At 37.0% G+C, this 107,777-nt stretch overlaps 5 protein-coding genes and 2 non-coding genes across 7 annotated transcripts; 3 read left to right on the forward strand and 4 right to left on the reverse strand.

Annotated features, from left to right (window-relative positions):
• Positions 1–23,292: 23,292 nt before the first annotated feature.
• LOC140241488 (uncharacterized) lies at positions 23,293–34,510 on the reverse strand. Its single transcript, XM_072321216.1, has 9 exons — positions 34,303–34,510; positions 31,532–31,741; positions 30,953–31,237; positions 30,245–30,386; positions 28,754–29,258; positions 26,475–26,774; positions 26,016–26,109; positions 24,031–24,398; positions 23,293–23,437 (listed from the first exon to the last, which is right to left on the reverse strand). Exons 1-9 carry the CDS (start codon positions 34,339–34,341, stop codon positions 23,293–23,295), a joined length of 2,088 nt encoding a protein of 695 aa, XP_072177317.1. The 5' UTR covers positions 34,342–34,510.
• A 7,101-nt stretch (positions 34,511–41,611) lies between these two features.
• On the forward strand, positions 41,612–65,284 carry LOC140241499 (armadillo-like helical domain-containing protein 3). The gene is made up of 27 exons (XM_072321228.1): positions 41,612–41,677; positions 42,463–42,609; positions 43,949–44,005; positions 44,821–44,886; positions 45,411–45,491; positions 46,276–46,383; positions 46,999–47,091; positions 47,623–47,697; positions 48,215–48,301; positions 48,789–48,845; positions 49,555–49,598; positions 50,405–50,468; positions 52,017–52,066; positions 53,192–53,273; positions 53,771–53,849; positions 55,206–55,310; positions 56,618–56,676; positions 57,214–57,279; positions 57,737–57,806; positions 58,585–58,645; positions 59,165–59,253; positions 59,846–59,928; positions 60,550–60,676; positions 61,250–61,325; positions 62,097–62,175; positions 62,593–62,709; positions 63,339–65,284. The coding sequence occupies exons 1-27, from the start codon at positions 41,621–41,623 to the stop codon at positions 63,429–63,431; spliced, it is 2,172 nt and encodes a 723-aa protein (XP_072177329.1). The 5' UTR covers positions 41,612–41,620; the 3' UTR covers positions 63,432–65,284.
• LOC140242190 (small nucleolar RNA U13) lies at positions 50,818–50,920 on the reverse strand. Its single transcript, XR_011902131.1, has one exon. It is a non-coding gene; the product is annotated as a small nucleolar RNA U13 (small nucleolar RNA).
• Positions 65,285–69,233: 3,949 nt separating the features above from the next.
• LOC140241489 (alpha-1B adrenergic receptor-like) lies at positions 69,234–70,427 on the reverse strand. Its single transcript, XM_072321218.1, has one exon. The coding sequence runs from the start codon at positions 70,425–70,427 to the stop codon at positions 69,234–69,236; it is 1,194 nt and encodes a 397-aa protein (XP_072177319.1).
• A 6,539-nt stretch (positions 70,428–76,966) lies between these two features.
• LOC140242101 (transmembrane protein 128-like) lies at positions 76,967–85,772 on the forward strand. Its single transcript, XM_072321861.1, has 4 exons — positions 76,967–77,093; positions 83,352–83,535; positions 84,545–84,706; positions 85,643–85,772. The coding sequence occupies exons 1-4, from the start codon at positions 76,967–76,969 to the stop codon at positions 85,749–85,751; spliced, it is 582 nt and encodes a 193-aa protein (XP_072177962.1). The 3' UTR covers positions 85,752–85,772.
• Positions 81,888–81,959, forward strand: Trnah-gug (transfer RNA histidin (anticodon GUG)). The gene has a single exon. It is a non-coding gene; the product is annotated as a tRNA-His (tRNA).
• Positions 85,773–95,998: 10,226 nt separating the features above from the next.
• Positions 95,999–100,568, reverse strand: LOC140242141 (uncharacterized). The gene is made up of 2 exons (XM_072321905.1): positions 100,022–100,568; positions 95,999–96,293 (listed from the first exon to the last, which is right to left on the reverse strand). Exons 1-2 carry the CDS (start codon positions 100,342–100,344, stop codon positions 95,999–96,001), a joined length of 618 nt encoding a protein of 205 aa, XP_072178006.1. The 5' UTR covers positions 100,345–100,568.
• Between the last annotated feature and the right edge of the window lie 7,209 nt (positions 100,569–107,777).

Raw genomic sequence — 107,777 nt, forward strand, 5'->3', positions numbered from 1 at the left:
TAGACACATTCAGCAATGCCGATCATTCCAGACGATAAAAAAGGACACGTTTTCACTTCGATTCTTGCATACATCATTCATTGAAAGTCAGAATAAATAAAAGGACTAATGAAAGGCCCTATCATCATGATCACGCAAAATTCGTTTGACTAAGATTTCAATGAATTGCGTGGGAACGATAAAACAAGAGCTTCCACCCCTCCCTCCCTCCCCCCCCCCCCCCGAGAAAAATGGAAATTGCACGCTATGACTGAGCAAGCATTCAGACATGTACCTCACAATAGATATCTTGTTCAAGTGGCATGGATGGGTAGAAATGTAATCATCTTCATTTGAGAAAAGGCATAACGTGACTTTGCTTTTACTAATCTAGCTGAAAGTGTCAGCAGCAATCCTACCCCTTACCCCTCCGTGTAAGCCTTACTTCACATCCAACTGGACCCCATGGAAGACCAGCTTAGCATAGCTGAATATGGGCTATCCAGCCATCTTCTCAGATGGAAAATGAACAACAACAACAACAACAACAACAACCTTGATTGACGTGTGACAACATGATTACCCTAGATGCATTACTGAGACGACTTCTGCACCATTCATACAGTCTATGATGTGGCTTCTATTCACTAAAACATTGCCTATGCCACAGAGGTCTATTTCCTCATTCATGAATCAACAAAACCGGAGTGGGAACATCGTGAAGTACGAGTCACAAGAATGGGCTTTGTAATATAAAGGTATCAAAAATTTGGCTCTCAGTTTTGTTCAGTGGAAATTTTCCATGACATAATCGTCTCTCCTGTCCTCCTAAGCGGCGGAAGTGATTTTCCAAAAAATCTGTTATCCTCTTGATGCGTTTGCCGGCAGTGTTTGCAGACACAACAGGAAACTTTACAACAAGGTTGTTAGCCCTGCCATATTATTTTTAGTACAGAACCAAAGATAATTATTACGAAATATCAAGGGACTAGCGTGAAAAACTATTACACTGCACAACGTGACAATGAGTCATCTTATATGTAAGTGTGTATGAGTGTGTAGGTGTTATAAGCAGATATTTTCAGCATTTAAGAGTAATTTGAATTTCCTTTTAATACAGATACTTACTTAAAATTTTTTCTCTTTTTTTGTGCTTTTTCTTTGCAGAAAAATCTAATGAATTGATAAACCACCAGCCTTCATATTTCATTGTCGTTCTACAATTCGACAGAAAATATGAATGGAAAACTGAATGTAAACTATGGTCATGGATGAATGTTATGTGGCAAAATTTACTTCATTTTCAATTTTTATTTCAATTTATTTCATCTTCTCCTTCCACAGAACATAATGAATAGAATCATGAATAATTTTGAGTACAAACGACTTGATATTATCATCAAAATTAGTGGTACTTTGTAATTAAGAAATAAAGGCATATATACATAGTCACAAATCAACGTTGTTACATGTTACATTATCCATGTTCTGACGAAAGAAATAAAATAGTCTGAAATTAAAATTCAAATAATTTTATGTTCAAAACTTCAAATGTGATCACAAGATCATCACTAAAATATATCGATTGAAATTATCGCTACAGAGATAAGACACGAGTGATATTTGATTACTCTAATGTCCGATTCATCAAACTAATTCTGTTGAACACGAATATCATAGTATTACGAAATGTATTTCAAACGCAAGAACTATAAACAAATACAAATGATGAGAATGTTAAATGGCTGCACACCTCAGGAGCGTGAGACTATTTCATATGCAGAATTCAATTGATAACGTTGTAATTACTGATAAGATATCCACAATATGATATACAAGTGTATCACATAATATGTATACCTGATTTATCATATGTTTCATGCTGAGGAAGAATCTAAACAAAGCTACGGTACATTACGAACGCTCTAATACTCAAGTGGTATAAGTTTGATTGTAGACTGTAGAGCAATAAAAGAGTATGTGTTGTACGGTGTATGAAAGTTATGTAATCACTCTGCACTTTCTGTGGTCTCTCATTACTGGGGAAAAGCTTGCAATTTAGGGTATTGAATTAAGAATCTATTTCTGATTTGATGAAATTATATGTATTTCAACAAAATGGCACATAACGCAAGAAATCAATCATTTTGAATCCTGCATTTATAGAATTTTCTTCTACAAAAGAGACAAAATAACAAGATGTCATTGAATGGGGGTCACAAAAGTGACTGCCGACATCTCAGACGATTTGTTGATACAAGCGAATGTGCTATATTCTTTTTTAACTTCAGAATGTTTGGTGTATTATTGATGTGAAATTAAATATTGTGATTAAACGAAATTCCCTGGTCCACCATCGCATATGCATAGGCTTGAATCTTATGGCGGTCGGGGGATACAGTGTATGCGGACTGATTGCAGATCCCTAGAATGACAGTAAGGAAAATTTTAGTAGGATACAAAGAGATTAGAAAAGGTAAACCTTCACCTTTTTATAGGAGCTTCCCTACTCAGCACTATGCTTTATTTTTTTTTTTTTGTCTACAGCAGTTTTTCTAAGATACCTATCTTAATTATGCAGTAATAAAGACCATAGGCCATAGCCTTGCATACCATTAGAGCTGTATGTTCTTGCCATCAATCATATCGAACGCCTTATTTCTATATCTTCGCATAATTGAGAAGAAAACCTCTCTCAAGTGTATAACACCGGCTAAAGATAACGAGAAATATTTCTTACCATGCCATGATGAATTATCGATGGTCCAATCCAAACAGTTTTCTCACACCATGCACAGAAACTGAGCTCTGTAAGATATTCCTGCTTTCGAATTCCAGAGGAGAGGGGTGCCCATCCACCCAATAATCACTTGACCTATAGTGAGGAAGAGCACACAAATAAGGACCATTAATTTTGTGAAGCTTAGGGTGTAGTCCTTTTGCGGGAAAACCCCTTCGATACGGCGGGCATGTGATGCAAATTATGACGACCCTATATGCCAGAAGTGTGGGGCATAATGAAAGCCAGCTTACAAAATGCCAACGACTCTTCTGCCTGCTGAAGTTATACTCAACACGCTTGCATCCTGGCAGTTGGTCGCGGACGTGTTGCGCACGATTTCCGGTAGTCCTTTATCGGGTCGTTACTTCTCTCTGTAGTCAAGCGGAAGATTTGTAAACACTGGCACACCAAAAATGTAGCTAGGAAGGTGAAATGTCATTAATTGTGCCACGTCCAGGATGGTACAGTCTGGTAGAAATAAAGTTCAGCTGTCAAGTCGATAAGTCGATGGAATTCAAGCGTTAAACTTTTGATGAAATACGTGCAATATTGATCCCTGGGAAAGGAACAGGTGTCCAATGGTATTATTACACATAAACCATATAGACTTTTGAGTATCGTTTTTTTTTTTTCAAAGAGATTAAAGCATGAGCCACTGACTGGTTCTGTTAGTGCAATTAGTAAATAATTTCCCCAATCGTCAGTATTCAGTATTAAAAGGAACTCAGACACAAACACACGTACACACACACACACACACACACACACGCACGCACCAACACACACACACACACACACACAAACAAACAAACACACAAACATGCATTTGTAATAATGTATAGATATGTATCGATATATTAGTAATGTTTGCTATATATATGCATGTCATTTTGTACGTATGACCATTTACCAAACTGAAGCCTGATAAAGATACAAAAATCGATTGCCAAGGTAAATAGAATGAGTCGAGAAATATGGAAAATAATTATTTCTTCAAGAAATATTCATATTTATTTAGAAATCGTGACTATTACATCTTATTGCCTTCTACTTGAATTTCAAAGTTTAAGAATGTGTTAAAAATCTACTTTTGGGTGGAGAGGTATTGGAATGTACTTTATACGGCGCTTTATACGGCGCTTTGAATAAGATTGGCCCATTGTGTTTAAGTTCATGGACACAAATGCTGATAAATTTTCAAACAATATTTTTTTTTTCCCTTAAAGCAATTTAAGTTTCTGGAGTACCTCTTTCGATGAAAATCAGTGGAAGACATCGTTCTCGGTCATATATTAACAGCTGACGTATCACATAATATATAGATGTCATCTGAAAGGGTTCCCCGCGCCTTCATGTATATAGGGATGTTCTTTTTCTTTATATTTTTCAACAAAACACACATTTTCTGTATTCTGCATTCCAATAATTATTATGATTTATATATCGCACATACGCAACTGACCGGCTGAGTACATCCATGTGTTAGCTGAGGAAGGCTGTTGAATGCTTAGGAAGGCTAAGAACTTTGGGCGGGATTATTGTTACAACACTCGGATTTAATTCCCAATGCCGAATTCTATTTTTGGCTGTTTCCATGAATTGGTTGCGACGTAATTTTCTGGTGCATGGTAACATTCGTGGGACTCATATCGATGCCAAAACACCTGGATGAACTAAAGCACGTCCTAATTTAAGAGCAAATATGATTTTCGACATGGACCGGATGATTCCAAATAATGTTCTGAGAGTCACGTGATGAATAAAAACGTGACATCTCTCATCTTTTGAAAATTGAATTCGTTTAACGTTTTGTAGTCTTTTTAATGATTAATTTTCCCTCTGAGGTGAAAGAGTAGACTGATCGCACTTTTTCGTTTGTATTACTTTCATGAAATTGAATGGTTTGTAGGCATCATATGGAAAGACTTGTCCCGAGTTGGTCAATTGTGATATTTGAATTAATCTGGATGAAATTTCCGCCGTGCACATTATTCATCATCGGAGAACGCATGAAATATAATCTCCCTTACGTGTACATACACTCTATACCTTTTTTTTATCTTGTGAAAGAATATTATTTAGTCAAAGCAGAGAGGAAAATCGGTATTTTTTTTACATGCAGACATCACTGCTTGTTTGTCTCTTTGTTTTATTTTTATGATAGTGGTCGTCAAGAATTAGGAATGTCATTATTTCAATCTACTAGTATATGATGCTGTCCTGATTCAGCACGCTATGGTTTATTTCATATTAAAGACAATCTTTACTTCTTTAGTATATAGGTAATGAACATTTGCATGGCAATTCAAGTCATATCATCCACGACTCTCCGAGATACAAAACAGTCCTCTCTTGACTCATACGAAAGAAACAAAAATCGTTTCGACCTCATTGCTAATATGTATGTGTACTTGGATGTATTTTTGTAGCTAAACTCAAATAGGCTGACGTATAACGCACTTGCTCACCCCCTTACTTCGAGGATGGATTGTTCAGCAGCCATCATCACACAAAACGAGTCCGACATTTTCCCCGACTGCCTATTTCCGGTAATACCAATCACATCACCAGCGGGTAGATGTGAACATCATTCGCTAATTGATCACCACTGGCTGTCAAACTCATATCAGCGAGGATCACGCATCCTTCACCCATGCTTCTCTTCCAAATTGAGATCAGTCCACAAATTGCTCGCTAAATCGTTGAAAGGGGAATTCCCGTAGTAATAAGAATAGCATTTCGTTGTAACGAAATTGCTTGCTGAGTACACTCTTTGTTTTTTATTCCAGTTTCGTAAGTCATATTGGCAAGTTTATATGTGGTTTTAGGGTTATTAAGTGTCGTAATCTAAGCAATAAAATTGTAATAAAGCTCAGTTACATGTCATTATAAAGCAAAAAGGCATGATATGATTTACAGATAAACAAAAACCTGAGATGTTATTTTCAATCTTAATGAGTTGAGGAGGACATAAGGCGTGCTGAGATATGATAGTTTCCTATCATCATTCGTGATGTCTGGCACCACACCGTTCAGCAGGATACCTAAAGTACATTTTTTTTTTATCAAACGTTTCTTTGACAAACAATATTTCATAATCCGATTTTCACAGCCATCATTGAATTGAACTTTATCTTCTTGTCAAGAGACACGGTTTTATGATGAAATACGCGTACAATGAAATAAAAATATGATGAAATAGAAGTATGATGAAATAGAAGTAGCCACATTGCTCCTTTGGGACTGCCCCGAAGACGATGTCTAGGCCTATATCCAGAACATACAGATACCGTAAAAAATGAATGTTATAATCTCATATTTTGCTACATTGTTTATCAGTATGTTATGGGGAAAAGTCACAATCTGCAGTTGATCACTGCAGATTGATCACTGCAAATTGATCACAGCAGATTGATCACTGTAAAAAGTGGAGGTACCCGCTCTTTTGAGTGGGTACCTCCACTTTTTTTCGCAGAATGTATAAATATGTTTGTATGAAAAATGCCTCATTTTGTAATGACTACTGATAAATGTTATTTTTTGCTATCTATGTATCATTCCTTCAAACGCATGTTCAATTTATACTATTTGTACATTCTGTTGAAAGAAGCGAAAATAAACCTTTGAAATTGAAAAAAAAAATTATAGAATTATAAGCAATTAATGTAGTACCCATCCAACACTTTGGAATCAATGTACATATAACCTTGCGGAGTTAAAGGTACAACCTAATATCTGAAGCGTGGGTTTAACTCGTCGCCGCTCTTATCCCTTCATTCTACATGCTCAAAGTATTTTTTTCCTCTCTTTCTGTTTTTTTTTTTTTCTTTGGTATCCCAGGATAATGTGTAGCCTTTGTCCAAGACCCTGTGATCGTTTTAGTGATTAGAATAGAGGAGAGTAGAGAGTTTTCACAAGAGATAGAGAGAAGCCAAGATACCCAAATGGAGCAAGACCCAGCTTTTCATTGGCGATAGAAGCCAGTTTGTATAGTTCAGTTTCCGGATGAGAAGAAAAAAGGAAGAAGAAAATGGCACTTGAGTTCATTCATTGTTTGAAAATTGAATTTCATAAATTGTTACGTCGGGCAAGCTTATGCATTATCCCGCAACTCTGATGTGCCTAACCAGATAAGAATCAACGAAAGGTAGTTTGTACAAGTGCACATGATCTAATAGCGAACTGGCCCTGACAGAAAGTTACAGTCTTTTAACAAGGCTACGCATTACCGAGTGACGTGTAAGACACCATGGATTTGCGGATTTGTCTGGCGTTACAAGCCAGCGAAGCTGAGAAGAACGCGAGGAAAACCCGACTGTCTCATCTTAGTTCTAGTATTCAGTCATGACTGTATTTGGAAGCAGTAAATATCTTTGGATGAAACTTCGCAAATGTTTGTGGCAATCATATCCCACTTTCTTTGGTGAGCAAAGATATACACACATTGATTCATTATTCAAGGGGGAGGAGTCATGCATGATAGGCTGTCTGGTAAATTCTGATTATGAGTAAACACAGCTTACCTAAGTGTTTACATTTTTTAAGTTACAAAGGGTTTTTATTGTATCATATCCTTAGTGACACAGAAGGATTCAATGTAGGAGTTAGAAATGAGCTGTAGAGTAGGTGTTTGTATAAACGTGAAGATTAGGACCAGCAACACCGAATCTCAGTCCTCCAAGGCATTTCCCTAAAGTCAAAGAAACCCAATTATTAGCAGAACAGTTTGGAAAAAAAAAAAATCAGTCAATCCATTCAAAAGATATGGATTGTTTGAGTGCCGCCAACACTGGATAAGAAGACTATAGTATTCTACAGTTGATTACGTCATGTGTGTACAACGATACAAAGATATATGAAGGGAATTTAAAAAAAAATCATGTTTTCACAAAAAGTGTACATTCCCACTGCTTTCTGAAAAAGGTAAATCAAGTGCTCTTTCCATTATTCTAGAAATGTGAAAGTATGCTTAATTGTATTTACATTTTCTTTAAACGTTGCACATACAGCCACAAAACGTCATACTTCAGTGGTCTTCTTACGAAGCGATGGCGGCATCGAAACTGTAAAAATCATAAATTTCGAACGGATGTTAATGATTAATTTCGTCAAACTTCACTGATTTACGTGTTCTAATAATATTGTTGCATTCCTCACATGTTTGCTTGGATCCCATTCTTCTTTATAGTTGGGGGCCTAAGGGCTGAAAATGGGTTGTTTGGTTCAGATTCTTCCAAAAGCACCAAATTTGGCTCATAGGTCCCTTGTATCATACTCTTTCGATTTTTGATGGACGCCAAGACTAAAAACCCTTGGTGCCGCCAAATTGGTGAAATTCAATATGGCCGCCATCCGGGTTAAAGGTCAACTGCAGTTACAAATTGAAAAAGGTTGATTAAAGTAATGAATCCCATGTGGAAGGGTTTACGGAGTTACAGAATGTGATTCTGAATATCATTTCTGCAACTCAAGGTCACTACCACCTCTCAAGGTCACTTTCAAGGTCAAATAAGGGTCAAATCAGGCATTTCGGACATTTTTCGAAATGGCGTCTGTGTGCATTAAACTGCAATTCACTGGTACCCCTATTTTGTCCCATTTGTCATCTCTTCCATACTTCTTTGTTTTTTATTCCAGTTTCGTAAGTCATATTGGCAAGTTAATATGTGGTTTTAGGGTTATTAAGTGTCGTAATCTAAGCAATAAAATTGCAATAAAGCTCAGTTACATATCATTAAGCAAAAAGGCATGATATGAGTTACAGATAAACAAAAACCTGAGATGTTATTTTCAATCTTAATGAGTTGAGGAGGACATAAGGCGTGCTCAGATATGATAGTTTTCTATCATCATTCGTGATGTCCGGCACCACACCGTTCAGCAGGATACCTAAAGTACATTTTTTTATCAAACGTTTCTTTGACAAACAATATTTCATAATCATTTTCAGAGCCATCATTGAATTGAACTTTATCTTCTTGTCAAGAGACACGGTTTTATGATGAAATACGCGTACAATGAAATAAAAATATGATGAAATAGAAGTATGATGAAATAGAAGTAGCCACATTGCTCCTTTGGGACTGCCCCGAAGACGATGTCTAGGCCTATATCCAGAACATACAGATACCGTAAAAAATGAATGTTATAATCTCATATTTTGCTACATTGTTTATCAGTATGTTATGGGGAAAAGTCACAATCTGCAGTTGATCACTGCAGATTGATCACTGCAAATTGATCACAGCAGATTGATCACTGTAAAAAGTGGAGGTACCCGCTCTTTTGAGTGGGTACCTCCACTTTTTTTCGCAGAATGTATAAATATGTTTGTATGAAAAATGCCTCATTTTGTAATGACTACTGATAAATGTTATTTTTTGCTATCTATGTATCATTCCTTCAAACGCATGTTCAATTTATACTATTTGTACATTCTGTTGAAAGAAGCGAAAATAAACCTTTGAAATTGAAAAAAAAATTATAGAATTATAAGCAATTAATGTAGTACCCATCCAACACTTTGGAATCAATGTACATATAACCTTGCGGAGTTAAAGGTACAACCTAATATCTGAAGCGTGGGTTTAACTCGTCGCCGCTCTTATCCCTTCATTCTACATGCTCAAAGTATTTTTTTCCTCTCTTTCTGTTTTTTTTTTCCTTGGTATCCCAGGATAATGTGTAGCCTTTGTCCAAGACCCTGTGATCGTTTTAGTGATTAGAATAGAGGAGAGTAGAGAGTTTTCACAAGAGATAGAGAGAAGCCAAGATACCGAAATGGAGCAAGACCCAGCTTTTCATTGGCGATAGAAGCCAGTTTGCATAGTTCAGTTTCCGGATGAGAAGAAAAAAGGAAGAAGAAAATGGCACTTGAGTTCATTCATTGTTTGAAAGTTGAATTTCATAAATTGTTACGTCGGGCAAGCTTATGCATTATCCCGCAACTCTGATGTGCCTAACCAGATAAGAATCAACGAAAGGTAGTTTGTACAAGTGCACATGATCTAATAGCGAACTGGCCCTGACAGAAAGTTACAGTCTTTTAACAAGGCTACGCATTACCGAGTGACGTGTAAGACACCATGGATTTGCGGATTTGTCTGGCGTTACAAGCCAGCGAAGCTGAGAAGAACGCGAGGAAAACCTGAATGTCTCATCCAAAGAGGTTCTATATGTAACCTCTTTGGCCTCATCTTAGTTCTAGTATTCAGTCATGACTGTATTTGGAAGCAGTAAATATCTTTGGATGAAACTTCGCAAATGTTTGTGGCAATCATATCCCACTTTCTTTGGTGAGCAAAGATATATACACATTGATTCATTATTCAAGGGGGAGGAGTCATGATAGGCTATCCTGGTAAATTCTGATTATGAGTAAACACAGCTTACCTCAGTGTTTGCACTTTTTTTAAGTTACAAAGGATTTTCATTTTATCATATCCTTAGTGACACAGAAGGATTCAATGTAGGAGTTAGAAACGAGCTGTAGAGTAGGTGTTTGTATAAACTTGGATATTAGGACTAGCAACACCGAATCTCAGTCCTCAAAGGCATTTCCCTAAAGTGAATGAAACCCAATTATTAGCAGAACACAGCAGTTTAAGTTTGAAAGAAAAAAAAATCAGGCAATCCATTCAAAAGATATGGATTCTGTTTGAGTGCCGCCAACACTGGATAAGAAGACTATAGTATTCTACAGTTGATTACGTCATGTGTGTACAACGATACAAAAAAAAAAAATATGAAGAGAATTTTTAAATTGTCATGTTTTCACAAAAAGTTTACATTTCCTCGACGTATTACTAACATATGAGGGTAATACCATTCCCACTGCTTTCTGAAAAAGGTAAATCAAGTGCTCTTTCCATTATTCTAGAAATGTGAAAGTATGCTTAATTGTATTTACATTTTCTTTATACGTTGGACATACAGCCACAAAACGTCATACTTCAGTGGTCTTCTTACGAAGCGATGGCGGCATCGAAACTGTAAAAATCATAAATTTCGAACGGATGTTAATGATTATTTTCGTCAAACTTCACTGATTTACGTGTTCTAATAATATTGTTGTATTCCTTAATCCACATGTTTGCTTGGATACCATTCTTCTTTATATAAGGAGTCACCAGATTAAGCATTTATGACGTTGTAGCTGAATCGTTCCTCTAGTACCGTTCTTGCATTCATAACAGCTGATATTCAGGGCTGACTAATACATCCATGAAAAGGACAATTCTCACACCTCTCATACACTCAGCGCTATACACGATTGTGTATTTGGCCTTGAATTCCACCCTTCTTTCTTTATAAGGGACACTGTACTAGCCTGTTCAATTCGTTGTGATGGTACCGTAACAGGGCGGGTGTTTTCATTGCGTTTTGGCCATAACTGTAGCATTGTAGCATACTGTAGCATAACTGTAGCATAACCCTAGCATTCCCAGAGCGATGTAAGTGAAACTGACGTCGAATATTAAAAACTGAGTTGACGAACAGACATGGAGAGGGTGACGTTGCGAAAATACAAACATAAAAGTTGTAGAACAATACACCCAAATAGTATACGAGAAAACTTAAAGAGGCAAGGTGATAAATATCATTTGTCAAACAGTGTCTTGACATTCGATACGCAGCTTTCAGAATAACATTCAACACATTTGGCAGTCACTTTACAAATAACAGCTTGATGTTCTTTCAAGATATGAACTGTTTTAAATACTGACAAATGAAGTAAAATAATAAAAAAAAAGAGCCCAAGAATAAAATATGACATACAGCATACAGCTTCAATATGAACCGTGTATCATGAGGACGAGTTTACTATCGATGAAGTTTACTATCAATAAACCTTTAGTTTGGTCTTTTTCCTTTTTAGTCTATACATGCGCGACAATATCAAAGGATTTAGTCGTTCAGGATTAGAAGATTAGAAAATCGTGGCTTAGCGTGAAGTAGGCCTATGTCATTTCTATCCACTGGTGTCCCCTCACTGTGTAACTATTTTGAGGAGCTTGGATGTCGCAATACATTATTCAATGACGAATTAATTAACGGAAGGAAATGGAGAGGTGACAAAAACCACGATAATGTCCTCAATATCGTGGTTTTGGTCTGAATAATGATTAACATTATAGGATCAGAAAATGAACATCTCGGTCAAGATATACCACACACGATACGAAATAGGACGCGACCGTGTTAGTTAGACCGAGTTATATGATGATATGGCAAGACACAAAGCTCTGGAATTTAATAGGTCTTATTAATCTTGATAAGAATAGCATGCATGTAACTTTAGAAAGAGAATGAATTACTGTCTGATAGAAATTTTGCGCTCTGAAATGATGCATTGTTTTGATACATACAGTAAAAGGGACAAAAGGCGCCTTACCTGTAGGTTCACAACTCCGCACTTGACGAACTTCGCTAGACAAAATGTCTCTCCGATGGTGGATACTAGTATATCAGTTTGTTTCTGACTGGTTGTTTAGTCCTTAACAATAGCAACAACAATAACAAAGGCAGCTTCAAAGGCGAATGTACTTCAGGAGCGATCTTCTATTATTTACTTTTCCATGGTAATAATAATTGCAACATCGCAAAACAAAACGTGAAGGCGATTTCCTGTGATGTCCTATATAAACTTTGATGTACGACTTCCCCGCATGCGCCGAGCTTTCAAGCTTCGTCTTAAGTGTGGACGAGACGAATCTCCAGTCTCCTCATAATGGATACCCGCGGGCAATATATTCGCAGCAGCAGACGTAACATTTCTCGGAATGCTATAGGTGAGGAGACAAATTTTTAGAGAGCTTGATGAGTCGGCGCACTACGCCAGTCGCATCAACGCACTGTACAGCCAGCTACCTAGTAGCTTAAAATGAACTTTCCGCTGGACAAAGTTTCATTTAGGCAGACAGGCATGATAAGGTTACAGTGCAGGTGATATTAGTTACAGCAAAGGGATGATCCCTTGGTTCACTCACTGGAAGTGCAAACAAGGGATGTTAACAGTAACTTTTATCTGAAAGAGGGGGATGGGAGAAGGTGAAGGAAGCAGAACATAAGGAGGAGAAAACACCTCTATATTGATGTCAGTAATACTATATACATTTACAAACGATGGCGGTATTGTCTTTTTCTGGTTTGTCAATAAGAGCGTACATGTGTGTGTGTGTGTGTGTGTGTGTGTGTGTGTGTGTGTGTGTGTGTGCGTGCGTGTATGTGTGTGTTATTGGGGTTTAAAGCATAGGCCTATGCTTTATCAAAATCAACCTTTGCCTCCCTGCTAAGTATGATCATTATGTTGAAGTGCTTAATATGTTGAAATGGAAATAAACATGACCTACAGATATATTGGGCGGTAGGATGGGGGTGGGGTTAACGCCCGAACAAAATATCGGGGGTAGTGTAAATACCCAACCCCCCCCCCCCATACACAAACACATACACACACACACAAACACACGCACACACACACACACACAAACAAACACGCACACACTCATACACAGTCGTATGGAATATAAATATGCTTTAACATGTTTAAAGGAACGTTTGGGATAAAATCATGTTTATTTCATTGTTGCCTAGATTACAGAATTGCCTGTACGTTTGAAATGCACAAAACCTGCATCTAAGTTGCATATTTAGAGAATTAAAGACAATCGCCAACAACTGACAGGCACATGTGATTCACTCTTGCTCGCACTCTATATAGTTTCTCTCATCCCTTTTCACTTGCTTTCCTCTTATTTCCTGAATAATTTTCAGGTCTATTTTTTTTTCAGAAAGTGAGAGGCTTTTTTTTTTCAAATGTGGATTTTAGCCCAGTCAAACACATCAAATGGGGCAAGAAAAAAAAAAGAAGAAAAAAGTGGGAAATACCCAAGTGGGTTGACGCTCAAGTGAAGGGTCCAATGCTTTATTAAGAAAACGTGTCCATTATAGTTCAAGGACTTCTTCATTCTATGTCTTCGTTGTACAAAGTCCGTTGAGGAAAAATACTGAATTTTTAAAGTCAGTTCATGTGAAAACAAGACGATTATATCGACAACATGCCCTTGAACTCGGTAAAAAAAAAAAAAAACAAAACGACAGATAAGGTAAAAAAGGCATGCGTTTAACTCGGAATGAGAAACGCGTCTAGTCTACTCATTTTATATTAAACAGAGTATGAGGGATATGTCTATCTAAAAAGAATATTGACTGTTTCATATTGATATTCATGGAATGAGTTCTTGTAGCTGCTCTTCTTGAGAATACAGGACTATTTGTATAGAGGTTTGTGAAAGCAAGTAATAACTGAAGACCAGAAATATCTGCAAAAATATCTCTCCATGCAGTTTGGCCATGCAGCTTATTTTCCAAAACACACAACAACTGCACAATGTATCGTGTCATATTCACTTAATCAGACTTACACAAAAAGGACAACTTCAATATTAACCCGCTCATCTCCGTGACAGGGACATTTGGTGTTGCTGGAATATCTAGCACAAAACACAGTTTTGCCATCTTTTCTAATACTGCCGGCCCTTCATGTGGATTATATTAGAACAGTGATTCATTTTCTTTTTCAGTTAATCAAAATGCAAACGCATCCTTTTCCCTTGTCCAATAAAATACAAACAAATGCTTAGCTGTGAAAATGAGTTCATACACAGGTAAGAAAGTATACTTGCTTTAATGATTTCTTCATCGGCTTAGAAGCCATCCCTATAAGTCCTTAATCATGTTTCTGTGAAAGTTACCACTGTATGCAGATTGGCCGCATTAAAAACGAAGAGTTATTTTTGTCACTTCTGTTAAATTGTCTGTTAGTCATCAAAAACATCTTCATTAGCAGTTATTATTATTGAGATTAGTCTGGCTGTCTGTGCAACAGACAGCCAGACTGTCTGTTGTACAGTGCAAATGCATAGGCACTGTTTAATCAAGAAAGTACTTTTACTGAGAAAGAAAGCTCCTATATGGAAAGTGTCATTTCCGAATAGTATCCGATCAAGTGAGATTTAATCATCAAGCGTAATCATCTAATGTTGCTCTGAAAACATGTAAAAGGGATAGTGTCTTTCTTTATATAGCAAAATTGCCAAATGTTCATGCTTTTTTCATGACACAGACAGAGTACAAGGGGAAAAACAGGCAAAATAGCTAACCAAAGTTAACTAAGGTAATAATCATGGTGGGGTTATGAGGAGAGCGATGGATAGCGAATTGAAAACGTGCGAAATCAATTCTAGCTTTAAAACATTTATCATTCTAAGCAAGTGTGTGTTTAGATAAAACAAAAGCTATCACATGCGTGAGGGAAGGATTGCCCATATAGTAGGCCGCTGTTGTCATTGAAATGATGGGAATGTGACATGAACGTGACCTTAAAGTGCTTCAGATGAAGAATCCATCTTCACTAAACTGGCTACATACCTAGAGTCGGTATTTTTCTCATGTGCTCTCACTGTGTCACTGTTGTCATAGCAACAACAATATTACTGTAATATTCATGATGATCTTGGCTCTAAATGGACTTGGACGTGACTGTAAGCAACAGAACTTCACGTAATACAGCCAGCTATAATGTATATGAAAACACTCACAGATCAATTTGATAACCAACACATTGTATCTTCAGTTATTTTGTGCATTGCTCCTGTGTTACGTTGTCATAGTAACAGGGCTGGGATGAGAATAGAATGTCATGGAACTGTGGAATGTCATAGAAAGCTAATTTCTTACATACCATCACCTAATCCCTCTTGTCTTTGGGTAACAGCTCATCTTTACCGTGCCGAGCTATTACTAACACGTCGTATGGTATGAATTATCTGTAGGCGTTGTATATATATATATAAAAAATAAGTATGATCTATACATGGAATGCAAGACCTATACTACACGTTGCTATGGCAGCCTTTCGAAGATCCACCGATTTTCTGACAAGTCATTGTCATCAAACCAGGACGATTTAGCAGGATGAAACATTCAACTGACATGCAATCATTTTTACCATATATCTCAGTCTGTCTACAATGTGTTATCTATTTACATTTCCAGCTACTTATGTTTGTCTGCAACCGTTGTAAGAGACACGTCGGTGTTCCATGTAGTGCCTACGCAAAATCGCCGTGAGCGAGGATTGTTATAGCTGTTTACTGATATCAGCAGAACGCTTCCGATAAATGACTGACAGGCTGAAGAATGGGAGAGCTTTTATTTCGCTCTTCTGGAAGCAGCAGGCGAAAAAAGATCCTGTTTCCCAGTAAAAGTCGCATGCTTGACTGACCATGAACAGCGTGTTAAGTGGAAATGGTGTTCGTAGAAAGGTTTTGAGTACTATGAAGGAAGCAAATAATATTTGATATGAAGTTAGCTTCATCTTGTGTCCACTCACGGCAGTAACTGAAAATTGACTACAATGTATTTACATTCGATGAATGCTCAAAATGCTCTCCCGAAGATCGGGTGATTGAACGAGTTAAAATTGAATTTTCAATAGATGATCATTCCCTCAAGCAAAAACTACTACAAAGGAAGAAAAGTTAAAAAAAAAAAATGAAGAATGCATGCTTGAATGTGCCAAATTATGTAAATTCAGTGGAATTTTTTAAAAGGCAAATAATTAGTATTATCATATGGATCTCCCTGCATGTGAAACACAACACATTTTTGCCAAATTCAAGCTCGTAACCCGCCTGCCATATGTTTCTGATATCGTTCGATGCTGTATGTGCGATTCTGTAAAATTTGTCAAAACCGAATGCATTTTGATGATCGACTACAAAATGCAGACGATGTGAGTGAGTTCTTCAAAAGTAAGATTTCCTTATGAAAGACAGAAGGCATATACCAATATTGCATTGTTACGTCAATTGGGGATGGAGAGGTGATAGTTTGACACCTATTCCTCACACTCTCTATCGCTTCTCTTGTTGTTAGCATTAGAAAGGGCCGATATAGACATATTTGCCTTTAGGTAAATGTGTTTTTGTGAGGCTATAGCAATGTAAGCCACTGTAACCATATTTATACCAAGCTTTACTAAGCTTTATCAAGCTTGTGTTTACCATTACTTAGGCGTAAATGTGAACGGCCAACGTATAAGTAAGCTAGAACGAAATCATTTTCTTTATACAATAGTATAATTTGTATTGAGGGATAGAACTGTCTTTTCATTGACACCATGGTTTACCGCCTGTGGGTCCCATGAGGAATGAGGATATTTCGTGGTTTCCTGAGAAAGGACCATAGAAAATAACACCTTCTCCGTATACCCAGCCATTGAATCAATAATGATGATACAATGTTGATGATGATATCACTACTACCACTACATGTACTATACTACCACTACTACTACTACTACTACTATAGCTACTATTACTACTACTACTACTACCACTACTACTACCTACCACTACTACCACCACGACTACTACTACTACTACTACTACTACTACTACTACTTCTACTACTTACTACTACTACTACCATTACTACTACTACCACTACTACTACTACTACTTCTACTACTACTACTACTACTACTACTACTTCTTCTATTATTACTACTACTACTACTACTACCACTACTACTATTACTACTACTACTACTACTACTACTACTATTACTACTACTACTACTACTACTACTACTACTACTACTACTACTAATAATAATAATAATAATAATAATAATAATAATAAGAAGAAGAAGAAGAAGAAGAAGAAGAATACTAATAATGATAATAATAATAATAATAATAATAATAATAATAATAATAATAATAATAATAATAATAATAATAATAATAATAATAATAATGATAATAATAATAATAATAATAATAATAATAATAATAATAATAACAATAATAATAATGATAATAATAATATTACTACTTCTACTTCTACTGATGATGATGAAGCAATCTTATACGAGTATATCAAATGACGATAAAGAAGAAGAGGAAGAAAAAATGGAGTAAAAACAAACAAACAATACTCGTGATATGCGGAATGGGTCATCTTTATGCCTCGCCTGGAAAGTTTTAAGTTCATGTAATGAACGTTTCTCAAACTTGCAATATTTAACGTCTAGTTTTAGTGTCAGCATGTTGATTCTATGATCAACATAAACCCCTGTGTAACCGAATGTTTGTGATATTTTTAATCACACTAACAAAGTTATCCATAGATAGAAAGGGTTTAGAGTATGTGATAACTAAGAACTATCGGAATGTTTTGCGTAGGGCATTTAGATTTTCTGTTACGCTTAGTCGCCAAGGCACAGAAAACACACTTTCATATATTATAGGCACTGCGAACGGGCAAATGGAAGAAAAGCACTTAACACGAACGAACTTGAGCAGCTGTTAAATAACTTGGTAAGCATCATCTGGAACATAGAGCACGACAGGTATGCTGCATTTCACGATCAATATTCGTCAGAAGAAAATAATATCAACATGAGGTGCTCCAACACCAACCTCACAATGAAGGTGTCTTACGGTGTCGAGTCTGCAAAAAATACGCCTGTCGCCAGACCCGTCACAGCTACTGATGGACGTACTATTATACATTATGATGTATTTATATTTCTATTCATAATGAATTTCTCAAAATAATTGGGGGATATACAGGTCATGAATGTGTCAGCAATCAATTACTGTCACCCTGCATGCTGTATATACCTACTCTATAGTATATGTAAAGTTTAACAACGCATACATATTCATGGCAAAAACAGATAATAATTACATTAAACGAAATAGTAAATTCATTTCCCCTGAAACATAGAATGGAATAGAGAATTTGCTGTATTGTGCATGTTATCTTATCTATTTTACCATTTGTCTACTTTCCATTTAGTCTCGGACCTCGTGCCTCGTATTTCTCGGTACCCGAAAGCATGCAGGCAGGCAAACAAACAAACCTACGTCCAAAGCCCATTCTAACCGACGCGTTCCTTTTTTTTCTCTCTCAATGAAACGAAATGGAAATCAAATCAAATAGGGTTAGATAACATAGCAAATTCATACCAGCAACGCGGTGTGTGTCTCGTGCTCAATATAATTTCGTTGGATTTTATTACCATGGCACAGCAATGTGTCCGTTGATCAGCAGCCCCTTTCGTGCCCTCCTTTCATTTCATGTCAAATCATAATTATGATCGACTAGTCATGTTTCCGTAATGCAGCTACATGTATTATTTAAAGGGCGAGATATATTATGGAGGCAACGGATCCATGCTGTGCCTTCATCATGGCTGCTGCATACATGCATAGTTCGTCTTCGGTAGCAGTGCGGGACAGTAAAGTGATATCCCGCCAGCAACACTGGAATAAGCTATCCGTCGTCACCATTTCATTTTGGACATGATGACTGTTGTATAATGTAACCAGGTATAGTGTGCCCTTGGCAACGGCACTATATGATACGCGCATGTACAAAAGGTGGGTCCCACCTTTTATTAGAATTGCTTTGTTTAAGATACCTCTCCCGTTTCAAAACCAATTTTAATCAAATGAACTTTGAATTCCTTTTAGAATTACATGCTCTTTCACATTTCATAAGAGGTTTCTCATTATTTCAAGCCCAATCTCAACCAAAACTGTACCATGCCTTTAACCCCATCTGCACAAAGGAGGTACATGTTTGTAAAATACTAGTATATTCTAACAATTTCCAACTAATATTTTGGACCTAGGTATATATGTATGTATGTATATATATATATATATATATATATATATATATATATATATATATATATATATATATATATATATATATATATATATATATATATATATATATATATATATATATATATATATATATATATATACAATGTATAATGTAATACACCTGTATATCTATATTGAGTAAGTTGTCCGTGTGTTGGCGTGACATTATCATAAAAAACAAAACTGAAACAAAGTTCATGCTGTATTCACCAACAATTTATTTCGGCACACAAATTTTTGAGCGATTCGCTCTTTCTCAAGTGTTGATATTGAGAGAACAATAACAACACTTGAGAAAGAGCCAATCACTTGAAAATTTGTATATACACACATACATACAGGGCTCGACATCAGTGGAGGCATGATGGCTCAGGGCCACAAAAAATTGATATCCGTCCACCAAATTTGGTGGCCTGATTGGGCAACTCAGATTTAAAGGGGATCGTTAAGCTTCGTTTTTATCATTTTTGGCCACCACAGAAAAAAAGTTAGTGTCGAGCCTGATATATATATATATATATATATATATATATATATATATATATATAAATAAATAGCGAAAATTTTGAGCAAAGAAAATGGGTTTTCATCGGGATGTTGATGATCCCGATGAAAACCCATTTTTTTTTGCTCAAAGTTTTTTTGTTTCAAGATATATATATATATATATATATATATATATATATATATATATATATATATACAAATGGGAACAGACAAGTTTTGTCTTTTTTGAGTTTTGAGTTTTATTTGACCTTTAACCGGGCCCCATGGAAGACCAGAAGTGACTGTCATTGTCACTACTGAAAATGGGCTACCCTCCGTATGTATTTTTTTCTTTACTGACCTTTATGTATGAAATCTGATGATTTTTAGTACGGAAATAAAACAAACAAAAAAACCACTGGCCTTACATCTTTCATAGTTCAAGTCTAATTCATCACATACCCAGGTCACATCTACTTCAAGAAACATTTTATTAACTTACCATATAAAAGGTGATGTGTACATGCATTTTACATTTTACATTTTACAAATTGCAATGATATGTAAATTTTCAGGAATTGCATCAAATCAAATTGTGATGGTCAAGAAGTAGAATGATCTACAAGACTTAAAACTGACCACTTTCTAAACTGACAGGTACTGGGTACAAGTGTTTGTCTGCAATACTGTGTCCCTGTAACAAGTACATTAATATTATTGCTAACACACAGTCTTGAGTAATTGCCTTATGATACATTTCCTGACTGACTGCTTGCAAAATCTTGTTTACAATTGTGTTATTTTTTCACTATAGCATGGTACAGCAGTACATGAAGTTGCAGTTATATAGTCAATGAAAAAACCTAGATCAAGTTGCCCATGATCACTACATCTCAGTATCTTCATTATTTTGTCCTTTCTTTTCATGGAAATTTCTCTTTCAGAAATAAACTCACAATCCCTCAAAATCTGAAAATTCTCATGTCAAAATTATACCTTAATAAATATACACGTACTTACTTTTCCTTACCTTTCATCTCCTCAAGATTGAACGTATGACCCAGTACAAACTAAATGATATATTTCAGCACACCAAGCATCAAGTACATTGTACTCGACCAACATTTCACTCTCCTGGATATTGAATTCAGAGAAATACGAAACTGCTGTTGCTGAATTGTACACAACAATCTTAAATACTGCAATCTCTTGAGCCCATTAGATAACAAAGTTCAAAAATAGAATACAGCTGCAGTAATTTCAAAGCCACATAAAGTCTATAATTTGCATCAAGGTGTTGGTCGTGGCCCCATACATTGCAAAATCATCAACATTTTAAAAGAAGTTCCACCTATCACTAGAACCTTGGCAAGAGTCTTGCACACTGTACATAACCTGGTATAAAAACGATGTCAATTCTGTCAAGCATGATGCATCAGGCCCTTTAAATTAAAGCAATACATGTACACTACTCTGTGTATTCTCACACATGCTGGCAACATCAAGATCATGGGAGCTGCATTGCTTAAAGGGTGCGTTCAACTTATCCTAGTCTCATGATTTCTTGGCCCCAGGGGGCAAAAAACTCATGAAGAGTCATTCTAGGCTTACATCCAATCGATATGCTGCAAAACACTGCTATATTATTGCAATTTCACACTTGGATAAGTTTCTTTGCAGGTGCAGCCGAGTGTGCAGGTACCAGCAACTCAGTGACAGTGATTGCATAACAGAGTGTCATTTTCATATGTCAAGGATTAAGTACAGGCAGTATCCTCATTACATCATTTATCTGACCATTCCTTAGTACAGTGTACTCAGACAAAGGGCTTTAACCCTATCTAGGCAGGGCTATTTAGGCAGATGATACGGCCGGGGGGGGGGGGGGGGGGGGGGGGGCCTCCCAGGATCCCCCTCCAGATCTCGGCCGTCGACCGTGCGATCGTGACCAAAATTGGTACACACATTGCCTATGATGTAATCTAAAGTACCGTGAAGTTAATTTTTTAAAAAGTTAGCATTTATGCTAAATTATGCTAATTTATGCATAATGATGCATGAAATCAGACAATTTGGTATAAATCGCTAAATAAAGCTCAAAACAGGCACAGTTTTTGTGTAAATATTCTTTTTAGTGTAGTCCTTAGCAAATGTAAGAGAAAAAAACTGTGCAATCAGAAAAAAATTCTTAAGTATTTTAGTGTTTTTTTAACTTCTTATGTATTTCTTTGTTTTTTCGACTTTTATGTTTTTCATCATTTTTTCGATGAAATTTGTCCGCGACATTATTCCGAACAAGAAAATATGTTATTTATTGATTTTACTCAATAAAACCCCCAAATAATCATGCCTTTATGAAATTTGCCTGTAAACACAGTTTGAAGTGAAATTGTACACGAATTCACGTTTTTGAGAAATTTTTGGTCTGACATGCACATACGTATTTATGCACAAACTTCGGAACCGTGCACCCGGGCATTGCAAATTTGGTGTCAAAAGATGCGGGAGACTCGAAAGAAAAAAGTCATGAAACGTCGCGGTGATAGCTTTTCGCAATAGCGATATATCGCACAAAGCGTCGAGGGGCGGCCCCCCGGCCTAGTTAGGGTTAACAAATGACTCTGCTCCCCTCCCCTCCCCCACTCCCTACCACCTGCTGCACAATTAGCCTTGACAGTAAAATAACCCTATAACTACAGACAACTCGCACACAGGACCTTTACATTCCACTGTCACAGAAAATATCTAGCTTCACTAAATTGCACTTGTCGCAGAGATGTACTTGTCAAAGAGCAGTCTTTATGAATGCTTGCCGAGATAAAGACAGTCAAGTTGAACAAAAATTCCACCACGGACGAATATAAGCATACATGCGTCTATGTTAATTCTATTGGTGATGAAATCACAAAAGTCAAAGGATTTTACTCTGTCCCCATGGATTTGGTGAGGCGAGGCTGACTGTAGATCATTTCAAACTGAAAGTATCAACATGAGAGAGTAGATGTCTACACAACAATTTCCAATCACCAAAACACAGATATAGATGTTACATACAATGATATATCTGTTCTGGACTATGGCATCAAAGGAAAAAAAAAATTGTGAAGCCTCACATACTTGTGACATAATGTGACAACATAATGTGACATCATAATGTATCAGTTCATTGGAAGGCACAGGAAAATGTGCAGTATGATTCTAAGGGTTACTGTATGATTGGACATTAACAACACTACATGTACCATAATTAACTGCAGAGCAATTCTTTGATGCTCAAAAGCAAAGGTACTTTCTTCAAAATATTTCATCCAAGAAAGACACATCTTGAACATAGTGCTTCCCTGCTAACTTGGTTCTGAGTGGGGGTGTGGACATCATCTGGCTGGGTTTATCCTCCTCAGACGTGCACAATTTAGGAGACTCCATCCCATGTGGGCGTCTGATGAGAAACAAAACAAAACTTCTTCAAATTAATTACTCTTGCATCATTTTTTTCTTTTTTGATTGCAGCTAAGAGCTTAATTACATTGATGAAGGGTCACTTGTCAATCAGTTGCAATGAAAAACAAGCAAACTTTTACTGTATTAGTCTATTCCATGCGAGTGAAACTGAGCTAATCTGTCTATGCATAACACACACTGAGGGTAGCATTTGCATAACTAAAGTGACCACTCTTTAGCAAGGTCAACTTTGAGTGTGTTATCTTGAATGCTACATTCACTCTGAATTAGTACTGAGTTCACACTAAAAAGAATGAAATGCACATTGTTTTTATTTCAGTGAAAATGACTAGAGGATGTATGCCTGTGATTTTTGCAAGACTGACTGAAGTTAGACTACAATAAAAAGAACAGCAAAGAATATTTGATCATTCATCTTGTCACCTCAAGCAGTTTCCCATTTGGAGAATAAAACTTCATAGAGACAATGTAAAAACATTCAGCTTAATGTTTCATTCATAAGACCTTGGCATTGTTCACTTTGATTATGACTAACTACAATGCCTCCCTGCAATGAAATATTGCTCTGACCCTGTGTTCTTTTTTGGGGGTGGTTTCCTTAGTTTGCTCTCCACAGGGATAAAGTCTGTGATGATTCCAGCAATGTCACCATCCTCGTCTTCAGCGGCTCTCTTCAGTGTTCCCTTGGTTACATCCTCTTCACTCTCTTCTCCAGAAGACACTGGTAGTTCATCCACCATCTCTTCACTGGTATCACTCCCTCCTTTCTCATCAGAAAGAGCTCCTGCTTCAATCAATGTACAAGGACTTCTGTGAAGATTTCCCCTCCTTTGGCGCACATCCGCTGTCGTCTCATCTTGGATGGGGATACTCCTGGGCAAACCAACCTTGGATTGTTCATGGAGCATGGAATGGTCACAGTTGCCATCATCAGAGATCTATGGTGTATAAGTGTATAAAAGTAAGATCCTGTTTTGCAAGTCATACAGAATACAAGGGAAAACAAATTAAGCCTGAACTGGCATTTTTCTCAACAATTCTTCATATGAACAAGAGTTCAACAATATCACCTATTCACAAATGGTCTGAATAAAATAATTTGATGTTTCATATCACAATATTTCACTACAAGATGAGATTATATTCTATCAACTCTGAGATATGGCAATTTCCCAGAGTGTTTGTACACTGTACATCCTGCTGATGACAGCATTCAGAGGGTACATGTTAGCCTATGACAGCTTCTCTGATATGAAACATAATTGTTGTCAAAAATAAAGTTTATATTGCAGCATTTGACTTGTTATTACATGAAAATGCACAATGCACAACCAAGCTGTGGCTGAAAGGCAAATATGCGATACACTGTATTCTGATAATGGCACGTTTGTTCACTCATGAAGTCACGGATATGCACCTATGTAGGAAGCCCTCTCTCTGTGCATGTTTTCTTTTAGATTTGCATCTATTTGTTGTTGGTTTTTTTAAAATGGAGAACCAGGAAACCTTGCTTCAGCTCATGATACCTAGTGATATTCATTTGCAAAATACATGTGTACCACACAAAAGAACACCATAAACATTCCACTCCCAGACATCAATTATGGATGTCACATGAATGTCCCGCAACTCAATACACCGTATACTTTCATCATCTCATATGTTACTATGCAAATAGCACTCTTTAATTTTGAATTCAAATTCTCAAATGTGGAGTGAAGAACTGAACCCTGGTCTTAGAGTGCGACAGTCCTGTCTACAAATATGCCAAGTCCAACTTAATCCACTGAAGACTAGCCACAAGTGTACTCAGGCAGGAGTCTATGGGTAAATCATGTTATAGCAAAACCAGCCCATCCTCACTGGGTTAAAAGACTTGTGGACGTGCAGTCATAACATAGTAACTCCCTCTTCATGGTTGCAAGGTAATACAGCATGTATTAAAATACCTTGTCAGACCCTGAGGCCAGCCTTGTATCATGGAGCTATCATACAGTGTCTCCATGTTTGTATACTTTTTGTAACAAACCTTTGTAAAACTCACCTCACTTCCACACTCATTTCAAAATTTTATACATCTCTATGATATATTTGGAGACAATAATTCCCAACAGCCCCAACTACATTGTGCATACATGAACAAACCATTTAAGGCCAGTCCTTGCACTTTTTATCACTTACATCCAAACACAAGTCAAGTTAAAGTGAAACTCTATTGCTTGTAATAAATGCAGTTTCATCAACATCTTGTTTATATCATAACAGAGATAAAGATACACATGAATTAAATATTGCTGTACATGGTGTCCCCAGGCCATGTGCAGATCAGGGCCCTGTTGTATGAAAGTTGAGATCAAACATAAGTCAGAAAATCAAACATAATTCTCTGAATACTTCATTCTGATTGGCTGATACCTCTACGTACATTGATTTTCTAACTTATGTTTGATTGCATCTTTAATGCATCAGTGCACTGGTTGAATTAAGACCAGAAAAATATCAGCTCCCACATGCTTGCATGCATGAGGCCGAAGGAGAGATATATTGTCTCTTACCTCACTAAGAAACTGTTTGGCCACTTCTTTCAACTCTCTGACAGTCATGCAATAAATGGTCTTTGGCAGACTGGAAGTCTCATCATTGGTATGTCTACAGAGAAAAGTTTGGAGAGACGAAAAGGAGAAAGAAAGCTTGAATACTTTCAAACTCTCGAGCTAATCATGGGTTTCATTTTCAAGTTACCACAGCTGGTAGGATGACATGAGTTTGTTTTTGTTTCTTTCAAATTTAAGATATACGTACATGCCATATTTTGCCTGATCCATGATGAGGTTGGACGGTTGAGTGGAACTCACTAATATACATATAATACATTTGTTAATGTGGACAAATGATTCACACTATCTGGTTGTCGCCATCGTATATAGGACAAAACTTTCAACTCTTAAAAAAATTTAAAAAATTTATGACTGCTTTTACACAGGATGATGGCTATTCTGGTATTGCTCACACACCTTGGTTCTCCTTGAGCTGGGACTGATGCAGTCTTAGTAAGAATCCCTCTTTTGCCTGTCTCTTTAGACTCCACAACTGTTTCTCTGTCTGCTACTCCTTTGTGCCTCATCCATGCAGGCACTTTTGTTGGGCTGTTGCCACCAGAAATTGAGGAGCTACGTTGTGGCGCTGGTTGATCGTCAGATGTTCTGGACAGGACACTAAACTTTTGAAGGCTATTTGGATGTAGTGGTTTCAGGGTCATCTTTGATTCGCTGGCTGAGATGCATGAAGCCAGTTCCTCATACTCCTTCTGATATCTAACAGAAAAGTAATTCCATTAAATTTGCAAAGGTTTCACATGAATCATAAGATAATGGTATTGTACACAGTTAAGAAGATATCATATCATATCATGAATACAGAAACACAAATGGAAAATAAGAAATGAATCTATGCAATCATGTAGACATAAGCTTGCATCACACTTATCAAATTTGCTTTGTAAGAATTCAAAAATTTGTGCATAAAGGGTGCATTGTTTCCATTATACTGTATTCATATATTTGAAGCTCTACTTCAACAAGCTTATCAGCAGGGTCAAATGTCTTAACAAAAACTTATAATAATAAAAGAAAAATTGTAGAACAATGACAGACCATTATGACTGGTTGAAAATAAATGTTACATTCTCATTTTGCAATTCTTGGTAAAATATCTAAAATCTAACTCAAGCCTTATTTAATTAGATTTCGAAGCTAATATGGAATACTGTGAACAGGTAATGAATTCACATAATTTTACTGCTGGAATCGGAGGAGTGCACACACTTCTCGCAAAAACAATTCATAAAAAACAAAAAAATAAACAAATCAATTCAATTCAATTTCAATTCAATTTCAATTTCAATGTTTTTTTATTTTCATTTTTCGACAGAAATATAAACATCACTTTTTTGGTAACAGAAAATAAGGATGAAAAGAATGTACAATAATTGTACCACCTTACAATAATTACACACTATCATAGAACTCAAGTGATTAGAAGTAACTAAACAGGATGCAAAATTCGAAAAATGGAGGGACCCACTAAAAAGACAAAGCTTGTAGAATGTGGGCCCCTCAGAGAAAAAAAACATCAGTTGAGAACAAAGTAAAAGTATGGAAGCCCACTAGAAAGAGAGATCAACAAAAACAGAAAGATACAAATAAACATGAAACTAGACTGGAGTAGGAGTAACAGTACAACGGAGAGTTGACTACACATGTATGAGACCAGACAAAATGAAGCAAAGCTAACATAATAGAAAAGAACAGAACAGACAAAAGCATTCTACAGAGACAGCGATCTCGTGAGAAGTATGTCGAGAGAGTGGGAAAAAGTGACGCGAGAAAGAACAGGGTAATAGACATATAATCGGAGAAATACCGTAGCATTATATGAGTATAATATACAGGAGCTAAAGTATACTTGGCAATCAATACGTGAAAATGTATTCAAATCAAATTCAAATCAAATGAGATTTTGACAATCAAGGGTTAAAAAGTGACAGCCTGTTGCAAGTATCTACCACAACCTATAAACCCCAAAAGTTAATAATATCTAGCATAACTAACTAGGGTGATTTCAAGTCTGGTGCTAGTGCTTGTACTGGGTTTACCTCCATATTAGCCACATCAAATCAAAGATCACCACTGAATGTCCAATTAATAGAAGCAATGTCAATCACAACTACCTATCCTCATCACTAATGTTATATTCAATCCACCACTATGTCTGTGAGATCTTACTGGAATTGCAAGGGGTAAAAAAATATGACTGTGTGTGATTTGAGTTAATATGAAAAGGCACAGTCATGAATATTTTGTATCAAAACCTGATGGAGAAGGCAAATCAACGTCACTAATTTTGTCACCACTCCAAAATACAACAATCTTCATTTTGTTCCATGGCTCAAGCTTTATGTGGCCATTTCAGTGTATGTTTACTGCATTTGCATTGACTCTGCAGATAATGGAGATAAAGCATGTATGTTGCCAACACAAATTTATCACTGAGCTTACTGCTAACTTCCAGAATTATGTCATTACTTTGAGGTGAACCTGCTAACACTGACTGATTTTTAGATTGGAATCATTGCTGGTGTTAGTGGTGAGATAATCCCAAACAGCACTAGCACTGAATATGAAATCACCCTTTGTTATTAGGAGCTTTCTGTTGAAGCTGTAATATGTATGTACTGGTATACACTTGTTAGATACCCAACTACATTAAATAAAAAATCTCACAAGATACTCACCTTTGCATGCACTGCCTGTCCTTAACAGCAATTCCAAGCACCCGTCCCCACATCTCTTCTGAGATCCATTCTCCACATTGAGAATCCAGATCTTCCAGTCTGTCAAGCAAGGGAACATGAGGTGCATCATTCTCTGCATCTCTCACAAAGGCAATGTCTGTGAGTGATGGATGAACATCCTCTGACATTCTATCACTCTGGCTAATGACAAGCAAGTGTGGGTTCCTGCAGACTGCACTGCAAGCAAGCTGCTTCATCCCTGTGTGGGTGAAGTTTACGACTGCCTTGCCCACAGACTGGTGTACGTACACTGTTCCTGAGTGGTGGAGGTCAAGTTTGTGAATACTCTGTAGGAAAGCTAGGATACCAGGCTGAGGAGCCCTGCTGAAGGTCCCGCTCTGTTCTTGATCCTTTGTGATGACAAAGTAGATAGGAAATTCACAATTTTTGCTGACAGATTTTGCCATTTTGAAAATTTCCTCCACTCTGGCTGCATCAGAACCTCCTGAAATGAATTGAAAATAAGAGATCCATGTCACTTTGTTATCATAAATGTTTTGACTTTAATGTATGGAGCTATCAATCAAGTTAAGATCTCAAACAGAAATAAAAAATTAAACCATTTAGAAAGAGCCAAAGCATACTTTGCCTAATGCCTTTTGATTGATTAGCACACCTGTTGTTTTTCTCTCCTCACCATTCTGTTCTATGTCATCACAAAAACTGTCACTGGAACAGCTCTCTAAACATTATAATACCAGAATGACCTTCATAGACGACTCTGGTATAGCTATGCACCATTATGCGCGGCTGACTTTAGTTAGAACTGGGGGGGGGGGGGGGGAATCAGCTAAAATTATACCAATAAGATTAAACAGAAGAAATTCAGTTTACAGGCATAATGCCCTTTTGTCTTGGTGATAACTTGTATCAGACAATTGGACTTTACCAGCACCCATCATCAATACAGAAGTAACTTTTTTGGAGGGGTGGGGTGGCAAATTGTGGTAGTTTGTGTGGTCAGCATTAATTGCTAATCTGTCTACAGGTACTACAACATTGGAGCAAGTTTTGCAAATGAATATGCATCAAACAGACTGAAACTGACACTTTGCACATGACAATGTATTGCATGGAAAGTGACATATTTCCCCAAGGAACATCACATGGTATCTCTCTCTTTGATGTGCATTAGCTTCTTCTTCCTTCAATTAAAACATGAATATCAGAGATCATTCTGAAAGCACAGCAATAAAGTGAAACATCATGAGGGCAAAGCAAAGTGTCATCAAAGCACATTAAACCCACTGAAAGCTAGTCCTGAGAATGTCTGGGCAGGTGTCTATGGGAAACATGTGTGACAGCAAAACCATTTTTTCCTCAATACGCGTAAGTCAATTCTGCTTACTTGGTCTGAAAAGGGCATAGGGATGAATGAAACATTGAAATGTTTTTTTCATCAGGAGGCAAGGAACTTAAACTACACCTCACCTTCATTATCCTGGAGTGCTGCAAGAACTATCACCCTCCCACAAGGGGCATGCTCCTTCCATAGTCTCAATGCTGCTGAAAGTTCCTTCAAGTCTCCATGTTGCATTGCAGTCCACTCCAGAAAAACTGCAGGCACTTCAAACTGTGAAACAGTAATTACAATGTCATTTGTGGTCATTCATTATCATAATTTAAAAACATGGTCAAATAACATCCAGTGCAATAATCTCAAGAAATATATTTGCTTTCTAAACATCACTCCCATTTACAAAAAGATATTTCCAGCAAGTAATTCATCAAAAGAAAAAAATCATAATTAATTGAAGCGTTCTTGTTTAGATCCTTCAAGGTATTGCATCGGAGAAAAAAAAAATCAAGCAAAGTAAATCAAAACATAAACCTGGCTGCTCATGATCGTGAGGAATTGACCCTCTGGATAATTTCTTTATCAGCAACAGAATAAAATTCTGTGACAAGATGAGATCCTCTGTATCTACACTATGTCTCATGATATAATTCTATGCACATGCAAGTGTGTATGTGAGTATGTGTGTGAAAGAGAAAGAGAGAGAGCAACAGGGCATCCCAAATTTCAACAATGTATGAGTTTGCAAAAAATTGTCATTTTCATCATCATAAAGAGAGTGCAACACCTAAAGAATACAGAATAACTGAAGTCTAATTTTTGAAATGCTACAGAAAATCTACCTTGTAGCTAGTCTCAGCTTCCAGACATGTTTGTTTCTCCTCAATATGATGCCATCCTTCAGACTGATCCACCCATTCTATGTCAGACACCTTGGTACCAGCTGCGTGTTGGAACCACTTTCCAATCCTACCCTGGGTGCTGAGTATGTCTATGGCTGGTTGCCGCATCCCTTCTTCCCCACCACGGGCCAGGAAACATCTTGCCAGGACCCATTCTCTTCTCCAATAACACTCCAGATCATTCCTTGGCTTGAAGATGATGCATTTCAGTTGGTATGTTGGCTCCTAAACTTATAAAAGAAAAAGAAAATCACTTTAGACTTGATAAGCTGAATGACAGGAATTTAAATTCGCACTTCAGTTAACTGAATGATAAGATAACTGAATAAGATATTTTAAGCATTTCATTCACTCTTCAGTCCAAATATTCCCCTCATCTTAAACTCGATAAGTTGAGTAATAGACATTTAATTCATACTTTAGTCAATACATTCAACCTACAATGTATCTTAGACTTGAGCTTGATGAATAATGTACATGTACATTAAATTTCCACTTCAGTCAATGTACACCACTCACCTTTGATTTGATAAGCTGAATGATAGACACTCTCGTCTTTCTTTGCCAATTCTCGTCATCCAAAACAACATTTTCTCCTCCTCGGAGAATGGCAAGGACATGAAGAGCAACATTTCTCAGCCCCCATTCTGGATGGTCTGCGTACAGCTCGCTTGTCGACAGCCGTCGATGGGTTGACTTGAAGTGTCTTTGATAGTGGAGTGTTTTCCCCTGTAATATGGTTAAAGGACCAGTCCACCTTCATATATATGTGGATTGAGTGAATGCAACAATATTAGTGAAACACATCAGTGAAAGTTTGGGGAAAATCTGACAATCCGTTAAAGAGTTATGAATTTTTAAAATATCTGTGCAATCACTGCTGGATGAGAAGACTACTACAGTGTATGATGTCACATGTACAACAATATAAGGAAAATAAAAAGAGAATTTCATAAAACTTTACTTTTTGAATAAAAGTGCACATTTCTTTGACTTGTTACTGACAATTGTTAAGGGTAATATTATTCCCCCTGCCTTCTGAAAGAGAGAAGTAGAGTGTTCTTTTGTTACGTGAGAAAAGTTAAAATATGTTGAATTTTCTTTATACTTTTTTTTACATCATTGTACACGTGACATCACAAAAATGTATAACTTTTGAATGGACTGTCCGATTTTCCTCAAACTCTCATTGATGTGTTCTACTAATATTGCTGCATTCACACAACCCACATGTCTATGAAGGTGAACTTGTCCTATAATAACAAATCATTTTCATGATTACATAATTTTACTTCATTACCGGTACTTTATAGAAATCTCAGTAGGCTTCAATTCAATTGGCAAGATACGTCATTACATCTTCAAAAAGTCTTCTTGATAACTTTCAATAAAGTGAATTGAGTCATTGTGTAATTTCTAAAGTGTTGGAATGCAGTGTTGATTTTGCTATTCTTGCTCATTTTCCCCCCTAAACTTTGACCCCTTCACTGTCATGTTCCATGTGTGCCCTGGCATACAGGTTAAATAGCCAAGAATTTCCATCAGCATTCAGTAATCCGTCCAAACTTGATCTAGTTGTCAAGGTAGAAAGTCTGCTTCCAAAGTACGCGTAGTCTTTGTTCCTTCGTCAAACAGGAAGGCTATGGCCCAATAGAAATTAGGTAACCTCTGTTTACTGACAATTTAGTTTGCAGACATCTGTGTCAATTGTTAAGGAAGAACTCCAGCGTGTGTGCCAATTGACCAAACACTGCAAGGGTCAATTGACTTGATTCTTTTATACTAACCAGCAATAACAACCAAGAATTACCATACTTGAGTTGATGCAAGAGTAAAGAAAAAAAAAAAGGAAAAGAAGGACATTTGTGACCGGCGACAACGGTTTCAGGCAAAAGTCGGGAATTTTGAAAATTCATTTTTTCACTGAATCAAAATGCCCATTTCCTAAGCTTTCCATTGATATAAAATACTTGTATTCTTCGACACCATAAGTGGGCATAGAAAGAGAAATAAAATACACTTTTTAAGTTGTTAGCCTGACAAAATTGCGAGAAAACAGGCTTTGAAGATTCACCTCTTTCTCAAAGACAATGTCCGAGCGGCGATGCGAGGGGAGAATCACCCATCCGTACGATGGTGCCAACTGATGTTAAGCTCCGCCTCTAGCAACCACATCGCCTTCTGATTGGCTCACTGAGAGAGTCAAATTTCCCGGGCACCTTCCTCGGAGCTCAGCGTATGGAGCCGAAAAACAATGCGTTTCGCTCGGGTTTGATTTCCAGTACGTCTTTCAAGATGGCGAATACGATAATTACACATATGGTGTACATGCACATGTGTATGGTACGTGCACGCATTACGCAATGGCATCCACACGCCATGACCGTGTGCATGTAACACATTTACTAATCGCATTTTCACTGTGGTTAATTTGTCTTTATCATTGGCGACCCTTTTGAAGGCGGAAAATTGCTTGTGCTGGCAAGGGTCACGCTTCCTGTTTGTTTTGCTTTGAGTCATGCATTTATGTTGCTTTGTTCGGTGGTGCTAAATAAATTAAAATAAACAAACAAACACGACTCGTTAGTTTTGTACGAACTTGACGTGTAGTATTTGGATATAATTTGTCACATGTGACCGCTCCTTTCCTCTCATCTAACTTCCATTGAGTCAGTCTGCTGTCATAATTTTTACTACATGTACAAGTAGGCAAATTTGAGAATACAGTTGTATTTAGTTTTCTTTTCACACGATTATGTTATGCAACATGATTTTGGTTTCACTTCCGTTGTCGAACATTGCGGTAGAATAGTTTGGATAGAAAGACAAACGAAGAGCACGCACTACAGAGCGAGCGTATATAAACCACTGTACCAAGAACAATGGCGCATGTAATCGTGCACGCGTGGACAAAGCATTCCCCAAACGCTGCAACTGGTGTCTCCGAAAGCCGAATTATGTAAATGTGTGCGATGCACCAGCCAATCGCGTGCGAGACCCTGCGCCGTAGCAACGCTGGGGATATTGGCGCTGCGTTCGAACGAAGCTCGAAACTGACGAGTGCGATCCAACATAGGGTGCTTAAAATTCCATTTTCGATAGGAAAAACTTAGTCTTATGCAATGAAATTTAGTGTAGATGTAGAAAACATATCAAAGATTCGATTTCTGCAAAAAACCTAAATCAACAAAAATAATGGTCAAAATCTTTGTACCCCGCCTAGGAGGGAATTTGCTCTTGCGACTTTTGCCTGGAACCGTTGTCGCGGGTCACATTTTTGATTGACTTACACTAAATGGAGGACCGACAAACATTATCATTTCAGGCATTTTGATATCTATGGCTTGGAGTTTTGAACTGCAGACTCTGATTTGCCTTGGATGCAGAGGGCCACACAACCCATCAGTCCTCAATCCTCACTCCTCAGATATTACCATGCTTGTTGTTCATGGCCAGCATGCATATGAGCCACATAATAACAGACACTGTCAGGCAGGTTCTGTAGAGTAAAATTGTTACAAACAAGCAAGAATAAAAGCAAACATTTAGTAACACTAATAGGGGCAATTCAGGAGTTTAGAGCCCATGAAATGTTTTGTCGCAACGATGAGACATTTGTATTTAAGATTACGAAATACGTATTCTGACATGTTTCAGCTTCTCATCCAACAATCAATTGTGAAATTATTGCCATAAATATTATCATATGCCTACAGAAAATTACAAAGTTACAGATTCAGTACTCCCGATATGAATGCATGTACACCGAGCATATGCACATCTTCTGCTGAAATTAGCCAGCCAGCTTTGATGGAAATCTGGCATCTAGAGAATATCTAACGTTCCTTACCACAGTTGCGAGAAACTCGAAAAATTGAACGCATGACCAACAATTTATGGTAACTTTGCATTTAAATGCATGTCGATCACTGAAAGGATGTTTCATTTCCAACCCAAATATCAAGCACAACTTTCATTTAAACACTCTGCATTTGATTCAAGTTTCTGGTGATATTTTACTTCGGTGTTTGATGTGAAGTTGCATATAAATTTAATCTAAAAATAAATTTACATCGCAAGTCAAGTTTCTAGCAACCTGTGCAAGGTCAAAACATGTCACATAATAAGCCAGCATACTCTGCCAGTAGCTATGGTAACAATTCATCACATTTGCTAGCTAATTTTAACCACTGTCTGTGTAGACTTAATTATTTGTTTGGAAAAAAAAATGTGAAGTTCTCGAGAAATCACAAGAATTATAAAGCTTGATCTGAAGGGACCGACACAGATATGCACGTATGGGACAACACTGTGGCAAGTAGCAACCTAACTGCGACTCGCCCGAGGACTGTGCTGTGTGAAGGAGCGCCGTACGCCCCGGGGTTAGTGGCAATCTAGACCCCATCCTACATCATCCCCAATACATGCAATGTCAGAGCATAATTATTACCTGTAAAAGCTTTATCAAGACAACCAAGTGGAATGGAGAAGACGGATCTCTATGCTGAACATGGCATAAATAATCGAAAGTTCAAGACGGCAGATATTAGACGGCATTTCTAATTATGGAGTGCGTTTGTTGCCAATTTGAAGGGGGCGCAGTGATGATGCTGTATATTATGTGTAGACCCAGGGGGTGGGTGGCAAGAGTGTGCAAATGAACAAATGACTTGACAAGAGTGTCCCAGACCTTTATAGGATGACGGTGGTCCAAGGAATGACCCATGTAGACCCTACAAACAAGGGCGCCGGAAGCGGGGGGGCAGGGGTGGCACTTGCCCCCCCAAACAAAATGTTGGGGGGGCAAAACGAGTTTTTGCCCCCCCCCCCCCAAAGTGCCCCCTGTAACAAATAATTAATCACTGATTTAAAGACCAAAATGATCAATAAAGGCATATTTCTTGTCTAAATGTTGTAATTTCATAGCTGAAAATGCAAAAATTTTCGCCCCTAACGGGGCGAAAATTATAATACACTAACAACATGCATTATTGTATCTATACACTAATAGTAACTTATGAGTAAATTTAGTGTATAGATCGTAGCCTCGTGTCCTCGAGTGTGCCCGCTGAAACATACCTTTAGTAAACCTTACACATTTCATTTTCTTCTTTGCTTTCTAGCAGTATAAGAATATTTTTATATTGTTCGAATGATGCGATCACGTTTAAGCTTTTAATGAGTACATTCAGATAAATTGCAAAGTAAAAGTGGCTCGCTCGTTCTGCCCGTACTTATTGTAAAATGAAAAGTTTTCATAAGTTATTATCATAGTCCTTCGCAGTGATTTCTTTTGCTATGTTTAATTCCTCAGAAATTTAATTCAAAATGCTCTATAAAAGCGACTTTTATACTCTGTTTTTACAAAAAGGCCCTACCGTGGGAGGGGGTATCCCCCTCCCACACCCTCCCCCGCTCGGTCGCTTCGCTCCCTCGACGAGGATCTCACACCATCACATAATATACCCCTGTGTGTTAAGATCATAGTCCTTCCAACTGATTTTTTCAATATGTTAATTCCCTAGAAATTTACTATTAAATGTTCTATAAACGCGACTTTTATACTCTGTTTTTACAAAAAGTCCCTACCGTGGGAGGGGGATCCCCCCTCCCACACCCTCCCCCCGCTCGGTCGATTCGCTCCCTCGCCGAGGATCTCACACAATCACATCATTACGTACTCCCGTATATAATAATCATAGTCCTTCGCACTGATTATTTTTCACTATGTTTAATTCCTTAGAAATTTGCTTTTAAATGGTCTATAAACGCGACTTTTGTACCCTGTTTTACAAAAGCTCCCTAGGGGGGGGGGGTATCCCCCTTTCCACCCCCCCCCCCGCTCACTCGCTTCGCTCGCGCGCCAAGGATCTCACAACGTCACAATGTGCCCCCGTTGAGATTTTGCCCCCCCAAAACCAGAAGTGTTCCGGCGCGCTTGCCTACAAACACTTTTTTTTTTTGGTTTTTCAAAGATATCTTATTGATTTCATTCAAATCATTCATAAATCAACCCATTCTGGGTGTAACATGAACATAAAAACGGTACAAATGCCATTCAAAAGACAAATCCATTACCAACTTATACTGCCAATCATCTCCCTTCAACATAACAACTCGATTATAAATCAATCCTACTAACCATTTCTTCACGAGAAAGTATTGACATGTACAAAAAAAAAAATATCTTTGACTATGGTATACTTATACTGCCAATCACCTCTCTTCAACATAACAACTCGATTATAAATCGAGTATATAAGGGTATATATATACAAGGGTATATACATAAAAAAGCAACAAAAATACGTTATACAAAACTAGAATGAAATCATTTCATTGAAAATCAAATCCCCATCCCCACCAACCCCAATGCACTCAAACCTATCCCACACCCCCACCACAACCCCAAACACATACATCCACAACCACCACACACATACACCCCAACACCAACACCTATACACACCAAACACCAAAAAAATACATACACACATACACCCCACACACAAACACACCCGAAGCGATACCACCTTCCTTCCTAATGAAAACGACTTCCAATTGTTGATTGATACGTACAACATACAAGCGTGTAATGGGCCGTATGCAGAAAAGCATCGTCCGCCCGCACCCAAATTCCGCTCCAAATACACATTCAAATTCATCAAACAAAACTCATCAAACTCCTAACTGCTGATAAAATCCTATAACCTTTATGCCAACAAAAACTTACCCCTCCCCGCGCGCGGCCAATGACACATTATATTGCCTTCACCACTGATAACTACACTGTACTATAAAAAAAAAAAAAAAAAAAAAAAAAAAAACAATACTTAAGCTCTCGTTTCAGAAACATTTTCCCATTTCAGCAAATGTAATCCAAACTTATTTCTTTTTATAGCAATTTCTTTTTCTTCATCCCGAAAACTTATTATTCTTTTACAAATTTCCTCCAAAGTAGGAATTTTTCCCTCCGACCTAGATCTAAAAATAATGTATTTCAGAATAAAAATTATTGTATTATAAAATTTTACTTTTGGATCCCTTCCCGTAACACCAAAATGAACATCTCTCCACTCTACATTTCGAAGATCTGCCATCTCAAACCTATCTATCACTTCCTGCCACAAATTCTTAACATACACACAATCCCAAAATAAATGTTTATATGTTTCTACCGATTGCTCACAAAAAGAACACCGGTTATTTGCAACGAAACCAAACTCAAAAAGATTTTCCTTTGTATAAACAACTCCATGTAATAATTTATGCTGAAATTCCCTAAGTTTTGTTAGAAGTGTTGTCATTCTTGGTCTTAAAAATATATGTGTAATTTCCTTTTTCGAAAACAAAAATCATTTTGGCCATCTTTCATTTGTAAAATATACAATTGCTGTAAATTTGTAACAAAGAGTTCATACACCTTTCTAAATGAAACATCTTTCAATAAAATTACATTCTCAAAAATTTTCAAAGAAATATTATATTCCTCTTTATCAACAGAATAAAAATCATATATAATTCCCTCAAATTTCTGGCTTCTTACAACAAACTCCCCTATTTCCCACACACACACACACACACACACACACGCACACACACACACAAAAAGCCACACCACACCAGCTGGGCCTGGCACTCCAAGTATAATGTGATCGAGCTATCATTATTTTACACGCGCGAATCGGTAACCCAATCCAATGACACGAAATTAGTCATGTTCTGAGGTTTGCTGCTTCTCATCATTGGCGTTTATTCAAAAGGAGCATCAGCCAAAAAGACCGCGGGATTAAAGATGGAAACAGTTCTTTTGTCAGTGACAATGAATGATTATAATAATGCAACCATCATTTTCGAGACATGTGTTTGTACTCATGCATTTAGTCAGGTCGCGGCGGATCTCTTATAATTTCATTTCATTTCATTTATTTTCACTTAATAAAACATGCATACATAAAAATGTGACATTGGTATGACAAGTATAACATGACAATGTGACAAAACAAAACAAAATAACCAAACAAACAACCAATTAGATAAGTGAAGGGGTTAGTGAGAAGACAATGGGCCTTAGTTACTTAAAACTGAAAAGTAAATACAGCGTTACGTCTCTTTTTTCTATAAACTATAACTGAGAAAAACGTTGGCACACACACACACACACATACACACACACACACACATGCATACACAGACAAAACATGCACCAGCACATTAACAACACACAAGATGCCATTTTCACAAACACACCCCTATCATGCTAATCTCTTAGTATAAATTCAGAATCATAACTTCCAGAATATCTTTCAAGTAAAATACACTTGAATGTTTTCTTAAAACTTTTTCCCATTTTCTTACATTTCACATCAGAGTGGGAGAGCCGTGTGGCTCAATCGCTTAGCGCGCTGCATGTTCATTATGTCATTAGGCATCCTATGTCATACCGGAGTGGATAGAATTCCAGATTTGAGGGTCTTGAAAAAAAATATTGACATTTTGTAGAAGGATGTTTGAATCTGAGGTATAAGTAAAAGTTTCTACAATTTCTTGTGCCATAATTATGATTATCTTTGTTTACAAAATAACCAAGTTATGATACAAGTAAAATATTATTATAACATAAGAACATATTAGGTCTAGTATATAAACACTCTGTAAATAAATATATATCAAACACAGTTAAAATAGCCACATTGGCAAAGAAGGAGTACTATACGGTGAATGCGAGATCATTCTAATAGCTCGCTTTTGCATTTTAAACAGTCTATGCATATTATACTCATTAGATTTCCCCCATGCTGAAATACGATAATTCAAATGTGGTAAAATAAGGGTGTTATATAATAATAATAACAAAGATCTGGAGTATGACCGTAGTCTGTTTAAGATACCGATACTTTTTGATATTTTGTTGCAGATGATGACCAGTGTGTTCCTTCCATGACAAACAGTCATCAATTTCAACCCCAAGATATTTTACATGAGAGGCACGTAATATTTTATTTTCATTAATTATAATGAATCAAAATTTTATCTTTTTTATGAGCTCATTTGAATACACCATATAATTAGTTTTAATTTTACTTCAAAGTGATTGGATTCATAGTCGTTGAAAGTCCATTCATCATAGATAGGTCCATGGAGGTGTTCTGTATAAAGGAGTGGAATGTCTATCCAATTTGTGTAAATCTATGCGTATTATATAGGCCCTATAACCTCTACCAGTACACACGTAGTCTGTTCTTACCGTTGGTGAATGGATTAGGAAGATGATATGAGGCCATTAATTGTTGGACCCGTCATCTCCGTCACGTCATCTCCGTCACGAACGGTGACGGAGAAGACGTTGAGGGATTTTTTTTTTCCATTAGTACGAAATAGCAATAAAGTGATATTAAAAATGTATGGTGTTAATCATATTGAAAGTCATTTAACCACTGCTATTTTTTGTTTTGTTTAGTGCATTAGATATCTACCCTTAAATTTGTTTACGCCATTAGATTACAAAATATCATCTTCATCACGTCACATTTTGCATATATTTATTACTGCAAGGCTAAAAATTGAAAGTTATTCTAAATGAAATTAAAAATCCCATAAAGATTGCGCCCGTATCAAATGAAGTCAACATATACTGTGATTTTCCTACTTTATGAAAGATTTTCCATTCCTGAGACACTTATTAATTCTTTCAATAATTTGTAAGGCCAAAAATACACACTTAGCGAAGAATGACCCGTCTACACCATTCAGAACGGATCATCAGAAGACTTTTTTTTTGGGGGGGGGGGGACAAAAGTGGCAGCGAAAACTATTGCGAAGGCTTTTTGTTTGTTTGTTTGCTTGTCTCACGATTTTAGGTGAGAAGTGGTAGTAAAATATAATGAAGACCTCAAAGGCTATATTCACGATTCATTATAACAACTCGTATTGGCACAAAAATAGAGATTTTCAAAACCATGTAATAAATTTTAGCTTATGTGTTGCTTGAAGGTTTGCATGGTGAAGAAAATGAGGGAGAAAGATTTGCGGTGACAACATAGGTTATTGTGGTGTCACCGCAAATCTTTCTCCCTAATTTTTAGCTTATCAATATTTACCTTGAATTTACCTTGAAGTGCCACACCTCCATCTTCGCGTAGATAGATTGCAAGTGTGGCAGCTAGGGTTTAGGGAGCTTTTTAGCCCATTAATAACCCAATTTAGACAATTTCATTTTGAAGGTGAGGAGTGTAATAGCCATCTATCAAATACTCATCAGTTACATTCTAAATTACATGTTGATATTTTGTGGAAAACAATCTTAGAATTAAGATTATACGCCTGTAACTATCAGATTTAGAAATACAATTCGCACTTTTAAATTCGCCACTAATTTAATAAAATTGGCAATGCAAACTGGTTTCCACGTACGACCAACAACGTATCCATTCACCGAAGCTTGCTGTGGCTAGTTAACAAGCATGCGCGTACGACGACTCTCATTCATTTTCTCCGAGCTAAGTTTCAGGCAAAGCAATCGAACCGAGAAATTTTGTGCACTGATATTTTTTTCCTTTTCACCAAATGTGACGTGTATTGCATGCACGCAGCAGGGCGTACTCGTAGATGCAGTGGTGTTCTCGAAGAAGTATTGCTGTAGATCGTGCGGTTTTTGATGATTTCGTAAGTATACGACACTGTTTTGTGACTATGATGACTCTACACCCAGCCCCTCATCAGGGCGTCTCACCTCCCTAGTGGTAATGATCTAGCGGGCCTACCGTACTGTAACTTGTCTTCTTATAGGTTGGTGTACATCATTCATAACATGATCAAGACCTGTAACGTTAGGCTGTCGAGTCGCCCATGGAGTTGTACCCCGTAGACACGCACTTTGCAGTGTGCTACACTACCGTTGACTACATGTGTAACTGTGAACTGTGTATACTGACCTACTCTTATGTAGTAATGGAAATTGTTTTTTTTTTTTTGTTTTTTTTTTTGTCTGTCAGTGAAAATGAATGGGCAAGAATGCATATCTAACGTTAGATGTTATACTTACTCCGTCTTTGCCTTCACCTTTGTAGATCTATCCTACCGTGAATTGATGATTAAATTCAAGTAAATTTATGATCCTTTTGCTTTTTTCGCTATGATCTTGATCCTGTCGAGTTATCATTCTATAGTCTATACATGATACTGAGTGATAGACTTGTGACAGGTACTTCTAACGTTACCCCAGGTACATTGTATCTCTTATGGTACTAAACAATTACAGGGGCTTTGGCTACAATATACATGCCTGTAGTTCTGCACCATTGTTGAATGACTGCATATCAAAGAGATGTAGAATCTAGATCATACAGTATGTCTAATGTAAAATGTGAACTGTGAGTGTACGTGTTGTATTGCATTTAAATTTATTTACTGTTTAAATATTCCTGCATATTTTCTTTTATCTTGTGTAGAATTACTTGATTGATACTAGATCGACTGTGTTCACCTTGTCAAGTCACAAAATGCCCCGCCCAAATCGACAGCTCCTGCGCCATGGTTCCTCCTCCAAGATGGAGCTAAAGGAAAAAGTCCTCCACATCTATGACTCATTTTTTGAGGTAAATTTTAAGCAGAGTTACAGAAACAAACTGCATTTATGCAGTAACCAAGATAATGCCCATAAAACTAATGTAATGAACATGAGGACGTGCTGCCATTTATTGAATAGTTTTCTGCTTCTTGTGGAATTACAACTCTTCAACCTGACAGATTGCTTCATGTGAAATCAACAAGAAAAGCATGCCTTCATGTGTTAGCATACATTCTGAAGCATCTTTCTCAGCAGATGCAAATTCAGTCTACAACTTTTTGATAAAAGTCTTCAGACTGTGCAGCTTAGCTATAAGTAATACCTACACTGCATGAATTGAATTGGAGTATGCAATAATGCTGGGACAATAGAAGGAGAGTGCTTTACATACAAATTGTACGTGGCAGATGGACAGGTGCATATGTTGGTAAAATGCAGACACATTCTCATGAGCACTTGGATCAAGGCAACACATGTTTTAGCTAAATGGACATTCATCACTCTGATTAATTCATGCATCTTTTTCTTTCAAAAGTGTCACAAAAACATTTTGAACATAATTTTCTGCTTTGATCTCACCATTTCCAGTGACAGCCAGCCTGGACAAAAACAAAACGGTGCTGTGAGATATCTGATGATTACAATCCATGTACAGAAGATAGTTCAAATTGTAACTCTAAAATGAAGAAAAGGGGCATATGGGTATACATGTATGTATTTGTAGTGTATAGGGAAATCATCTCTCAAGCAATTTGTACAACATTAACTATACATACATACTTTCGTGAGAGCCTATATTTGGCAGGTTGATTGTAACTTGTAATCTAATTTTTCTCATTTTTTGTACATTTAATTGTTTTAGAGTAAACATGGACAGTAAGTTACCGTAGATGACATGTATGTCTTACCATTAGGCAACATTATACATGTCCACAAGTGTCCACTCCAGTGATTACCTTTTTTTTTATTGACACAAAATTTGTCATGTTTTGAGGTTTGCTGCTTCCCATCATTGTTGTTTATTAAAAGGCAGTTGAGTCTAAATATGCACCTTGGCTAAATGAGACTGACATGAAGGAAATATTGGTGTGGGTTTTTTTTTCCTTTGGTGACGATGCATGATTATGCAATCATTGTCCAAACATCTGAATGTGCTCATTAAGATCCACATAATAGGTGACGGCGGTGATGATGGAATCGAAGAAACACCCTCGTTATTAGTCCATGTGTGTACACAGATCCATAATCAAACCACTGTGTAGACAAATTCTGGAAAACATGATTTGTGAATTACTAGTAACCCATTTTATATTTCTGTCCTTTCTAAATGCATTATAAATGTTTAATCTTGTCATCCTTCTCAATAGGGTAAAGATCCTTCAAGAGACAATGCAAACTTTTGGGAAGAGTTTTTCCTGCTGAAAGTAAGTGCCAAACCACACACTGTCAATTTTCAAGTGATATTGTCCTTTCATATGAAATGTGTCATATATTGCTCTCTTCAGGATCTTGTCTAAGAGGCCTTCATTGGTTGTACTGATTTAATTTTAATAAATGTCATGGAAAGACCCAGAAGAGTGCCAGGTGTAGAGTATGCTCTGTGATTTTTTGTACTCGCATGTAGATTGAAACTTAGCTGTTACATGTTCTATGCAATTACTGCATGCTATTGGATGTAAAGTATGGAAGTAGAAGATCAGATTCACAATTACAGTGTATATGGAGAGTCCATCATCTTTCTTTTTCTATGATCTCTCTCTTTTTCTGTCTCAAATATATAAAGCACATGTTTGAGTGAACGCTTATCTATAGCAAACCCCTGCCCCAAGCAATCCCCCACTGTTGTCAAAGAAAGCATGTCATTCAGAACATGCAAATAGCAACCACCTCCCTAGCGTGACCAGCAACAAGATTTGTTTTCCTGTTCCAAGGACCAAGTACATGTAGTATGCACAGCAACTCTGCCCATTTGCAGACCACCTAGCTACTGTAATTACTAGCGTAGTATTGTTAGCCTGTGCATCAAACAAATGCAGCTGAATTAAGTTCCCTAAAGCGAAGGCAACAGAGAATTATTTGATGAGATAAGACAATTACATATGTACAATGTGTACATGTAGCTAACACAAATAACCAGTAATGTTTGCGTTTTTATGCAGTTAATGATTTTGCATGTGATCTTATAGGACATTGAAAATGTCTTCTTTTTTTTTTCTAAATCTTTAATTCTTTTCTCTAGGCAAATGTGAGCTACATTGAGAGGCTACTGGAAAATGTTGGTCCAGCCAAACTGATGAGTCTGAAGGTAAGCAAACTAATAACCATCTTGGTAGGCCAGGATTGGTTTCATGGCCCCTAGCTGGGCCTGGCTTTGCCACCAACTTTTCTTCCTGATTTGGGTAGTCAATAGCAACTTTAAAGCTCTAATTTACACTTTGATATTGCGATAGGAAATACATTGAAAATTTATGAATGAGATTTCCCTTGAACAGTTTACTAATGCTTAATTAAGACTTTTTTATTAATGTTACACTTTGCAATAGAGCCAGTTTGTTTGGATGGTGGAAACAACATTGTCACAAAATCTTGAGAAGGTGAAATTTAATTATTTTGAGGACTCATTCACAAATGATACAAAGCATGAAGACGCTCAAATACATACACCAAACTTCACAATTGATGTCATAATCTACATTGGCACATATGTGTTTGTAGTGTTCTGCATTTAGACATGCTTGTTTAAAGTGTGTCAATACCATCCAAGAAATTTTCCTTGAAAGTATCTTAAAGGCAATGTATCTTCATACATTGCATTGTTATTTTTTTCAGGAGAATATCAACACCCTGTTCTACCACTGTGTGGTTGCTCTTCAGGAATCCTATCCTATCCGTGTTGTCAATGCTTTGCAGGTCAGTATACCATGTAGATTGAAATTAGAAAATTACTTCTGTTTGATAGGATGCATACTAATCTACATGTCCGAAAATCTGTGGAAAATATAAAATACAGTCGTATGCTTCATATCTGTTCTTTTTTCTCTCTTTCTTTCTTTCTTTTTTTTTTTTTTTTTTTAGTTTACTCATAATATTGCCACCAAGCATCTTTCTCAGTATCACAAGGGCTATCCGCTGTAATACCTGCACAACCTAGCTGTTTGTTTGTATGTTAGCAAACTTGGCTGTAATTTAGACAAACCAACTATGTTGAGACAATTGAAAGTCCCACAGGAAGACCCTTGTTATTAGTTATAATACAGTACTGAATAGCATTCATTAGCTCCATTCTTTATCTGTTTACAGTCAGGTTACATTTTCCAGTTGGCTAAGAAGTGTGCTTATCACAAACTCTATGAGTTCACACAGGTACACTTCATAGCTTGTTCATGGAAGAAAGCACTTCCAGAGTATCCCTTCATGTACTACTTGCATACTATGAAAAACAAACAAACAAACAAACAAACATATTTTGAGAACATACTGTGAATGTTGTTCAAATCAGCACAACAACATGCAATTTACCTTTAGTTATTTTATGCATAGATAAGTATTGTACCAGGATGGGTCATTTGAGTTGATATGACAGTGTCGGCAGTTTAATACCATTGTAGGTCACTCTTCAGTGAAGCTTTGTGTGTGGTATCTGCAACTCGTTACTTGTCATGTGTTTTGTTTTCTGTTTTGTGTTTGCTTGCAGACGTTATGTGCCCTGATCCGAGGTGTGTACAAGAAAGCCATGGTGGACCATGGTTTTGATGTCATCAACATTTTGATTGGCTTTGACTCATCTGAGCTTGTCATGCAGGTACCATGATTTGACCTTTCACCCTTGAAGAAATACACTTGTAGCTTTTACATCTTATATTGCTATTGATGAGATTTTATACACGTATCACACATGATGTGAAACTTTGATGTACCTGGGTACACTTGATATTTCATGATGCCTTTTATCCCTAACGACACACTACCTCCAGTGCTACATTTGGTGGCATATCTCTACAGCAGTTACAAATGTAACTGATATTGTGGAAGAGATTTATCATCAAGAATCATACAATCATTGACTATGCAGCAGCAGTGCTGCAATCAGTAACAACTGTTACATCATTTATACCTTTGCCTGCATAGTGAATGTAATAAATGTATGACATATAATGTCATAGAGACAAAGAAAAATGCTGAGTGATGCATTTGTGCTTTGAAGATTATTTCTAGCCAAGGACGTTGGCAACAATCAGTTTTACAGGGTTCTTGATGATCATACTGTCAGTGGCAGTTCAGGGGGAGATGACTCTGCAAAGGCAATTGGTATCGCAGTTGTGTTGAGTAGTAAATTGTGAGTTCTCTGTGTGTATAGCTCCATTGCTTGTTAAACAACTAATGTTTTGGGCATTTTTTGTGTTTGTATTTTATATAGTTGCTGATAGAGAGACTAAACAACATCCTGACAGGGGACCAATCCGTCAGTCTCAAAAACCTCTCCCTCAAAGTGCTCCTCGTCATATCCACAGTGAGTTAATCGTACAATGACTTCAATCTATCTATTCAATTAGTGTTAGTTACAATAGTTGCAGCTACTGTGATGACATCCTCAATACTTGTCTCAGATTGACTTTTGCTCCACTGCTGCCATGGTTACTGTTAGGGAGAAAAAAAAATTACAATTATTGCAAAAGCTCATTTATGAACTGGGCTCCACTTTTAATGTGGTATCTTTTCTTTCTAATCGTATCTGGCTACATGCTAAGTTTGCACTGTTTATTCAAAACCATCCTGATAGTTGCTATCAAAATAAGAAGCACAGAAAAAATCCAGCAGATACAGACTGTTAAAGTTTATTGTAGCCTTTTCAAGTCATAGTTTCAGCAAAAACCCTATGGAACAAGACTGAAAGTCTTTGCTAGAAAGTGTAGTGACAATTTGAGTGTTAGTAACAGTCAGCATGTCACATTTCTGTTGGACTTGCATTTTTCAAGCAATTTCTTAGGAAAAAAAAACAACAACTAAATTTAATGTTTTCCCCTGTTTTATGTTCATATAGGTAGCAGACAATGTCAGCCAGAACACCCTTTTGGAGTATTTAATGATGAATAGTGTCTTTGAGTCCATTGTACAGGTAAGAGTAGAAGTCAACAGCTAATCATTTCTAAAAGTATGGTCACCGTTAGGTACATAGCACCACATGGATACTGTCAGTTAGATCGCTTAAAAAGTTGCTATGGCATTAACAAACTGTTAATATTGTTTAAAGTCTTTTTTCTTGGGGGGGGCAAATTCTTTCACACTCACACACACATTTCATGCCTTGTATTGTTTGTGTACTTGCAGTGAAACCATTATGTGAAAATGAACATGTTTGCTTATTGTTTTCAAGTAGGTTGAAAGTGGCAATGACTATCAAAAGATAATTGCTTGTACTTTCGTAGTGCGAACAAACCTTGCCTTTTTTTTTTTATTCAAGTGAAGACCAGAATTTGTCAGTTGTAGAGATTTTTAAGGCATTCGTTTGCAGTTAAGGTTCTGTTATAATGTTTGTTTCATTTGGTTTGTATGATTTCCCTTGGCATACTTCTATATCAAATGTTCACTTCGGTTTAAAGTCCAAATAATGATACTCGGCTTTCATGTTTCAGATCTTGGCCAATCCAGTTGCGAGGTATCACCATGGTTACGAGGCCCTGCTTCTACTCACACTACTCGTCAATTACAGGAAATATGAGGTAGTTTCAAATCATCAAAATACCACTCTTTAGCCAAGTATCTCCTCTATTTTTAGCATTGACCTTGACTAGCATTGCTGATAGACAGCAAGCCTTGTTTGTGTTAAAAGTGCATTCAACTTTTAATCTTCACTTTCTTGATTTTTTTTTTATTTATACCAGACTAATTTATCAAATTTTTTTTTTCTTGGTCAACAGATGCAAAAAGTGCATTCAACTTGTAATCTTCAGTTTTCCTTGTATTTTTTTTAATGCCAGACTTATTTAAGCTATGATACATGTTTGCGTCAATAGATTGATGGGTAAAAAGTGACACTATGGGAAGAAAGAATACTTTTGGGGATTGCATTGTAATCTGCAATGATTGGGAGTATCCCTAGGTTCAGAATGGCTTGTAAGATATTACTTGCTGTGACTGCATGATTACTCTAAGTACTTTGCAAACAAATATTGAGCATTGATCATGAATTTCTTTCTTTGCACACAGTCTGCCAATCCATACATAGTGAAGCTGTCGATTCTGGATGATGAGCTAGCTTTGAATGTAAGTAATAGCATTTACCTACCATGTAATTGTCAATGTTACAATAACCCCACAGAGCACTTTTTGCAATGCATGTCAATTTATTTAATAGTCCTTTTTTCCTCTTGAATTCCTTGTGAAAGGAAAAGTGTGAAAGGAAATAAACAATCTAAAGCTGAGACATTAGAACACTAGCAATGGTATTCTTTAAACTTTCCTCTATTGTGGTTGGAGTGCTGGCATTTTCTATAGATTTTTAATGCTGTAATTATTCTGGAGCAAGAATTCATCCTTTATCTTGTTTTCACCTTCTATGTTTCAGTGTTTTGGTAGTCTCCTTTGTCTCACTCTTCTTACATCAAACATTATTAATCAGAGTCTGTTTTGTAACTGGCTTCTTCATCCTCATATCTTGTCATTATTGTTATCCTCTTCATCACTACCATCTTTGTTGGCATCGTTAACCCATTGAGGAGGAGTCTCGAGTATACTCAGGCAAGCCAAGCGTCTATGGGAAATGCATGTTGTAGCAAAATCAGACCATCCTCAATGGGTTAACAATGTCTTCATTCCTCATGTCCTTGTCTTTTGTCATCTTGTTCATAGTCTTCAGTGTGAGTGTACTCTTTTCCATCTCATTTTGCTATTATCATTTCAACATTTTTCTCTCATTACTGGCTTCCCGATTGTCATCATCATCATCTTTTTGTTTGGTTCTCTCCTTTGATAGGGATTGGGACATGTAATATCAAACATCCTGGGAGATTTCAACAAGTGAGTATTGGTGCATGACAGTAGTAAGCAAAGATACTTTTTTTTTTTTTTTAATCCTCTCTGCCTTTTGGAAAGCCTCTAGAAGTCTATCTTGCTGGTTCTATAGCAGACCATGCAATTACACAGCAGATTCTGACAGTAGCCATGACAATTCATTAATAATGAAGACATATATAAGGGTAACTACAAAGTTGTAAGAATGTTCACACTAAGCTTATTGCTTGTTCATAGAATCAATCAGTCCAGTATTGAAATACTGCCTCTTTTTTGTTTCCACTAGACTATACACAATGGAGCTCAACCAAACTTGCACAATTCTACCACATTTACACATGTTATATTCTACCAGGGTCGGATCGAGGAATTCCGTAAAAGGGGACACAAAAAATATTTCTGGTGCCACTTTGGGTTTCATTGGCTGACAAGCAGGGGAAAAAAAGGCTCCCTTGCAATTTTTTCCAACTTCTGGGTTTCATCGGCTGACAAGCAAAAAAAAAAAAAAAAAAAAGGCTTCAGCGCAATTACCTCTTGCCACTACAATCATTTTTTTTTCTGTTTATTCATTTTGTTTCAAGAAAAATTAATACATCATTCATGAGCTTTTTACTAGAAATGCAGATGGTGCAAAAAGGAAGTTTTGATGTAGTATCTTGTGAGTGAATATTCTAAAGGGCTCAAGCTTGTAGGTTTTCACAGCATCTGTATTGTTCAGACGTGATGGTTTGTATGATTTGTTGACATGTTTCAGAAATAGTGAATTGTGCTCTGACATCTGACATGGTGCTGCTTTGTGGATTGTGTTGCAGGAGATACAAGGCTAAGCAAGAAGAGGAGCAAGGGAGTGGTTGGTTCTCGTCCATTACATCCATGGTGAGATATGATGAGGCAGATAGGTCTCACATACTTCACACATCTAGGATTTACTTTCCCTTATTAACCCATTGAGGACGAGTCCCGCGTCTACTCGGGCAAGTGTCAATTGAAATTTAGAAAAACAAATTTCGACGTCTTTATGTCAGATTTTGATTGTGTGTGTGTGAATATTCCAAGAGTTGAGACCTTCAGTGCAATAATGTGACAGTAATGGGAAACTTTTGCAACAGATGATAGTAGAAAAGGAACACACAGTATGTCATCTGGATGCATATTGTATGGGCATGGAAATCTGAGTTTATTGTAACTAACTTGGAAATATATCCTGTGGATCTTTCTGGGCGTGCATCAGATTGCATATGTACCAATGCGTAACAATGAGCTGCTGGCACATCTCATGTAACTATCACATGATATGCAAGTCATCATTTGTTCTGAACCAGAAGGATCAATGTAATATGAGTCCTATGTGATATAAATTTAAACATAAAATTGTGAGCACGGTTAGTAAAATGACTACTTACCGATTTTTGTTCATGGATTAGCATTGATTGCTTTTGATTGTCTTGTCAATTATAGAATTATACAATATTGTAATTTGGTATAGGTGTTTTAACTCTATTAAATGCCATGAATGGCTAAAAATGTAACTTAAGCTCATGTTTTACAAGGAGACAGAGAAAAATGAATATTCATAACATATGCAAATTACCTCTGATTTTCTGATGCCTTCATAGCTATTATGGGATGTATTTAAATACTCTGTTTGTGATTTGAAACACATTCAGATATTCATCTACTGCCTGGCATGGCTTACTCACACATATGAACAATACAACATAACTTTCCCACATTATGAATATCAATTAGCTAATTTGCATATTTATGAGGAAGCTCATTCATATGCATTTGAGATTCTGTAAATTGTGTTGGAGCCAGATTTTTTTTTTTTTTCTGTTTTTGCATGCTTCCTGTGCTTGTCTTTTCATTTGTTTTCCTTGCCAACTAACATCAAAAAGAGTCTTAATGATTTGCTGCTTGTTTATTGTAAATTAATGGAAAGAAATTGCTTTAAGTACAAGAGAAATCATTGAAATATCAGAGTTTTGAATTTACTAAAATCATTTTTTTTTTTTGTTCTGACTACCTTGAAGATGGAAGAAACAAGACAGGCTACCTACAACTATTATTTTTGCTGCATGTGCTGCAAAGGGTTAACATCATTGCATTTCTCACAGCAGAATTACTTTTGCAATATAATGTGCACAGAAACACTTGAATTTTCCTAGGGTTGGTGGGCTTAGGAATAAAAATATCTAGAAATTTAAACAAAAAAAGAAGAAAATTGTCTTTATACGTTTTTGTGGTTCATCAGTTCTGATAAACAAACAGCAGATTCACATTGATGGGATGTTTATTGATTTGAATGTGTTAATTTTCCAGTATATCACAGGTTAGAACATGGCAGTGATTTTGTTCATGATCCTCTTCACACTAAATGTGTTGCAATTTCTGTATTTGCTTTATTTTGTTTTGTTTCCAAAGGTTGGAAACATGTTTGTTTCAGATGAGACAGAGTCGACAAGAGCTACACTGTGAGTATCCAAAGAGGGAGTGGTAAGATTCGATGACTTAAAGGGAATTGTCTCAAATAATGTTTGGTGGAAATCAAAACTCATCTCTCAAGTTACAATTGATTTCAAAATGTAGATGAATCAGTGAAAATTTGAATAAGATAGGGAATGAATAAAAAGATGCAGCCTCTTTGACATACAATAGTAACCATTTGGGGACACTTGTCAATTTGGGTATAAGTTTGGATAACATTATATTAGAGTATATTAGGAGTATATCATCTCAACCAGAAGAAAAGGGCAAAAAGGAAAAAAAAAGTACAAAATATATTGAAAGTTGTTCTCAACACATCACAGATTTGACTGCTACCTCTAATGATTCATTGCTGTGCCCAGTTCTGTTTGAAGTTCATCTGATTCATCGTAAGTTCTGTATATTGCACTCCATTATTTACAGGGTGTCTGTTGCACAGACATTACTTTGCCTGAGTTTGCATAAAGTTGCTGTGGAAACCCTTCCATGCTTAACAACAGGACTTTTGTTTTCAGCTGCTGTTTTGTGAAAAGTAGGGCGGTGAGTTGGCTCAGTCGGTAGCACGTCTGCCTCACGATCACGCGGCCCGGGTTCGAACCCGAGTCTGGACTGAGCAATGTTGTGTGTAAACATACCGTCCCCTCTAGCAAGAGGCAAAACACTCTGTCCCTCGGATAGGACATAAAATGGAGGTCCCGTGTATGAGAGAGTCACAGCTCATGCACGTAAAAGATCCCGCTTCATTCATTCATCGCAAAGAGCAGAGTGTTTAACCCGGTGAAGTGGTCCCACCTCACATCCAACTGGACCCCATGGAAGACCAGCTTAGCATAGCTGAATATGGGCTATCCAGCCATCTTCTCGGATGGAAATGAACAAATAAACAAACAAACAAAAGTAACTGATGGCAGATCATGAGAGTCTTCATCTGCCTAAAGTTGTCTTAAACCAGTCAAACAAATTAGCCATCCACAACTGTACTAGCTACTCAGTAACTGTCAGTCTGTAGGGATAGGATGACAATTTGAACTGTTGACATAGCTTGATGTTGTGTATGATGTAGTGTGATAGGTAAACTCTTCATGGTTGTCATATTTTCTTGCTGTGTACAGAAGAGATCCCAACAACGCAAACTTGCTTGCACTCTATGAAGCCGTCCATCTCAACAGAAACTTCATCACAGTACTCTCACATGTAAGTTCCCCCACTGTTTGGATGGAGTCATCACATCAAAAGCTCTTTATTCACGTCAGGTTCTTTCTTCTATCCACTGCCTATGATCTTTTAGATCATAGGCAGCATGTTGCTGCAGGAAACAATGAACCAGAGATAGAATGGATGATACATTATAAACCATCATCAAATAATTGTTTGATACTATTATATTCTGAAAAGTTACCACAACTGTGATATTTTGTGTGTTATCACTTGGACATACGTTGGATGTTTTGTGCTCATGCTACCTCTATTGATGGTTGAGACAAATAGATGTACTCTTTCTCATATTTTTTCAAACAACACACTGTTAGAAGTGAAACAAAATTCGTAAATGAGCTTTACTGTCTTGTTGGAGAGAATAATTGTCATGCCTTCACAATCTGCAGTCCTTTACAAGTCATATTTCTCCAGTGTCATGATTTCATCTCAAAAGTCTTCTTTTTTTTTTAACATTCTATTCCATCTGTTTGCAGAATCACACAGATACAACAGGCAGCCCTCCCTCAACACCAACCACCCCTCCAGCACCAGCGGTTCCAAGTGTAGTTAACAGTAAATTTAATTTTCTTCACTCTTGCAATTTGTGTTAGGTTTTAACCTTTATTGTTTATTATAGTACCAAGGTGCTAGTCCTCCAGTGCCAATTTTATTTGAAGACTTCAAATAGATTAGAACAGTTAATTCCACTAAAGGACTTCCTATCAGGCCAAAAAATGGTGATACTGGAAGATTCCCTTAATAGTGAAACTACTCATGGGTGTAGTACAACCCCTCCCCCCCCCAAAAAAAAAAAAAAAAAAAATCAATGGGACGTACAAAAATTACTACAATTCGCAGTATCCCCAATGCGCAGCTCGGGAAAGATATAGCCTGAGAATGCCATTAGCTCGTTTGACAGAATTCATTCAATTCGTTTTAGAGGTGTAAATGAATGGAATTCAATTTGTCCAGATCTCAAGTCCAGCACTACACTTTCTCGCTTCAAAACATTATTCAAACAACATACTTTTAAGAAACTGTTATCAATGTCTGAGTAGACTGCTTGCTATCAAATTTCTTCTACTGTTTACTTCTTTGATCCTAACATTGCTTCTGAATGAGTGTGTTGGGTGTGCGCTGTGAGTGTGATAAGAATGTGGTGTGTGTGTGTGTGCATAGTGTAGGGCTAATAAGTTTTTTTTGTGTATTTTTTTTTTTCATTTTCATTTTTGCACAATATGCTATTTAGCAACTGTATTTTGTATAATCTTGTTTTGGGCCCCAACAACAAGCACCAGATGCTTCAAAGGGGTCCCGGCATTAATTTCCATGATATGTGCATATATGTTTATACACATTGCTTTTGTTTTTATTGTGTACATAATGTACTTTTGATTTATTTTGTGCCGAATGAATTGAATTGAATTGAATGCTAAAGAGCTCTGTCACAGATGCACTGTGAGATTCCTCAGTGCCCTTTTTCGCTTCCGGTTGTCTCATGCGAGTCGCATTTCCCATACGATTCAATGGAGTTATTTGTCTGCTTTTCTGTTGTTACCCCTTTTTTTCTTGGCTATAATTCAGCTAAAAATAGTTAAAAAGTGTCTTTGCGGTCACTAGAGTCATGGGGGCGCTGTGGCATAGTGGATAAGACTCCCGACTCCCGATCGGAGGACCCGAGTTCGAATCCCGCCCAGTGCTTACGTCCTTGGACAAGATGTTTTTACCCACTGTGTCCCTCTCGACCCAGGTGTATAAATGTGTACCTGGCAACGCTAGGGTAATAATAATAGCAGGGCCCTCTAGTAGAGCAGTGGCAACACTGAAGAGGCTACCCTGGGTAAATAAGACCTTATTATTATTATTATTATGGTTCACTACTGCAAGGCTTCAATGTGCATTTGCTCATCGTTTGTCTATTTTTTCCAGATCTGCAGACCCCAGTCCCAGCAGTGGGTGGTAACACATCAGGCTCCACCAACATCCTGGTCACCTTCCTTAGCTACTGCTCCATCATCATGCAGGATCTCAAAGGTATCTTTAATTTCATTGTCATCGAAATGGCGGTTTTCAATGAATTTGTGTGTGCAATGTCTGGGTTTTACAAGAAGTGCTAAATGAATGTTTGTCCCTGTTTTTTTTTCTCAAAAAAACATCTCTTGTGGTTTTCATCAACTAAAAAAAGAGACCATGAAAGACAATAAAAAACAAGGAAATGCATAAATCAACATGAAAATACATTGAATTAATAGAAAAATAGAATATGTGAGAAATTAATTTTCATACTGCAATTTTTTCACCTAAAGTTGTTAATAATACTACAAAGAATATTTAATGAAATCTGTATTGGTCTCGATGGTGGTAGAATGTTGGGTGGTAGAAGGTTTAATGGTGCACCACATAATCTTTCTTGACTTTGTATGTGGCCCTGAAAAGGGCCTACCAACTCCTGGCGTTTAGGCAAGCATGTTCTTGCTGTTTTCAAGGGAATGAAAATGGCATGAACATGCTTGCTGAAATGTCGGAATGGGTAAGCCCTTTTCAGGACCACATACATACCCAAGAAAAGAATGCGTAGTGTACTCTTAGCCTTCTACCTCCCAAGAATATGTTAAGAAAAAATTAGGCCATTTGAAGCTTTATTCAGGGATTTAGAGCTTAAGATCTGATGCACAAAAAATATGCGTAAATTAGCACGATATAGAGAAAATGGCCATGTTTTGGGAAAATTCTTGGAGATTACATGTACGTGATGGGCAACATGTGTGCGATTTTTGCCACAATCATGCAATTGACGGCTGTGTACAATTTCAAAATAGCCCAATTTCACAAAAAAAAAAAAAAAAATGCTTCGATAACTTCCAAGATGAATTAACTGTCTATATGCTACTTCAGGGTCTTAAAATACAACATCTTAGCTATATTGTGTAGAAAACCACATTCAATTTGACCAAGTGATGACAGAGAAATGGGGATTTTTGTAAAGCATGTCATGGGTCTGATTCTTCCAAGTTTATCACATGGATGTTCTTGGAACTGCATAGTGTGTGAACACAAAGGACAGAATTTGGAGGGAAGGGATTCCTGACATGCTCTACAAAACTCCTTATTTCTTTTTGACCACTGAAGCAAATCGGATGGGGTTTTCTGTAAGATGTGGGTAATAAATTATAGTTTCATACCCTGAAATTGTATTTGGATTGATTCACTATTTTTAAAGATATCATTGCAAAGGGTCCCATTGTAATTTTTGGGGGGACATACGGTATATAGGTTTAGAGCAAAGCATTTGACAGATCCATGATGCCATAAAGAAGTGTATTTCCTCTTGATATCCACAGATGAGGAGAGATTGAACAACACCAAGCTGTGTCTCATTATTCTGTCATGTATAGCTGAGGTGAGTGAATATTTTCAGTCACAGTTTGTAGTATCAAACACAGTGTTAGAAAGTTCCAAGTCCACATCTCCATTCTCATCAACAGCCTGTCACAGACCAAAAGACTAGTTACTAGGAGACTAGTGACTGGAAGACTAGTGACTAGAAATGTTTTTTTACCGATATATAAGAATTGTTTTTCTATCTAATGTGACACATCTCACATGAAATAGGATTTGCTGAAGTCTTTAACTTGCCAATTACTTTCAATGAAATATCTAAAGTCTTATTTAACCCATTGCCTTTTGATAAGTTCAGTAATCAGAGATGTGTGGAACTGTGCTGTATTGTTCTTATTTGTGTTTTTACATGTTTGTGCTATTAAAAGAGGGAAAATGATGGAGTAAGTGTTGGTTTCTTCTAGTTTGACATTTTTGTCAGTGTCATTTTGCTGATCTGTGTCATTGAATTCTATGTCACGTTTGACAATAAACAATGGCTGACGATCATTGATTCACACAAAATTGAAAGTTTGTATCATCCACCTTCTATGTGCAGGACCAGTATGCCTACTCATTTCTTCACGATGCCAACCTGACTTTCAGAGTTCCACTTCATCAAGCAGTGAGTGTGCATAGATCTATACTGCTTAACTATCAACATTACTTTAAAAAGAATTTGACTGCAGTGATTACATCCAACTGTAGATCCTTGCCTGCAATTGAGTGGAATGCAGGTTATTTGCCTAATATTTGTAGTAATTGTCTTCTGACGATAATTGCCCTGGGCCCATTTTATCAAAAGATATAATAAATTGTAAATTTACCTTACCACACGGGCTGCCATAGACTTATGATAGAAATCAACTATATAATCAGTTATAACTTCATCAAACAGGGCCCTGATATGCTTTCTGACATGTATTGTCACTTGTGATACATTTTATGTACGAACAGGTCTATTGTGAATAATGCACCACTTCATGTGCGATTGTATGATTGAAGTGCACAAACTTTGCACATTAGAAGTTAAATGACATGAATTTTCCATGATTGTAACTCATCTTCCTGTCTTCTACCAGCCAATGAGGCACCGAAAGCAGCCAGCAGAGAAGGATCTTCCAGCCAGGCCACTAGCTTGTGCATTATTAGGTGAGATCCTCTGTCCTGTCTACCAGATGCACATGTTGAGTGCTGGTATCATTCAATTCACCGCTTGCTGAACTTTTTATGTGCCCAGACACAATTAGTTGTAGCTTGCTGTGCTGTTTCATTAGCATTCAGATAATTCCTCCAAGGCCATGGTTGCACAACAGGGATAAAAGGGGATTAGGTAATCTTCATTCATAGGCAGTTAGTTTATAAACATCTGTGCCATTAGGAAAAAAGAAGCAAAAGCAAAAGCAAAAATACTCCAGCAGACATTCCAATCAGTGAACAAAGCTCCGAAAGGACTTATTCTATTATAAATGCCCTTGAGACCCTTAGCTATACCTTGCCAAGCTTTGCCTTTTTCTTCTTGTATGGCACAATGTGCCTGTTTGAAACTGTTCATTCATTCCTTCATTCATTCATGGTATTTTGCAAAATGTAAAACAGTACAAGTCATAACAGAGAAGTAAATATATAACATCAAGGGCCAGGACTCCTGAGAAGCAACATGTGCTTCTTGTTGGAGCACTTGTTGATGAAAAAAATATATATATATTCTCAGTGTATTCAACATTACTTCAGTATAGATGGAGACTACACTCTCATTAATATACTAGATATTTAACTTCATTTAGCTTTTGATTTCTTCCAAATGCAGTTTACCAGGAAATAACACAGTCAGTCTTATATGCAGCATTTAGCCACTGAGTGAGATGAGTAGGACGCTGTGGTGTTAGTTTTGAGTGACATGATTTTTCATGCTTCTAACCACTCCCAGATTTGATGGTGGAGTTCATCTTGAGTCACATGATGCGAAATCTTCCACAAGAGTTGTACCTGTAAGTATTAAGGTTATTATTATAATCACCAACCCTCCCCCTTAAAAGAATAGAAATGAGAAGCAGTGTGTCATAACGAAGAAGTGTATAGTATTTTCCTGCTGCGTTGATCAGCAAATCAATAATGCCTGACACAAAACATGCAGATTCTTGCGTACACTGCTAGAAGTGATAGAAATGGAGACACTTTGCAACAGAAATCCAGTTCTCTTTTCTCTGATATTGTGAGATAGTGATATTGTGCTATATCTGTCAGATTGACACTTTTTGCACCCTAAAGGTTTAAAGTATTTGGCACTTCTCCTTCTGATGAAGGGTAGTGCCATTGACATCAAGTAAAATGGTTTTAATTTCTGCAGCATTGTTTCCTTTGACTCTGGAATCCTGACTTGTTGCCATTCAGCTTCAGGTGGGTGATTTACATCCTTGTGATATTAACAGCGTTGCCATCCAGGAATGTATCGGACAGAGAAGAAATTTCTCCTAGTTGAACTGTCGACCTTTTCATTTTTCTGACAGGAAATGTTTGGGTGTGATACAGAGGGTCCTGTGCTACCAGAAGAAATGCCGGGTCAGGTTACAGTACTCATGGAAGAACATCTGGACAGGTAAGAAACTGCAGTGCATATTAACCCATTGAGGATGAGTCCCGAGTATACTCGGGCAGGTGTCTATGGGAAATGCGTGTTGAAGCAAAATCAGTCCGTCCTCAACGGGTTAAAAATATGTCCACAGCAGCTTAAAGTGGGAAGAATAGTTGATTACTAAAGGTTTAGATCAGAATACTGCCCATGGAAGCACAGGATGAATTTCATACACCATTGCCATTGACTGTATACTGCTAGAGTGAGAGAGAACAGAAAATAAATGCTTGGAAGTCATTTCAGGCATCATTAATGCTTGATACAGTGTGATTTGTTTGTGGGAGAGATGCTTTCTTTCTTTGAATAGTGTGCTAGCATCTCATTAGATTTTACAAACATGTGCTGATGTATTATTACTGTTCACATCCCTGGCAATTTTTTCCTGAATGTTGCTACTGTTTTATGCTGTACCATGCATAACATGACATAACATGCAATAAATTTGCAATTTGATTACCAATAACACCCAATATATGACATGCTCATTTTAACATGAAATCAAATCAAATCAAATCAAATTGTTTAACAATGTTTTTGTTGTGCTTGTTTTCTCCAGCCTTGATCAGCTTGCTCAAATACCTCCTTGCCAGTGAATCCGTCTTGTTACCAGAGAACAATATTTTTGAGCTTGCATGTAAGGTGAGAGCAACATTATTCATAAAATCCAGGTCCTGGTGACTAGATTATCGTATGACATGGGATGTTATGAAAGAAACAAACTAAACTGCGTAAGTATATGCTCCACTCTGTTCTCACACAGTATTCTATTTATCATGGAAATGTGGAAACGGACCAGTAAAGCAAATGTTGAGCCAGTTATGAATTCTTAATCATCTAATCTGCATTACTCACCTTGTAACTGCCTGCTGATGAAGTACACTCTTCGTACGCAAGCTGATATCTTCCTGCTTTTTCCTTCTCAAAAGAATGTTAGAGAAAACTGATCAGAATAAAATTATAAACATTTGGCATATCAAAGTTTCTGCAGTGGGTAAAATCCCTGTGAGTCTAAATTACTCGTACAGAGTTTAGCATTGGTCAGTGAAGTTTATGGTACATGTTTTACCGATATGTAAGTGATTATTGAAAGTATCATTTAGTTTGCCCTGTTCTATTCAACACCTGGTGCCCTTTGACACAGACACATATCACTTCAAGATTCTTTGTTTGCTCATGAGTGCAGTGAAGCACTGTGGCCTAAATCATGTATTCAAAGAGGAATGGTTCATGTTTTTTTCCTGTGTATCTGTTTCTGCCCAGGTTGTAAACCTGTTTAATCTGTTCATCACATATGGAGACACGTTTCTGCCTTCAGCTAACTGCTATGACCAACTCTACTATGAACTCGTCAGAATGCACCAAGTCTTTGACAATGTATATTCAATGGGTAAGGAGCAACAGACAGAAACACTGGCCTTAAGTAGAAAGCAACTTGGAAGTTATCAAAGACAAACACTAGGGTGTACTTGCTTGCTTCGTTAACTTGAAAGACAATGTATTTTAAAGTCCTTGTTTTACTGTTTAACTTCAGAATTTTAACTTCAGAATTAACTGTTTAACTTCAGAATTAATCTTCAGAATTGCTGAGGCAAAGCAGAAGTGGTGACCAATTGGGTCTGTATGGAATGTTGCTAGCATCAGATGCATGCATGTATCTAGGAGGGATTAGTGTTTTATTTTTTGTCAGATCAGAGGGATTACTTGCTGGGCTGACTCATAATTGTTTGTAATCTAGTAAGAGTTTTGATTTGAAAAAAAAAATACAAACTTTTGTTAAATTTGGCAATTTCTTGAATATCACACTTCTTCTTTTTAAGTTACGAGGTTATTGTGATATTGTAAATCAGTGTTGAAATACACTTTCCAGCATTATGCCTGTAGAGTATCAGCTTAGAGAATTTGTACACAGTCAACAACCTAGAGAAAATAGCCATTTCTTTGATTCAAATCTTATTTGCAGCCAGGAGACACATCACAAATAATGGAGAGTTCAAAGAGGCAGCAAACAAACTGGCAAATAACATTGTCAACATCAGGTAAGAGGCAACATTCCACTACAACATTCTCCTGTAACCCTGACTACAGTGCATTGCTTTCAGATCACCATATTTGTTTTCTGACAATCAATTCTAGCACACTGTAGTTACAGCCAAAAGCCATTCTAGTGAAAAAATAACAAATGCAAAAGCACAGTCAAGTTAATAACATTATCAATAGCCTGAACAGAGGTTATGCATATTTGTTTTATGTTACTGTGCTGTATTGAAATGCTGTACTGCATACAACATATATTTAGCGAGTGTAATATTTCATGTATCAGGGACTTCCTGACAATTTCACGACTGGTTGAATTTGCGATTGTGGAATAAAATATTGAATGGAGAAATGTATGTGTGCATGTTGGGATCAGAGTTGATATTTTCATGTGTTGTTATATTCACATGTAGCACCCAACTTTGCACTGTTTTAATTTCTGTATATTTGTTTGTTTCAAGCATTGAACACAAAGCTTAAGTTGACCTAAAATGGCATTTCACATCCTACCATAAAAATCAGTTATGTCCACAATACACAAAATTTTATTTGATGTGTATCTGTCCTTTGCATGTAATCTAGGAGATGTTCATAAATATTGAAATAAATATGAGTAGAATTGCAGCTATGGAACTAGTTGCTGTAGAATATGTACTTGTGTGTGTTTGTATTCAGGTTAGCATTATGCAGTGATATGAACATGTGCCTTTCTATGTAAGATAGGATTGGAGAGAAGCTGTCATATATCCTCTTTACTTCACCCTTTGTTGCAGGGCCATCATTAATCACTTCACCCCAAAGATCGACTCATGGGCAGCACACAATCAAACAACTGGTCTGACTGAGGAACAGGTAAGTTTGACTGTAGTTTGACTGACTTGAGAGTTTTACGTGTTATGCATACACACATACATTCATAAACTCATACATACAGACACAATAGTTATACGAATGTACATACATACACACTTGCTGCATACGTTGGTACATACAACATGCAAAACAATGCACAAACCTACAGACACACTGATATGCATATATTATGATACTATCATGTTTCAAATGTTCAAAGTCATGCCATCTATATTCAATGAGAGTAATGAAGAAGTGTAATCATTGGTGTAAATATACTGTCCTGTAAATGGGACACAAGAAGACAGTTTGATGCTGTTCACTTTGGTTTGGTCATGACTGTGCTGAAGTTATACATTTTCATGCTTGGCTAGTATGTCACATTTTGTTTTGTGATTGTGTTCTCAACATTTCAAGGTCCTTGCCATCGTGAAGAATAATTACGACACACTGACGCTGAAGCTGCAGGACAGTCTAGATCAGTATGAGAGATATGCAGAGAAGCCCAAAGAGTCTGCCTTCTTCACCCAGCTGGTAAGCAAATCACTTTTTACTCTCTAAAGGCTGTATCATAGCAAGCTCTCCCTCTTGGTATTACAGTCAACCTTGCCTGGACTGAAGAAATAGCTTTGACTTGGAGAAAATTTGACTAAGAGGGACTAAAATCAGTAGAATATAAAGAATAGAGGACTTGAAAAGGCCTTCAACTTAGGCGATTATTTGACTTCTGCGAGGTCAACTTAAGCAAGGTTGACTGTATTTTGCTCTTTCACCAATGAATACTTGTAAATAATGTGTTAACTATTGCTTGTTTTTTCCCGTAAAAATAATGTTGTGTTCTCCTCCTCTTTCCTCCTTTTGTTGTTGTTGTTCTTCTTCTTCTTCCTCTCCTACATGTATTCCTTCTTCTGTGATAGCCTTCCTTGATGTGTCATAGCAATTCAAACAGCGTGTATGTCACATTTTTGAATGAGGATATACTCACATGAAGCTTGTTTGCAACCAAACATGTCTATGTCAAATGACCTGCATTCTTTAGATACGGCAGTGTTATTCCATCATATTCCATATTGCATTTTCCAATGATAGCTCTTTAAGTTTGTTTGTTTCTGTTAGACTAATCAAGTTACATGTAAATGTTGTGAATTTCCATTTCGTGTTAGGTGAGGTCAGTGGTGGAGAATTTCCGAACCAACTCCGGTGTGAGTAACCTAGAACAGCAGAGTGTGCTACAAGAGTTCTCCACAATACACTGACAGCCAGCTTTGGGTGACTGAGGACTCTTTTAATGGAGCTATGAAACGGGGTCTTGTGGCCTGGCAAATGTGCAATCTGGAGACAAGAGGCGCAATATGAAACCAGTGCAGCTCAAAGGTCAAAGGTGTATTATGGCCATTCTCAAGCTTTCATGTTGGATCAAGATTCATGGGAGTGTAGTGCTTCATTGTGACAATTTCCTTCAGTGTGGTGATGATGCAGCATGGAAAGCCCTACACGATACATTTATGACAGAGATCTTATGATGAAATCTTGACTATAGAGGATGAGTGAAGACATTAAGCACGCACACTCACATCTCGCTGGAAACACAGATTGTGTGCTGAAGCAGTGGACAAGTTGGAAGGAGTTGCATCTAAGCCCCATTGGAGAACAGAAATGTGAAATGTATTAAAAAGAATATATTTATTTTGTGATGTTATAGTTCCTAAATTTTGTTTCTACGTAATTATATGTTGTTCCAAGTGTAGGCATAGTACAAATCTTAAAACAACCTTTATGTGGTGATCTGATCATATCTTGCACACATAAACAGTCTGATTGATATCCTATTGATTCTATTGATATTTTATTTGGATATGATGAGCAGTTTTCCAAGGTTTTGTGAAAGATGCATAAAGAGATATTGTTTAAAGTCATACATTGCTTTATAGAGTGGAGAAAGAACACAGAAATTGTGTTGACATGGTGCAGGATGGGTGTTGTCATATTGCTAATAATAGAAGTCATGCAAGGAAACCAATTTATGAAGAACAAAATATCCCAATACGTTTTGTATTTTCATGTCAGAATGCATATGTATCAGTTCCCGTACTGAATAAATCTTTATTGGCAGGTAATTCTGTAGCCTTAAGGCAGGCCTGTCTTAATGTGAAATGTGTTTCATGATTCAAATCATTACTTGTGGATCTTCAAGTGTCACATAATTCAAACCTAAGAAATATCACCTGGGATCCTGATATCCTGAATTGTTAGATTTTGAAAGTGTTAAACTTATCCCTTTGATAGGTTGTAGTCATTCAGGAACTTATATTTAGGGAAAGATTTGGACTGTTACATTTAATCTTCCAATGTTCAAAAACGGGGGGGGGGGGGGGAGTTGATCATTGTTTTTGTGTTTTCATTTGGCAGCCATGTGCACGACTTGTATGACACTATGAAAATATGAAAGGCATGTATTATGGCAGTAAAGTTCAGACTTGGATGCATTAGGAATGGCTGCTTTGGTAATTCTAAAGTCAACTGAGAGAATTCATTCATCAATATCTCATGTTGCTTCTCAAATGTTGAGGGTATCACAATTTCTGTTATATGTTGAATTCAAGCAGTAGTTCCGGTCTTTTGTAGCTGATATGATTTTGTTTGATTTTATTTTTCAGTAGTAAACATGAAACCAGGGGGAAAAATGGAAAATACATTGTAGTCTGGTTTACAGCTATATTTGGAATAAGTTTTTTTTTTTTTTTTTGTTTCTTCTGGGAATGGTGAGTTGGGCAGGTGGTAGATCAAAGGTCGATGACTTTACCTCAAGGGCATTAAGAATTGATTTATGACCAACCTTGCGTCTGTCACTTCAACTCTTACAATCATAGCAACTTTCCTTAGCAATGAAACTATGTGTTAAAAGTATACTGACTACTAAGATGTTTGCATATCATAGTTAATTATTAATTATTAACATGTTTATTAGCTGTATTGCCATAATAAAGAATTGTCAGGATAAGTTGGGGATCACATGATGAATACATGTTTTGTCTATTTCCACTTGTGATTAGGAATCTATTTCACGTGATATCAAGGCATCCATTCTGAATTGCAGCGGTGTTCCCCCCCCCCCTCTCTCTCTCTCTCTCTCTCTCTCTCTGTCATTGTTCATGATGCAAATTATTCTCATTCCCAGTCAATTTGAAGGATTAAAAAAAGAAAGCTTTGCTGGAACCCATTTTGATACATACATGCTTTAGATATTTGTCCAAGGTCACAATGAATATGGATGAATGAGTTCTTGTTTTCAGCAAAACTTCATTACCTGTAGCTGTTAATTTCCATTCATAATAAGTTCATCTTAATTCACTGTCAATTCCAGTTACAGATAATTGTATATATTTTTGACAGTATGACAGGAAGACTAATGTTGGTTTGTTTGTATGTTTATTGGGAATTCCCCATCTGCAATTGTATTCACCATCTTTTACAATTTGTAGTTAAAGTCATAGGATTAACACTTTTAACTTTATCTCCAGGCAATTCTAATCACTGTCTTTAATTTTCTCCATTCTTAATTCTCCTGTTTGTGAAGGGATTTTCTTTCTGCTTTGGTTAAAAATATTCAATAGAAACTTTGTCCTTACACCAGGCATAGGCCTCGCACACAACTCATCTACAAAATGTATAATCAAATCATGAAACATTTTCATGGTCAGTCATATTACATTATCTGTTGAAGTTGTAACATGGTGGACAATTCTAGTGGTTATTATAGGATTAATTGTCCAATGTATATGATTGAATGAAAGGTGTGCTATGTTTCTCTCTGTCTTTAACTCCATATTGAACCTTGTAAATGAAATTGAATTGTAATTTGTTCGTTAGATTGAGAGATTATCACTTTTGAAAATTTCATGTCTGATTCTTCTTCATGTTTACTGTTGTATTCATTAATTTGTCACTGATTCTTCCTTAAGTAACTGCAGCAATATTTCTTTTTCTTATTTTTATGATCACAGCTTTAATATAAGCTATTTCTAGCATTAAATGCTCTTGATTCCAGATATAAATTTCTCTTGTGTTTTTTAGTGTTTTGTGGATTCACATAATGCTATTATTCTTATATCACCAAATTTCAAAGACCTAACAATATTCATGGATCACATTTTCATAGTGTTTTTATCAGAAGTATTGTTTGAAAAGGCTTACATGTAGCTGCACCTAGCCAAAAGTAGTCTGTTTTAATGATGCATATGGACAGAGTTGTCATGGCAATCTTTTTGTGCTCATTAGGACATTTTGAGGATACTGTGTCATGAATCCTAAAAAAATGTTAAATCCTTCATAAATACAAATTCAAAAAAGTAGGCCCTTATATTTTGTCTTTTTAAGGAGCAAATGAGTGTTCTTTACCATTGTTATTTTTGTCGTACCAGTGTCACAAAAAGGTAAAGACACAATGTTTGTGTACTTGAGGTTATGACTAAGCACAAAGATGTAGCTCCATGGACTCAGTCAGAAAATTGGTGCATACACTGTATATAGTTTTATCGTACAGTCAATCTTGGCTAAGTCGAGTCTGTTTGGGCTGAAGACGTAGCTTTGACTTGGAGAAAATTTGACAAATAAGGTATTGCAATAGTATAGAATATAAAGAGAAGAGGACTTGAAAAGACCTTCGACTTAAGGCGATTGTTTGACTTAGGCGAGGTCAACTTTTATGCAAGGTTGACCGTACATACACCTACAATTGTATGGTTGGGCTGACGAGTATGAATTTGCAATGCAAGTACTGTACTTTTTTTTTCCATTTTAATTCTTTTGTTTGTTTATGTAAGATAATGAGGTTTAACATTTATTGCCAAGCCAGATAAGATCTTATGTTAATCTTTCAGGTCGGAAAGTGATGGTGGAGTCTACTTCCAGCTCTTTGCAATCCTATGCAAACACTTTTGATTTCTACAGACATTCATATGAACATGATAATGGCACGATACTATAGATGGTAGCAATGACTGACTTTTACCACGTTTAAAACCCTGTCTTCTAAGGAGCTGCTTCATTGTTGCTTGTACAACACATGTATTACTCTCCATTTTAGGTATCCCTCGATGGTGTATAGGATGAGAACGGCTCAACTCTCACATCAACAATGTTTGATAATTCCCTTGCCATTGCAAGCAAAATCATCTTCTGGTGTGCTCCAAACTGTACTATGGTGCTAGAAAATGTACAGCATTAGCCAACAGATTGTATGCTGAGCATAGGTGTATACAATGTACTGCAAGTTGTGTGAATGTAAATTAATCATAATCACATACACTCACATACACTACTTGACCTATTTTTTAGATCATTCAAATCTAGAAAAATTTTAGGTGTTGGAAAATTTGCAAATATTACATAATGGAAATTGATTTAATTAAGAAAAGTTATAAAGCAAGTACATGAGACACATCGCAGCCTTATTCCCTATTCATTAATCCATGGACATGCAAAATTATAGGTTCAGAACTGACTGTACAAGTCCTCTTACATGTATCTCCCCCCCCCCCCCCAATCTCCTTTCATGAGAACTTTAAAATACTCAAGCCCATTCTTCTTTTCATGTCTATTTCATGATAAGTTTCAAAAAGATCTCTACATTTAGATGGATAACTTTGGGTAGCGAAAGAGTGTATAGATTGGTAAAAGAAGAGATTAATTGGGAAACTTGCTTCTACAATAGAATTCCATGATTTATGTATGTCAACTCCCAACGACTGTGGAAGAGGTCACATTATTGCATGAAATATATTGTCTTGACTGCAAAGATGCAGAGCAAAATGTAATAAAGATTATGAAAATTGCATCATCTCATAGACGATTAGTGATTTTATCTTTTCTCTGGTGATATTTGATCTACATGTACTTGTATATTTGATGTGATGCTGTGTGGTGTACGAGATTGTGCACGTCATATCTGTCACCTATGACATGAAGCCAAAACCATGGAAGGTGAAAAGGCACTCAGAACCAATCCTCATAAAATCAGACATATCACCTTTCATGATCACAACATCGACATGGGAGAATTTGTTGATAGAAACGTTCTTACTAAAGCTGCAATTATTATTTTTGCCGCCAGTGATCCCCGATATCAGATTTGCGAAATAATTGCATTCATAGTGGAAACAAGCGTATGACATTTGATATCTAGCATTGTTAAATTTTTACCTTTTTGTTTAGATTAATTAATTCGTTATGTATCCACATCTACTTATAAAATGTATTTTGAAATGCAGGCTATTTACCTAAATCATTTACATAAGTCGCTTTATAAAGTCAACATCAGTTTAAATATTGGATTGCCGTTAAGGAAAGAAAAATAGTTTCCTATTGTCGAATGCCCATAATATCTTTATGATAAACTCCCTTAAAAAAATAGTTCTAATGATTTTCGTCCGTGATGCTCTGCTCATACCGTCCTTCCGTCACAGTCAGAAACATTGATGCATGTATTATTTGTAATCTCTCTTCTATGCATTTCTTTCCGGATTGGAAATGGATTCCATGTTTTAAAGTCAGTAGTTGTCTCTGTCGCAAATTACCAAACAATTGAAGATGTAAGAGTTACATACGGGTTTCTAATACATTTGCTGTAGTTGTATATTTGTGCCCTTATTGGATTTATGCGTTTTTATGCGTTTTTTACTTACAAGCAAACTTAGCATTCTCAGTGTAGCCACAGTTAAGTTGAAAATGAACCGTATTTTACATAATTGGTAGTTACAGCTGGTGATACTAGTATTTCAACAGAGACGTGCATACATTGTATTTTGTCATGTTTTGTCCATTCTGCGGCATTCTTGTTTATCACTCGCCCAGTGATTAAAAACAAAAAATAACAAAAGAAAATTATCTAGAACCACCGAAGACATTTACACATGAAATGTGCGTGAAGATGCAATTCAAAAAAGATTTAGCAACCATTAAGTTATTTAAGTGAGTTATTCATTGATCGAACTCTTGTCAGAAATAAATCGTTTTGTTGTCTGTGAACCGGAATCACGCCCTACAATCCCAGTTCAGGTTCATCTATTCGTGGAGTTCCATGACCGCAGAACCTTTCCTGGTTCCGATATGTCCGATAGTCGACATCGTAGGACACTCTTGAATACCTCTTGAAAATTTGGGTGTTTTAGGGAGTAGATAACTGGGTTCAACGCACTGTTGGTGACCGCAATCACGGAGCCATAGAGAGTGAAGACACTAGATCCTGGAATAAGGAAATTGACGGCGCTCGGGAGAAAGCAAATCACGAATACACACACCACCAGAAACAAATTCTTTGCGATCTCGACTTCCCTTCTGTTGAGTGCAACTTCTATCGTTGAGTGCCCCAGGCTGACTGAAGGGACCGACGATCTGCTATCAGCTGTATATTCACGAGATGATTTTGGAGAGTGAGAGATCCCTGAAGTAAGTTCTGGTTCTACCGTGTGTGTGACGGACACATCGTGTAGGATGAATGTCTGGCGGAGTATGCGGTTTTGACGAATCACATACACCATAATCAGAGTGTAAAAGAAACCTGTAATAATGAGAGCAATGAGGACGACTGCACTCTGTAGAATAACATAGAAGGAACCCAACGCAGTATTATCGGTGACGGAGCAGAGAGAGTAGTATGAGGAATAGCCTAGCTCCCCAACACCAAACAGCACGGGCAACACCACCACGAGTGTTGATGCAGTCCAGATAACCAGCACAACTATAATCAACTTTCCCGGGCTGTGAATGCCGCGATGTCCCCGGACTGATTTTGTGATCACATACCAGCGTTCAATGGCGATGGTAGCCAATGTTGAGACGCTGACTGCGATGCAAATGAGCGAGAGTCCCGCCACCGCGCTGCAGACGATCCCCGGCAGCGGATACTCGCCGGACGTCTCAATGAGTCCGATGACCATGAACGGCAGCGAAGCGCAAGTTAAAAAGTCGGCGAGCGCGAGATTGACGACCAGTATATTCATGATCGTCTGGAGCTTCTTGGAGAGTGGAATGGAGGCCATGACGAGTAAGTTGCCCAAGAGACCAAGGGTGAGAACTAAGCACAGATAGGATGCTACAATGACTCGGTGGATATATGGGATCCCGTCATCACCGTCTGTTACTGATGACGAGGTCGTGAATGATGTCGATATGGCGACAGTCAAGACACGCTCTTCACAACTTCTTTCACTTTCTGCTGCAGGGGACATTTGGCCATTCGTTGTGTTCCACATTGTTTCCGTGGTATTTCATGAATACAGGGTGTAGTGCAAACCGGCATTCAAATTCTCGACAATTGGGTGGACGAGCCGTTTAGAGATCAGCATGTTACTATCAACTCATTCCAGCGAATACTGACATTATCTCTGTCCTTAGCCTAGTATAGTTACTCATTAGCTTATGTCCTGAGCGCCACTTGTCAGTCTGCACAATCCGTCGTAGTACTGTGCGTGATATGCTTCGTTCAAAGTCTTCGAGTTTTATTTGACCACTTGCAGAGAGAAGCTGCACACCAAAGCTGTGTGGAACTCCGATATTTCGTTGGAAGAGTAAGAAAATAAACATGCCCGAGGGAAGAAAAACCATCGACAGCTTTAACGTACATTTAGAAGGTTATTGATTTGCTGTCACCACCAAAGCCGTATACCGTTTTTTTTTCTTCTTCTTCTTCTTTTTTTTTTTTTCATGTACAAGCTGCAGGCTGGGTTATTAACCCATGTTCCAAAATCGGGTGTGACATGTCTTTGATCTATAAGTATGAAAAATTACTCTAATCTTCGGTGGCAACGGTGGTTATTAAGTAATGCAAATCGGGACCATTTGTCAACTGCAAGTGTTGCCATGTAAGAATATGACGCAAATTTTCGACATGTCAGACGTATCGCTATGTTATGGGTTCCATGACATTTGCTCTGACATTTGCTCCCAAGCAATATCTGCACGTTAAGCCAAGCATAATCCCTACCCACAAACATAATACTAACGCTAATCCTAATCCTCACATCAAAACTAAACCTAAAACCATATCACAATCCTAACCCTAACCCTATGAACGTGTCCTTGGAGAAACTAAAACCGGAGCAATTGGCGTGCGTGTCGCCATGTTATTGCTATTCTGACATGTCAGGCCTTTGGAAACAAAGTAATCATAATATTTTAATACCACGATAACCAAGGGTATCAGCGTTTTGCTCAGATCGTCATGATGCTACATTGGCATCAATAATTAGCCCTGCTTATGTCTACACATCACTATGATAATTAAGTGATTAAAGGAATCGTGTAGCTTTGGTTGGGACCTTAACTTTTGTGGTGAGATAATGAGAAATCTCTAATGAAATATGAAAGAGTTTTTAATTCCGAGAGAAATTCAACGTTTCTTTTATGAGAAATGGTTTCGAAATGGCTGAGGTATCCAAAACAGCTAGAGCAATCCAAATAAAAGGTGAGATCCACCTTTTATGATGATGGATTTGTTCTACTTTGTTTTTTGTTGTCTCAGTTATTCCAATACCGATGTCCATCAAATCAACTGTGAATTTCTATTAAACTGGTATGCTCTATACTCTCTCATAAGTGATTTCTTTAAGTCTCGCAAAAAGTTAAAAGGTATAAATCCTGATCTCCATATACTATACCATCTCTTTATGGAATGTGTGCGGAATATCACAGTTTAGTGAGACAGTTCTCTGGTGGTGTTTCGATGCGTATATATATCGTGTGTGTGTGCTCGCGTGTGGATGCATTTTATCATTCCTAACATTGACCTCACATGGCACACACCTATAGTAAACATGTATGTACACTTTAACGTGCAGCGACTAGCTGTAATATGCATCTATATACACGTAGTCCGTTATAACCTGCCCAGGAGCAGAATGTGTAAGTGCGATGGGGGTTGGGGCTGGGGAACTTGCAACCCCCCCCCCCCCCACACACACACACACACACACACTCTTGGCACCTCCAAAAAAAAAATAAAGTTTAAAAAAATCTTTAAAAAACGGGGAGGGAAACCATTGACCCTTAGACAAACCCCCACCACCACCACAGTCGACAGTCTACATATTATTAATACACGCACACACACACACACACAACAAAATTCTTGTCAGAAAGACAACGAATAGAAAAGCTGGACATTATAAATGGAGCTATTCAGCAAATTGTGACTTACTAGTTGCATCAAACAGGTTTTTTTTTTTAATCTTTGAAATTGTCTTCCTTAGTCTTAAAGGCATTTTTCAAGTTTTCAAGTAATTCCTCAAATCTAGATACTTGAAAAATATAGACGACTTATACAAGTGCCGGAGATTGATGTTCTGGGCATTTCATTAAATGTTTAAATCGTGCTGTAATGGTTAGTATAATGACGAGAATCCAACTTCCTGGTTGGCCTTTTCTATGGGAAGTTGCCATTCCACCAAGTGTTGCTATCCTTGCGTATTTTATGAAATGGGGTCAGTATAGTAGTGAAGATGAATGGAACTATTAGCTACTATTTGTGACCATCACAAAATAAAACACAAAAAAGTCGCATACATGCCCTGATTTTACGTGAGGATTCGAAATTGATAGGCGAAATAGATCAGCCTTTATTTTCAATCTTTTGAGTTTTTCATATTTTCTGAAAGAACATTTCTTCTTTACATTATTCGAAAGTTTGGGATCATAAAACGAATATGAAATTCAAACACTATTGTAGAATGTTGTGATTAGATAATCATGTCTTCGCAGTCCCGGCCCTCTCATTTCGTAAAACATTGTTAAAAACACTACACACTCTTCAATTTCGACTCTCATAACTTTTGCAAGGATAGTATTACTGCTTTGAAAATTGGTAGGGCCTGTTTGTCATAAATTGAAGTGCTTACAGTATAACGTATGTCCAATTCCCTTCATTGCTGTTGCTATTATGGAGGTTATACATGCATCCTATTTTAATTCATCAGTGCCCCACAGGCCCGTAGTCAGGATTTTTCAAGGGGGGGTGCGGTCACTAAAAAAACGGACCTTCGGTACCAATACCAATTATGACACACACACACACACACAATTATATATATATATATATATGTATATATATATATATATATATATATATATATATACATATATATATATATATTCTTTGGACGACCGAACTACAAAAGTTGTATAAGAATTTGCGCGCGAAGCGCGCCGCAAATTGTGAATTTTGACTGTTTTAATGACGTTTTAAAGTCTCGAGGAAATTTGTATTTTTGTCTGTTGCATGCAATCGCGTTACGGTATTTCATCTAGGAAATAGTAAAAACTCATTTTGCCAGGAAGTTGCAAAGTTTAATTGTGTTCGAGACTCTGCGCGCGTAGCGCGCCGCAAAATTGAGAATAGTGATTTTCCTGGTGTTGTTTTAACTTTTATTTTTTTCTATTGTATACCCGCGTTAGCAGGCCTGAAGCCTGGTATGCGAGTTTGTCAAAAACGAAAATAAATAAGAAAATTTTTAAAACAAAATGAATTGTAAATGTGAACCATTTATATTTTGCCTCCTTGTGGTAGGATATTTCCAGCATTTCCGAACTTTCAAATAATCATTTTAGATTTAATAATATTAAAGGTAGTAGATCCAATTCGCAAACATCTCCAATATCAGTCAAATGTCATATTAACCATCATGCTAAGAAGGTTTTCTTTGTGAAATTTGGAGGTCAGTGAAATTCAAAAATTAAACATCCGTTAGCCATTGGAAGAAGTTGAGTGCAAATTCAGACCTCAGGCTTAATGCTCAGATGTTTTCCTATTTGATTTGATCTGTCTTACTGTGCACACTAAGATACATACTGGAATGGTTATTTCTTATTTATTAAATTACAGTAGCATATTTGGTTACTAGCTGTCTCTAGGCATTTTCGAATTTGGGCTGCAAAGAGATCCACTACCTTTAAGTTAGAAGAGAGATAAGTAAATAATGATAAAATAAACAAACAAAAAAGAATGAGTTTCTTTTGTAATACTATCTGACAAACTTTTTACTTTACCATTTTACTTCATAGCTCAGCACTTTCCATTCTCTCTCATACCCTCTTACCCATTACAGTTAAACGTAATACAACTAAAATGAGTTTGCGTGCCTACATAATACTCTTTGGAAATTATAAGTGAAAATGTTCTTAGGTTTTGGCTCACTTTAAAATGAGAACCAATAGAACTGTCACAACATGAGAACATGTATAAGTAATAATCAACACTACATTTCCGAATTTGGCCTGCAAAGAAATCCGCTACCTGTAAGTTAGAAAAGAGATTAGTAAATAATGATAAAATAAACAACAAAAAAGAATGAGTTTCTACCGCCGTATCCAGAACAGAGCCTGAAACGGTGCAGGCTCAAGAAATCGTTTGTACTATAATACGTCTTGAAGTACTGTGTGATACTGTTGACCCAGACTTCTACAAAGCTGTAAGTGAGAATTGTAATCCAATCCGACTCATTACCTGAGATATTTATGAAAATATATCAATAAAGAATGTAAATTAAATAACGATGCGTCACAATGCGGTCTAACGCTCTCACAATGCTATCATACATAGGGTTTTTCACTGACTGTTTTTACTCCGGAGCTCTTGCAATATTCAGGCTTTTGTAATACTATCTGACAAACTTTTTACTTTACCATTTTACTTCATAGCTCAGCACTTTCCATTCTCTCTCATACCCTCTTACCCATTACATTTAAATGAAATACAACTAAAATGAGTTTGCGTGTCTGCATAATACTCTTTGGAAATTATAAGTGAGAATGTTCTTAGGTTTTGACTCACTTTAAAATGAGAACCAATAGAACTGTCACAACATGAGAAAATGTATAAGTAATAATCAACAGTACATTTCCGAATTTGGCCTGCAAAGAAATCCGCTACCTGTAAGTTAGAAAAGAGATTAGTAAATAATGATAAAATAAACAACAAAAAAGAATGAGTTTCTACCGCCGTATCCAGAACAGAGCCTGAAACTGTGCAGGCTCAAGAAATCGTTTGTACTAATACGTCTTGAAGTACTGTGTGATACTGTTGACTCAGACTTCTACAAAGCTGTAAGTGAGAATTTTAACCCAATCCGGCTCATTACCTGTGTTTTTTATGAAAAATATGAATAAAGAATGTAAATTAAATAACGACGCGTCAGAATGCAGTCTAACGCTCTCACAATGTTATCATACATAGGGTTTTTCCCTGACTGTTTTTACTCCGGAGCTCTTGCAATATTCAGGCTTTTGTAATACTATCTGACAAACTTTTTACTTTACCATTTTACTTCATAGCTCAGCATTCTCTCTCATACCCTCTTACCCATTACATTCAAATGAAATACAACTAAATTTAGTTTGCGTGCCTGCATAATACTCTTTGGAAATTATAAGTGAGAATGTTCTTAGGTTTTGGCTCACTTCAAAATGAGAACCAATCGAACTGTCACAACATGAGAAAATGTATAACTAATAATTTGTTGGAACCGTAAGCAAATGCCAGCTGAAGGCGAGTAGGCAAGTGTGTTTAAAAGCATTAGATTATGCACGGAGATCGTACAGTTACTTGATAGTTTCTCGAATATTGGTACTAGCAAAAGGGCTAGAAAAAGCAGCTATTATAATTCGTTAGGCATGCATAATGGCCCAATGAGTGTTACAAGAGAACTGGAGTAAGACAGGTCTTTCATTTTGTTTTGTCTCTCCTGATCGTTCGTAAGAAATGCTAATTCATGACCACCTTTTCACAATTTGATTGGAGCATGCATTCATAATGGAAAATAGTTGACATAATAATCTATCCCCAGGCATTATCATGCCAACATGTACTTATATATACAACATGTACTATATCTTTGTGAGACGTAGATATAAAATGTCTCAGGTTTTCGATTATAGTAATTTCGAGGAAATTTCTTTAATTTTTATCATTTGTATATATGTAAACTTGAGGCTATTAGATTTTCATCCACTTACCTCTGTTCCTGTGAAAAAATGCAAGTGTCAACCTCAATGTCATCCACGAATCGCACGTACTCGGGCGGCCAGTGGAAAAAAAAAAAACACCGGTCACACGCGCCAAGGGCCATGGCATGCAGTGCCAATATAATAATAGCTCGCACAAATTGATACATAACATTTGTGTTTGTGTGCATGGGGACGATCCGATGGTTCATACAACAAAAGGGTTTCGTACAATTATTTTTGACATTGTTAAACGTACTCTTCCACATTTACGTAGCATATAATGTGTCTTTATATTTATTTGGATTGTTATCTTGAGAATTGCTAAAAACAGTTATTATGAAAAAGTGGACCTTTCAGAATTTGGGGGGGGGGGGTGCGTACGCACCCGACGCACCCCCCCCCCCCCCCCCCCCCCCCCCCCCTGGCTACGGGCCTGGCCCCATTCATTGCACAGATCTCGGCTTGGTATGATATACCCGATACTGATCTAGTTAGAGTCCACAAACAATATATATGTCAATTATATACAGTACATATATATATATATATATATATATATATATATATATATTTTTTTTTTTTTTTTTTTTAGGGGGGGGGGGGTAGCGACTCGAACGATTTACCAATCATCTTGATCGATCACCTTGTTGCGTCCCGTGTGCCGCGTCGCCTGCCGCCGCTCATGTCGATCACGTTTTATTTTGGTCATCACGGAAATTTCGGTGCCACTCTTCTACATCCGTCCTGAAGGTACTCTGGTTGAGCTAATACGTAACCAATATCTATAAAATACAACATGGAAAGCGAAAACGTCACCCACAGAAGTCAAAGTACTGGACAGACAAATGTCACATCCACCGAAACTGAGTATGAGTTGCGAAGAAGGAGAATTGCGAAGGTTTTTATGGATGCCTACGGGACGGGTAAGGACACTGAACAAACGTCAAATTGAATTAAACGGTCCCACCTACTTTTATCTGTGTTTGTAAACAGTTTTTACACTGCATGCAGTTGCAGTGGTACATGGTGGTAGACCTATTCAACACTATACACAGCCCAGTCGCTGTACATGGTACGTCGCGACAGGGTTTTCGCATAGCGTAGTAACAGCGTCTGGTCGGGCTAGGTAGACCTAATGAATGATCCAGGGTGCCGTATATAGACTGTTTAACTTCCGTTGAATAGCATTCATTGTGCGTGTGTGTGTGTGTGTGTGAGGGATTGAGGAATTCCACTAGAATTATTCTATGGCTTTAATGTTTGTATATAGTAGTGAGTTGTTATATTACATGTCTTAACTTGCCTTTCCAGGGGTTCTTATTATACAAGCTTGCTTTTCTAAGACCCCTCCACTTTACATCTATATGCATCTACATGCATTGTCAATTTATATTCAATTCTGCAAATTGTTTTAATCACATATTCAACAATGTATTCCTTGTTACATATTATTGTTCTTATGTAATTTTTGTATTGTGGAAACTTTTAATAAACTTGAAACTTGAACTTGAAACTTGAATAGCATTCGGATCTAAATATACCGATATGCATCCCTATTCAACCTGCTCTGTTTATGACCTTCAATAGAAGGGCAGGGACTTAGCTTAGTCTACTGAGACTACTGTACTGAGTCGCTGAGGCCTGAGCAGTGGTCAGTGCAGTGCTTACTACTGTAGACAATCAATGCCTGGTACTAGTGGTAGAGTAATAATACATGTAAACTGCGCTGTGCAGCCCGAACGCTTTGTGTTCCACAGTAAACTTATACAAGTTGTAACTGTGTGAAGGAGTGCTCGTGCCCCGATGTTAACATAGACTCAACTGTCATTAAGTTTTCCACAGTTGTAGAGGGAATGACTTTTGCAAGATATGGAATCTGACTTCTATCCGACTATATACATACAATATGATACATGTATGTACAAGTGTTAAGAGACATTTTACTTGCAGAGTTTATGGCTTTTATGCAGTTTGCCATTGAAAATGTCATTTGTACATTTAAAGGGATGATGTACAAAGTAGACCCCTAGCCAGTATTTGTTGAGGTGAGGATTCAGCCATTAACTTTTGGCAAGATACTGAAAAAACACTTTATAAAATGTTGAAGAGCATATGATTCTAAGAGGAATTCAAAGTCCATTTGATGAAAATCAGTTTTGAAATGACTGAGATATCCAAAAACAAAGTAAAAAGTGATAATGACAAAGTGCTTTGTTTTGGATATCTCAGCCATTACTAAACCAATTTTCACCAAATAAACTTTGAATTCCTCTTCGAGTTGTATGCTCTTTCATATTTCCTAGGAATGGATCTATATGTATGTACTTTCTTTCCTTTTAAAAAACACTCCAGCATTTAACTGTACATGTACCTTTTCTATTTTTTTTTTCAGAAAAGAAATAGGGAAACAGGCCATCAAGTGGCAATATTATAGAAGAAAACACAGAAATTAGTCTTATGACTGTGTTCTCCTTGAAAGTCTGCTATTCAATTCATCCAGCTTGTAAAAAAATGTTTTCATGATTTGCATCAATGACAATCCTGGTAAAGTTTAAAGCACTTCACAGTCTTAAGCATACACTTGTACATATGTACAATGTACTCCATTCTCGCATTACTTTCAAGATCTTACTTCTTATGTACAAAATCACACATAATTTTGCACCCACTATTTATTTTTTTTTTCTTCCTGCCCACCCTCGTCATATTCAGAATGCCTCATCTATTGAATCATTTAAAATCCTTCTCAAAACTCGTCTGTTTAATCTGTTGTATTTTTTTTTTTTTTTGGTAGAAGCACACACAGTCAGTTATTAATTATTGTATCACTGTGATAGTCTGTGTCATCATATCATATTAATTGTATCATGTATTGTCTTTTCTACTTCTTTTCGGACTGTAATTTTTGTTTTTTATTGTCCTAATGTTATTGTGTTTTCTAGTCTTTGTGCAAGAATAGCACCAGTGTGCTTAGAAACTCCAATTTAAAGCATCATATGAATGCAATTATTATTATTGTTATTATTATCATTTATTTATTTATTTATTCTAATATTCTTTTAGCAGGGTAGCCCTTTCAGTTGGTTAACTGTTCTACCTAGGGGCCCTGCTCACATTATGTACAGATCAAATATGTCATGAACATCAAAACAAAGTACAAAAAATAAAATAGTTTACACTACAATTAAATCAACCACTAGTACACCAGAACAAAATACAAACAAACTCAAACCTTATTACTATTACAGCGTGATAGGGCAATCAGAAAAGTAATGCCACTTCACATCACCCCCCCCCCCCATACAATTGTTATTATTCAATACCTTCAGATTTCAGACTTTACTATCAGTTCTTCATACCAAAAAAAAAAAATGTGAACTTAATGATATATAACACAAAATATCAAAAACACACAAATCTAAGTTGGTTTTGATACATTTTCCATATATTCTATACACCTCTTTACGTAATGCTTTCATAACCTGTCAATCATGCTGAGTACCCTGCATGATTTTTTGAAAACAAACAATGACTGCGCATTTCAAATAGATTTTGGCAAATTATTCCACATATTTGAAGCTTGGTAAAAAAAAGAGTTCTTAAATCATTATCATCATCATCATAGTATTATTAGTATTATTAGTATTATTAGTATTATTATTATTATTATTATTATTATTATTATTATTATCATTATTATTATTATTATTATTATTATTATTATTATTGTTATCCTTATCATAATTATGCACATGTGTGATTTCAAGTGAAAGGCTCATCCATCCTCACAGCAGTAGTGATTATCCTTAACCCCCCCCCCCCCCCAACAGCATTTTTTTATATTATCACGATGGAATATTAGGAAAGGGTTGGACTATTATTGCCCTTTATAGAAGTCTTCTTTATCCTATCATTCATGTACTTTGCTGTGGACCCCAATAACATGGTTTAAATGATATTCAAAAAGGAAGTGTGATTTACACAGTGTAATTCCAAGTCAATAGTTTCATGTACAGGACCTGTACATGTATGTACATTGTATGTAGGAATGCAGAATGTGAGTACAATTATGAATGTGGTTCATATACTCTTTATTTACTTCTTCAATTGGTTTTGAAGTGCAAAGGATGGTCTGTCCTGTTGAATAACAAATCAGCCCGAAAAAGAAATACAAGTACTGTCAAAAGGAAATTTGTTTGCTGTCTTTAAAGTCTTGACCAGATTGACAACATTCACAAAGGGATTTTGAACACACATACACACACACACACACACACACACACACATGAAAATGCAAAGCGTTGGAATTGGCAGATTTAACTGTTTACCCAGTATTGCTGCTTGATGCTTTGCAGAACACTTAGTCTGTGATTACGTGGCTACAGTGTACAATCCTGTACATGTCACTTGGAGAGCCAAATAAAAAGTTTCTGTGTGTACACCATCATATCCATGTAGTGTAACTCTTTGCATATCTGGAGCAATACATTGTATACTAGGGACTTTTCGATTTGCTCGTTGAGCCAGGCGTCACCCTGTTCTGACGTAGTTTTTACGTACTGCGCATGCGCGAGTGTCGACCCTCGGCTCATCGCACAAATTTCGAACGCGTTAACCCCGGTTATCACCGTCCACCCAAATCGGTTGCGCCGCGCTCAACCCACCTTGCTATGACGTCACACTCCTCTCGGGTATCGTGCGAAAGAGCACGATGACTCTCGGGAAATCCGTGCTCAGTTCACCTGTTTTCCTTTTTCTTTCGAGAGAATATTTATATTCTAATTACATGAAAGCTTATGATCTTGATACGTCACAGCAGCAGCGCTGACATACAAACTACAGCCTCTGGTACCTACTTTATTTGCCCGTTTTCACTGCTTCGCACTTTGCAACTGCCTACCGTAGTCCCACACATGCACTTACACGTAATGCTGTACGCAAACAGATCTCGGTGCGTTTGGCCTAGCTAGTGCAGCAGTGCATTTGCCTAGTAGTCTTACCATGCATCATGTTTTAAAATCCACATAATTCCTCCCAGGATATGCATCTAGTCAAAGTCAAAATAAATATTACAGGTACAGAAACGAGTCACAAATTCTGCATATATGCACGCAAGGCACAGGTTGCCTCCTGCACACGCCACGAGACGTGACGCCGGCGCCCGAAATCGAAATGTGTTTTAGCAGCGGGTCAACGTACAGACGTGACGCCTTGACGTACGGTTGCGCTCGGCGGCACGTCCTTCTCGTTCACCCAATCGAAAACTCCCTACTATCACAATGGAACAGAGCACAGCAAACTTCTCTATTATACTGGACTTGATACTAACCTCCATGCAAGTGTTTTTTGCCCAAAACCAGTGGTGATGAAAAAGCACCATCCAATTGCATTTGCCTGATTTTGCTGTTAGCCGAAGATTTTCATTGTTGATTTAAAAATATATATCCATACACAATAAAGCTGACGCAAACTTTTCACATCTTGCTGCTGTTGAAGAGGCCATGCCCAAAACTCCTCAGATGAAGTGCCACATGTAACAGGGGCCACTTGTGCTTTAGCCTTGAATTATTAATAGATATTTGTAGACTGGAATTCCCCACAATGTTTGGCTTTGATCTGTAGTTCAGTGTAGAACGAGTGGTATGGACTCACAATGCAGGGTGGTCCCTATCTCTGCAGAGTACAAAAGCTCTGCATCCACACTGAATTTTGGTGCAGCCGTGATAGTCTAGTGGTTAAGACATTACATTGTGAATGTAAAGACCCAGGTTCGAATCCTGGTCACAGCAAGTGCCATTTTTTTTTTTTTTTTTTAATATCAATCCTCTCCCTTAAAGGGACTGTACAGTACTGGTTGAGGTGAGGATTCAGCTTGTAACATTTTGCGAGATATTTAGAAACCATGCTATGAAATGTTGAAGAGTATACAATTGTAAGGGGAATCAAAGTTTATTTGATGAAAATCAGTTTTGAAATGATTGAGATATTGAAAAACAAGGTAAAACAAAGAGATTCTAATAAAAGTCATGGCCTGTCAATTTTATTAGGATCACTTTTTTTTTATATCTCAGCAATTTCAAGGCCAATTTTCATCAAATTTATTGAATCCTTCTTGAAATTTTATTATGAAATTCTTTCATATTTCATATTAAAGAGGTTTCTCATTATCTCACTAAAATAATATCATAAACCTGAATCCTCACATCATCCAGTACTGTACAGTCCCTTTAACATGATTCTACCATAGACCAGCATGGAAGATTGTGTAATGATGGATGGTACAATAACTGTATTGCTGCAACATAAGATGATGAGTAATTTACAATGTACAATATAAGTGCAGATGATTCTTTTAGGCATAGTTGCTATATAATGTGTATAATGATTAAATTGGGTTTATTCACTTGAAATAGGGCTGGGGGTATGTGTAATAACAGCAGCAGAAGTTTACAAAAACTAAAATGTAACAGGATGTTGTAGCTACATGTAATGCAGGCATGTGATAGGACAGATTTCTGTGTTCCTTCATTTATATTTCTGTGAAATTACTGTTCCATGAAGACAAAAGCTGCAGCACAATTAACTTTCGCTGGTTGGAGTAAAGCATAAAGTACCTTAGTGTGATGTGTAGCTTAAACTGTGAAGTTACAAGTTAACAAGTGCTATGCAATTGACAGACCTTCTGTAATTACAGTGGATGTGTAATACCTCAACAAAGTCTCATTTGAGTTAAAGTTTGGTACACCGTCTTATTGGATGCACCTTAGATGTGTTCATCTCATTCCCTTTTGTATTAGACATCATCATGGGAATACTTTCCTCAAGAATATGCAATATAAGACAATCTTTGCATTCTGGTATGTTTTTTTTTTTTTCACCTACTTTGTACAATGTACAAGAGCTTGAACCATTCTCGTGCTGAAATACATGTAATTTGTGAATTTGCTTTCAACTTCATTAGTCCTTATAGCTAGAATACATTCATTTTGCTACCAGATCATTGTACAATTATTGCCCTGCTTTATTTACTAGTACATCGCAGCATTAGAAGGTAGAAGCAACCGCTTTTTCAGTGCAAATCATGTATATTGAGTACAGGCAGGCTCCTTCAGGAAATTTTACTGAAATGTGTACATTTCTGTTATGATCATGTACAATATCTATTCTCTTTTTAATAATAGACATTCTGAAGCACCGCAAGTTGGACCAAAAGAAGCTAGAAGAGTTCGAGGAAAAGGAGAAAGAGGATGCAGGTCCAGTGTCACCCTACAACTTCCAAACATTCTTCTGGATCTTGGGAACATTTACAATATTCTACTTCACTGACTTCATTCCCTCCATGCTGTATGACCCACAAGTAAAGAGGTGATTTAGTCAAATAATTGCTGTCTGAAAGTCATAGTAGCAAACCCTCTTTACGGATCCTCAATGAGTTTTGCCAAAGTTTGTCTGCAAGTTACATTCTTTTTCTGAGTAGATGTTTCTCATATCATTTGTCATCATACCCACAAACAAATTTTAGCAATTTGAGCTGGGTTTGACATAGGTTATAAGGCAGTTTTCTGTGATTTTCCTCATGTGCATTTCAGGTGAATGCACAGAACATCATGCAGTCCTGTAATGCTTAGGATACAATTTAGCCGAAGTCAGCAGTGTCTGTTATGAGTTGGTGTTAGTGGTGGTGGTGTTGTTGTTGTTGTTGTTGTTCAAATTCCTTTGTTTTTGCAAAATGCAAACATCATTGTCCAGTTGCTTCATTCAAAAAGACTGTAAACAAAAACATCATAAGTTTGGCAAGGTTTGCTACCCACGGATGTTTTGACATCAAAATGGTAATGTCCCAAATTAGAGCATTGTCACTAGAATCTGGTGATTGAAAAAGAGGTCAATGTTCACACAGTTCTATTTACATTGTACATCAGGCAGGAAAAGGTTAAAGCTGAAACTCAAATGCTCATTATAATGAAGTCCTTTCCGAATGTCTATATTTGATTGCTCTCTCCTCCACTGTAAAACAAATATTTGAAGGGGAAAAAAATGATATTATGAGCATTTCCTCAGTAATGGACTTAAAGAGGAAGTTGATCATTATACATAAAAGTACCACTGTTCCATTTTGCATGAAAAGTTGTGAAATAAACAAATTGTGAAAAATAAAAATAATTTGACCATCAACCAGTCAAGAGCAAACATTTGAATATCAGACATGCAATTGATGTTTTATATTTCAAACAGTTTTATTTCTTTCATGCAACATGGCCCTGATATAGTTTTTTTTTTCTTGAAAGTAATATGTGTTCCACAGTGAAGAGGCAAGGTAACCATGGTAATGCTTGTAAATAACATTTAATGTGATTTTTTTTTCCTTCTTCAGGACATGGCTGTATGTGGGCTTTGGGTTCCTTGCCATCAATGTCTCCATCGCCATCTATCTGATTGTTTTCTGTAGTTGGATGAGGAAGATCAATGACTGGGAGAGACACGTCCCTACGGCTATTCCCATAGCAACCTGTTCCTTTGTCTGTGGATCACTGTGGTAAGAGGATTGTAGCCTGGTGCAATGTGGTGTAGAATTGAACCTGTGGAGGATGAGTCCCGAGTATACTTGGGCTAGTGTCTAAGGGAAATGCATTTTGTAGCAAAATCAGCCCATCTTCAACCGGTTAATGGAGAAATCAAGGCAAATGTCACTGGCTATAGCCTAGTTTCCTTTTAACATGGTTAGAACTTGCCTGAGTATACCTCCTGTGAAGTCATAGTTGGACAGGGATGCCATAATATGCGGAGTAGTAGTTGGACAGGAATGCCATTTACATGCTTGTTATAAAATCCATATCTCTGGGAAATCTTCATACAATAACAAAATCTTGTCATATCTCCATTTGTAAGAACAGGGTATGCCTGTAATATCTTAGGGGATGACATGAATTATTTTTTCTTGATTTTAAATGAATTTGTTATAAGTTACTTGAACCTGTAAATTATCCAAAACCCAATCGTGCTGAGTGACTTATACAGGAGATGATGTTTATAAAGTCCGGCATTCATTTGTTAGTAGTACCGTACAGGTAAGATTCATTAAGGATTCTGCATTTGTGTTTGGTGTACTTATGTATGTGTCTATCTCCCCTCACCCATTCATGTTATCATAATTCTATTGTCATTCATTTCTTGCTATGTGTATACCTGTACATATAAGCTTAGTGTGTAATTGAAGAAACCCTATGTTTTTTAATCCTATTTTCAGAGTAATCTTAAAGTAGATATGAAAATTGCTTCGAACCTGTTTGTCATGTTTTTTTCTTCAGAAATGCTGACAGCTATAAACACAGTTCCTGCATCCTGCTATGCAAGTCAAGAATCACATTTGCTGTTTGAATGTGTGATTTTCCACTTGTTTCAGATAAATTATGCTCACAAATTAATTTGTGTCTCATCTCTGATTCATCCTCAATATTCTCTCTCATGGCAGTCTGAACATTGCTCTGTGGCCAGTGTATGGATTCCTCACCCCACTCATGCTCTTCACAATCTTCATGGGCTTTGTGGTGGTGGTCAGTCTACTGCCCAACAACCTCTGATCCAACCTGCCCTGACCCACTGCCCTTCATGGACAAGAGTCTTTAAACCTGCCCACCGTAAGAACACAGCATAGAGCTCACAAGCAGCAAACTGAGTACTTTACAGTCACCACGAGCTATGTGCCTTTCAAGTCAAGTCCAGATACTGTGATATTTGTAGCATGCAACGATGTGTATTTGCTGATCATTGCTGCGTGCTACAGAACACACAAACAATTGTGTGTCAACAAATGGTGTACTGAAGAGCTTTTTCTCTCTTTCTAACAGGAAGTAAGTACTGTGATTAGTGAAAGCTTAGTGCACAGGCCTTGTGTGTTGGTTTGAATTGTGTATGCAAGAGGGCACAATTAGATTGCTCGCTAGAATTACTGATCTTGTATAGTGTCAGCTAACACATGCACAAGGATGTGTACATGAAGTGCCATTGGCAGCCAAGAGTGATGAAAACTAGATCATACATGATCATTATTTCTGGATCATGTGCAAATTCACTGGTTCTTAGAAAAAGTTACTGGCAAATCGAGAAAAGGAAGATAAAAACAACGCAGAACTGTTGATGGAGATAGTCGGGCCAAAGATGTGACTGAAAATGTACTTGACTGTAACAGTCACTATAGCCAACAGATTATCATGTATCTAAACATAGATCTCATAGTGTCATTAATACACTTATGGCTAATAGCTTTGTCAGGCACAAGATGAGATAATTGCTATTGATATTTCTTAATAATGGAATATAGAGTCAAGATATGACTTCAGTACAATTTAGCTATCTTTTTCAGATCTCTCAGCAAGTAACATAGTCACGTGGAATATGTAGATTCAGGAAAATACATGTCTTTAAAGAAATACTCGTATGAATATCATAATTTCACTTGCCACATGTCACGACTGCACAGCTCACTTAAAAAAAAAAATACAAAGAAAGAAAAAAATAAGCTGAAAAACAACAGACAAGGGTTTACAGACGCAATGGGCGAAGGTGAAAAAGGGTGATATCATATTCAAGAAGTTTCATTGCGAATAGTTCAGAGCCAGTATGATACTGAACCAAAAGATCTGTAAGAACTATAAAAAAACTTTTTTGAATAGCCATGTTGTAAAAGTGATCCTTCAAAGTTGCCATATTTACATTGGTGTTTTATCATTACCTCCGTTAGTTACTGTAGTAGTTAGTTTGTCCGTGTGCAAAATAACTCAAAAAATTGTGCACGGATTTGGATGAAACTTGCAGGAAAGGTTGAGAATGACACAAGTAACAAATGATTAAATTTTGGTAGTGATCAGGAAATTTTTATGGATTTTATGAAGGATTTTCGGTATTTTGCCAGGTAGGGTCAATGAACTTAGGAGTTCAAGCTGCGCATTTTTGAGGTTTGCATGCGCGCACTAAAATGCGTACTCTAGTTTCTGCTGGGGCGAGGCACGCCGCGCATCTGAGGGTTTATGACGTAACAAAGGCTTCTATATTGGGAAATCGGGTGATTTTTCATTGGGCGGAAATCACTGATCTCTGTGGAAGAGCAAGATCACGGAAAGTAGCTACTTGGCGGAGGTCTGCGTTCTCAGAGTGCTTTTCTAGTTAATTAATGTAACAGCTCCTTTACAAGACTTCAGGTAGATGCAACCACGTCCAATTTTATTTGATTTCTCTTTCACAACTTTTACTGGAAGATGGTAGCTGCAGGGCATGTTTGAATCACACAGGAAGCAACTCTTGAGTGTGTCATTGTGTGAGAAAGAGTTTAAGATCTAGACTGTTAGCCATTGATCAACAGAAAAAAGCAAAGTGGACTATGTGCTTTCATAACTATTTTCTATATTTGTATGTAGGGAAAACAGAAAGACCAACAAATGTTTGTGAGTCGCAATGTTATCCTGTCTTTCATGAGTTTTTATGCCTCCGCCACGAAGTGGTGCCGGAGGCATTGTGTTTTCGGGTTGTCCGTCCGTCCGTCCGTCCTTCCGTCCGTCCGTAATGAATTTTGTGGACAGGGTAACTACCAAAACCTTTTGAGGTATCCTAATGAAACTTGGCATGTATGTGTATTAGGGGGTGAAGTTGTGCCTATCAACTTTTGGGTGCACATGCTCAAGGTCAAAGGTCAAAAGGTCAAGGTCAAATGCTTAAAATTTTACTATTTCCCCCATATCTATGCCATGCCTGAAGATATTTTCTTGAAACTTAGTGTATACATGTATTACTCAATCAAGATTCTCTAGTGAAAGTTTGGGATCATGCGGTCAAAGGTCAAAGGTCAAAAGGTCAAGTAAAAATGTGAAATTTAACTTTTTTCTCCGTATCTTGGAAATAGTTCAAGGTATCTTCATGGAACATAGTATATATGCATGTACTGACTGGCAGTGATTAGCTAGGGAATTTGGGGTTCATGGGGTCAAAGGTCAGGGGTCAAAGGTCAAGGGCAACACTTCAAAATTTTACTATTTCCCTCATATTTGTGCAATGCCAGCAGGATTTTTTTTTTAAACTTGGTGTATGCATTTTTAACCTTATAGTGATTCTCTAGAGAGTTTTGTTTTTATTATTTTTTTTTTTTGCCAAAAAGGTCAAAAGGTCAAAGATCAAGTGAAAGTGCTGAACTTACTTCTTCTTCCATATCTCGGAAGTGGCTCAAGTTATCATGAAACTAAGTACATATTTATGCATGTTCTGCCTGACAGTAATTCTCTTATGAGTTTTAGGGTCAATGGCCAGATGAAAATGGTAACAATTTACTATTCAATACAGAAATTGCATTTTTTTCTCCATACCTTGAAACTTACTCAAGGCATAAACTTATGAAAGGGTCAAAGTCAAGTTAAAGTCCTTCAATCCCCAAATACGTGCTCTCCTATTCGTCCAATTAAACCTATGTCAAGGAAGGTGAACATTCAACACTTTTGTGACAAACATGTCATTTTGATATTTTGCCAGTTTTGTGAAATGTAATCACACATTGTCCACACGTACTATAGACCTATTAGGAGAATCATGCATTATGGCGGAGGCATACCAGTCGCCATAGCGACATTTCTAGTTCTACATAAGATTGTTTGCCTTTGATGATGAAGTGTTTCATGCTCCTATTGCTAGGAATACTTTGTAGCTAAACACACAGGAAGTCTAAAATGATAGAAATATGACTAAATCTAACCAACAAACAAAGAGGAGAAGAATCAAAATCCTGTAAGTCTCTAGTTATCCAATGATATTTATCTATTTATTTGGTTTTGTATGTATGTATTTGTGTGTGTGTGTTTGGGTATGGGTATGTATGTGTGTGGCTATGCACAATATGCAGTTAGAAGTGAGCAAACTGTTTTGTACAAACATTGCATTTATGAGTGATTTATTAAGAATGTGCAAAAGATGATCTGTGTATGTGTATCTATGTGCATATATCTATAAATATCTGTCATAATATGTGCTGTTGAAGAAGAAAATGTATTTAATTTTAAAAATTTTCTGACTGTCTTTCAATATGATTACAAACAAGAGTCACAGGGCTTTAAGCTTGGAGATTTGTGTGTATTCATGGAAAACATTCCAGCTTCTTCAAGTGCCAAGATATTTCTTGTAGTATGTTTATCTTGTTTCACATCTAGCAGTCGACAGTTTAATCTCAATATGTAAAATAACTATGCTTGATGACAGAAAGTAAATAGCAATTGATTCAGTCAGTTACTTCATCAATCAATAATAATATGTGCAAAAGAAAGGCGAAATTACTACGTAACATTGAGGGAAAATGCGGCTGTTTTCAAACAAATAATTTAAAGAAATGTGACTGAATCAGATGAGTTTGTGGCACAATCGTGTTCTTAGATGTGATGAAAAGAACAATATATGCAGCAAGCATACAACTGCTGAAACAATGTTTGGATAGAACAGAACTCCATGTTTTACTTATTTTTTTTATTTTTTTTTTGTGCTGTCATTTCTGACAGGGCATTATGTCATGGCAGTATGCTCCTTTGAACGATAGTTACAATGTATCAATTATTTGAAATCTGTCGATATATACCCAGAATATATTTATCATGTAGTATTTATTCCTATATGCAATTTTTGAAACTATATTTATACTTGAAAGATGGTATCTTTAGATGCTAATGGCACTGTGTGTTTTAAGTGACTGAAAGGCTGTATTTCTTGAAATTATAAAAGATTTTGTTAACTCTACAAGCCGTATACATTCCATCTTGAATAAGAATGAGTAGAATATTTCACATATTACTACAGAGTTTTTCTATTCTAAATTATTTCTGTGGATATCTGTGTCTTTTCTATTTGTTTTGGTAATTTGCAAGTAGTGAACGTCAAATGCCTATAAACCCATTAGTTTCAGTAAATAAACAACAAACAAAGTTCTTTAAAGATTAGATTTTTTTTTTTTTTTAAATGATGGATATTCCAGGTTCTCTCTCTGTATGAATTATGTGAACCATCACACACTAAACAGAACAGTGAAATCTTGCAGGGGAGCACATCTGCTAACATCTTTTTACATGAATATAAAGAGTATGTTGGACTATCATCAAAAGTTTGATTTTTTTTTCTAATTTTGTTTTTGTTTTTGTTTTGTTTTTTATCAAGTGTTCTTAAGGCAATGAGTTATGGCCAAATTTGACTTTAAATGGTTTACCTACTGATCTTCACACCACCTGTGTTCTGTTTCTGTTAAGGATTCTGAAATTAGTTAATGATTTGTAATATGTTTGATGATATGTAACTATTGAAAAAATGTCTTTCCTCTGTGCAAAGGTATCACAAGTAATGTCCTACTTTACTTTCATATTTTAGAATTGGTGAAAGGTGTTTTATTCATCTTTGCAGTCAGGTAATTCATATATTAGTAGGGATGCTCGTAATCTTTCATGAAAAATCACTTTTGCATTTCTTTTTTTCATCCCTACAGTGTCGACATACATCTTCAGATATTGTTGGTACAGGAATGGTTCCTGTTTATATGGAATGAGATTTTTAAACACATACACACAAAAAAAAAGGCTTCAGAAGAGGGGTTATATGAAATATTAATGTTTGTTTAACTCCATTATGATATTTTGCTGCGTTCACGATTTACCTTCTGCTTGAGTGGGAGGAGTATAAATTTGTGGGAAATGTCAGTATTACATATTATATGTTGGGACTCTGAAATTAGAGGCATTTTCAACACATTCCAATAAGCAAGTTAGTTTCAGCTGCTTTCAAAAAAGCTTTAAGTTGCCTGAAGAGATAAATATTCTAGTAAAGTGTCTGTAATTCCAGTCATCGTATAAGTTTTATATCATGGGGGTTGCTTCATAAAGCTGCTCGTAAAGTTACAAACGATTAAGAACTACTGGTGATCAGTTCTTGTGCTGAATTATGGAAATTCTGATAAGTATCGCAAATCGGAACTGATCACCAGTCATTCTTCAGTCGTTCATAACTTTACGATTAGCTCTATGAAACAAGACCCTGGTATCAGTTCAATGCATGCAGGCAGCATCTTCAGATAGTCAACCTAAGCCTCCTGCCACCGCCATCTGTAATTGCCATTGGTATTGTATACAAGCAGCTTGCCCATGGCAACAAATTAGTTAATGCATACAAGTGTTAATTTTGACAGGATATATTTCCTGTTTGTTAGATGAAAATGTTCACCTGCCATCCATAATGTATACATTCTAGATCTAGTGGAAAATTGAGCAAAGAAAATGGGATTCCATTCTAGATCTATGTACGTGTTTGTTTCCCATGCTCCTTCTTCAGTTTGAAATTTGTGGTGTTCCATTCAGCTGCCACCAATTTATGTGTGAATTGTTGATTTATTGTGTGAATCTTTAAGTTGTATTTTTTCAATTTGTAGAGTATGCACTTTTGTGGAATTTCACATCATTATGTTTGTGTGATTGGCTGCCATTTGGAAATCTGTCCCCAGTGTTTGCAGTGTGCACTTTTGTCAATTCTTTTGCCAATTAATGCAACATTTCCTTGTTCTTTTTTACAGTTTTTGTTCCGCTACACTAACAAGTGTGTGTGAGTGATAGCTGATAGTTAATCTTCATTGTTTTGACCAGATGGAAAAAAAAAAAAAAGAATTTATGTTTTGTGATCTGTGTATAAAATTGCTCAATTGTTTGAAGTGCTACTTTTAAGAATTAACACACATTTTCAGTTATGTACAACACTGTTTTGAAAATACATGTATTCTTTTGACACATATGTCCATTATGTAGAGCGCCACTGTTGTACCAGATGCAGTAAATGTGTAAAGTTTTGATAGTACAAAATATTAGTGTTCAGCCATGACTCTCACTCTCTCCTGAAAAAAAAAAAGTAAAAAAGAATTTCGTAGTAAGCCACAGCTGCCAGATTTACAGTCACTTTGACTGAAACCTAAATTAATTACATGCATAAACTCTACTACATGTAGTATCCTATTTGGAAGAAATCCTGCCAGCAAAGTATATAATGCTGTTAGTGGGAAGGTTAGTCACAGAGGAACCTACAGAATAATTTACTGGTGTAGAATCTAGATGAGACTTTTCATTTCTATGCAACATCCGTAACAAAGGTTACCCCCCCCCCCCCCCAAAAAAAAAAAAAAAAAAAAAAAAGTGGACTAAAGTTAGATCGATGAATGACCAAATCGTGCAAATGTGTTGTGGTCTTTTTACTAGAATAATGCTGTGTTCAGATTATAACAGGCAACACTACAGGTGCATATTACATGTTGTATCTTCTGTTACATATTATATTAAGAATAGGATTACGTTTTAAAATTATTTCACATTCAACACAACATCCCCTGATACTGGAAAAGCATGATCTATGGCGTACTTCCTCTAGCTAAGGTGCACAATAAAGCCTGTGGAATGGCTTCCTAAAACAACGATTCTTGAGATTATTATCACGATTAGACAGTGTGGTTTATAAAATGTTGAATGATATTTGTCTTCCATGAGCAACACTCGACAAGATATGATTTCATATGTCTGTCAAAATTGCGTGAAGTGATATTGATGATTTATTTTGTTTTATCTATTTTTTTTTTTTTGCATTTTCGAGTGAAACATCAGGTGATGGTGCAATAAATGTGTCTTTTGAAAACACTTATGTTTCTCGTCTCCTATGGATGTGGTATTATTCTTACTATAATTGTCATTATTGAGTGTTTGCATGTGGCAACAAACACAATGTACTTGCACGAGGTGTGTGATAAGCACGAGGTGATATACATATATATATATATATATGTATATATATATATATATATATATATATATATATATATATATATATATATATATATATGAAATACCAAAACATTGGCCAAAATAAACGGCGACACCCCGTCAGGAGTTAGCAAAAAAAAAAAAAACAAACCTGAAATTGAAAAACAGGTTAGACCCAAAACATATATATATATATACAGTATATATATATATATATATATATATATATATATATATATATATATATATATATATATATATATACTGGGTATATATATATAATATACACATACATATATATATATATATATATATATATATAGATATAGGCCTATATATGCATATATACGTATGTACATTGCTTACAGATGTTGATACATTTAAACAGTGTATTTCATTTGCTGCAAGGTAATTCTCACTCACTTTTCAGAGCACGTCGAACCTAACCCTACAAGTATTGGTCATATACAGCCTGTACTTCGTAGTGTAGCACAAATGAAGACTGAAAGAGAATCCGAAAGGTGTAATAATAATACATGTAGTATATAATTATTTGTTCTACTGTTATAATGTAGCATAAGCATAACAACATGTTTGGTTTTAGACACACTTTTGAAATCACTATACTTGTTTTCAAGTTTATTTTACTATTCTGAAAAAAAAAAAGTTGATTACACAAATACTCAAAATTTCAGTGAAATATAACTACACATCTAACCAAGGGATTGAAAAGACTTACTATGTATGTCAACAACATTTGCTTTGCTCCGTAATGCCCTAACCATATTCACCGCACATTCCAGTAAAGCGATGAGCAATATGTCACGGAAGAACTTACAAATAAAGAAGAATATGTTATTGAAATCAGTCTATAATTTTTCAGGGTTGCAGGTATTCCACTCACTGTAACACCATCAAAGTTTCAGCAGGCAATAACCAATACTTTTCAGTTTGTTTTAACGTTATATCAACATTAATGAAGCTTCTAGAAATTAACATTACATTAACATTAATGAAGCTTCTAGAAACAGACGTTAAGGAGGACATCAATATGCATCACTCTGAGGTCCATGCTCTGATAAAGCTGCAAATTCTTCAATCCGTGTGTATATTGAATCCTCATGCTTTAGTGTAGGATCAGTTGACAAAGAAAACCCCATAGCATTGTACACATAGTTCAAAGTGGGGTCTTGATTCCACTATACCGACACCCACGAGTTATACAGCCCACGAGCTCGCCATTGAAAACAGGTCCATGAGTCATACAGCTCACGAGTCATACAGCCCATGAGTTCGACACTAGATAAAAACAGCCCACGAGTTCGACAGATATAACACGGGGCTTAATGTGTCGGTCTCGTGGGCTTTGTTAGCTTAGTGTCGAACTAATGGGCTGTAATGACTTGTGAGTTGTATGACTAGTGGGCTGTATAACTCGTGGGTGTTGGTCTCGTGACGTGCACCCATTCAAAGTCCCTGTGGATGGCACAGAAAGGGCTAATGAAGTATAACATTCATGGCAGTCTCGTAGCTGAAAGACCATCTTACAAAGCACTTGCCAAGAGGAGAAACATTTTCTGTATCAGCAGCATGTTTTGCCAAGAACCATTCCAAGTTATTAAACTTTGTCGCCAGTCTATCATGAACTTCTGCGTCTTTATCGGTTTCGGAAATATTATGGCATACTAACCCCTCATTCGAAAAGAAAACGTGACATTTTCATGACATTTGGCTCCACATTATGTTATTGAAATCAGCATTAAAAAAGCCTCCTAGTTTGCAAAGTAGAATAATGCAATAATCGTCTCAGAACACATGCTGCCTTTACGTATTCATCATGTGAGAATACTTATCCTAGAAGTTTGTTAAATGTTCGCCTTAGTTTCGCGTGAAAACTTCCGAGCCAGCTGACAATCTGCATTTCTTCTGCAACCTAAAATTACTGTGTGTAGTATTTTCATCTGAATCTTTAATACAGAGGATCAGGAGATGTTCTACAAGTAACTACCGCTCGACAACTAAAAGTACATCCACCAGTAGGCAAGCGCCTCATTTAAAAGACAGTATTTTTTGCAAAAAGTGCCATGACATCTGTGGGCAGTTAGTCGTAATGTTTATACAACTGTTCATGAAATATTTCTTAACTAAATATATTCATAATAGTCACATCCTCACCCGCGGCTTACATCACCTCGTATAGCAATAAGCAGAAATGGATGATGTCGAAACATTTCAGAACACGTCGCTACGTATTTTGAATTAGAAGACGGTTCCATCAGACGCCATTTTACCACTGCTCTCGGGGAGCGGTTTTCCGTGTACAGTATTATCATGATTATATTTATCTGTTAGGAATCGCCGTTTCGTGGAAGCAACTGGTTATCAAGTCGATAAATAGTATTTTCTTTTCAAAATGATACAACTGGAAGATGTCACAAGACAAGGCCCCATCCAGATCAAATAACCAGGTTCGGTCTTGTCCTGCACTCTCATAAATAATCAGAAGTAATGCAAGATGATTAAGATAGAACATAATTATACGAAGAAGAAGACTTAGTGTTCTCACAATTTTTTATAAAGGACGCAAAAACGAATTCGTTATCTTGTCGTTGGTAGGCAGGTTTATAGACAATCTGCACACTGTCTCCAAGGTTCGGAAATCGTTTGAGAGACTATAAAAATGATAATACCGCGTCTCAGCAAGTAGGTATATTCTATATCACTTTCTTTCACCAAAGAATAAATAGATAAATTCCTGAAAAGGACCCAAAAAATGTTTACAGGATGATTTCAAGCACTAAGTCTTTAACGTTCCTATCAACAGTGACATATCTATGGTTACCAGTGTCTGGAAATTGCTCATCAAGAAAAAGATTTGCTTCACGAATAGGAGAAGAACGTCTCTTTACGTCATTGATCCTATGCAGAACATACACAAACATGTTTTGAACAACCGACAAGACAAAAAACAAGAAACAAATTAAATTAACTCAGAAATGATCACTAGTGAATATTTTAATTGTTCAAAACCGATCGCTTCTGACTATTGAGCTGACACCGTGCATGGCTTCGTTGTGTCTCTGGAAGACGTTTCCATTGGGAGGTTGAAGAACGTGACTGACTAGCTTTTGGACGTCGAAAGAGACGCCGGCAGGTTTGGGCATGGAGTCAGCTTTAACCTGGTAAGGCTGGTAGCTAGTGGTGAGTGGGATAAACTGGAAGACGGAGGAGCTAGCTGGCACTGAGTCGGCTTGTTGAGTGAATGTATGGCTGTAGCTCTGTGCGCAGACGACTGCTACACGCTGTGTTGAGTTTGCTCTGTTGGTAGTAAGGAATGACAACATTGTGGATTAATGGTTACAATACTTTCACTAAATTAAGGTCATATCAATTAGAAAGCAAGGAAATGTTTTGTCCTAAACTGTGCTAAGATAGTTTTCTTATGTTTCTGCCAATTCGTTGATAAGTAGTGCTCCTGTTCTGGTTGTCTAGAAGCACAACAATTCTGTGTATTTTCATATTTTTATCTTCTGTTAGTCTAACCGATTGCGTCAGAGAAAGGGGGAATAGAAAGAGAGCGAGGGGAGAGAGAATCTTGTAAAAGAGAAGGTGAAAGAGGGAGAGGAAGAAAGAAAAAGATGAGCTTATACTAGACAGGATTAATCATGTTACGTAACAAGCCTCTCCGCAATAGGTTTCAAACTGAGGTCATTGGCCGACCATTTGAACGAATTAGGAGTCGTCTTATGGCAAACCATATAATTCTGAACAAAGGATTAACCCATCATTTATAATCACACCATCCCTCCAAAATATAAGACCATTTGCTTCCAATGATACCTGTAACAGTGGTTTATTCTTCAGCTCTGTACTCAAATGTAGAAGAGAAAGGTATTTAAAAAGAACTAGGTATTGTTGGAAGTGAAGGAAATGGGTCTGCTTTAGACCGGTAGTGATTGCAGAATAAATTCAATCAAGTAAAAAAGATAATAAGTAAGCAATTTGTAATGTGTGTGGCATCTATTGCCCCTTAGAAACCTTTATATGATTTTAATTTTTTTTCGGTTCAATAAATCTCTAATTGGTCTTATGAAATCAATTTCAATAAGTTTTTCAATGATTTCTTTGCATGCATGTCTCGTCATATTCAAAAACTTTGCTTTACAAAACGTGAATTGCATGATGATTTAGCTCACTGGTAACTGCAAGCTTTCCAAAACTGTCACTTCCATTAGCATACTACAATGAGATAATTATCACAACCACATGAATATGAAATCAAAGGTTCCAGAGTCTGCAAGCTTTCCAGATCACTTACATTGTTAATCCATTAACTGCTGACGGCGTTAATTCAGCATTTCTGTGTGAGTGTCACTCATTTTTTAACATTATTTTTCATATTTCATGTTTTCAGTGTTTATCCGTTTACCATTACGAAAAGAATAAATTGAACACTCTAAATGAAAGCATTCTATTTTGATGGAATTCAAATATTATGCAAATTTTTCGTGCCAAATGTGAATTTCGTTTTGAAAAAGAAAATATCATAACTAAAGAAAGATATATATGAATGATAATATTTCTTATACCGCACCATTTGGGTTTTCCAATTTTTTCATCTAATTTTGTAGATAAGTATTTCAGAAAGTAAACAAAGATATTTCCAGGCATAGATCTCTTTTCATTTCCAAGATATTTGCATAATTACAAAGCATACAAACAATGAGCGTGTAGTCCCACATGTTGATTTTTCTGGTGTCTATCCGGGATTGCCCTGAGGAAATGAGAACCCAGCGACCTGTTCATGACCTTATCTCATTACAGAACAAACTTTTCCATTATTGCTGCACTGGTAGAGAAAACGACTGAACTTTTCAGTGTTTGATGAGTTCTATATACTTCTGTGAACTCTACACAATACTTCGGAAACTAACCAAATATTGATTTTCGTCACCCTGTGCCAAATGTTAAGGTTGACAAATTGTCGCCACCAACAATAATATGTGAGTTGCGTCTTGCATTGTTAATGGCAATCTTCATACGGCTTGAAATATAGAATATCATCGCATTATGTGCTCATGTGTATAATCGTGTTATATTTGGTTCACAAGGCGAGCTGTCTGCTACAGACGCATTATTTACATTTCTTATACATAGAACTACATCGTTCGAAAGCTCGAAGTGCAAAGTACATCGTGGATATCATATAACAAGTAAACAATGGCAACACGTATAAAGGTATTTCCCCAGACAATGCCTGTAAAAAACACACTAATACGAGTACGCTGCAGTAATCCAAGGATGATTATAACGGAGAGCAGATGAATGCAATTCGACCACAAACCTAATCTAAATAGTATAGATTCTGATGTACCGTCACAGTACTAATCTCGTCATCTTATTCAAATTATCTGTTGTTGAGGAAAGAAAGACATTTTGTCTTTAAAATGAACATTGCAAATATGATTGTAATTGTGATATTACGCATGACTTCACTGATAACATGATTAACTCACATCGTATTCAATGTATTTCACCTACAAGTCGAGGTCGTGGTCTCAGTACGAAGGAAATGTAACGATCACCGATAAGTATTAAAACATTGTGTGTGTGTGTGTGTGTGTGTGTGTGTGTAAGTAAAGACATAGGTGTATGTTTATTAACAAAATTGCATGTGTACAAGCCTAAGTTTACACACGGAGAGAAAAACCCATGTATAGAAGCCCAGTGCGTGGCATTTTCAATGTTCCGGTGAAGATCCTTCAATAATACTAAAAGTAAAGTTAGCGAGGGAGATGTAAGCTCACTTCGGGACAGGATTTGAATCTTAGAACGATCTGCCGTCAGATCCTTTTATATGCCTGTTTGGAGTACTGAAGCATTTGGAATAGAACATAATGGATCGACTGTTTGCGATTCCACTCAATGTCGAGCCTCCTTTGCTTTTGCCGGTCATTGTGTGGTATTTAGGTCCAAGCTTAAAACGGTCTCCTCTATATCCTAGAGTAAACTCAGAAAGTTTGTGTGTGTGTGTGTGTGTGTGTGTGTGCGTGTGTGAATGTGCGTGGTGACGAGCATGGTTATGTGCGTGTGCGTTCCAGACTATAGAGCGAGCGCCTTTTCGACTTCAAAATATAGGACATTTCAAATTCTTAGAAAAGTGTGACAATGGTATGGCGTCCAGCGGGAGGGCGGGGTAGGCACTCACAAGAAAACCTAAACAAAGTAAAAATATGTGAGTTTATGTAGAAATAATAGAAGAGCACATCAGTGAAGCTTGGGGAAAATCGGACAATTTGTTCAAAAATTATGATTTGTTTCGGTACCATGGTCGCAGCAGGGAGGTGGGAAGAGTCTCTTTCCACCTCCCTGGTCGCAGAATAGGACGACACCAATAATCTGTGACGTTACAGTATGTAAGATAACTATACAAATAAAATACAAAAATAATTCCTCAAATGTCAATTTCTCTCTGAAAAGTGCACATTTCTTCCACCTGTTATTGACATTAGATTTTATCTAGGGTACCAGTAATACCACTCCCCCTGCATTTCAAATGAGGCAAGCCAAGTGCTCTTTCATTATGTCAGAAAAAAAAAATTAAACATTCGTAACTGTTGAACGATTGTCCAATTTTTCTTATACTTCGTTAATATATCTGGTTATCATCGTTGTTCACTCAATCCTCATGCCACTTTCATTCTCTTTCTAAGGTAAAAGCTGTGACAGTTGGTGGTGAAAGTGGTTTGATGCTGGTTATGGTGATTGTTTTTTGACTCGGCAAAGATACTGAGATGACACGTAGAGTGGTGGTGAGCTGCATGGGAGTGACATTCTTGTTTTGAATTATTATATATGTCTCTAGTTAAGAAGGCAGTAACTGTATCAAATTACCGTCTGTCGTCTAGCGTCAACTTGTCATGTAGGAATTCTGAAACGAAGCTCGTAAGGAATTCCATGAGGTATCTTTCTTAAGCTTACACTGAGGTACCTTCTCCCCACTCTCTAGAGAAGTAACAAGTTTTTGACAGTTTTCTGCATCTCACCTTCTCCTCAGCATGGCCAGTAATACCATCTTGAAGAAAGCGCCACCGAACTCCGTATCGCCAAGCGCTCCCGTGGGATTATGACCAAAGCCGTTGACGATGATGCACTGCAACCGTCCGACGTCGGCATCGCTCAGCTTCTGGAGGAAAAGATCAAGCATGTCGTCGAAGACAGCTTGTGAGTCGACGAGCCGAACGATTCGGAAGTCGAAACCAGAGAAGGACGGAGACACATTAAGGTTCTCGTACACCTTTTGCCGCGTGTCTTGGACGCTCGACTTTACAAAGACATACAACACGAGGGGCATTGAAGACGAACCCATGATTCTTTAGGCCGTTTGTTTGTCTTTTGATATAATAAGGAGATGACCAGAATGTTGTGATAACGGCGTCCTTCCGTTTTGCCGCACTGTAAACACAGAGACTTTTGGAACTGTATACCGCACAATGTGTCTGTCTGGTAGGTGTACTGCAAGCAGACACAGCTAAATATGACAACTCTTGGGTGAGAAAAGGAGAAATCACTTAATGCCGTGCTGCATGATGTCCGCTATTCACTCGGGAAGTTCGGCGAAAAGACGACTCAACCAAGCGTGTTATGTCCTTGCTATGAGAATCCTAATACGAAGTCAGTCGTGATTACTGCAATAGAACGACCTCCCAGACTTTATACGAGTCCAAATCAACAGCGCAACCTATTTTGTGTAAACTGAGACTGTGTATACCTCCTCGTTTAGCTGAACACATGCAGTTATCATGAGAGTCTAAGATTTTATCTTTGACATCACTTCCAGTTTTGCTGGGCTCTAAGCGTGACGCCAGTCTCCTCTCGAGTTCAAAGTGTGGAGTGTACTGCTGTTCGACTGTCTTTCGTCACTGTTGACTCTGCTCAGGGAACCAGCGCTTGAGTAACGACGTTAATCCAAACACGTGGTGGCTGCCGACATGCCGTCGTATATAGGTACATTTGTTTCAGATCGCAACCTGGGTAGAGAAACATGTATGGAAAAGAGACGATATTAATATGTTCCAATGGATTCCATGGACATATGCTCCGAGACAATTGCTCCCATGAAATATCTGCACGCTAAGCCAAACATAAATTCTAACCCTGATCCTAATCCTCACACCAAACTAACCTAAAACCCTTTCACAACCCTAGCCCTAACCCTATCCCTTGGAGGAAATGCAATCGGAGCAATTGTCGCCGCAGCAAAATGTCGTGTCACCGTTCTCATGGTAGGTATGACAAAATCCTTAAATGCCATTCTACATGCAGCGCCGTTAGAGAAATATCAATACCGTACATACTTCCAAGATGATGGGCATGACTAAAGATACAGCTCTACCTTGCAAGCAATGATAATCTCTTTTAAAGCATTACTTTGATTACTTTTCTTGAGTTTTTTTTTTATATTTTTTTTTTAGAGTAACAGTAATATGCAGCCATCCAAGGCTGTCTGTTTTAATGCTTTTAATTTTGGCTGAACACTGAAAGGGTAATGTAGATGGGAAAAGGCACCTTATGGTCTTTCAGTGATCATTGTCTCCTCTATACGCTGTAGTCTTTCCAGTAAAATAACCGCAATACTTGTATCACCTTTTAAACGGTATTACCCGACCTATTTCACTGTCTGGTGGTAATCACTGTTGGCAGCTATAGGTTCACCAACCCTGTGTAATCAAGGAGTTACCATACGGGTATGATAACTCTCTGGTTCAATCACACAGCGCGGCACAGGGAGCGTAGCAAAACAGTGTTATGTTTCAAAAGAAGATGCTATTATAGGGTCACGTTTGTGTCTTTGACCAATACTTCAGGCTAGATTAATGTAAAAGTATCTGAACCATGGTAGTTTGTTGTTGTTGTTGTTGTTGTTGTTGTTGTTCTCATTGAGCGAAATATTGAGCGAAGAGAGGAAAAAAGATGAAGGAGGAAAAAGTAAATAATAAAAAGAAGGAACTATCTAATTTTGATTGGTGATCACCTTGAACTGAATGTAGGTAACTGCTTCCTTTTAACACACAACCCACTCTTGACGTGTAGGGGAGGGCCGCTTTTACAAAGGAGTGCATACCATTATCAAAACTTCAACACCTTAAGACAAACGTCTCGGTGTTTTGAAGATCCCAAAGCCTCAAACTGTGCATCAAGTGGAACGGTAGCATTTTTGTTTTATGTCTCAACAGCAAAGTTTAACTTCCGGCACATTCATTCCGGCATGTTTGATTTTGGGGAGCATACCCAACTCATTTTTACGGGCCAGTTATTTCACGGCATTCACAGAAGGTGGGGGGTTATAGGCAAATAGACAGCATTAACAATGGACACGCTTCATCTGTAAAGACGACAATGCATCGACATGGTTTCGGCTGACACGATGTACATGTACTGCTTCTGGTGTCGAGATTATCGGCATTATTTTCGAGTTCCACTTGTGTGATAGCCTTGGTAAACAAAACGTGTGTTAGTGTGTCAATAGAATTAAACGGGAATCGTTCCGGTTTTCATGCTTAGTTGGTATAAATGAAACTCACATAGAGCAGGTCTAGTTCCCAACCAGTTTGAAATTACGAATGCAGAGAAAATGTCCGGGCTGTCGGATTAAAAATTTCTTTTTCTTTGAATGTACCCATTGAACGGAATAGGAACAAGCAAATAGAAGACGACCTGATCATGTTCTTCACAAATCAGAGTGTTTTCCGTACAGGCATGTGTATTTGCTTTGAGAATGTTTGACATTACGACATATCATTAAATTAGTCAGTTTCAAGTAACTAGTATAATCAACATGATGTGTAGAACAGAGTATAAGTATCAAGCATCGCGTGGGTAAGAATGGCACATTGAATGATTACCTCTACTTAATATTAATTGACTCCCTTTTTTCAGACAGTAAAATAGATCTATTCTATTGCCTATCAGTAACCTTATGTCTCATTCGCTGTCGCACTCCCGTGTTCAATCAAATCCTTTACTTTGCTATCAAATGACTGAAGCCTGTACGTTGAATGATGAATGAAATATGATGTTATTTGAATGCATATGAAACTTAAAACATTGATGATAGTCATTGAAATGACGCTGATAATTGTTACAAAGTGATTGGGAAGAAGTTATTAGTATCATTATGATATTTGGTAATAAGAACAGAAATGTTCAATGGAATATCTAACTAAATTGTTTCCTTCGTGAATATCGGTGGATACCCTATAACATACCCTATATAAAGGTGGAATAGATGAGGAAAATAAAACTTAAAATTTCAGCGTCACTCCCTTAAAACGTCATTATAATCCTTTATGTTTTTATAGCGTAATCAATCTTAGAATTGAACGTTTTCCTCTTGTGATGTCATCGAGACCCAAGTTCACTCCATGGTAGTGAAATGATGTGTAAGGACCCTAATAATGTGAACCTCATGTCGTATTGACTGTAATTTCACACATGCTTCTTTGTTATACCAGTGTCATCTTAAGGTGAAAATTGATTGGAAGAAACATGACTCGCAAAAAAGAACAAGTTTTGGTTTCTTCAACAAACGTTGTGCTATATGTCCATTTCTCACGTGATAATGATCTATAGTCGACATTATACTCGTAACGCGTTACACTATTGAACATACCCCTGACGACATGGACGAGTATTTTATGGTAAAAGATGTTATGAGAGTTGCCTCTTTTTTCCATTGACACAAACACAATCACACGACCAAATGCCCCGCAAGGAAGTGTATTGTTGAATCTGTGCTAATCCTCAACTGAATGGCATTAACGAAGGCATAACTTGCAAAGCAATACCTCACGTCAGAAAAGCCGTACTGCAGAGTTAAAAGGGGACGGCTTGTCACGAGCATGGAGCAGGAAATACATCTATACAGCTTTCTTCAAACCCTGCAATGGGTTTTGTGCATTGTAGTTCGTCATTAAAATTGATACAAATGATAATTATATAATCATCGCACAAGTTCAGAAGGAGATACAATAATGGTTTAAAGAGTATGCTTTGTGCAAACTGTCTCAGGGAACGCACATACACACAAAATTAAACAGACAGATAAATTAATAATAAAACATACATATACGAACAGTTAAGCAACGGCTATAAATTATATCAGAAATGGTAGAATCCCTTTAAACAACGTTTATTCAAATACCTTTCCTCAAGCGAAGCCTTACGGGAATAAAGCCGCTTTGACCTCTACAAATACTGCCTTTGTACTGAACAAACACAAGCGTACTTTGGTTTGTAGCCTAGCTTAATTCTTCCGAACACCGAGTTAGGAATTATCACGCATGACGGTAAAGAACACTGCTGTCAAATCATTCGCTATGCATACCAGCACAAAATGTTGATCAGCCAGGAGCTGTATGTCAACGGCGTCGAAGGCATGGAATTAAAGTGTATACATTTCACTATAAATCATTATTATTTTAATTTGAAAATAGCGGCTGCATCCTGCGCTTTGCGTCATAACTCTTCAGTACACGACAGATAATGATGTTTGCAAGGGATATTTATGTTAACAGTCTAATTGACTAAAATCATAGCTAATGTGACTCTCCTCACAACGGGGTGTGAGAACGAAATATAAGAGAGAAACATTCTTTTTTTGTAACATGACTAAGGATTCAACTTTTGCTCGTAAAAGCTCTTTCATCATACGTTAGTGAAGAAAATACCATTTAACACTGCAAGCGGACATAGGTCTCTCACAACCCGTATTCAAATCAGATTACGAGTAACATAGTGACATATGTCTTTTAAAAGTACAGCCTACCTCACATAAATGGTGCGTACTCCTTAATAGCTTCATGATTGCTGTAAAAGAGGATGTCCCAGCACACGTTCCTACAACCGTTTCAGCACAAAGTTCGATCCAGTATCACAGGGAGTGCGCACGCTGGTTATGTTGGGTACAGGCCGCACCCACATTTCAGACGTGTGAACTTCTGTTACCGTCGAAACTCACTCACTACAACTGTAAACCTGAGTTTTCGCATTATGTTTGGTGCCTCAATACGCACAGCTATACAAAGAATGACACGGCGACCGCAGTAGGACAAAAAAGACTCCTTCAGTGCAGACAAAAAATATTAATATAAATGACAAAAATACAGGGCAGAAAATGTGTGGTGGGAGAGAGAGAAAAAAAAATGAGAGAGGGAGAGAGATAATGATCAGGCTATAAGTGTGCAATTGAAAATCATACATGCATGAAAGCGTGTGGAATGTCACTGCACCTGAAAATATGCCAGTTGAGAGAAAGAGAAGGGCTGTGGAATTCATATGATTGTCTTCCAACTTATTTCATTGGCTGCATGAACAATGATTTTTGTTTGTTTTAATTTCGTTTGTCGTTGTTATCGGCCCTGAAAAGGAGATTAAAGGCGTTATTTTATAATTACTCTTCATGGATCATTTCCATCTAAATCGATGCTATTTTCCGAGCACATTGAATCTACCCTCTATCTTATGTCGTGTTGGTACCTACCAAAACGTGCACCTGTATCGTTTATCGGGCAATATCAATGAACACAAGATTAACTCTTCAACTTTTATTGGAAGACTCGGGGCTTCAATGGGCCCTACGTCGCTGCTATTTTATCACATAACTTTTTTTTTTAGTATATTATCATAGATTATGATACTTTTTTATCTGAAAACTCACTCTTTCATATTGGCTTTTCGTCTTCACACTGAGGTCGGATTCCACATCTAAAAAGTACGAACAAGAGGCATGATAGGAACTAGAGGCTACTCATGTTTTTATTTCGGTGGAAAACTTTGAAAGTTATGTAACATCGTGTGGCTCTTGCAGTTTGATAACCACGTCTACACACACACACATACACACACACACACACACACATACACACACACACACTCATGCTGACTTCATTATCGTCCAAAGTTTGTTAACCAATTTAAATAATTATCACGAACAGTCTCTGGCATTGTTTTAAAAGAGGCAGCCATAACTGGTAAAAGTCTCATACTGACCAAAGCAGTTCTATTCACCTGCCATTCATAATGTACATACGATAAGGTTGGTGAAAGATATCTTCAAATAATCTGTAAAAAGCTAATAAAGCTTTTCAATACGTATTCATTCTTTATGAATGAATTGCCTGCCTCAATCATGAGATATCGACTTATTAAGTTTTACTCGAATAAGCGAATGACTAAAATGCTAAATTTAAGAGTCTATGTGTGGGATGGTATCATATATATTTTTCTTTCTTTTTTTTTTTTGCCATTCGTGCAGTTGCTGTGAATGGTGTTGCTCTTTTGATGGTTGTTGTTGTCACCCTCGTAAATGAAAAGTTGATATCTTCCCAAAGCACTTCCCTTTTTGAGACCATTGTTGGCAGAGTGCTGGTATTTCCACAGCACAAATACAATGCCATGCCGAAAACTAGCACGAATGACTCCATTGTTTATTCTAGCTCGTCTTCACACAACGATATTATTACACACAACAATCATCAATCATCAAACAGAACTCGTTATAAAGGACATTCAGTCTCAGTGTAGTTTTTACTACTTGTTTGTTGTTGTTGTTGTTGTTGTTTTTTATTGTGCAACATCTTGATAAAAATCGAGCACTGAGGTTGGCCTAATTGCTCGACAAGACTCAATAATACTGTGCCACAGTCTGAATACATAATACATTCATCATTGCTCGACACCATTATTTGCTTCTTTTAAAAAGACACTCCATATTGCTCGAAAAGTAAGGTAATGTCAGGTATCTGCAGAAGTCCGATAACTTTTGTTCCAGTTAGAGGTCGAACTTTATCAATGCATGTGTACGTAGACAGGCACATTTACTACACCCCGTAAGTATTCCCGTCAGTCACTGCTTTATTCTTGTAGAGGTAAGCGGTGCGCCCATCAGCCGTTATGCCACATATTACTTTAGGGAGCTTCAGATTTTCGCGACGGGAACGTTCAGAGGGGAAAAACGGTTCTGAGCATGCACAAAATCGCTTATTAAATTCGCTCTATACCTTGCATCGTCTGAGTTTTCCCTATACGCGTTCTTGACTACTTTCACGTCCGCTCAATTCACGACGCAGAGAACTACTTGATGCACCGATCATTTATCATTTTTTACAGGTTGCGCCTCCGCGTATTAAATCTAAAGCAAATTTTTCAACACGACGCAGGGAGAGGGAAGAACGTCCAACCCATAACTCGTCGTCTCAAACGTCCGCGCCGCAAATCGAGAGCTCCATATTGGCTGGCAAAAGAGCATTGCTAATGCCCGGGTTAATGCAGCACTGGGTAATGATGAGACACTTACACGAGCAAGTTTGTAAAACACTCCGGGTAAGATTAGCTGGTAGAAGATGTATGTACACGTATTCGAAACTCGCTGTTGATTGGTCGACATCTGCTCTATGATACTGACGTCATAGCTGGAGAGACCCCACAGTTTGGTTTCCTGTATTGTCTATTACTCCCCTTGTTAAATAATATCATGAGAGAGCAAAGGAAACAATGCTGTATTCATTTAATATTACATTTATTTCATTCTTCTTCTTCTTCTTTGTTGCGTTTCACTTTGTTTCTTTGTATGATTTCTACTCAGTCTGGTTACACTATTTTTCCCTGTCCCTCTTTAATAGTTCATAAAGCATATTATGAGCGAAACCGAATTCTGGTTTACAGTCATTAAAGACTCAGGTGAGCTATATAACACATACAGAAAAGGACCGACTGAATTCAAAGTAGCTCTATATTCTTTGA

Source organism: Diadema setosum, chromosome 18 (genome assembly GCF_964275005.1).
Source record: "Diadema setosum chromosome 18, eeDiaSeto1, whole genome shotgun sequence".
In the NCBI taxonomy this organism is placed as follows: Eukaryota; Metazoa; Echinodermata; class Echinoidea; order Diadematoida; family Diadematidae; genus Diadema; species Diadema setosum.

What these genes read in the sequence shown, in the direction of transcription:
- LOC140241488 (XM_072321216.1), bottom strand. Translation starts at nt 34,341, where the DNA reads ATGCCTGAAATGATAATGTTTGTCGGTCCTCCATTTAGT. An exon ending in AAGCTGAGACTAGCTACAAG is followed by an intron (nt 30,387 to 30,952) that starts GTAGATTTTCTG and finishes ACTGTTTCACAG; the next exon opens with TTTGAAGTGCCTGCAGTTTT. An exon ending in CCAAACAGTTTCTTAGTGAG is followed by an intron (nt 24,399 to 26,015) that starts GTAAGAGACAAT and finishes TATACACCATAG; the next exon opens with ATCTCTGATGATGGCAACTG.
- LOC140241499 (XM_072321228.1), top strand. Translation starts at nt 41,621, where the DNA reads ATGCAGTGGTGTTCTCGAAGAAGTATTGCTGTAGATCGTGCGGTTTTT. An exon ending in AAGAGTTTTTCCTGCTGAAA is followed by an intron (nt 44,006 to 44,820) that starts GTAAGTGCCAAA and finishes TCTTTTCTCTAG; the next exon opens with GCAAATGTGAGCTACATTGA. An exon ending in TCTCGTCCATTACATCCATG is followed by an intron (nt 50,469 to 52,016) that starts GTGAGATATGAT and finishes TTGTTTCCAAAG; the next exon opens with GTTGGAAACATGTTTGTTTC.
- LOC140241489 (XM_072321218.1), bottom strand. Translation starts at nt 70,427, where the DNA reads ATGTGGAACACAACGAATGGCCAAATGTCCCCTGCAGCAGAAAGTGAA.
- LOC140242101 (XM_072321861.1), top strand. Translation starts at nt 76,967, where the DNA reads ATGGAAAGCGAAAACGTCACCCACAGAAGTCAAAGTACTGGACAGACA. An exon ending in TATGGATGCCTACGGGACGG is followed by an intron (nt 77,094 to 83,351) that starts GTAAGGACACTG and finishes TTTTAATAATAG; the next exon opens with ACATTCTGAAGCACCGCAAG. An exon ending in TTTGTCTGTGGATCACTGTG is followed by an intron (nt 84,707 to 85,642) that starts GTAAGAGGATTG and finishes CTCTCATGGCAG; the next exon opens with TCTGAACATTGCTCTGTGGC.
- LOC140242141 (XM_072321905.1), bottom strand. Translation starts at nt 100,344, where the DNA reads ATGGGTTCGTCTTCAATGCCCCTCGTGTTGTATGTCTTTGTAAAGTCG. An exon ending in CTGGCCATGCTGAGGAGAAG is followed by an intron (nt 96,294 to 100,021) that starts GTGAGATGCAGA and finishes TACTACCAACAG; the next exon opens with AGCAAACTCAACACAGCGTG.